This window comes from Theropithecus gelada, chromosome X, assembly GCF_003255815.1.
Source record: "Theropithecus gelada isolate Dixy chromosome X, Tgel_1.0, whole genome shotgun sequence".
NCBI lineage: Eukaryota > Metazoa > Chordata > Mammalia > Primates > Cercopithecidae > Theropithecus > Theropithecus gelada.
In genome coordinates this window covers 43,441,191-43,585,369 of record NC_037689.1, presented here as the reverse complement: position 1 = coordinate 43,585,369, position 144,179 = coordinate 43,441,191, and the positions used below count along the sequence as shown (strand labels likewise).

At 39.9% G+C, this 144,179-nt stretch overlaps 1 protein-coding gene and 1 pseudogene across 3 annotated transcripts; one reads left to right on the top strand and one right to left on the bottom strand.

Moving 5' to 3' along the window:
* Positions 1–31,385: 31,385 nt before the first annotated feature.
* On the bottom strand, positions 31,386–32,756 carry LOC112615707 (annotated as a pseudogene). The gene has a single exon (XR_003117448.1). The product of XR_003117448.1 is annotated as a dnaJ homolog subfamily A member 1 pseudogene (transcript).
* Positions 32,757–48,131: 15,375 nt separating this feature from the next.
* On the top strand, positions 48,132–101,566 carry SMPX (small muscle protein X-linked). Of its 2 annotated transcripts, none has more exons than XM_025372797.1 (5): positions 48,132–48,497; positions 52,133–52,189; positions 62,586–62,672; positions 68,837–68,985; positions 101,144–101,566. In XM_025372797.1, exons 2-4 carry the CDS (start codon positions 52,145–52,147, stop codon positions 68,969–68,971), a joined length of 267 nt encoding a protein of 88 aa, XP_025228582.1. In that variant the 5' UTR covers positions 48,132–48,497; positions 52,133–52,144; the 3' UTR covers positions 68,972–68,985; positions 101,144–101,566. The 2 variants fall into 2 exon arrangements, with proteins under 2 accessions (XP_025228582.1, XP_025228583.1); XM_025372798.1 differs by lacking the exon at positions 101,144–101,566 and adding an exon at positions 78,619–78,734.
* Positions 101,567–144,179: the final 42,613 nt, after the last annotated feature.

Here is a 144,179-nt window from a genome sequence, read left to right as displayed (position 1 = left end):
TGTGTCCCTTTACCCTCCCCCTTTTATAATCGTCTTAAATATTTTCTCTACATACATTGAGAACTACACCAGTCTGCTCTCATGCTGCTAATAAAGACATACCCATACCCAAGACTGGGTAATTTATAAAGGAAAGAACTTTAATTGACTCACAGTTCCACATGGCTGGGGAGGCCTCACAATCGGGCAGTGGGCGAGTGAGGAGCAAAGTCACGTCTTACATGGCAGCAGGCAAGAGAGCATGTGCAGGAGAACTGCCCTTTATAAAACCATCAGATCTCATGAGACTTATTGACTATCATGAGAACAGCATGGGAAAGACCTGCTCCTGTGATTCAATTACCTCCCGCTGGGTCCCTCCTACGACACGTGGGAATCGTGGGAGCTATAATTCAAGATGAGATTTGGGTGGGGACACAGCCAAATCATATCAACCGGTCAATGTTATAATTTTTGCTTTAACTGTCAAACATAATTTAGAAAACTCAAGAAGAGAAGTAAGATCTATTGTATTTATCCATATTTTTATTCTATTATTATTTCTTCCTCTCTAATGTTGCAAGATTTCCTTCTTTTATCATTTTCTTTCTGTCTAGAGAATTTCCACTAGCTATCATTTCAGCATAGGCCTGCTGGTGACAGATTCCTTGTTTTTCCTTCATCTGAGAATGTCTCTGCTTCCCCCTTTATTCTCAAAGGATATCTTCACTGATATAAAATTCTGGATTGGCAGTTCTTTTTTCTTTCATCAGGACTTGAGAAATCTTGTGACACTTCTTTCTGGCCTCCTTAGTTTCTTGTGAGAAGTCTGCTATTATTTGAATTGTTTTCCCCCTACAGGTTAGGTGTCATTTCTCTCTCACTGCTTTTAAGATTTTTACTTTGTCTTTAATTTTCAGAAGTTTGACTCTAATGTATCTTTCTGTGAAAGTCCTTGGGTTTATCCTGTTTGGGGTTAGCATAGCTTCTTGGATATGTTTATATCTTTTTCCAAATTTGGAAATTTTTTTAGCCATTATTTCTTGAAATACTTTTTTAGCCTGACCCTCTTTCTCCTTTCATCTTGAGACTCTGATGATACAGATGTTACATCATTTGTTACAGTTCCACAGGTCTCTGAGGTTCTATTCATTTTTTTTTTCCGTTGATCTTTTCTCTGTTGTTCAGACTGGGTAATTTCTATTGTTCTATATTCAAGTTCACTGATTATCTGTCATCTAACCTCTACGTTTTGCTGTCAAGCTCATCTCTTGAGGTTATTCTACAATTTTGGTTATTGTATTTTTCAGTTCTGAAATTTTCATTTTTCTTTGTATTTTCTACTTCTCTGCTGAGACTTTCTGATTTTTATTCATTTCAAGCATGTTCATAATTGCTTCTTAAAGCATTTTTATAATGGTTTCTTTAAAATTCTTGTCAGATAATTGTAACATCTGTGTCATCTCAGCGATCATATCTGTTGATTGTTTTTCTTGTTCAAGTTGAGACTTTCCTGGTTCTTGGCAAGAAGAATAATTTTTGGTTGAAAGGTGAACATCTTGGTTATTATGTTATGAGATGCTGGGTCTTAAATTTTCTGTTTTAGCTGGCATCTCTTGACATTACTCTGGCAGAGAGAAGGAGGGGTGCTAACTTGTTACTTCCAGGTGGCACTACAAATCCAGGTTCTCCATTGGCTTCCAGTGATACCTGGGGGTGGAGGAGGGACTTCTGATTACTGCTGGGTTGCGGTGGGAATTCAGGTTTCTTCCTTACTAGGCTTCTGCCCATATAACTGTGACTGGAAGAAACAAGAGTACTTTACTGCTCCCCATGTAGCCTCCATTGACACCATGGGTGGGAGGCCTCATGACCACTGGGTGGTGGTGAAAGTCTTAACTCTTCATCAGGCCTCCTCTGACACTACTCCAGTTGCACAAGGGGTACCTCATTACTGCCAAATGGGAATGAAAGTCCAGGTTCCCCACATAGTCTTCGTAGACACCAGGAGGTGGGTGAGCAGAAATGAAAGTCCTCATGTGGCCTTCTCTGACAACACCCTGGTGGGAGAGGGGGGTTTTGTGGTGCCTTGTTACAGGCTGGCAAGTGTGGAAGTATGGGTTTCCCATTCACCATTTGCTGATGAAGATGGGGGTAGGGGCTGTAGTATTCTCTATTGTGTTTAGCTGGAGTAGAGCAGTTACTGTCTAAAAGTTTTCTGGCCTTCTAGGCTGTCCCTTTCCTGGTCCTCTGGTTAGAGAGGGCAGGCTTTTCTTGTCTGCGCCCATTGGATTTTCCAGTTTGTTGGCTTCTCCAGCATCCAGCCTGGTACATTTGTGGCAAAAACAAAAATCAAACAAGAAAAGAAGGAATTTACCACTGTGCTGTTCTTCAGGCTCCAAGGCCCTTGGTTCGTCTACCGTCTTCTCCTTTCCACCTTTCTGGGTCTTCTAATATTTGTTTTATATATAATGTCCAGGGGGGTTTAGCTGTACTTAGTAGCTGAAATAGGGAAAAATACATCTATTTCATTTTTCTGAAAGCAGAGGTCCTTTCTGAAGGGTGGCTTTAAAATGCTGTTTCATGCCATTTTAGGGTTCTGGGGTTTTACCTCAAGGGCTGCCATGGTGAGGAGAGGATTTGGCAGAGGAGGATGTCAAGTGGCAATACTCTGGGAGCCCTTACCTATGATTTAGTACAGCAGCTTTGTTGATTTTATATATTGGGGTTCTGAGATCTCATGGACAAACAGGTTCTGCTGCTTAAAAGAAGTTAGAAATCACTGCCATAAACTATTGAAATGTCCTCAAATTCTAGCATTTTAGTTTCCAAACTATCTCTCTCTCACTGTCTTTTACGCCTGAAAGAAGTGCAAAAATCTTTTGTCAAATCCATGTGCCTATGTTTTTAATTTGAGCAACATGGTAGCTATAACCATATGCCATGAAAGCAAAGTATCTAGGAAAGTTTCAGATATTTGCACACCTAACACAGATGTTTCATTTTGCTGTTCTTTCAGCTAGTGGGACAGAGGAAAGGATTCAGCATCTGGGGGACACATGCCTAGATGTGAGTCTTAACTAATCTCTAGCTATATGGTCTTATATGAGTGACAATTTCTCAAAGCTTCTATGTTCTCATCTGAAAACAGGGATGATAAGAACTAATTTGTGTGATAACTTATTAAATGCTAATGGACCATACAAAAGACACTTACTTAAAGGGTTGACCTCTGCAACACTGTTCAATATAATAGCCACTAGCTATGTGTGGCTATTGAGCATTTGAAATATGATAAGTGTGACTGAGTAATTTAATTTAATTTTATTTGAATTAAAAATGATTGTTGATTCAGTTATTGAAAAACTTTGAAGTATATTTGGAACAATTTAAGTATGTGTATTTGGAACCCTTTCAGTATGGAACAACTATAAATGTTGTGAAATCTAAATAGAGGTCAAGTATTTCTGATGGAAATTTTGTGTCTGAGTTGTGTTGTGCTATAAAACACACTGGATTTTGAATACGTAGTATGAGAAGAAGAATATAAACTACTGGTAATTTTTATTATCAATATTTAGTACATGTTGGAGTGATATTTTAGAAATACTGGAATAAAATATATTTAAAAGTGATTTCATTCAGTTCTTATTATTTTTTTAAAGTATGGCTACTAGAAAGTTTAAAATTATATGTGTGGCTTACATCATATTTCTCTTAGACACTGTTCCTCTAGAATGATCATCATATTACATATGATATGGGTAAATAAACATCATATGCTTTTAAATTTGGTGTGACTGAGTGACTCCTTTAGATAGTTTTATCTGCTTAAGTTATTAAAATATGTTTTCTTAAACAACTGAGCACTTGTGGGATATGTAGAATTTTTACCTAAAAGCTGACTGAGGTTGTAAGAGAGAAGCTTCTCTCATTATTGGTGGGAATGTAAATTGATATACCCCTTACCAGGTGACCATTCATTCATTTATTCATTCAGGAAATGTTTTTTGAGCTTCTACTGTGTGCCAGCTGCTATACTGTATCTGCAGACACAGGTGTAAGCAGATATGAGATGCTTGTCCTTCTAGAAGTTACTGGATATAAGGAACAACTCAGTGTTAGGTGTGCAAATATCTGAAACTTTACTGAATATTTTGCTTTCATGGCATATGGTTATGGCTACCATGTTTCCCAAGCTAAAAACATAGACACATGTTCTTGGCAAAAGATTTTTACACTTTTTTTCAGGCATGAAAGACAGTGAGGGAGATATAGATTGGGAGCCAAACTGTTGGAATTTACTAACTACTTGGAAAGTCAGTCACTGGAAAAATAATTACAAGAATAGTCATTTAGTTACAATTGTGGTAGGCTCTACAAAGTAAAAAATAGTCTTAAAACACTCTTAAAATGAGCATGCCATTTGAACAGAAACTTTGCTCTTGGGAATTTATCTTAGAGAAATATTCATGGATGTGCCCAAAGATATATGTACAGGAATGTTCCCTGATGTGTCAAAATAACAAAAATACCTAGAAACAACCCAAATGTTCAACAATTTGGGATTGGCTACCTAAATTATCTATTTGATGGAATACTACACAGCCATTTAAAATCATGCTGAGAGAGGTCTTGAATGACTTTAAAGTGTGATCACAAAAGCAATATGTGTACTATGATTCTGATGAAATAAACATAAATGCATGGAAAAGTACAAGTGCAATCTTCATCAACATGTTAATAGTGTTTATTTCTCTGGTGGGGTTACGTGTGACTTTCTTCTCTCCTTTGATCTTTGTGAAATTTCTGCATATCTTTTACAATGAACATCTATTAATTTGCTATTCAAAAAATTAATATGTTTTTGAAAAAATAAGCTGATTGAATCGGTCTGAATTTTATTTCAAAATTTTGTTGAATTGGGACAGAGGAGAGGAAATGGAAAATGGGAATGCTAGTCCTATAGGATTTAATGGTTAATAAAAATTTAGACCATGTTTAGTCTACATTCATTGCTTATTTGAAACAATTAACATTAAATCAAAAGGAAATTGAAAAGAAATGAAAAAGCAACCTCAGCAACCTGAGTGGAACAGGAGATGATTGTTTCTTCTGTGCTTGAGTTTGTCATCATGAGCCAGATTTCTCTGCACAGTTCACTTTCTCAGGAGCCACATTCTGTAAATTCAGATGCTTCAGAAATTCACAATAAAGGTGTTTAATCAAAGCTTGGATTCGACCTATTTCAAAGATTAAAGGTCCCTTTCAACAAGATGGAGATTGCTTGAGGCTTATAAATAAGTTACCAAACAAGAAGCAGCCTTCATTTTTCATTGTCCGCTTGATACCACTTGGCTTATCCTGTGGTTCATAAGAGTAGGATTTTGGTTCTCTCCCATTTTATCTGTTCTTTGGGCTGCTCCTTCCATTGTCCAAGTAAAAAATTACACAAGGCTGTTCAGAATGGAGGTTTCACTATATCACAATCTGCCTGGAGTAGAGGTCTTCATATGCAACTGCCCTGAGGACTGTCTTATGCAATAATTCAGCTTCCTTCCCTCAGATAAAAAATACTTGTATTTAAACAGTGACTAAAAGGAGGTTGGTAGCACTTAAAAAGTGCCGGTGCAGGAAAGAATGCCGAAGGAATAAGGGAAGGAAAACTTAGAATAACAACCAAACCCAAACCAGCTTTGCTTTCCTAACTATTGTTTTAATGAAGATAATAGACATTTGTAATTGCATGTTGTGTGCACCATGGTGGAGAGATAATTATGGGTCACTGCCACAAAACTGACTTCCAGGGGTTTTGAAGAAATGTCCAGTGAATGGGGACAAGGACCAGTGAGGAAAGGTCCTGAGGTCCTGAACAAACAAAAACAAGCCAATAACAATAGCTGCTACATTAATCGAATGCCTACTTTGAACCAGACGCTGATCTAGGCATTTTAAATAAGTTATTTCACATAGTCCCGTATTTATTGGAGGCTTTGTTCATTTCCTTTTACTCTTTTTTCTCTAAACTTGTCTTCTCGCTTCATTTCATTCATTTGATCTTCAATCACTGATACCCTTTCTTCCAGTTGATCGAATCGGCTACTGAAGCTTGTGCATTTGTCATGTAGTTCTCATGTCATGGTTTTCAGCTCCATCGGGTCATTTAAGGACCTCCCTACACTGGTTATTTTAGTTAGCCATTCGTCTAATCTTTTTTCAACATTTTAAGCTTCTTTGCAATGGGTTTGAACTTCCTCCTTTAGCTCAGAGAAGTTTGATCGTCTGAAGCCTTCTTCTCTCAACTTGTCAAAGTCATTCTCCGCCAGCTTTGATCCGTTGCTGGGGAGGAGCTCCTTTGGAGGGGGAGAGGCGCTCTCATTTTTAGAATTTTCAGCATTTCTGCTCTGTTTTTTCCCCATCTTTGTGGTTTTATCTACCTTTGGTCATTGATGATGGTGACGTACAGATGGGGTTTTGGTGTGGATGTCCTTTCTGTTTGTTAGTTTTTCTTCTAACAGTCAGGACCAAATCTACGCCTGATTGGTGTGCCTGAAAGTGACGGGGAAAATGGAACCAAGCTGGAAAACACTCTGCAGGATATTATCCAGGAGAACTTTCCCAACCTAGCAAGGCATGCCAACATTCAAATTCAGGAAATACAGAGAATGCCACAAAGATACTCCTTGAGAAGAGCAACTCCAAGACACATAATTGTCAGATTCACCAAAGTTGAAATGAAGGAAAAAAATGTTAAGGGCAACCAGAGAGAAAGGTCGGGTTACCCACAAAGGGAAGCCCATCAGACTCACAGCAGATCTCTCGGCAGAAACTCTCCAAGCCAGAAGAGAGTGGGGGCCAATATTCAACATTCTTCAAGAAAAGAATTTTCAACCCAAAATTTCATATCCAGCCAAACTAAGTTTCATAAGTGAAGGAGAAATAAAATCCTTTACAGACAAGCAAATGCTTAGAGATTTTGTCACCACCAGGCCTGCCCTACAAGAGATCCTGAAGGAAGCACTAAACATGGAAAGGAACAATCGGTAGCAGCCACTGCAAAAACATGCCAAAATGTAAAGACCATCAATGCTAGGAAGAAACTGCATCAACTAACGAGCAAAATAACCAGTTAACATCATAATGACAGGATCAAATTCATACATAACAATATTAACCTTAAATGTAAATGGGCTAAATGCTCCAATTAAATACACAGACTGGCAAACTGGATAAAGAGTCAAGACCCATCAGTGTGCTGAATTCAGGAGACCCATCTTACGTGCAGACACATATAGGCTCAAAAGAAAGGGATGGAGGAAGATCTACTGAGCAAATGGAAAACAAAAAAAGGCAGGGGTTGCAATCCAAGTCTATGATAAAACAGACTTTAAACCAACAAAGATCAAAAGAAACAAAGAAGGCCATTACATAATGGTAAAGGGATCAATTCAACAAGAAGAGCTAACTATCCTAAATATATATGCACCCAATACAGGAGCACCCAGATTCATAAAGCAAGTCCTTAGAGACCTACAAAGAGACTTAGACTCCCATACAATAATAATGGGAGACTTTAACACTCCACTGTCAACATTAGACAGATCAATGAGACAGACAGTTAACAAGGATATCCAGGAATTGAACTCAACTCTGCACCAAGCAGACCTAATAGACAGCTACAGAACTCTCCACCACAAATCAACAGAATATACATTCTTCTCAGCACCACATTACACTTATTCCAAAATTGGCCACATAGTTGGAAGTAAAGCACTACTCAGCAAATGTAAAAGAACAGAAATTATAACAAACTGTCTCTCAGACCACAGTGCAATCAAACTAGAACTCAGGATTAAGAAACTCACTCAAAACCACTCAACTACATGGGAACTGAACAACCTGCTCCTGAATGACTACAGGGTACATAACGAAATGAAGGGAAGGCAGAAATAAAGATGTTCTTTGAAAACAATGAGAACAAAGACACAACATACCAGAATCTCTGGGACACATTTAAAGCAGTGTGTAGAGGGAAATGTATAGCACTAAATGCCCACAAGAGAAAGCAGGAAAGATCTAAAACTGACACCCTAACATCACAATTAAAAGAACCAGAGAAGCAAGAACAAACACATTCAAAAGCTAGCAGAAGGCAAGAAATAACTAAGATCAGAGCAGAACTGAAGGAGATAGAGGCACAAAAAAACCCTTCAAAAAATCAATGAATCCAGGAGCTGGTTTTTTGAAAAGATCAACAAAATTGATAGACTGCTAGCAAGACCAATAAAGAAGAAAAGAGAGAAGAATCAAATAGATGCAATAAAAAACGGTAAAGGGGATATCACCACCAATCGCACAGAAATACAAACTACCATCAGAGAATACTATAAACACCTCTACGCAAATAAACTAGAAAATCTAGAAGAAATGGATAAATTCCCGGACACATACACCCTCCCAAGATTAAACCAGGAAGAAGTTGAACCTCTGAATAGACCAATAACAGGCTCTGAAATTGAGGCAATAATTAATAGCCTACCAACCAAAAAAAAGTCCAGGACCAGAAAAATTCACAGCTGAATTCTACCAGAGGTACAAGGAGGAGTTGGTACCATTCCTTCTGAAACTATTCCAATCAATAGAAAAAGAGGGAATCCTCCCCAACTCATTTTATGAGGCCAACATCATCCTGATATCAAAGCCTGACAGAGACACAACAAACAAAGAGAATTTCAGACCAATATCCCTGATGAACATCCATGCAAAAATCGTCAATAAAATACTGGCAAACCAAATCCAGCAGCACATCAAAAAGCTTATCCACCATGATCAAGTGGTCTTCATCCCTGGGATGCAAGGCTGGTTCAACATACACAAATCAATAAATGCAATCCAGCATATAAACAGAACCAAAGACAAAAACCACACGATTATCTTAATAGATGCAGAAAGGGCCTTTGACAAAATTCAACAGCGCTTCATGCTAAAAACTCTCAATAAATTCAGTATTGATGAGACGTATCTCAAAATAATAAGAGCTATTTATGACAAACCCACAGCCAATATCCTACTGAATGGGCAAAAACTGGAAGCATTCCCTTTGAAAACTGGCACAAGACAGGGATGCCCTCTCTCACCACTCCTATTCAACATTGTGTTGGAATTTTTGGCTAGGGCAATCAGGCAAGAGATATAAATAAAGGGTATTCAGTTAGGAAAAGAGGAAGTCAAATTGTCCCTGTTAGCAGATGACGTGATTGTATGTCTAGAAAACCCCATGGTCTCAGCCCAAAATCTCCTTAAGCTGATAAGCAACTTCAGCAAAGTCTCAGGATACAAAATCAATGTGCAAAAATCACAAGCATTCTTATACACCAATAACAGACAAACAGAGAGCCAAATCATGAGTGAACTCCTATTCACAATTGCTTCAAAGAGAATAAAAATACCTAGGAATCCAACTTACAAGGGATGTAAAGAACCTCTTCAAGAAGAACTACAAACCACTGCTCAACGAAATAAGAGGACACAAACAAATGGAAGAACATTCCATGCTCATGGATAGGAAGAATCAATACCTTGAAAATGGCCATATCGCCCAAGGTAATTTATAGATTCAATGCCATCCCCATCAAGCTACCATTGACTTCCTTCACAGAATTGGAAAAAACTACTTTAAAGTTCATATCAAACCAAAAAAGAGCCCACATTGCCAAGACAATCCTAAGCAAAAAGAAGAAAGTTGGAGGCATCACGCTACCTGACTTCAAACTATACTACAAGGCTACAGTAACCAAAACAGCATGGTACTGGTACCAAAACAGAGATATAGACCAATGGAACAGAACAGAGCCCTCAGAAATAATACCACACATCTACAACCATCTGATCTTTGACAAACCTGACAAAAACAAGAAATGGGGAAAGGATTCCCTATTTAATAAATGGTGCTGGGAAAACTGGCTAGCCATATGTAGAAATCTGAAACTGGATCCCTTCCTTACACCTTGTACAAAAATCAATTCAAGATGGAGTAAAGACTTAAATGTTAGACCTAAAACCATAAAAACCCTAGAAGAAAACCTAGGCAATACCATTCAGGACATAGGCATGGGCAAGGACTTCATGTCTAAAACACCAAAAGCAACGGCAACAAAAGCCAAAATTGACAAATGGGATCTAATTAAACTAAAGAGCTTCTGCACAGCAAAAGAAGCTACCATCAGAGTGAACAGGCAGCCTACAGAATGGGAGAAAATTTTTGCAATTTACTCATCTGACAGGGCTAATATCCAGAATCTACAAAGAGCTCAAACAAATTTACAAGAAAAAAACCAAATAACCCCATCAAAAACTGGGCAAAGGATATGAACAGATACTTCTCAAAAGAAGACATTTATGCAGCCAACAGACACATGAAAAAATGCTCATCATCACTGGCCATGAGAGAAATGCAAATCAAAACCACAATGAGATACCATCTCACACCAGTTAGAATGATGATCATTAAAAAGTCAGGAAACAACAGGTGCTAGAGAGGATGTGGAGAAATAGGAACACTTTTACACTGTTGGTGGGACTGTAAACTAGTTCAACCATTGTGGAAGACAGTGTGGCGATTCCTCACGGATCTAGAACTAGAAATACCATTTGACCCAGCCATCCCATTACTGGGTATATACCCAAAGGATTATAAATCATGCTGCTATAAAGACACATGCACACGTATGTTCATTGCAGCACTATTCACAATAGCAAAGACTTGGAACCAACCCAAATGTCCATCAGTGACAGACTGCATTAAGAAAATGTGGCACATATACAGCATGGAATACTATGCAGCCATAAAAAAGGATGAGTTCTTGTCCTTTGTAGGGACATGGATGAAGCTGGAAACCATCATTCTCAGCAAACTATCGCAAGGACAAAAAACCAAACACTGCATGTTCTCACTCATAAGTGGGAATTGAACAATGAGATCACTTGGACACAGGAAGGGGAACATCACACACTGGGGCCTGTCATGGGGTGGGGATAGGGGGGAGGGATAGCATTAGGAGATATACCTAATGTAAATGACGAGTTAATGGGTGTAGCACACCAACATGGCACATGTATACATATGTAACAAACCACACATTGCACACATGTACCCTAGAACTTTAAGTATAATTTTTAAAAAGTATATAAATAAATAAATATGTTATTTCATTTGCAAACTTATTCTTAGAATTGTACAAAGTTGGTCTTATTTGTTTCACTTTATAGATGAAGAAAATTAAGTTCAGAAAAGTTATTACATAATACTATTATTACTAATGCTACTGTTATGACTGCTGGTCAATTTTATTGAGCAATTGCTATGCACTAGGCACATGCTCTGTATTTCCCTATCTCATTTAATCCTGGCAACAACACAATGAAGTATTCACCAGAACATATACCTAGTGACCTAAGATTCATACCCAATTGTGTTTACTTCAAAGTCCAACTCTTTCTATTGCACCTACAATGTCATCTACCACCAATCATCTTTAAAATGGTAGAATAATGATACCAATGAAGAGTAACTGAAGAATAAAAGTGAACTTGATTTTTCGTTCATTTCTAAATTTGCTATAGATTTCTTTGGGGGCGGGGGTGTTGCTAATATATGTGTCACTAATTTTCATCCTCCTTTTTGAGGAGATAAAATTTTAGGGACTTACATGTGTTGCAGTGTTTATTTTCATCCCATTCATTAAACTAAGAACCCTTGGTTCACTCAATAATAATCCCTGGGGTTGATCTTTAATCTATTCCCAACCTGGGACTTCCTGCCAATCCAATGCTTAACAAACATTGACCAGTCTGATTGTTTTCCTTAAAAACTTGTCCAAAATCAAATCAGAAATTATTTTTTTACCCCCAAATCAAGACAATAGAGTTCATTAATCAGAGTTATCTAGTCTACTGGATTTGTGAAGTAAAAGGTACTCCTGGGCCCAGCCACATGTTCTCTCTTAGGCATATTTGTTCATTCCTCTTGCAGATTTTGTAGATTAAATGCATATTAGAAAAACTGTTATTTTGAATGTGAAAAAAACTAGACCATCTTGAGGCCAGCCTCAGTGTGGTGGTACCTTTAAAAGATAAATGTAGGCCGGGTGCCGTGGCTCATGCCTGTAATTCCAGCACTTTGGGAGGCTGAGGTGGGAGGATAGCTTGAGCTCAGGAGTTTAAGTCCAGCCTGAGCAACATGGCAAGATGTTGTCTCTACTAAAGAAAAAAAAAATAGCTTGACTTGGTGGTGCATGCCTGTAGTCCCAGCTACTCCAGAGGCTGAGGCGGGAGGGCTGCTTGAGCTTAGAAGGTGGAAGCTGCAGTGAGCTATGATCGTGCCACTGTACTCCAGCCTGGGCAATAGAGCAAGATCTTGTCTCAAAAAGAAAAAGAAAAATCTATTATAGTTCCAAAGCCTTCAAGAGTGATGCAGATATTTATTCAATACTCAGCTAGCTTTTCTTTTCTTTCTCCTTCCTTTTTCATTTATTTCCAGCCACTTGCTCTAACAAGTATGCGTTTCTACCTATTCCCTTGATCACAACTACAGTTTCAACTATCAGAGGAGCGACTGGAGGGCAGGATATGAAGGAGACAGAACTTGTGCATTTATAATTGTTATGTGCATGGGACCTGAGTACTGTTAGTTTTTGTTTTTATTAATCGTAGGCGATTTTAATATGCAGTCCAAGTTAAAAACCTCTGCTTTAAGGGATATATAGTTGGATTCTTTTGTTTCATCTCTTCAAGGATGTGGCAATTTTCCTTTTTGTCTTTCCTGCCTCTTACTGTTTTGTTTTTCATATTCACTTTTCAACCTTTCACTTTTCCATTCTCATTTGTTCCCTTACACCTACTTTCTTTCTAATCGACAGTTGGGATGAGAATTCAAGTACAAGTTGTTCCTTTGTGAGGTGATCCTAGGAGATTCCATTAGCGGAGTAGGGAAGCGAGAAAGGGCAGGGAAGGCAGCTAGTAAGAATGTATTATCAAGGGTGCCTACTCTGGGCAATGAGAGCTTTGTCTGGTTTGAAAGATAAAACACATACCTCAGAGTTATCCCATCTAGGGGGCACAGGAGCTGGGAGATTTATCTAACAGTTCCTGCCAGATACTGGTTGAGGACTGTTCCCAGGAGCCCTTAATCCTCTGCCCCTTCTAGCCTATTGTGTGTGCAGGGAGAGTGTGGGTGGTAGCAGCCAAAAAGAGCTCTCAAGCCAAGGGCTATAGGTGCCGATAGTTGGAAGTCCAGTCAGTACACAGCAGAGGTAAGCTACATTATACTCTTGTTCTCAATCACTAGTAAACAGATTCAGGTTCAGCACCTTTACCGCTACTCTGTTCTCCCTCAGCTTTTTCCAATTTTTTCATTATCTTATTTCACACCATGCTGCCTCATACTTCATCTTTGCTCAATTTCTCTTTCTAGCACTCTCCTTTTATATTTAAGGCCAGGATCCCCTCCCTCCTGGACAAGTCTGCATAAGGCACTGGTGGTTAATTAGGGTAACAGTAAAGAATGAGTGAATGGGCATGATCCACATTGCTGCCAGATCTAAACCCCAGTGTGTTTCCAAAACTCATATCTGAGGGAAATTCTCCATTGAAATGAAACTTTTTTTTCACTGCAGTCTTGTCCTATAATTTTGCCTGTGGCATTTGACCTCCCTGATTTAATCAACTCATTAGCAATTTAACATCATACTTTTCCTCCCTGGGATGTCATTTCAATTAAGCTGTGAGTGCAAAAAACACACTTAAACTCAAAGTTCTTTTTCTTTTCTCTTACTCAATAACAATCAACACGGAAGACTTCGGCGACTAAATGTATGGGGTTTTTTCCTTACCAGCAAGCAAGCAATCAATTCTGCAGCAGACACCAATTTTGTGTCCTCTAATTCAATTCTGACATTACTGGAGATAGCATCAGATCCCACAGGTTGAGGGATCAGTCTCACAAAACTACTCCCACTTCTGATGCCAGTTGCAAGCCCCAGTTTGTTTTACCTGTGCTTCTGACTGATTGGTAATAAATCGGGAATCCCATGATCCTCTTCTTGGGTTCAATTAATTTTCTAGAGCAGGTCACAGAATTCAAGGAAGCACTTAGTTATGTTTACCAGTTTATCATAAAGGATTTACAAAGGATACAGATGAAGAGATACATGTGGCAAAGCATGTGAGAAGGGGTGTAGAGCTTCTATGCCCTTCCTAGTGGGTCACCCTCCAGAAACCTCCACATGTTCACCTCCCTGAGGTCATGGAGTGGGGCTGAAAGCCCCAAGCCTCTAAACATGCCTTGGTCTTTCTTTGAAACCTTTCTTTAATACTCTAGAAAGATTAATTGTAAGTTCCCTAGTACTTACACAGCCTTCAGTTACTGCCTCTACTACAACACCAGTCAGCTTATAGTCTGGTTAGGTTTATCTGTCTTCCTTACTATGAGACCCTCAGGGATCCAGACACTTCTTTTTTTTTTTTTTTTTTTTTTTATACTTTAAGTTCTAGGGTACATGTGCACAATGTGCAGGTTTGTTACATATGTATACATGTGCCATGTTGGTGTGCTGCACCCATTAACTCATCATTTACATTAGGTATATCTCCTAATGCTATCCCTCCCCCCACCTCCCCACAATAGGACCCGGTGTGTGATGATCCCCTTCCTGTGTCCAAGTGATCTCATTGTTCAATTCCCACCTATGAGTGAGAACATGAGGTATTTGGTTTTCTGTTCTTGCGATAGTTTGCTGAGAATGATGGTTTCCAGCTGCATCCATGTCCCCACAAAGGACACGAACTCATCCTTTTTCATGGCTGCATAGTATTCCATGGTGTACATGTGCCACATTTTCTTAATCCAGTCTGTCACTGATAGACATTTGGGTTGATTCCAAGTCTTTGCTATTGTGAATAGTGCCGCAATAAACATATGCGTGCATGTGTCTTTATTGCAGCATGATTTATAATCCTTTGGGTATATACCTAGTAATGGTATGGCTGGGTCAAATGGTATTTCTAGTTCTAGATCCTTTACATTTTGACATGTTTTTGCAATGGCTGGTACCTGTTGTTCCTTTCCATGTTTAGTACTTCCTTCAGGATCTCTTGTAGGGCAGGCCTGGTGGTGACAAAATCTCTCAGCATTTGCTTGTCTGTAAAGGATTTTATTTCTCCTTCACTTATGAAACTTAGTTTGGCTGGATATGAAATTTTGGGTTGAAAATTCTTTTCTTGAAGAATGTTGAATATTGGCCCCCACTCTCTTCTGGCTGGTAGAGTTTCTGCCGAGAGATCTGCTGTGAGTCTGATGGGCTTCCCTTTGTGGGTAACCCGACCTTTCTCTCTGGTTGCCCTTAACTTTTTTTCCTTCATTTCAACTTTGGTGAGTCTGACAATTATGTGTCTTGGAGTTGCTCTTCTCAAGGAGTATCTTTGTGGCATTCTCTGTATTTCCTGAATTTGAATGTTGGCCTGCCTTACTAGGTTGGGGAAGTTCTCCTGGATAATAGGCTGCAGAGTGTTTTCCAGCTTGGTTCCATTTTCCCCGTCACTTTCAGGCACACCAATCAGACGTAGATTTGGTCTTTTCCCATAATCCCATATTTCTTGGAGGCTTTGTTCATTTCTTTTTACTCTTTTTTCTCTACACTTGTCTTCTCGCTTCATTTCATTCATTTGATCTTCAATCGCTGATACTCTTTCTTCCAGTTTATCGAGTCAGTTACTGAAGCTTGTGCATTTGTCACATAGTTCTTGTGTTATGGTTTTCATCTCTATCAGTTCTTTTAAGGTCTTCTCTGCATTGATTATTCTAGTTATCCATTCATCCATTCTTTCTTCAAGGTTTTTAGTTTCTTTGCACGGGTTACATAGTTCCTTCTTTAGCTCTGAGAAGTTTGATCGACTGAAGCCTTCTTCTCTCAACTCATCAAAGTCATTCTCCGTCCAGCTTTGTTCCGTTGCTGGCGATGAGCTGCGTTCCTTTGGAGGGGGAGATGCGCTCTGATTTTTCGAATTTCCAGCTTTTCTGCACTGCTTTTCTCCCATCTTTTTGGGTTTATCTGCCTTTGGTCTTTGATGATGGTGATGTACTGATGGGGTTTTGGTGTGTGTGTCCTTTCTGTTTGTTAGTTTTCCTTCTAACAGTCAGGACCCTCAGCTGTAGGTCTGTTGGAGATTGCTTGAGGTCCACTCCAGATCCTGTTTGCCTGGGTATCAGCAGCGGAGGCTGTAGAAGATAGAATATTGCTGAACAGCCAGTGTTGCTGTCTGATTCTTGCTCTGGAAGCTTCGTCTCAGGGGGGTACCCAACCGTGTGAGGTGTGAGGTGTCAGTCTGCACTTAGTGGGGGATGTCTCCCAGTTAGGCTACTCAGGGGTCAGGGACCCACTTGAGCAGGCAGTCTGTCCCTTCTCAGATCTCAACCTCCATGCTGGGAGATCCACTGCTCTCTTCAAATCTGTCAGACAGTGGCATTTACCTCTGTCGAGGTTTCTGCTGCTTTTTGTTTAGCTATGCCCTGTCCCCAGAGGAGGAGTCTACAGAGGCAGGCCGGCCTTCTTGAGCTGTGGTGGGCTCCACCCAATTCAAGCTTCCCGGCGGCTTTCTTTACCTATTTAAGCCTCAGCAATGGTGGGCGCCCCTCCACCAGCCTCGCTGCTGCCTTGCAGTTAGATCTCAGACTGCTGTGCTAACAATGAGGGAGGCTCCGTCGGCGTGGGATCTCCTGGGCCAGGTGTGGGCTATAATCTCCTGGTGTGCCGTTTGCTAAGACCCTTGGTAAAGCGCAGTATTAGGGTGGGAGTTACCTGATTTTCCAGGTGTTGTGTGTCTCAGTTTCCTTTGGCTAGGAAAAGGAATTCCCTTCCCCCTTGTGCTTCCCAGGTGAGGCAATGCCTCGCCCTGCTTCAGCTCTCACTGGTTGGGCTGCACCCATGGACCAGTGCCAACTGTCCGACATGCCCCAGTGAGATGAACCCGGTACCTCAGTTGAAAACGCAGAAACCACCCATCTTGTGTGTTGCTCATGCTGGGAGCTGGATGCTGGAGCTGTTCCCATTCGGCCATCTTGGGCATGCCCCAAGACACTTCTTATGTATCACTGCATTGCCAGTTGTAATTCATTACCTATCATATAGGAGGCTCTCAGTAAATATTTGTTGAACAAATGAATGGAAGTTTAGAACATTTAAACAGCTAAGAATTGACTAAACAATGCTTTTACAAGGGGGCAGAGAGACCTTATGATGTGGGAGTGGGAAGAAAGAATTTGATGTGTTAGCCTTCAAGGACTGGGCCTGAATCAACTTGAGTTTCATTTGAGAATTAAGTATGTGTATACCAAAATCAATGAAGAAAACTAACCCTGTTTTGGTAAAAATATAAGTTACTTGTTTGAAATTTGCTATGCCTACTTTTTCCATGATAAAATGGAAATTTTAATGTATTTCATCTGAAGGAGATGTGTAAATACAGTACGAATGAAGGAATTATGAATATTCATGAGGGATTATTACTATATTAATAGAAAAATGAGTCAGGTCCAAATGTGTTCAATCTAGGCCATAATTGCTTGCTGACATAAAGTGTGAGCTCTAAGGAAAACTGCTATTTCAAGTTTCATGAAAGCACATTATCCTTCAAAATATTTTAATTAAAATAGCTCAGTAAAACACTTAGAATCAAATTCAAAGTTTTTTCTTCCTTTTTCCAAATGGGGTGATCAGGAAGAAAGTAGGTCAGAAACAGCTCTTTGGAGATGAAGGACAACACATCTCACATCAGCCTCAGAAGTGCCAATTGCAATTAACATCTGGCAAACCACATAGTTTACACTGTGTTGGCAAGTCATTTTCTACTGCTGAACTTTTATCTTCCAAATTTCTGGGCCTTTTCAGGTTAAATGTTTCTGATAATACATTATTTTTACTTTTCAAGGACATTCTGTGTACCTGTCTAATGTCTGACCTTGTTCCCAAGGACTGTGGGATGGCCTTGGATACCAAAAGAGGCAGGGTTACTGGGGCTTTGTGGGAGCCAAGTCATGGATCATGGCATTGGACCTGATGGAATGCGGCACAAATCTGTCTTTTCTATTGTGCATGTATGTTTGAGGGTTTGTACTAGCTACTTAATAGTTAGTAAGACTGACATGATATTTGCCTTCTAAAGTCTATCTGCACCAGGGCTTCTTAACCTAGAGTTAATTTGGGGGGCTTAAGGACTTAAATATTTCTTTTCGTTATCCTATAACTGAAATTTAATATTTATTTCACTTATGAATATTGGCGATGAACCACAATGTTGAGAAGTTGTGTCACCAAGGGGTTAGCGTGTGAACTGTGGAGTCAGGCTGCCTGGGGGTCACTTCTACTCCATCAATGACTAGCTCTGTGACCTTGGGCAATTCACAGAATTTCTTGGTGTCTCAGTTTCTACATTTATAAAATGGTGAAAATAATAGTACTACCTAATTTATACAATTTTGTAATGGAATAATTGATTTCACTAAAACACCACTCTCAATATAGAAAACATTAGCTATGTCTTAGCCTTATTATATCTACGATTCTTTTCCAGTTTATTCACGTCTCATGGATTTGATTGTAGCTGAAAATCTCCAAATCCTTTTCTCTCACAACTTTGACTATTATCCTTTTGTCAGGATTATTTTACTGCTTTAATTTTACTTTTTAAAAGAGAATTTGAAGGATTCATATTTGAGGGATTTTTGACTTGGTGAAACAAAAGTCTTCAAATATAGAAGAGTTTTGCGTATTTACCATCAGGAGAAAAATAATGAAATAAGAATTGAGACCATATACTAGAGGTAATTGTGCATATCCTGATTATAAAAGCATTCAGTGAGTATTCTGGTTACTTGTATTTTGAAACTAATGCCTTTTCAAAAAGATACTACTTTCATTCTAATCCAATGAGGGATAAAGAAATAATGTATGCATTTTTATTTACTAAAAAACTTTAGTTAGGAAACTAAAAGGAAGTGAAAAATTTCAAGTTGGGAAATACCTTCTTTAACACAGGAATGAAAAAGTGAACTCACCAGTACCATATACAGGAACACCAATCTATATATGGTAGGCCAGAGTTTTCTCTAGAGTGGTCTGTAGAAGGAATGAACCTGGGGTGGGGGGATGCCCTGTGACCTAGAATGATGCTGTTGTAGACATGTAGATATGCCGACTGATGATCTGATGGGGGCTCTACTGCATTAGTCTGCTAGGGCTGCTGTAACAAAGTACCAAACTGGACAGCTTAAACAACAGAAATTTATTGTATCATGGTTCTGGAGGCTGGAAGTCCAAGATCAAGGTATGGGCAGGATTGGTTTCTTCTGAGGGTCGTGAGAGAGAATCTGTTCCATGCTACTCACCTAACTTTCTAGTGGTTTGCTGGCAATCTTTGGCCTTCGTGACTTGTAGATTCATTACCCTGATCCCTGCCTTGGTGTTCACATTGTATTCTTCTCCCTGTGCATATCCGTGTCAGGATTTTCCCCTTTCATAAGGACACCAGTTGTATTGGATTAGGGCCCACTCTACTCCATTACGACTTCATCTTAACTAATTGCACTTGCAATGACCGTATTTCCAAATAAGGTCACATTCTGAGGTACTGAGGGTTAGGGCTTCAACCTATGAATTTTGGAGGGGCGGGAACAACAATTCAATTAATAATATTTACTAATGGGAAAAGTAGCAATTATAGTTTTAAAGGTTGGCCGTGCCCAGATATAGGTTGCTAATGGATAAACTCTTCTCTTAGATAAAGTGTGGATATAAAATGTATTCAGAATTAGCCAGAATCTTTTTAGCCACTTTATTTAACCAAACTGAATTCGTCCTCTCTTTGGCCTGAAGACATCCCTCTCATCTACTTTCCAAAATCTTATTATGTTAATGCATATGCTTCTCTTTAAGGCCTTCCTTGGCCTATGCTGCTACTTTGCTTCTATTTTGGGATAATTTTGGCCTTTGCAACAGGTGACCTAACACTGCCAAAACCACCTAGTGCATGGTGACAAGAAGAAAGCAATAGAAGAAGAGTCAGGGACTAGGCAAGTGATGTGCCCAAATGGCAATAATGAAGTAAACTGTGTATATTAAGAATGACTATCTTTCAGGTTTTCAAAGCTGACGTTTACCTGGTTCTTATTTCTTCAGGACCACAGGAGTGGCTTTCTAAGGTCTAACTCAAAAACAAACCAAGGGTTTTTTTCTGCCCTAAAACCTAATTCAAATGTTAAAGGATAGCAAACCTGTTGGTTCTAGGTGTAGTGATGATTTTAAAAATACACATGAAATAATACTTGGCAGAGAGGAAGAAAGTTCATGCTGCCATCTGGTTTAGGCCACATGGTTGTGGCTCCAGTTTTTTGATGATCACAAATACCAGTGTGGGATTAATCCAATGCCAACTCATATCTTGGTTTCTCAGAGGTTTTTTTTTTTTTTTAACTTCTAGATATTTGCTATATTCAAAGAGTAAATGGTAACTGAAACCAGCCTTGGGTCTAGTGCAGCTGTCCCAGAGTTATGTTTCAGTATTTGTGTGGGCTACATTCATAATACACTTTGTAAGAGCTTAATATAAATTCTTGGAACTCAGATAATACCTCTATGTCTATTAAAAGAAGTTAGAACTTTGGGATTTAAGATGAGGTTGCTTGGCAATAATAACACAGAATAAAGCAAGTCACCTTAATGCAAAGCAATTATTTCTTCTACAAGACAGATTGTCATAATTTAAGGAGAAAAGCTTTCACCTTTAAAAAAAACCGGAAAAACACAAGTTACCACATGGCAGAATGAATTTTTTAATTTATAAAAGCAAAATTTTATTTCCAATAATTTAGTAAAATAGAAAGCAATAAATAATAATTATGATTCTGTGTTATTTTATTGTTGGAAGTGTTGAAAACTTACCATCCTGTGTTTTTCACTCAATTATAAAGAATTTTTTCACATGTGAAAAAAACAGTCATTCTCTACAGGGAAAGAAAAAAGATTCAGGAGAATTGAGTGACCCAGGGAACATTTGAATGACTCTATATATCAGATGTTGGCAATCTTCAGCTGTAAAGGGAAGATAGGAAATATTTTAGGATTTGCAGGCCATGCCATTTTGGTTGCAACAACTCCACACTGCTTCTGTAGGGATGAAAGCAGCCATAGGTAATAGGTAAATGAATGGACATGGCTATGGTCCAATAAAACTTTATTCACAAACACAGGCAGCAGTCTGTGGTTTGCCAACCCTTGCTATATATTATTAGGAAGAGCTTTATGATCAAGTAATAAATAGTGAAAATAATACAGAATTTGGTGCTTTACAACCTTTTACATAATTTCACATGTATTTTTTTCATTGGAGCACTCTAGATTTCAACACTTTTTTCCATCACTGAGCGAAAAACCTATAATGAACATTGTAGGAAAGCCTCCACCAAACCATGAGTTCCTTGAAGACATGTTTCAAATCTTATTTTCCGGACACTGGGACAATGACTTTAATAATTTCCAGCCTAAAATTTGACATCAATTAAATTACCAATGAAGGGTGATGGCAGAATTAAAGATATTTTTATATTAAAAAAAAAAAAAAAAGAAATTATAGATCCATATTTTGTTTGCATTTTCATATATTTACCTTTAGTCATGTTCCTTTCTTCTTCTGAGATTTGCCATTTTTCTATTGGGTTGTCCCTTTTTTAAAATCAATTTTAAGAACTGTTTAATCTGTTAATGTTTAAGGGCATAGAAGTCAGGAAAGTTAATCAGTTTTGTTCAGTTCAATATCCTCACAACAAAGACCAGTGCCTGACATATAGTATACTCATTTAATATGTACTGATGAATATAGAATATTAAACCTTTTTCTTACATGTTAAGAATGTTTTATCTTAGTCTATCAATTTATTTACATAGTCTGTAGCTATACAATGATTTTTGTTGTAGATGTTGATGTTTTCATAAGGAAATAAAATCTATTTTCTTTATCAAAAAAAAAAAAAAAAAATCTTATTTTCCAGTACCTGGCAGTGTCTATTGAATTGAATCAGTGCATTTCCTATAAACTCCATGTACTTATTGTATTTCCTTGCCTCTTCCTGTCTCAGTGATGCATTTTACTCTCCCCAGCAGCTGTTCCCTTGACCCTGTACACATTTGGAATCTTCCATACTTATGCTGAGTATCTACATGTATTCCTAAAGATATTTCAGTTGACCTAAAGAACTAGGGTGGAGTCAATGGCTTTTCTCCCTCATATCTAACTGGCCTATGTGGATCAACCTCATTGAGCATCTATCATCAGGCACTTAAAAAGGTAAAGGACTATTTTTACTGGCACAGTGGACAAAAAAGGAAAAGACAGAATCCCTTATTTCTCTACTCCCCTAGTTTGGAATCAAGGCAGGATGCTCTTTCCATCTGGCCACCTCCCTGAGATGGGAGTGACTGGAGAGGATGAGGTGCTAGTGAGTGCTTTTGGACCCAGTTGTGACTTCTGCTGGTCCCCACTCTGAGTCATTTATTCCTAAGAAGCACCCAGTTGTAGTAACAGAAAATGGACTAAGACATATATCCACATAAAATAATGTATAATCACGTGTGTGTGTGTGTGAACATGTATATATATGTTCGATCGAGTTTTATAATTGTAGTATTAAATAAAATCTTTAACATCCATTTTTAGCTAGATTTTTCCAAATTTAGAAGAGGTGTTTTATCAAAACTTTTTCTTTTGTGTTTATAATAGTCTCTGCTCTGTGTATTTTGACAAGCATCTCTTAATTCTTCAACCTGGTTTGGGGGTGATATTAAGAGGATGAATCTAAGAAAAAATTCTCAAGGAGATTCAGGAATACCCAAATAAATATTTTACTAGTCATTATTGTCCTCCTCCCCGTACCCTGCCAAATATGGTCCTAAAGGTAAATAGATGCACACAAGAGGAAAATCAGGCTGTATTACTTCCTGGGGCTGTGTCTCCAGACTACACTACAAACTCACGGACATCATGCAATATTCATTTGCCTGGGCCAGGCTCACCTAAAAAAATAGTCCTGTTTTCTAAGTCCAAACCTAAGTTTAGTCTTGACCCTCCTAACTGAGGAAGGCCACAGCTTTCCACCTGTGCAGGAGGAAACAAGGTGAAAGAGACAGAGAAAACAAGCTTGTCCCAGGGATTAGAGCTGCAGTCCCAAATTTTTTAATGCAGTGACAAAGGCCCCTGAGGTGGGCTGTCATGGGGAAGACAAGGAAATTGAAAGGAAGAGTGAAAGGGTCAGGGAAGGGGAGACAGACAAGCAGACAGAGAGAGATAGTGATAAAGAGAGGCAGGTGCAGACAGAGCCACAGACAGAGACAACTACGATAGTGGGTGTGAATGTCAGACAGAGCAACGTGGCAGAGAGCAGAGCCAGGGGAGAAAGGAAGCTAGTGACAAAGTGCTCACAGCAGGAAGAGCCAAGGACATTCAGGACAGCAGGACAGCAACTGAAAATTGTTTCTTGAGCCGCACAGTGCTATGATCCTCCTCCATTCTTCCCAAACCTACCCACCCCAGAGTTTTGTACATGGTGATTTGGGGGTATAAAGGAAATAGGGGTGATTTGCAGAATGGAGCCTGTGGCAGGGCTGTTAGATATATACAGGGTTAGACAAAGGGCAAGTGGAGCTGAAATCAAGCCAAGCATGTTCCATTTGCCAAGCCCTGTGCCCATGGGGCTGCATCATTTTGTAGTGGGGGTTACAGTCAAGACACGTTTTTTTTTTTTTTTTTCTTTCTTTTTTTGAGACAGAGTTTCACTCTTGTTGTCCAGGCTGGAGTGCAGTGGTACGATCTCGGCTCACTGCAGCCTCCACCTCCCGGGTTCAAGCGATTCTCCTGCCTCAGCCTCCCAAGTAGCTGGGATTACAGGTATGTACCACCATGCCTGGCTAATTTTGTATTTTTAGTAGAGACCATGTTGTTAGTTTCACCATGTTGGCCAGGCTGGTCTTGAACTCCTGACCTCAGGTGATCCACCTGCCTTGGCCTCCCAAAGTGCTGGAATTACAGGCTTGAGCCACCGTGCTTGGCCACGTTTTTCTTGAAGCTCTGTCTTTTTGCTCATCTAGGTTGTACTTCTTGTCATTTCCATTGATGTGAAGCAGCCCAGGCTTGAATTATTGAGCTGCTACCATACATTGTTGGGCATTGTGCTGGCTACTGGGGATTCCATCATCTACAAAGCAGGTGTGCTTCCAGACTCATTGTTTTCCACTTTCAAAGGTGAATTCCTACCCATTCTTTAAATTCCAGCTTAAACACCATAACATCTTTGGGGAAGCTGCAGCAGCTGGTGTTGATGCTGGCCTCATGTCCCCTGAGCCTTCCACTCTTCTCCAGCATCATTCTTCTCTAATTGAGGGCATTTTTTGGCATTGTGGATCCTTGCTCAGCTGCACATCAGACCAGAGGATGTTTGGCAGTGTCTGGAAATATTTTTTGGTTGTCACACTTCGGAGGAGCAGAGGGTGATGCTACTGGCATCTAGTGAGTAGAGGCCAGGGATGTTGCTAAATATCCTACAATGCACAGGACAGTCCCAAAACAAAGGATCACCTGGATCCAAATGTCAATAGTGCTGAGGTGGAGAAACCCTGATGTAGATACACCCAGAAGTGTGTCTGCATGTTGAGGGAGGTGTTAAGGCTCCTGGGAGACAGCCCTCAAGGAATGAGGAACAGCGCCAGTGGATAGATACCTGAAGCTCCTCGGCTTCTGGTGAGAGAATTCTGAGGTGTATTCCACATAGTTTCTCAACGGGTCCTCCGCAGGACTGAGCCTCAGTTGCCCACAAAGACAAATTGCTCCTTTCATTGGCTTTTTCTTTTTCTTTTCTTTTTTATTTTTTGAGACAGGGTCTTGCTCTGTCACACAGGCTGGAGTGTAGTGGTGCAATCTCGGATCACCAAATCTTCGACCTCTCTGGGCTCATGTGATCCTCCCACCTCAGTCTCCCAAGTAGCTGGGACCACAGGTGTGCACCCCCACATCCAGCTAATGTTTTGGTGTTTTGTAGAGACAGGGTTTTGCCATGTTGTCCAGGCTGGTCTTGAACTCCTGGGCTCAAGTGATTCTCCCACCTTGCCCTCCCAAAGTGCTGGGATTGCAAGGTTGAGCCACTGCACCCAGCACCTTTCACTGGGTTTTAAAAACATCTTTCCATCTTGCTCTCTTCATTTCCTCACTCCTGCTTTTCGGGGTCACCTCCCAAATCAACTAATTGCACTCAAGTCTTTCTCTCGTGGTCTGCATTTAGAGGCACCCGGACTAAGACAGAAGCCTTCCTGGATCCCTAGGTATATCAGGTTTCTCCACCTTGAGTGCTCCTCTCTCTCTTTGAAGTGACTACTTATTCAGTGTTGGTCTCCAGCATAGGCTGTGAACACTAAGGACAGTTTCCATGCCTGTCGTGTTCAGTGCTTTGTTTTCGTGGCCTAGTGCAGTTTCTGGCACATAGTAAATGATCAAAAAAGTTTGTTGACTGACTGAATAAATAAAGGAGCAAATTTAGGCTGTTTTCTTCCTTTGAATTCATAGCTCCTTTAATGTGTGCCTTCCTCTATGCTTGAATGGCTTAAGGAGACAACAGGAAAACTTCCAGAAAGAGTGGGAGGGCAGGCCTTGGGTGAATTGATGGCAACATTCTTTGAGCTAAAATGGGGCCATCTTGTCAGATTCTTCAGACTCAGGGGTAGGATCTTGGAATATTAAATAGTCTGAGACCATCCACAATAGATTTGTTTAACAGAGACTCAAGGTCTAAAGCATAATAAGGAGGATTATCACAAGACTCACAGGAAATAGACAAGTTGGAAACAATGGGAGATTTTTGTGAAGGAAAAGGAAAAGGAAAGAAAAATAACATTGTGTAGCATCTCCTATATGCCTTGCCCTGTGCTTTAGTTCTATTAGCTCACTTCAAGTTAGATGTTATAATACCCATTTTGCAGATGAAGACATTGAAATTTAGAGATGGAAAATGGCAGAGCCCAAATTTGAACCTCGACTGGCCCCTCTCCAAGGCTTATGGTATTTTCTATTACAGTGGAGGGTGGTGGTGAGGAGGTGTCTAGAGACTACATAGATTTGGGGCAAGTGTGGTGGTGGTGGGGGACAGCCATTGGGTGAGGGATTGGATACAGTGCCCTTTCAGGTTCTTTTTTAGTTATTTCTAAAGGTTTTTAAAATGTATTTATAAAGGTTTCTTTTTCCCCCATAAGTTTTTGGGGTACAGGTGGTATTTGGTTACATGAGTAAGTTCTTCAGTGGTGATCTGTGAGATTTTGGTGCACCCATCACCCGAGAAGTATACACCGCACCATATTTGTAGTCTAGCCTTTGTCCCCCTCCCACTCATCCCCGCAAGTTCCCAAAGTCCACTGCATCATTCTTATGCCTTTGTGTCCTCATAGCTTAACTCACACATATCAGTGAGAACATATGGTGTTTGGTTTGCCATTCCTGAGTTACTTCACTTAGAATAATAGCCTCCAATCTCATCCAGGTCACTGCAAATGCTGTTAATTCATTCCTTTTTATGGATGTGTAGTATTCCATATATATATATGTATGTATAAAGTATATACATATATATGTATGTATAAAGTATATACATATATATGTATGTATAAAGCATACAAAGTATATATAAAGTATATAAAGAAACTGTTATATATATGCTAGTGACAAAGTGCTCACAGCAGGAAGAGCCAAGGACATTCAGGACAGCAGGACAGCAACTGAAAATTGTTTATTGAGCTGTACAGTGCTATGATCCTCCTCCATTCTTCCCAAACATATATATATATATATATATGTGTGGTGTGTGTGTATATATATATATATATACACACACCACAGTTTCTTTATATACTCAATGATTGATAGGCATTTGGGTTGGTTCCACAATTTTGCAGGAGTTAATTGTGCTGCTATAAACATGCGTGTGCAAGTATCTTTTTTGAATAATGACTTCTTTTCCTCTGGGTAGATACCCAGCAGTGGGATCAAATGGTAGTTCTACTTTTAGTTCTTTAAGGAATCTCCACACTGTTTTCTATAGTGGCTGTACTAGTTTACATTCCCACCAGCAGTGTAGAAGTGTTCCCTGATCACTGCACCTGCACCAACATCTGCTGTTCTTTGATTTTTGATTATGGCCATTCTTGCAGGAGTAAGGTGGTATCACATTGTGGTTTTGATTTGCGTTTCCCTGATCATTAGTGATGTTGAACATTTTTTCAAATGTTTGTTGGCCATTTGTATGTCTTCTGTTGAGAATTGTCTATTCATGTCCTTAGCCCACTTTTTGATGGGATTGTTTGTTTTTTTCTTACTGATTTGTTTGAGTTCATTGCAGATTCTGGATATTAGTCATTTGTCAGATGTATACATTGCGAAGATTTTCTCCCACTCTGTGGGCTGTCTGTTGACTCTGCTGACTGTTTCTTTTGCCACGTAAGAGTTCTTTAGTTTTATTAGGTCCCAGCCATTTTTTCTTTGTTTTTATTGCATTTGCTTTTGGGATCTTGGTCATGAAATCCTTGTGGAAGCCAATGTCTAGAAGGGTTTTTCCAATGTTATCTTCGAGGATTTTTATAGCTTCAGGTCTTAGGTTTAAGTTCTTAATTCATGTTGAGTTGATTTTTGTATAAGGTGAGAGATGAGGATACAGTTTCATTCTCCTACATGTCGCTAGCCACTTATCCCAGCACCATTTCTTAAAAAGGGTGTCCTTTCCCCACTTTATGTTTTTGTTTGCTTTGTCAAAGATCAGTTGACTGTAAGTATTTGGGCTTATTTCTGGGTTCTCTATTGTGTTCCATTGGCCTATGGCCTAGTTTTGTACCAGTACTATGCTGTTTTGGTGACTATGGCCTTATGGTATAGTTTGAAATCAGGTAGTGTGATGCCTCCAGATTTATTCTTTTTTCTTAGTCTTGCTTTGGCTATGAGGACTCTTTTTTGGTTCCATATGAATTTTAGAATTGTTTTTTCTAATTCTGTGAAGAATGATGGTGGTATTTTGATGGAGATTGCATTGAATTTGTAGATTGCTTTTGACAGTACGGTAATTTTCACAATATTGATTCTACCCATCCATGAGCATGAGATGTGTTTCCATTTGTTCATGTTGTCTATGATTTCTTTCAGCAGTGTTTTGTAGTTTCCCTTATAGAGATCTTTCACCTCCTTAGTTAGGTATATTCCTAAGTTTTTTTTTTTTTTTTTTTTTTGCAGCTATTGTAAAAGGTGTTGAGTTCTTGATTTGATTCTCCGCTTGGTTGCTGTTGGTGTATAGAAGAGCTACTTATTTGTGTACATTAATCTTGTATCTGGAAATTTTGCTAAATTCTTTATCAGTTCTAGGAGCTTTCTGGAGGAGTCCTTAGGATTTTCAAGGTAAACAATCATATCGTCAGCAAACAGCGACAGTTTGACTTCCTCTTTACCAATTTGGATGCTCTTTCTTTCTTTCTTTCTTTCTTTCTTTCTTTCTTTCTTTTTTTTTTTTTTTTTTTGTCTGATTGCTCTGGCTAGAACTTCCAGTACTATGTTGAAGAGGAGTGGTGAGAGTGAGCATCCTTGTCTTGTTCGAGTTCTCAGAGGGCATGCTATCAACTTTTCCCCATTCAGTATTATTTTGGCTGTGGGTTTGTCATAGATGGCTTTTATTACCTTGAGGTATGTCCCTTGTATGCCGATTTTGCTGAGATTTTTAAACATAAAGGGATGCTGGATTTTTAAAATGCTTTTTTGGCATCTATTGAAATGATAATGTGATTTTTTTTTTTTTTATTCTGTTTACGTGGTGTATCACATTTATTGACTTGCGAATGTTAAACCATCCCTGCCTTGGTATGAAACCCACTTGATCATGATGGATTATCTTTTTGATATGTTTTTGGATTTGGTTAGCAAGTATTTTGATAAGGATTTTAGCATCGATGTTCATCAAGGATATCAGTCTGTAGTTTTCTTTTTTTGGTAATGTCCTTTCCTGCTTTTGGTATTAGGGTGATGCTGCCTTCATAGAATGAATTCCTTCTTTCTCTATCTTGTGGAATAGTGTCAAAAGGATTGGTACAACTCTTCTTTGAATGTCTGGTAGAATTGTGCTGTGAATCCATCTGGTCCTGGATTTTTTTTGTTGATAATGTTTTATTTACCATTTCAATCTCACTGCTTGTTATTGGTCTGTTCAGGGTATCTAATTCTTCCTGATTTAAGCTAGGAGGGTTTTATTTTTCCAGGAATTTATTCATCTCTTCTAGGTTTTTTTTTTTTTCTTTTTTTTTTTTTTTGAGATGGAGTCTCACTCTGTTGCCCAGGCTGGAGTGCAGTGGCCGGATCTCAGCTCACTGCAAGCTCCGCCTCCTGGGTTAATGCTATTCTCCTGCCTCAGCCTCCCGAGTAGCTGGGACTACAGGCGCCCACCACCTCGCCCAGCTAGTTTTTTTGTATTTTTAAGTAGAGACGGGTTTCACTGCGTTAGCCAGGATCGTCTCGATCTCCTGACCTCGTGATCCAACCGTCTCGGCCTCCCAAAGTGCTGGGATTACAGGCTTGAGCCACCGCGCCCGGCCTCGTCTAGGTTTTTTAGTTTATGTGCCTAAAAGTGTTCATGGTAGCCTTGATTGATCTTTTGTATTTCAGTGGTGTCAGTTGTAGCATCTCCTGTTTCGTTTCTTAGTGAGGTTATTTGGATTTTCTCTCTTTTTTTCTTGGTTAATCTTGCCAGTGGTCTATCAATTTTATTTATCTTTTCAAAGAACCAGTTTTTGTTTCATTTATATTTTGTATTTTTTTTGTTTCAATTTCATTTAGTTCTGCTCTAATGTTGGTTATTTCCTTTCTTCAGCTGGGTTTGGGCTTCGTTTATTCTTGTTTCTCTACTTCCTTGAGGTGTGACCTTAGATTGTCTGTTTGTGCTCTTTTGGTCTTTTTGATGTAGGCATTTAGGGCTATGAACTTTCCTCCTAGCACCACCTTTGCTGTATCCCAGAATAGGTCATTTTTGTGTCATTTTTGTCATTCATTTTGGATAATTTTTAAAATTTCCATCTCGATTTCATTTTTGACCCAGCACTCATTCAAGAGCAGGTTATTTAATTTCCATGTATTTGCATGGTTTTGAAGGTTTCTTTTGTAGTTGACTACCAGTTTTATTCCACTGTGGTCTGAGAGAGTGCTTGATATAATTTCGATTTTCTTAAATTTTGAGGCTCATTTTATGACCTATCATATGGTCTGTCTTGGAGAGAGTTCCATGAGCTGTGGAATAGAATGTGTATTCTGTGGTTGTTGGTTGAAATGTTCTGTATATATCTGTTAAGTCCATTTGTTCCAAGGTACATTTTAAGTCCATTGTTTCTTTGTTGACTCTCTGTCTTGATGACCTGTCTAGTGCTGTCAGTGGAGAACTGAAGTCCCTCACTATTATTGTACTTCTGTCTATCTCATTTCTTAGGTCTATTGTAATATTTTTAATTCATAATCTATTTATAAATAGTTGATATATCTATTTATAAATTTGGGAGCTCCAGTTTTAGGTGCATATATGTTTAGAATTGTGCTATTTTCCTGTTGGACAAGGCCTTTTACCATTATATAATGTCCCTCTTTGTCCCTTTTAACTGCTGCTGCTTTAAAGTTTGTTTTGTCTGATATAAGAATAGCTACTCCTGTTCACTTTTGGTGTCCATTTGCATGAAATGCCTTTTTTCATGTCTTTACTTTAAATTTATGTGAGTCCTTATGTGTTAGGTGAGTCTACTGAAGGCAGCAGATAGTTGGTTGGTGAGTTCTTATCCATTCTGTGGTTCTGTATCTTTTAAGTGGAGCATTTAGACCATTTACATTAAATGTTAGTATTGAAATGTGAGGTACTGTTGCATTCATTGTGCTCTTTGTTGCCTGTGTACTTTGTTTTATTTTTTGTTTTTGCTTTTTAACTTGTATGTTTGTTTTATAGGTATTTGGGTGTCTAGGTCTCTAGCAAGGCCAGGGAAGTTTTCCTTGATTATTCCCCCAAACATGTTTTCCAGGCTTTTAGAATTATCTTCTTCCTCAGGAACACCGATTATTCTTAGGTTTGGTTATTTAACATAATCCTAGACTTTTTGGAGACTTTGTTCATATCTTCTTATGCTTTTTTCTTTTTCTTTTTGGATTGTGCTAAATTCGAAGACCTTGCCTTCAGGCTCTGAATTTCTTTCTTCAACTTGTTCAATTCTATCACTGAGACTTTCCAGAGTATTTTGCATTTCTTTTTTTTTTTTTTGAGCTTTTATATTTGTGTTTATTCTTCATTTAACTTTTTTAAACACTACTATAGTTGAATATTAAAACAAAACCAAGAGAAAGTAGTAAGCATATTATGATTACAGTCCTTCACTTATTCACTACTGCACATTAAATGCCAGCAGTGAGTGTTATTCACTGGCCCATTAAGAGGTCTGACACTGAACACCACCTCTGGGATGATGTTCATCATCCTCATATGCTTCTCCATTGTAATGGCGCCATCTTTCCTGATTTGGATCAAAGTCCACCAGTTCTACTTGATCCATCTCATCAGTCTCTTCCATTTCCTTCCTCTCTGGTAGGAGTTTTTCCAGCAAAGACAGTTTATCAGGAGAGAGAAAGCCATTCTCAGGAAAGTTTACCTTAAATTCAATGATTAGGCGACCCTTTTCATATGGTCTATGATAAATTGGCATGCCTTCATTTAGTACACACTTGATATCTCCATGCTTGACAGTCTGACCTGGATGAGAGGTGATGACTATGGTTCGGTTGCCAAGAGTAGATATTGGCTTCTGGAAGCCACACAATGCTTCAACCAGCTGTATGTTCATACACATGAAAAAGTCTTCTCCTCGTCGAGTAAAAACAGCATGGTCCTTCTGATCTAACACAATGATAATACCGCCTGGCTCCAGTCCTGGTTCTTGGTCTCCTTCACCATGGAATGTTATCTTCTGGCCATCTTTCATGCCTTTGTCAATATGAACTTCTAGAATCTTCTTCTCTCGAGCTATCTTCCTTCCGTTGCAGCTTTTACATCTATCTTTAGGACTGATCTGCTCCCCATGGCCCTGGCACTCCATGCACACAGATTGAATTTGCTGAACCATTCCAGATCCTATCTGATGAATTCTTATTTGCATTGCAGTACCTCAGCAATTGGGGCAGCCCTCTACTGCTCCTTTCTTACCTCGTCTACCTTCACATTTGTCACAAATCACATTCTTTTGCAGAGCCAGTTTTATTGTTGCACCATTATATAAGTCTTCTAGGGTTACTGAGAGCTGATGTACAACATTTTTGACTCTCCTTTCTCTCTGCATCCTTCCTCCTCCTCCAAAAAACATATCGAAGATGTCCATGGGGGAACCAAAACCGCCACTTGCTCCACCCTCTTTAATTGCCTGTTATCCTCCTTTGTCATATAATTCCCTTTTCTTTTGCATCAGAGAGAACTTCGTAAGCTTGAGAAATCTGTTTAAACTTCTCTCCTTCATTTGGATTCTTATCAGGATGGTACTTCAAGACCAGTTTCCTATAAGCCTTTTTCAGTTCTTCCTGAGTAGCATTGGGTTTGACCTCCAAAACATTGTAGTAAGTTGTTTCTTTCACCATCTTCTACTGCTGGTGTGGGCTGAGGCCAGCGTGTGAGGGAGCAGGAAGGAGTGCGGAGCTGTGCGCAGCTCCGGCAGTTACCGCTCCTCTGCCTCTCACTGAGCATTCTGGAAAGTTCCCGCATTTTGCATTTCTAAAAATGTGTCCGAAGTTTCCTGAATTTTTTATTGTTTTTTCTTTAAGCTATCTATTTCCTTGAATATTTCTCCCTTCACTTCTTGTATCATTTTTTGGATTTCCTTGCACAGGGCTTCACGCTTCTCTGATCCCTCCCTGATTAGCTTAATAACTAACCTCCTGAATTCTTTTTCAGGTAAATCAGGAATTTCTTCTTGGTTTGGATCCATTGCTGGTGAACTAGTGTGATTTTTGGGTTGTGATGAAGGGCCTTGTTTTGTCGTATTACCAGGGTTGGTTTTCTGGTTCTTTCTCATTTGGGTAAGCTCTATCAGAGGGAAGGTCTAGGGCAGAAGGCTGTTGTTCAGATTCTTTTGTCCCAGGCTGTGTTCCCTTGATGTAGTACCCTCCCCCTTTTCCTATGGGTGTGGCTTCCTGTGAGCTGAATTGCAGTGATTGTTGTCTCTCTTTTGGGTCTAGCCACACAGTAAGTCTACCTGGCTCCAAGCTGGTACTGGGGGCTGTCTGCACAGAGTCCTGTGATGTAAACTGTCTATGGAGCGCTCATAGTTTTTGGGGGGTGCCCTGGGTTCTGCAGGCAAAGTCTACTTCCTTCAGAGGGTCTGTGGATCCTCTCAGGATTGCTGCCCTTTCAGGTTCTTGATGATATTATTATTCACTGACTGCAGTGACTGCAGGTTCTCCATCTAGCCTACTTAGGGTGCTCATTAGTTTTAGCTCAGAGGTAGCAGGAATTTTTATATCCTTTAATTTTTTTTCATTGCTTCTCATTAACTAAGGATTTATCTAGTAGCCATAGCATCCCTGGCATTTCCTGTATTTATTTAAGAAGCTACTGGTTGGATGATACACAGTTATCTTATGTAACCCTAAGAAAGAAAAACACTGTAAATATCATTGCAAGGCCCATACATTTTAATGAGTGTTAATTCCAGACATGTTAAAATGTGAAAAATGTGCATCTTAGAATCCATAAACTGTTGCACACTCAAATTCCCATGACCATAGACTCAGTTATTCTCAAAACAGGAACAATATTCCTGTCTTCTCCCTCTCCTTATCATCAATACACACTTAGTGTATACCTGCTGTGGATAAGGCTCTGGGTCTGATGGTTTGAAAGGAATGTAAGATATCTGGAACCAGAGTCCCAAATTATAATCATGGTGGAGGTGGATATAAAACATGGCCAGAAATTTTGTGACACTTCTACCAGAGAGACAGAGCTCCATTCCTCTTCTCTTGAATCTGTGCAGGCTTGTAACTGCTTGAACCAATAGAGTATGGCAGAGGTGGTGCTATGTGATTTGCAAGGATAGCATAAAAGGCTATGCAGCTTCTGGTTTTATACTGCATCATTTGCTCTCACAGCCCTGAACCTCCATGTAAGAAGTCAACAGTCCTGAGGCTACCACCCTGGAGAAGCCACATGTAGGCACTCTGGTTGATAGTCCCAGCCAAGTCCAGCCTTCCAGCCACCCCTGCCAAGGGGTGCCAGACATGAGTGAAGCAGCCATCTTTGAAGTGGATCCTCCAGCCCTAGCTAATCCAGCTCCCAGAATAAGGGCAATAATTCCATGTATAAGTCAAATAATCCTAGGCTGTGCTTCAGTTAATAAACCCAAATTTCGGTGGCTTTTTATAGTAAAAGTTTATTTCCCACTCATGTTGGAGTCTCATATGGTTTGGGTGATCATTTACCATCCTATAGTTATGACATCTAGGACCAATGACTGCTAAGTTGCTGCAGATGGGGAAGAAAGGTCTGGATCGCACAGGATGTTTTTAAGGGCTGGGCCTGGAATGGCTTACAAGCAGTGCTTCTTAAACAATTCAAGGACCAAATTTTAAAACATTTTAAATTCATCACAGACCTATACTTTTGTAAAATGCAACAAAAATTAATTACTAGAAAAGGAAATGGTGCTTGACTGTAGTGGCAATATCAAATAGCTATAAAAGTACCTAATTGCTTACTTTTAAATTTCTGTATTTAGTTCACTGCAAACTGGTAACGGTTTGCAAATGGCACTGGTGCATGGACCACACTTTGAGTAGCACTGGCTTACAGTAATTAGGCTTGCATCTTATTGGTTAGAACTCAATCACATGTCCCCAGTTCAATTGAGAGTGAGCCTGGAAAGTATAGTGCCCTGGGTGCCAGGAAGAGGGGCCATGTGCTGAATTCACTGCATTGTCTCTGTGATATGCTTTAAGTTCAGGTTTTACTCATTTTTTTCCTCTATAAGGACCCAGTTGTTTACAGGTTTATTGTCTCATTTGTGGCCACAGATCTAGTTTTTTTTTTTTTTTTTTTTGGAGACAGAGTCTCACTCTGTCGCCCAGGCTGGAGTGCAGTGGCACATGATCTCAGCTAACTGCCTCCCGGGTTCAAGTGATTCTCTTGCCTCAGCCTCCTGAGTAGCTGGGATTACCAGTGCCCACCACCAAGCCTGGCTAATGTTTGTATTTTTAGTAGAGACGGGGTTTCACCATGTTGGCTAGGCTGGTCTTGAATTCCTGACCTCAGATGATCTGCCTGCCTAGGCCTCCCAAAATGCTGGGAATACAGGCATGAGCCACCGTGCCCGGCCAGATCTAGTTATTTTTAAAAGCCTTTGCAGGGCAGGAGGGAAAGGACACTGGGGAAATTGTCCTGCATAGTGTGTGGTGTCACTGTGATTCTCTCCAGTCGTACAGATCCTGACCTTAGGTAAAATTCCAGTGGGGTAAAAATCTTGTTTAAGGGCACACAGGCTGCAGTGATGTTTCTGTGACATTCCAGATCTCTGGTACATGTGCCAGGGTAGCTACTGTTACTGCTTCAGTCCCTGGAGGAGGATCCCCCCTTACCCCATCTACCATGTGTCACCAAAAAGAATAGAATTACCTCATTTTTGAAAAAGAGCCAGATTATAGAGGTCTCACGTAACAAAGCACGAAAATGTAACTCTAAATATATTTATAGGATGCCTAAACCCTGCAATAATTGTCCATTTCAACACTCATTGGAAAATGACCAATAAGAAACAGATCTCAACATTGCAATGATATAACTTTGGAAGACTGATAGAAATAAGTTGGGCTTTTTCAAAATGAGATGCCATTGTAGTTAAGAACAACTGTGCTGAGGCCCATATGCCATAATAGATAGCTGTGCTGGGGCAGATAATGACTGTAACCTGCCCAGATCTTCTTCCCCTGTTTGTGATCTGTTCCTGGCTTCAGTGTGCATTTGCTTCTAATACCTTAGCTCTCTTTTGGAGGTTTGGCCTAGGGCTTCTGGAGCTATCTTTCCAGCTGGTAAGGAGAGCCAGAAGCTCTGGGAATTTATTCCCCTGGGTAGCACTCAACCAATGACTAATGGGCACAGGAGTATGGTAGCTTCCACTCCTTTGCTTGGGTTGGGACAACTTTATGGCATAACTTATACTCCAGAGCTGTAGGATAAGACAGAAGATATCCTCTGTGGGACTTGAGATTGCACCCTTGTTTCCTGGTTTTTCCTGGAAATACTCTTTTTTTTTTTTTTTTTGAGACGGAGTCTCGCTCTGTCGCCCAGGCTGGAGTGCAGTGGCCGGATCTCAGCTCACTGCAAGCTCTGCCTCCCGGGTTTATGCCATTCTCCTGCCTCAGCCTCCCGAGTAGCTGGGACTACAGGCGCCCGCCACCTCGCCCGGCTAGTTTTTTGTATTTTTAGTAGAGACGGGGTTTCACCATGTTAGCCAGGATGGTCTCGATCTCCTGACCTTGTGATCCGCCCGTCTCGGCCTCCCAAAGTGCTGGGATTACAGGCTTGAGCCACCGCGCCCGGCCGGAAATACTCTTAAAATAAATCACTTACACACAAATCCTCATTTCAAGATCTGCTTCTGGGGAATCCAACTGAAGACATGTGTTCTTTAGAACCAGTGTCTCAGCAAAGCAGTCACCATGCTGATAGAATAGCTATCTCCAAGGTAGCAAGGCTTCCACCCTCAGCTGGACTGTTAACCACTGCTGGGCAATCCTTTTGGTGTTTCTCTATTCCCTATATCTGATTTCCTCTTCAAGACCCTTAGAAAGTTGAGACAGGCCATCAGGAGACCTCCATTCTCCTGTTCCTCCTCTGTCAGCTCCATAGACCCTCTTACAAACATTTTGGTATCAGCCTTCTACTTCAGCTCCTTCTTGGAGGAAATAAGCCATCTTCTCGCCTCTGGAGGCTGGATTTCATTCCCTCCTCTGGGCCTTGCCCTTCAATGACTTCCTCTTGGCCTTTATCATCCTCTTCACCTTGGCTTATAAACATAGGTAAATATTGCTCAGATTTAAATAAAATACAGCCAAAAAACTTTCTCTCCATTTTGTATATCTTCAAACCCAGCTATTGTCCTTTTTAATTCTTAGTCAGGGGCCTGAGGAGAGATGAATCCACTTGCTGCCTCAACCCTTCATTCACACCACAACCTGCAGTGACCTGGTTTTTGAGCAGCCCCACAATCTATTGAGACTCTTCTCTCAGAGGTCAACAATAACTTTTTATGTCTTCATGCTCCACCTTGAGAGCTTGCTATATGCCAGGCTCAATGTCAAGCACTTAAGTTGTGTTTCAGATTCTCATTGGTACCTCCACTCCTCCCGCAATGTAACTCATTCCTTTAAATCTCATTATCCAAGCCTGAAATGTAAGACACCCACCATTCTCCTTTTCCATCCTACCATATCCCATTCATTAGCAAGGATATTTTGATTCTATTACTCAAATACATTTTGAACCTGTGTTCGTCTCTTTATCTCCACTACCAACACCTTTGTTCGGGTCACCATCATTGCTAGCCTTTTCATCATTCTTCCTTTTTCCTGTTTGTTCTAACACAGTCCATTTTCTATATAGTAGCAATAGTGAGCTCATTAAAGCTCAAGCCAAGCAACTCCACTGCTTAAAATCCTCCAAGGATTCCCACTACACCTAGGACAAAACCAGTACCTCTTGCCAAAATGGCCTACCAAGGCCCTGCTAGCCTCTCCCTAGTTTTCTAACTCATCTCATGCTACTCTCCTGTATGCTCAGGCCATATTGTTTTTCTTTGAGTCCTGAGAACATACTTTTCCATCTCAGGGCCATTGAACATGCAGCTCCCTGTGCCTGAAGTGTCCTTTTCCTCAGTTCCTTCTTAGCCTATCACATCTCAGTTCTTCTTGGACAGATGCATCTTCTGCCACCCCTCTCCCTATTATTCTCTTCCTTAGTCTTTTAAAAAATGTTTATATCACTTAACAGGATTTATAATTATCTTGTTTATTTATTTACTTGGCTTCATCTCCTCCTATCCCCATGATCACCTCCAAGGGTAGAGACACACTCAGTCTTATCAATTGTCTTCTCTATAGTGACAGTGGAGATGGAACAGTGCTGGCACATAGGTGCTCAGAATTCAGCTCAAACATTTCCTTCTCTGTGAAGCCCTCAGCACCGTGGGAGAGTCAGAGATCGCTTCCTCTGGAGTTCTATAGCAGTTTTTATAGTTACTTTTCCCACAGTACATAAAACTAATAATCACGTTATTGTTTACTTGTTTGTCTCCTCTACCAGACCATGGTGAATACGCTCATAGAGCACAGAACTATATTTTTCTCATTTTTAAACCCTCTGCATCTAGCACAGTGCCTGAATCACAGTAGGCACTTGACAAAATATGTGATGAATGAATGAAATGCTATTCTCATGGAAAACAGTGAGTTAACTAAAAGCAGGGAGTAACTGAGAGGTGGATGCCAGCTTTTTTTTTCTAAAGACAGAGGAGCAGTTAGCATGTTTTTGGAGACGGAGGTTGGAATTCACTTCTGAAGCTAGATAGCTCTTTCATTTTTGGTAGGAAAAAAATTTGGGTTGGGGGAGAGAATAGCTATTGAGCTACACAAATGTGAAAAAAGAGTTCCTTTCTAAAATGAGATGTTTGGAGATAAGGAGATGCCAAACCATTCTGCACAATAACGTAAAAGATTTTTCCTCTGTAACTAGAGTTACAGCTCTCCACATTGCTTCTGTTTAGAAAAAGTATGTTTCCTTTCTGTGGGTACTCATGGAAGTAAGCTAAATTCCCAGGAGGGAGACATACACATGGCTACTGCATCATGGCATAGGACCAGGGGCTAAGGGGAGAAGGAGCTTGGCTCATGTGATCACAGATAATAGTCTAGTTTTGACTTTTCGTTTGTTTTGGACTTTGCCATTATTTGGTTAGTCCAAATCTTTAATGAAGTTTTACTGAATATTAGAATCTTGTCTGGGTTGTACTTTTAGTAATGAAGGGATGGGCCTGGATTTACATTTTGGACAAGGAAGAATGGTAGTTTGGGAGAAGCGGGCTTCAAGCCAGTAGGAGCAATGGTATGGATCCAGGCCATTAGTAAGGAGGCATGTGGCCACTGGAAGGATTTCTTCCAGAAATTCTGGATGAGCCTTAATTCTTGGGGATTCTGAGAAACACTTGAAAATGGGAATCTGACAAAACATGGGCAAACAGAAAGGAAGGAAGGAAGGAAGGAAGGAAGGAAGGAAGGAAGGAAGGAAGGAAGGAAGGAAGGAAGGAAGAGAGGAAGGAAGGAAGGAAGAGATTGATTCTTCCAGATTGGAAAGGAGAAAGTAAGATGTCTTTATAGACAGATGATATTTTCTTAAGGCAACCCTAAGGGACAGACACAAACACACACACACACACACATACACACACACAGAGACAACTATTAGAATTGATAAATGAGTTCAGCAAGGTTACAGGATACCAAATCAATATACAAAAATCAGTTATATTTTCATGAACTTAACAACGGACAATCCAAAAGTGGAATTAAGAAAGTAATTCCATTTATAATAGCGTCAAAAAGAATAAAATACTTAAAAATAAATTTAACAAAAGAAGTACACTTGTATAACAAAAACTATAAAAAAAGATTTAAATAAATTAAAGAAGACCTAAATAAATGGAAAGACTTCCCACTTTTATGCATGGCAATATGCCCCTAATCAATCTGCAGATTCAGTGCAAACCCTATTTAAAAATTCCAGCTTGATCTTTCTTTCTTCCTTCTCTCTCTCTTTCTCTCTTTCTTTCTTTTTGCTGAAAAAGATAAGCTGATCCTAAAATTCATATGGAAATGCAAGGGACCTAGAATAGCCAAAACAAGCTTGAAAAAGAAAAAGAAATTTGGAGGACCCACACTTCCTGATTTCACAACTTATGACAAAGCTACAGTAATCAAGATGGTATGGTACTGGGATAAAGATAAATATCTGGATTGACAGAATAGACTTGAGAGTTTAAAAATAAATCTTTGCATTTATGGTCAATTGATTTTCCAAACAGTGCTAATATAATTCAATGAGAAAAGAATAGTATTTTCAACAAATGGTGCTGGGACAACTGGATATCCACGTTTAGAAGAACAAAGCTGTGCCTTTACCTCAGACCACATAGAGAAATTAACTCAAAATGGATCAAAGATCTAAATGTAGGAGCTAAAATTATAAAACTGTTAGAAAACACATTGGTGCAATTATTTGTGACCTTGGATTAGGCAATGGTTTCTTAGCTGTGACACCAAAAGAACAAGCAACCCAAGAAAAAATAAATTTTATTTAGTTATTATTTAAACTTAAAAAAGCTTTTGCACTTCAAAGGACACCATCAAGAAAGTGAAAGACAACCCAGGTGATACGGTTTGGCTGTGTTCTCACCCAAATCTCATCTTGAATTGTAGTTCCCATAATTCCCATATATCGTGGGAGGGAACTGGTGGGAGATAATTGAATCATGGAGGCAGGTCTTTCCTGTGCTGTTCTTATGATAGTGAATAAGTCTCATGAGATTTGATGGTTTTATAAAGGGAAGTTCCCCTGTACACACTCTCTTGCCTGACGCCATGTAAGACGTGACTTTGCTCCTCATTTGCCTTCTGCCATCATTGTGAGGCCTCCCCAGCCACATGGAACTGTGAGTCAATTAAATCTCTTTCCTTTATAAATTATCCAGTCTAGAGTGTGTCTTTATTAGCAGCGTGAGAACAGACTAATACACCAAGAAATGGGAGAAAATATTTGCAAATCATATATCTGATAAAGACTTGTATCCAGATTACATGAAGAATGCTTACAACTAAATAATAAAAATGACAAATAGCCAAATACGAAAATGGGAAAATGATCTGAATAGACAGTTCTCCAAAGAAGATATCCCATCAGACAATAAGCACATGAAAATATGCTTGATATCATTAGTTATCAGATAAATATATGTGAAAACCACAATTAGATACTACTTTATGCCTACTGGGTGGCTATAATAAAAAAGACGGACAATAGCAAGTGTTGATAAGGTATAGAGAAGTACAGAACCCTCATCCACTGCTGGTAGGAATGTAAAATGATGCAGCTGCTTTGGAAAAGGTTCTGGTAGTTCCTGAAAAGATTAAACAGTTACCGTATTACCCAGCAATTCTACTCCCAAGCATTTATCTAAGAGAACTGAAAACATGTTCACAGAAAAACTTGTACATGAATGTTCATAGCAGCACTATTCATGTTTGCCCAAAAGTAGATACAACCCAAATATCTCTCAACTGATGAGTGGATAAACAGAACGTAGCATACCACACAATGCATTATTCAGCCATGAAAGGGAATGAAGTCCTGATGCATACTACCACATGGATGAACCTTGAAAATATTATGCTAAATGAAAGAAGCCAAACACAAAAGGCCACATATTGTATGATTCCATTTATATGAAACGTCCAGAACAGGCAAATCCATAAAGAGAATGCAGATGAGTTTTGCCAGGGGAAGGAGGAAATGGGGAGTACTCATGGGTAGGGGGATTATTTCGGGGATGATGAAAATGTTCTAGAATTAGATAGTGGTGATCAATGCACAACTTTGTGAATGTGCTAAAAACCAATGAACTGTATACTTTATGCCTTCTAAGGGTGATTTTTTTTAGTATGCACATGTTATTTTTTTTAAAGCATTGAATCTTAAGATGGAGAAGGTACCTCCTCACATGCCAAAGAATAAGTAAGAAGCTGGTTCCCAGAGGCCATAACAAATCCTTCTATGCAGTGATAATGAGAAAGGTGGCTTCTGAGGCACTGGGGACTAAGGGGATGTGGAACAGCAGAGCAGGACTGTGGATGACCTATGAGATACATCTCTCTGTGGGAACCCCTAGCGAGATATAAGGAAGGAGAGTGGAAGTCCTGCCATTTGGCTCATGGAGGGATAGTGAATCACCCACTTGGAGACACACCTTCAAAGTGACTCGTACAGGTGCTACAAAATTATGGTGCCTAGGAGACATTTGAGTCATATTATTTAGCTCCAATCATAGTTAATGCCAGAACACATAAAAATAAATCATTTGGTTGTAGAATTATTGGGCAGCGTGCCTTTAGTGACAATGATAATCCATTTATAATCTATAATACCACATGTACATCATGCCTAATACAAAGGGCCCACAGCAGTTATAATTGATTCAAGATGATAATACTGCATAGAGAAATGGGGATTTAGGCATAGGTGAGAGAAAAACAGGAAACAACAATATTGGTAAAAAAACAAAGGATAAAACTATCCTTGGTTGGTATCATTCTAATGATCATATTTTAATCACCTGTATTTTATCTGATAGTAAATTTACTGAAATCCATATCCTCTCTAACTTTCTTGTTCCTAAAAGCTACTGGCCTTGGGAGGGTGGGTAGTGCCATTACCTAATGCTATAATATAGAGAACTGCAACCAATTCCTCAGTCAGAAAGCGTCTATCTCATTAGTTGGGTCTTACCAATATTGTGATGTGTTTTATTTTTATTGTTATCAACTGATTATGCCTTATGAAATTTTGACTCTACTCTGATAGATGTTATGGAAAATTTTGAATTATTTTCTGCCAAAGCTGGAGATCTGGCCTGGCCAAGCGAAGCTGTGGGCCAGATGGGGGTGAGGTAGACAGGGTGGGCCACACTTGCACATCACTCTTTTTTTTTTGACAGCTGAAATCCTTTATTACATTTTTGTGATGAAATACTTCAAACATACAGAAAATTACACACAAAATAACAAAATGGCACCCATATACTCACAACTCAGTCCTTCCAAAGTCTAATATTTTGCCTTAGTTTAAATTATTTTGAGGATATTAGATATAATGGAAACTATTAAAGTTATTTATGAAATCCTCTTGCTCCCTCTTCTTTCCCAGAGATGATCACTTTTAAAATATTGTGCTTACTTTCTTGCAAGTTTTTACATTGTTAACTCTTTTTGAATTCAGTGTGTGTGTGTATGTGTACGTTTTAAATTCAGTTTGATTTTGAAATGTATAAATGTATCTTTTTTGATACATGTTGCTCTGGCTCACTCTTTTGATTATTTGGATTCAATCAAATGAATAAATCATTATTTATTCTCTGTTGATAGGCATTTAGACTGTTTTCAGATTTTTTCACTATTATAAGCAATACTGCAATGAACATTCTGTTATCTGTCTTCTTGTACACACTTGCCAAAAATTACAAATACTGGCCATATCATGAAACTGGTCAAAAGATATGCACAACTTTAGCTTCATAAAATATTGAGAAATTATCCTCCAAAGTAGTTGTATGAGTTTATGCTTCCATTATTAATGCATAAGAGTATCAATTTCTTTAAAGATAATGACAACAAATTTTTTTTCCTACCTTGCACATCAGTCTTTTTAAAGGTGCCAGCATCTGCTGGGGAAGGAGGGATGTCATCACGCAGCATGCAACCCAGGGGACAAACCTTGTCACCTGCTCTCCTGGATTAAAAACAGACATTGATTTGATCACAGTCATCCTGTTAGAATTCAAATTGAATATAGAAGTAAATATTATGGGAAAAGTGTTTTCATTAGATCATAGCTAGTTTCTTTTTCATAATTTTTTCTTCCTAGCTAACCATTCTTTATTTGTTATTTTTTATTCTCTTTGTCAGCCTATAATGTTTTTTGGAGGTTACATGTTTATACATAATGGTACAAAAAGTTATCTATTAATTCACTTACAAAATTCTGTAATATGGTTTATTTTACTCTTTGCCCAAACTGTAGGTAGGCCTAAGATTGAGTATAACCAAGCAAAGACAAACCCAAAAGAAGCCTGTAATTTGGGGCACATGCCAAGAGGGCATTCACAGATGGGACAATGGTATGAGCAGCCTGGCTCCTCCTGTTGGTTTGTGCATGGAGGAATAGGGGAAACACATGAAATTTGGAGCCTGCAGACCTAGATTAGAGTTTTGACTAAGCCACTTCCTAGGCATGTGACTTGACCTTTTCCAGTGTGTTTTGTCATTTATAAAATAGAGATAGACAAACAATACCTGCTTCATAACGTGGTGAGAATTAAATGAGATTATGTGTGTGGAAGCACATTTTCCATTAAAGCTCTGTATGTGTGTGCACGTTTTGTCTGTGTCACTGCTGTTTCCTTTCTTCTTCATTGCTAAGAGCATCCCAATTTTATATGGGACATTTGATCTTACCTAATCATTTCTATTCCATCCACCTGCTTCCATTTATTTCTTTTCTTAGCCTCCTTTGCAGCCATGAGACCCAGTTCCAGCCAAAGAGATGTAAGGGGAACTCAGCTTGGGGCTTCTGGGAAAGAGTTTCCTCCTTGGGAAGAAAAGCCCCTTTTCCCATCATCACTGCTATTCCTTCTTGTTTGGATGCTTGTAAAATGTCCTAACACTTGGAGCTATGGCAGCCATCTTGGGAACACACGTTAAGAAGCATGAGGATGAAAAGCTGACTTGTTGAGGGTGGCAGAGTAGATCCACCTTCCCAAAGAGGATGTGGGAAGAGCCCGACAGTTTTTGACTTTGTAGAATTTCTGAACCAGCCCATAACTACCTTCCTTTAAGTTCCTAGGTTTGTGAGATGATTAAATGACTGTTGATTGAGCCACTGCTAGTTAGGTTTTCCGTTACTTGCAAGCAGATGCATCCTGTTACCATATTTGTATGTGCTTATGTGGGGCATACAGATGAGTGTGGTTCCTTGAGGGCACTGTGGTATAACAGGAAAGAGCAGTAACTTTGAAAGTCAAAAGCTGGGGATAACTGGCTCTGAAATGACAATCTGAGCCTTGGCTTACTGATCGATAAAATTGGAAGAATGCCACTGAACCCACAGGGCTGTTGGGAGGACTAAGTAAAATAATACAAATGAAAGCACTTTGCAACTGAGCAAGTGTTCTATACATGTAAGATGTTGTTAGATATCCTGCTCTTTGACCATAGGGGAGGAGGGGTGAAGGCATGCAGGTAGGAATGACTTAAGTGAATTTTGATTTTGTCAACACCCCCCCAACCATACCCCTCTTTGTGATCTCCACTGAAATATGCCCAAAGGACTCAGGCTACCCCCTCAATGCCCAGTACCCCCAGCTCTCCATTTTTCATACTTTAAGGCTATGTTTTTCCAACTTCTCCTCCTATCTCAATCCTCTCAAAAAGAAATGGACTCATCTTGTGCCCCATCCCTTCAGGCCCAGTTAATTGTCACTCACCAACCTGGTATGTGTTGGTGTGTGTCAGAGACTTCTGTTACCCTTGTCAAACAACATGTGTTTTTTTGTTTGTTTGTTTGTTTTTTGAGGCAGAGTCTCGTTCTGTTGCCCAGGCTGGAGTGCAGTGGCATGATCTTGGCTCACTGCAACCTCCGTCTCCCAGGTTCAAGCGATTCTCATGCCTCAGCCTCCCAAGTAGTTGGGATTACAGATGTGCACCACCATGCCCAGCTAATTTTTGTAATTTTTTTTTAGTAGAGATGGGGTTTCACCATGTTGGCCAGGCCAGTCGCGAACTCCTGACCTCAAGTGGCCTGCCTGCCTCGGCCTCCCAAAGTGCTGGGATTACAGGCGTGAGCCACCGCACCCAGCCAACATGTGTCTTTTTATGGAGTCTTAAATCAATAACCTGACAACAGGAGTAGAAATTTCAGGCTATTGCAAGAAGTCAAGGAAAAGCACTTGGCTTCTTGGTGCCTCTTGGAGACCCAACTGGGAGAGCTGCTCAGCTCACAACTATTCCCCTTTCTGGGAAGGACCTAATGCACAGGTATGTACCCCAATGGCCTCCTCTATGCTCGGTAACCTTGCTACTAACCAGGAGTGCGGTATTGACTCAGGCTGGGGCAACCAGAGCCCTGAGGTCTTTAAAATTGGAGCTGCAGAAATAGATTCATCATTCTCTAGTGAGGTCCGAGCTCTTGGTTCTGGTAATTGATGAGGTTCACCTGCACCCCTGCCCTTCCTCTCGCAATATGAAACCTTCCTAATAAATTATTTTTTCTTAGTTTGGGTTGCCTCAACTCCAAATGCTGAGACAAGGACTTGGTTGCAGGTGATCTACTTGGGGGATGATCCCAGAGAATGCAAGCGGGGGATGTGAGGGAAAAGAGGAAGCCAATAAGGGTATATTAATGAGCAAATCCCCATGGTGGGCAGCTGGGGCTCGGTCCTGCTGGGGACCTCTGGGAAACTGTAGATCACACCTCAGACTCTTCCGACCACAGGATGAGGAAGTGGGGACGTCTATCACTCGACTTCCATTCCCATTGGTTGAGGCTTGTCCCTAGGGGTGTTTTTTCCTGGCACTTATGGGTTATGTCTCCTGCTTCTGGATGATATGCAGAGCCCCAGTGTAGAGAAAAAGAGAGAGGTGTGAAGCTGACAGTGTACTGGAAGCTGCCTACAGCTACAGAACTCAGGTGGACAAAAGTGATACTGAGAAAGACATTGACCGTCTGCCACACCCCTCCTGGCTTAAATTAGTTCCCTTTGGGTTACTGTGACTTATGACCAACAGAGCCCTGGTTATGCATCTCACCTTAGTTTTTCCCACAGAGGCAGCCACACTCATATTGGGCCAGCCCTGTGTACAAGGCATTTCTGCCAGGAGCAGTTTCCTCAATGTATACACCATCAGTGGCTACTGAGAGGCCACTGGGGCAAAAGGACTGTGGCAAAATGCATGGGCTAACTTCAGCACAAGGGGCCAAAAATGGCTCATTGTTGGTCCATGGAGTGATGCCATCATTTGTCTGGTGAAGAGCTCTGAACACACAGAAGTAGCGAAACACTTGGAGAAATATTAAGGTGCTCACTATATTCTCTTCTCCAGTGTATAAATAACTCACTTTTGGCACCATGTGATCTCAAAGGATGATGTCTAAACTGAATTTTAAAGATACAATTCTTTTGAACAGCACATGAACAGAACTTAATGGTGAACCCCAATCTAAAATGAACCAAAATTATCTGTTGACCTCCTAAACTCCCAGAAAGTTGGTTTTCCTTTTACAGTTCTGAAAAAAGCCAACTACTTCCATCTGGAATGCATTCAGCTACAGGGAACAGAAGCCTGATGTCTAGGGTTCCTACAAATTGGAGCTTTTTTTCCTCATGTAACCAGAAGACTGGTAAGCAATGATTGCTGGTAATATAGTTCAGTGGCTTGACCATACTGTCAAGAACTCAGACATGGAGCTCACTTCCACAGTGGATGGATTTTAAGTCTCTCCACTCTGTTTAATGCTTCTACTGAAGTACAACTCTATGTAAAGGTAATTTCAGAGACTGGAGAGGTTAAAAAAAATTAAAAGTAGTGTTAAAAATAATGAGCATATATCTTAGGATTTGGAAGTTTTCTCTTTAAAAAATGTTTTGCCTTGTACCTGCTCCTGGCCCTTGTCATATTTAAAATAGACATTTCTTCTTTGTTCTGTTGTCTCATGTGCTCTAGGGTCAAAATCTTTGTCACTAGTAGAGGCAGTAGAGCAGAGTGGGCAGGGCTCTGGGCCCTGGAAGCTCACCAGCCTGTCGGTCTTGGACCATTTTTGACCTACAAAAAGGGCAATGTCATATAGTTCAACTTAATAGGATAATTATCATTATTTGGTGACTATTTGTTGAGTACTTATTATTAAGTAACTTTAACAGCTCCCAAGTGACCAAGCTAGGATTCAAGCCCTGTTTAATGTCAGTACCCCTGCTGAGAGGCATGGTGCCATGCTGACACCGCCCCCCCCCCACAATTTTTATTGAATGCTCATCTTCTGGCATCCAGGTAATAAAGCTAAAGATAGACTTTTCCTACTTTTTGAACTTTGCTATACCCCCTCAGAATATATGAGAAAATGCAGCCAGCATCTTCTGGAAGATTAGGAGGGCATGTAAGATACCATAGCCACCTCCTGGCTGACATTTGAGCCCTGCTTTCCGCACGGTCAAGCCTTTTGGAGGCAGCCAGCGTATGGCTTGTATCAAACTCTATATTTAGGAAGAACAACTGTGAGCTATGACAGGAATTCTCTTTAACACTTAGCCTTAACGGTTTAAGTTCCCCTCCAGCCCCGAGCCAGGAGCAGCTCTCAATACTGGGAGAGGCACAGAGCACTTGAGCTATTTCAGCCACATGAAAAGCATCGGAATTGAGATCGCAGCTCAGAGGACACCGGGCACCCCTTCCACCTTCCAAGGAGCTTTATATTCTTGCATCTGGCTGCCTGGGACTTTCCTTAGGCAGTAAACAAATACATAAAGCAGGTAAGCAGAAGGACCCAGCTCCCGGCAACTGGGTTTTCTAAAGGAAATTTCCTTGATACCTAACTTGAAGTGACTACTTTTAACTTTGTAGGCTTGTAACCAGTGAGTACAGCTTCCTTGTAAATTCATTTTTCATTGGTGGTATTGCTGATTCTGTTTATAAATTGTGAGGGGTGAGGGTGCTGAAAGAATATTGAACTAGGCAAATACTGAAGGGCAGTTTTCATCGATAGTGGCAATAATAAAATGTCCACAGTCTAGAAATTATAACTGTGACCTTGAAGCTGTGCTGGCCAGGATTAGTCGGTCAGCTGCAGATTGACTGAAGCCCCAAGCCAAGAAATCATCAGAATTTGGGCCAGAGAAAAGCTATAATGCTAATTCTTTGATTCACCAAAATGCAAATTATTGCCAGAGTTTTTATACAGTACAAGTTTAAAAGGATTTTCTCCTTTCCCTAAGCACCAGGCTTGGTCTTAATGATAAAGTTCTATCAATGATAGAACCATCTTTTAAAATCTTCACTTCGGTCACAGTATTCCCATACTCAGCAGGGTAGAGGGCAGCACTCACTGTCCCTTTCTATGTGGGCACCAGGTTCTGAAGCATGAGAACACTAAGAGTACCTCTTTCCTCTCAGCATATTTAAAGCAGAGTGAATAAGGAGTTAGTCAGTTCAGACAGCTGAACATCTTTCTACACCCTTCTCAGGAATTATTTTTAGCTACAGGACAGAAGATAATTCCCTTTGAGATGGAGCTTTACCCACTTATTCGACCTTTAAAAAGAACAAACAAAGCTCTTATCTCTGAATAGTGATTGATTTTCCTCTGAATCCCTTCTTATTAAATGAGTGATATTACTATTGACAAATTTTTAGTAAGTCAAAGAGTTCTATTTAGAAGTCAGATATTAGGTGCTACCCAATCAAAGACAAGTAGGGATATATCGGGTGACTCAGCATACAGACCATTAATGGTCCCCACCGACTTAAAGAACTGCCAGGAAAACTCAGCGGTGCTCAGCTGGCAAGCGTTTTCATTATATTATAGGCTTTGTAAAAGTCAGTATATGCCTTGTCAAACTTTCCATGTTTCAAAACTTTAGCCAGAATCAGGAGACATAGTAATTGAGTGCTGTAAAGAGTACCTCTTTGGATGAAAAGCGGTGGCCCTCATGGGAGTGGAGTGTGTATCTAAGGCATAGTTTTCTTTTCTTGGTCCGGGGACGAAGCATGCAGATGAAGAAGGAAGGTGTGTTCCACACTCTACATCCCTGATAGAGGTGACTGCATGGCCAGGGAAACAGGGAACACTGTCTATTTTTATTCATCAGTATGCTTTGCCCTGATTTCTCTGAAAATAATGAGGACAGCAGGAAATGCTGCTGAACTGATTTACACAAATGTTATCCAGACTGTTTGTGAAGAATGAGAGTTGGGATCTGACCAGCTTTTTATAGATGTCTCTTTCAAAGATTGACATGCATGTTAAGAGATGTGTATGCAAATTAGAATATACCAAAATTGTACAGGAGACAAGGCCCACCCATTCTTGAGGTTCAGAGGTTCACACAAAAGCAGCAATCCAGTAGTAAGTTAAATCAGTCCATTGAAAATATAAAATTGGTTTTTTAAAAAAATACAGTATAACATTCACTGACTAATTTTAAAAAATATTTCAACTTGCTATTGTCATAACATAAAGAAATTTTCTAATCCCTGTTTCACATTGATGTACAATAACTTTTTGGACAAGTTCCCAAGTGATATTAGTTAAACTTAATTGTACACACAGAGAGAATACCATATGCTAAGATATTTAAAGTTCTGTGAAAATTATTGCTTTGTATGACTTCTAACAGCTTTTGAGGAATAAAAACATTAAAAATTAAGCCACCAAGCTTTTCTTTTTGGAATTAAGCTGTATGTCCTAGATCCACAAATTAAAAATCCTTCATTTCTTTATGACGCTGCAGGAAAGACAGCAATCTATTTGAAGCATATCATAGAGAAAAATGTATCCTTGACTGTTCCATTTGTTGTTGCTTTTTAATTTTGTAACCATATTAAAAATAATTCTACCTAGACCCTTATGTGTGGAGGCTAAATCTATATGTTACAAAGACATTCAGGTGAAACTTTTAAAAAAGAGTCCTATTGTTTTCATGTATGTGGCTCCAAAAACTATATATTTGGATACCCTGAGTATAGAGGTTTTTAAAAAATATGGAATTGTTTAACTTCACATAATACAGCCTAAGACTTTGGAGATTTCAAAAAACTTTTTTTCACAGAGTTCTTTTCAGATCTTTTATCTCTACAGGTGTTGGGGAACATACCTATAAAAATTATTACTCTGAACTTAAAGCTGGAGATGAGTACAGCACTCCAAAGTCATTAGTTATGGATGATGGTAATAAACAATAAACATTTGCATCATGCTTCACAGTTCACAAGGCCTTTTCAGGAGCATGTATGTCATATGGATTCTTACCACAACCTGTGAAGCAGGTAAAATTTAAAGAAGAGGAAATGGGCTTAGAAATATTGAGTGACATTGCCCAGGTTACACAAGATGTGTGGCAAATGCCAACACTGCTTTTTGCATTCTTTTACTCACCAGTGAACACATCACTTACACCAGTCGATAGACCTCGATCAACCTGTTTTACAGTTTGGGTTTAAAACACAGCATGCTTTGAATTCAATGAATTTTTAATTTTTCAGTTGGTCCTGCTGACATTTAATAGGCCAAGCTACAAAAACAGGCCAGAGCTGGGCCATTCCCTTCTCCCCTATCTCCAGTAAGTTGCATCCCACATCCCCTAATGTGCTGTAGTCACTGTGCTCTAAATCAGGTCTCACATGCTTAAAGAAAGCAAAAGTCCTTTGGGAAGGAAGCACTTCTACATCTTGAGGATTTGATATGGTCATGTGTAAGTCTTCCTTGCCTCCTAGAAAGAAAAGTTTACAGGTGAGGCTTGCTGTCTGCCTGTTTACAGAGCCTGGGCTCTGTATGAGGCACCTGGTTGAAAGCATAGGGTAGGGGCACACACAGCAGGAGATGGGACCTACGTCCTCAGAGCATCTCCTAGGTTGCTGGGCAGAACAGATACTGCACAGCAAGTAGAGAGCATTGCAGCAGTTAAGGAAGTGGTACAGGCCATTTCTTTTTGGGTGTTCAACAAAGAGGAGGCACTCCCAATGAACTATAGCAGCCCTGGCAATTATGAATTCAGATTAAAAGTTCAGTTTCAAGCCAAGAACTTCAGAGGCCCGGAACAAAGGTGTTTTATTCCCACAATCTCTTTGCTTTGCTGCTCTTGGCAGAAGGTCAGGAGGGCAGGGAAGGAGATGATAGCACCTTTCAAGTTTCTGATTGTATATCATTAGCATCAGGGGCGAGGCGTCTCACCATTTCTCCTCCTGAATGATTTATCCTGGCGCTCTAGTGTTCCCTCACCCGAGGCATTAGGAAGGAGAGTCTCTTAGTAACTTTGGAAACTGAGACTGAAAGAATATATGGCCAGTGAAAGGGGTGACTGCCCAGTTGAATCATGAGTTAAATTCTAATTTATCAAGACTGAGAATCTGAATGCTGCCACCTCTAACAGTTTCTTACTTGTTTTTTTAGGGATAAGACTGCATGAATATGTCGAAACAGCCAGTTTCCAATGTTAGAGCCATCCAGGTAAGTAGGTATATTTGTATTTTAATAACAGCTCTGCAACTTCTTGCCTGATTGCTTAGTAAGTCATATTTCTGGTGATTGTTCACTCCTAGCTCATGATGAACTTCAAGAAGAAAATAAAGTTCTTCATAAGATTTGTACAGTACAATTGAGAAAGGATATAAAACCAGTTAGGTACAACTGAGACAGGAGAAGTAAGCTATTTTTGTTTAATTGTTCTGAATTATAAGACAATCAGTTTATAAGTGAGAATTAAATCTTCTAAAAAATGTAGTGTGTATGTTTTTTGATATGTTTTTGATGTGTTCATTGATAGAGGATATATTCAATTTTATTTTTAATTTCCAATTGATATGTGCACAAACAGATGAGTCAGTTTGTTGACTCATCTGTTTGAAATATATCTTTCTTTAAATAATATCCTTTTGTAGTTAAGTGTTCTTCCCAGGGCTTGGGTATTTATCTTTTAAAATTCACATGTTATTCATTCTCCACATGCCCTCCCAGCAAACAAATTCCTTGGTTGTTTAAACTGACTTAAGTGTCACCCACAAAAAGGGAAGGAGGAAGCAGGCATTTGGAAACAAAAATACAATTATGAAAATAACTTTCAGTATTTGTTTTTACTCAATACTTAATTTGTTATTTCTCTTAAGGGCTCTGTATTTGACTCTCAAGGGGCTTCCACCCTGAAACTCTGGGCACAATGCTTTATTGTAAAATTCCATCTTTCCATCAACATGGAGCCTGTCTGTGCTTTCTCCAAAGGAACTTTTTCCTTGGACTTTTCTGAATACTGCAGGTCATGTGGCAGTTCCTGAATATTTTAGGCCTGATGTACTATCACAACAGAAACACAATCATAAATGGTTGACTGTATTGTGGAGGGCTGTGCTTGTGGCCAGGTTGTAAACACGTCATCAAGGGGTTTAGAAATCCTAGCAAACACCACTGATAGAGGTAGGTGGAAGGACAGATCTTTACTTGTCACGATTAATACAGATCCTTAAATTGAAGAGGTTCTTAAGTGGCAGGATGTACAACAACCTCTGGAAACATGTCATTGAACAAACCACCAAGGAAGGGCCTATGCATTTGGCAAGATTCCACTTTGCATTGTCACATCCAGCCCTCTGGTGTCTACCTAGTGAGCCTGACTTCCCTGACAGTGGTAGTGGAATTATATTTTGTCTCCCAGACCTGTGGACATCCTTGAGCCTTTGAATCTTCTCTTTTACCCAGTGTAGAAGCAGTTAGTAGCATGGGCTCTGAAACTATATTACTAGGGTCCTTAATCCATCCTGGACTGGTGTAAGATCATGGGAAAATTACTCTCCCTAATTGACCTCTCTGCACCTCTATTTCCACATCTGTAAAATGGAGATAAAATAATAGTATTCACTTCCTAGGGCTACATGTATAAAATGCTTAAAACAGCATAGTAGGCCGGGCGCAGTGGTTCATGCCTGTAATCCCAGCACTTTGGGAGGCTGAGGTGGGCGGATCATGAGGTCAGGAGATCAAGACCATCCTGGCTAACGCAGTGAAACCCTGTCTCTACTAAAAATACAAAAAATTAGCCAGGCATTGTGGCACACACCTGTAGTCCCAGCTACTCAGGAGGCTGAGGCAGGAGAATCGCTTGAACCTGGGAGGCAGAGGTTGCTGTGAGCCGAGATTGTGCCACTGCACTCCAGCCTGGGCAACAGAGTGAGACTCCATCTAAAAAAGAAAAAAACAAAAAAACAAACAAAAAACAAACAGCATAGTAAGCACACATTGAGTGTCAACCATTATTAGAATTATTATCATCATTCAGGAATACTTTATGTTAAAGTTGTGAGAAGTAATATCTTTTAATCACTGAATTTGAACCTCTGGAAGTGCTAAACATAAAAATTCCTTTTTATTTTTTCAGGACACAAAAACAGTCTTCTCTCGGGCTGCCTTTTTTCCCTCTTACTTTTAAAACGGAAAGTGTGTTGGTTTTTCTTCCTTAATGGTCCCTGGCCTCCCTCAAATCCACACTGAAAATTCACTAGCATTTTATTTACTAATTTTGACCTTGATATATTTTTAGATTTGTAACATTTTAAAAGCTGCGACTGACTGTTCTCAGTAGCCATTATTATATCGCATTACAAAAGATCCATCCATTCTGCCAACAAAGGCAATACAGCGGTTCCTTATAGATGTGGTATTGCCTCTCTCGATATATTTTATGCCACACAAAAGGCCCAATTTAATGCACCTTCAAATGAAATATTATTTCTTGTGGGTAAATAGGATCAGCACTATCTGATATTTTCCTATTATCTTTGCATTAACCTTAAGTAGGGTACATGAAATAAAATATGAACATGGTTACACCATACACAATGGTTTATAGTAGGGACATTATCTAGATTAGTCTTGTCTGGAACAAATAGAAGCCCTGATTAATAAGGGACTCTCCTCACTGTAAATACCATTTAAAGCTCTGAAATGTTCTACTCCATACCTTCTAGTCACTTATTTTTATTAGGATTTTATCTCCAATTCAGTTCATTTGTTATTTCCTGAGTGCATAATATGTGCCAGGCACTGTGCTAAGTGTAGGGTATACACAAAGATGAATTGATCTCTGATCCATGTGTTTGAGGCACTCAAGGTCTCCAGTACTTACTAGCTGCAAGACTTTGGGAAAGTTATTTAGCCTCTTTGTGCCTCAGTTTCCTCATCTATCAAGAGAAGAATTAGTAACAGTCTTTATCTCATAGGATTACTATGAAGTTTAAATGAATTTAATGCTTGTCAATACTCAGCTCAGTGCCTGGCTCACCGTAATTGCTTAATAAATATTAGCTATTATCATCATTCACCACCATCATCTACTTCAACAGCTCCCAAAGTGTGTTCCTTGGCATACTAGTTTTATGGGATGCTGTTATAGATTAGAGGCTAATATGGTTTAATGTTTGAAAATTTTTCTCAGAGTCCATAACTTGCGAATGGCATCAAGTTATTTCTAAGAGGGCAGAAACATATGCAATGTTTTCTAAACATATGGGACCTTTTCAGTGACTATCTTACAAGATAGTGTTTTGCAGTGCAAACTTCTAGAAACAATGACTTAGATTTCTAGTGTGTCTGGCTTGGGTGAATTTAAGTTACTTTTGACCATAGTTTGAACAGTCAGGCATTTCAGGAGTTGAATTAATGCACCTCCAGACAACATGGAGTCAAATAGTTACAAATCTTTGCAATGTTAGTTCACCTTTAGTCTACCTTTCTGTAAAATGGGGGCAATCATACTACTTAATAGGGTTATTATAATGAATAGACAAAATAATCTATGGCAAGTGCCTGGTTTATTGTATACAAATTCCTTCAGAGATGGGCCTTCTAACTATCCAAATAATGCATGGAATGGCCTTGGCTTTGTCTTCAACTTATTCTATCTCCTCCGTACACCAGAATAAGAGGGAGGCCAGAACCAGAACCACCCTTACAGGAGGTAGACAGTAGTCTTTCACATCCACACTGAAGAAGAGATGACTTTTGAATTGTAAAGGGATTCTAAGCCTACACTTCTCTTTAATTGTATTAGTTAAATCTCTGCCAGGGGCATAAAAATATCCTGAAAGAATCAGTTGATTCTTTCTTAGCCTGGAGAGGGCCTTTGTCCCCTAAGCAGCTGATAAAGTTCTATGCCAGAGGTTGACAAATCTTTTATATAAAGGACCAGATAATAAATATTTTAGGCTTTGTGAGTTGTTTGGTCTGTTCCCGCTACTGAGCTCTGCTGTTGTACCACAAAAGCAGCCATAGGCAGTATGTAAATGAATGACTGTGGCTATGTCCCAGTGAAACTTTATTTACAAAATCAGGTGGTGGACTGGATTTGGCCTGTGGGCTCTAGATTGCCAACTTCGGTTCTGGTCTCTCCAGGCTGATTCTTACAACCCCACTGTTGGTGGGAATTGAGCTGCAACCAAGGTAACAACAGCACACTCTGCATATTGGGTCCTCTCCTTCAAATGAAAGAATTTGACATGACAGGTGGTGGGGAAAGCTAGAACTGCTGGAACCTAATCCCATCAGCGATCTGTTTGGTGACTCTCTCTAATGAGACCAAGTGACACCAGCCACTGGCAGCACCTGCCTGTCCTTTCTGCTGAACACACCCACTTTGGGAACCACCACAGGCCTCCTTAGGGCCCCAATTCACACAGAGCCAATCTTCTCTGGATTGTCACTGATCCTTTCTCTCCACCGTTAATGAAAGTAAGCTGGGTATTATTTGTCCTCTTCCATGAGATCTGAGAACTTCATGGCTAACCAGAAAGAGTCCTGTGCCCCAGTCTTAGCTCTACTGTGTAAATTCACACCCCTGGTCCTTGTGATCTTCAAAGGGAGAGGCTTCAGTTAAATGACTTCTAATCTCTGTCCAGCTTGTAAGTCTGTGAACTTCTTGAGAATAACTTCTAAGGTTTATTATCAGGATGACAATAACAGTTTCAGTTTATTCAAGGTTTACCATATACCTGGCCCAGTGCAGTGGAATTTCCATGGATCATAATGTCAGGTCTAGAAAAGGGAAGTAACTCCCCCAGGATTATACAATTTGCAAGTAGGATAGTCAAGCCCTAACATCAATTATTCAGTCTGATCCCAAAGCTTGTGTTTGGAACCACTCTGCAATGCTGTCTTTACTTACTGTCCCCACCATTGCCACAGAGAGTAAGGCTGGAGGAGTGGGTATGGACCATCTTAAGGATAATCATAAGCAGCAAGGCTACTTGAGAGGCAATTACCGTTTTATGGATGCTGGGTGCCTCCCTTTTAAAGAACTCAATATTTAGAAACAGTGTCGGCATATAAGTGAAGAAGATAGTCTATACTGATTAAAGTCACCTTAAGAGTAAGTTGCCTTGGAGTTAAAAGTACAAAGTAAAGAGACTCCATGATAAACATGGTCCTGAAATTCAAACAACCATGGCTAAATCAACGCAAGGCATTTGTAAAACTAAATCTAACTTATCATACATTTGAAAAAAATTATATGAGTCCTGCATCATTAGTGAGTGTGTGGCTTCTTTGCATGGGAAGTTTTCTGTTGCTACCCAATCTATGTGTAGAAGAGAAAGAGAATATTCTGACGCTCCATGTTTCAGTACTTCTTTCCTTTCCCCACTAGTTGTCATTGTTCTTCCACTCTCCTTTATCTAGGGCATAATGTGGAAGAAGAAAGCAGTTTCCATGGAAGATGAAAATATTTACAGATAGGCATTAAAGACTCTAAGTGTTTCCTGTGTAGGATTTCCAGTTTAAAAATGATTCCAAATATATGACAATCATTGGTATAGAGGAATAGACTATCACCATCCATTGTTAATCTGATAGATTAAAGCTAAAAATCATAATGATCATACATGCCTTCTTTCAATATTTTATATAAATTTAAAACATTAAAAATTAACTTTCATTTGCCATTTGTTTTAATGTAGAGACAAGGCCTTTTCTTTGATCATAGATCTACTGTTTCTTACATAAACCACTATAATACATTGTTTATGATTTCCAATGCTGGTTTCTTTTAAGTGTATTAAGAACTGGAATGTAGGAGTCTTACTCTCAAGTGGGTTCAGTATTACCTCCAGCTAATGACCATTGTGGCTCTGCCTAGCTCTACATTTGTGATATGAGGCAAAGCAGTCATACACTTGCAAAAAGATGTCATGTTTTTTTATGTTGACATCCAAAAGCACTTCAGAAATACAACCTACCCCCGACCAATTGTGCACATTATCTTAATAGCTGTACAGTATATTCTTGAAATCTGCCTTTCCCTGGATGATGAGATTACAGTTGAGTCATTCAGGAAATTATTGAAGAGAACAAAAAAGTGTTGAGAACAGATCAAAAATAAAAACATTTTCAATGTGAAACATCATGGGTGAAGAACACTGGCAAAGTAGAAGTTTCTCAAAATTGTGTTGTGTGGGAAAGTTTTCCGTGTTTTGAATCTACTCCACATTTCAAGAATCCCTAAGCAGTTATGCATTCCAGTGATATAGAATTTTATTTTAAAATAAGTTGACTATATTTTAGTAGGTAGATATGTATGTGTCTCTCATTTTCTGTTAATATATCAAACAAGAATCTCATTTTCTAATCCGTTATGAAAAAACAAACCTCTTTCTGAAGTCTTCTGTAAAGATGCTATAAATCTCAAAATGTCATATCTTGCTCCGTTCAGAGAACGACTGAGAATAGGAAAGAGCAGAAAGAAATAATGCAAAATGCAACCCCGTAGAATTTCCTCTGCCCATACTACAGAAGAATGGCATGGGGGAGGCTATAGATTCTGGCAGGAGCTGCTGGAATCCTTTGAAAAGTAAAGATCGAATCAGTATGGGGTCATCTGAAACAAATAATGCATTGGGAGGAAACTCCAGAAGCCTCTGAACTGTTCAGAAAACTCACAGTGGGTTCAGAAAAGGAGAGACAGAGTGGGGACAAAAAGGGAGGGGGAGATAAGAGAACAATGGCTGTGGAAAGCAAAGTTCAATAGGAATTGTCAGTACCCAGCCGGCTGGCAGCTATCAGAATCCAACCCACTGGGGAAAGAAGATGTCATTCCATTGTAAGCTACACAGAAAGGGGTGTGGAGGAAATATTGTTTCCAGAATCCTCTGGGCTTAAAGCCCAGAGCCAAGCAAAGAGAACAATACAAATAATTAAGGGAGTAGTGGAATTAACTTACAGGGAATTCTTTCTACTTTTCTTCACCTAGTGAGATCAAGTGTAGTATTAATTTCACATCAGATAGGTCTTCTATCAGAGAACTGTATCCTATTCTGGCAAAAGATGATCTAGTGGATTTTTTTTTCCATTCCCAACTTGGAGGATGTAACAAATTATATATAGCTTGGGAAAGTGATGCACCAGGTCTGCTGCATCAGGGGCATATTTTTAAATCTCTAAAATTCCCTCAAGGAGGGAAAAGAAATACAAAGGATTGCATTACAAAAGGAAAAAAAGAGACTGCTTCCTTTGCATTTACATAGAATCTGTGGGGAGAAGGAAGCCTAACCTAATATCAACTCTAGGTCATTGATGTTAAACATTTTCTGTTTGTTTATTCTTTCATAAAAGTTTAGCTTGTATTTTAAGCCTATTTTGAGTAGCAAATACCATACTCAATTTGTAGGTAGAAAAATTAGTCGCTGAGAAAGTATTTCATTTGTGTTTAAACACAGAATAAGTCAGTGAAACAGACAAAATATGACCCAATTTTCTGGCCAATGGAATAAAAACCGAGAGCTACAGATCTACATATTTTTATCAAATTCAAATTATAAGGAATTTTTCTTATGGCTATAATTTATTCTATGACTTGTCACTCAAAGATTACTGCCCTACAATTATACTAATGAAACATCTCTAATCGTCTTGTTAATAGTATAATGCATGCCTCAATTGACAAAGCACGCCTCTTATACTCCCTTATTGGTGCACATTATGATTCAATGTTCGACATATTTTCAGGCTGCTTTGGTTCCTGTCAATATCTGCTGTCAAAAAAAAAAAAAAAAAACTCCATTTAGGTTTTTCTGATTTCTTGAGTGATGCTTTTAAAGAAGAAAAAGTGTCAAGTCGGTGAGTTAATGGCTCATTTTTCAATGTGGCTTTTCTTTGGTATCTATTATGAAATTATCCATTTTATGTGCCCCTTTTCAAAGGCCACTCTCAAAGTGTAAGTCTCCAATATCAGAGCTGCTTTAGAGAATTTTAGAGCTGGTGAGAGCTATTTTTGGCCACGTGAAAAGAGCTCTTTAGAGACGGGTTTGAGAGAGTGAGAAGGTCTGTCCCTAAAGTCAGGCAGCTTCAATTTGGAATCTTGCCTTTTCCTGGAACTATATGTATGACCTTGAGAGAATTAGCCTCTCCGAGGATTCATTTTTCATCAGTAAAATGAAGATGATAACACTAACCTCAAAAGTTTGTTGTGAGGATGCAGGTATTTAAACCCTCCACCTCTGCCTGCTTTGCACTGTATATATTCTTACAGTACTTCATTTGAAGGAAGGAAGGGTTCCCTGGTTAAGACGTTTGAAAACCATTGACACAGCCTAACATTCATATTACAAATGGGGACAATGAGACCCAGAGCAGTTGTTACTTTTTCAAGCACAGATAACTTGTGGCAACTGCTAGCATTAGGCTCTTTTCACTACTGTAAGCCACCCATGAAACATGGAGAGGCCACATGGGGGCGCATCACTAAAATTAATCTCCAAACAGGAAAAGTAGTCATCTCATAACATGCCCTTCACAATATTATATTATTCTGGATGACCTTTACATGTCCCCTTACTAAAAACTACAATCTACTATAGAGCATATATACTTGATTAAATGAGTTAATTTAGCAATCAAGTCTTTCAGAAACATGATATGATAACTTGAGCTCACCATTAGGAAGATGCCCCCTGTAGATGCTTAATAAATGGGTTAGGGTAGGGACAATTTAACTAAACTTTTAACTGGTTAACTTTTTCCCCAAATAATCCCTATATTGATTTTTCCCCTCTTTCATCCAAACTGTAGTGATGGAAATAGTCTATTGGTCCAATATGGATTATCTTCTGTATTATTTACGCTGTCTTGATCTTCTTTATTCAGGCCCCTATGATATTTCATCCAATCTAAGACGCTGTCAATTGTAAAATACCATTATTTTACATCCTGCCAAAATAAAGCAAATGTGCCAACTAAAATTGTAGGACATTGCTGGTTGTAAGACACATTCTGACCAGAGATATTAAAAGAGATGCATCTTGGAATTCATGAAGTATGGCTCCATATTTGCCACCATATAAGACAAATCTTTCTCCTCTCTTATGCTCCCTCCTCCTCCCACTCTAGGCCACCTGGTATTTCCATTACACGTAAGAATAGCATAGAAAGCTCAGCCTTAGGTTTTTAAAATGCTTTTCTCTAAAGTTGTGCTGGGTTTATATTTTAACATATGTGGTACATACTGATTAAAAATACTCCTTGGCTTGTTGGTACTAGGAATGGCTCCACAATGATGTACCTCTCTGGTTACTTTCCACGAATACTTTGGATCTATTTCTTTCTGTGGTATCAGCATTATTCTAGTAAGGACGGGGTGTTTTAAAGCTCCTGGGTAGGAAAAGTCACCTCCTGCTTTGCTCCTGAAGGGAGCACAACACAGACTTGCCATGTTGCATGAACATGGACACTGGATGCTTCCTGTTTCATCGGGTTAATCATTCCCCTGGCAACAGAGCTTGTACCAGGCAGTTCCAAATGGGACTTACCACACTTCCTAATAACTTCCTTTGGTGTGGTGCCAAAATCATACAATGCATGTCATAAGATAAAAAAATATTTTGCTCCCTTTGTTCAGGCATCATTTACATGCATAACATCAAAACGAAATTTCAACTTTTCAAGCCCACATATCCAATTACTCATAAGGCAACACTTTATCTTCAGTGGAAAAATATTGTATTCTACTTTAAAATGGTATTTGATGGTTGTTTTATGTGAGTGATAATACTGGTTAAAGACATTTTTGATCTGCATTACATATTTTCACCATTTGACATCAAATAAGTATGGGAAAAATTCAAATTTACACATTATCTCACCAAGTTCAAATTACAGTGTCAATATATCCCTACCTAATTTAATGTTTAGAGGATGTCATGAAGGTATTTTATGTTTACCACTGATGGAGATTAGTATGTTATCAACATAAAAGAGAAGAGTCAATGAGTGGTGATACAAAGGGAGCTTGGCCAAGCACCCTCTTTACTCCTTACTGACCCACACAAGTACATGTTGGGAAAAAGGTAGAAGAGTGTCAATTTCAGAGACTAAAGCAATAAAGTGCAGGACATCATGGAAAGGAGGAGGTAGCTTAGGACGTGTAAATGTCTCCCCTCCCACGTGGTAAATTTGAAGGGACTGGAAGGAGGGCTAAGGTGTGGGATGACTTATGCAGATGCTCTTTCCTCCTTGCCTGTCATTATATGTTCCCTCCTTATCCCCAAGAGAGAAAAATAATATGCACCTCAGGAGGGCAACAGCCAGAACAAACTGTCTTCCAATTCTTCCATCCAACAAGAAATTGTAAAATCACTGCACAGACCTAAGTATGTATAATAAATGAAATCTGTAATAAATGTAATCTGTAATAAATGGAAGTCAAATTTTCCTTTGCATATTTTTATGCTGTCATTACAGCAATTTTCCTGAGATAAAAAGCTTTGAAGATGTACTTTTCGGATGCATTTTTCTTCACAATGATTACTGTCTCAGAATGTCATTGCAATTTCTTACTTTTCTTGAGCTAAACCTACCCTGTTTTCTCTTTTAGGCAAATATCAATATTCCAATGGGAGCCTTTCGACCAGGAGCAGGTCAACCCCCCAGAAGAAAAGAATGTACTCCTGAAGTGGAGGAGGTGAGGAAACCTCAGCTCTCAGAACACAGCAATGTTTTTCCTTTCTAAAATCTTCACCAGAGGGGGCAGAGGCAAGGCAAGGGCTGGCTCTCCAGGACAAGGGAGGGGGCAAATGACTGTGTGTCAAGGAATCACATACAGTATGTACGTTTCTTTAGTTGTCTTGCTTAGTCCGCCCTGAAACGCACTGCCTCCTCCCTTCCCTTCAGCCAAATTTAAGTACTGTACCTGGCACCATTATTTGAAGGTACTGAGTTTAACTTCCAGTCTGTTGATTGACTGATTATTTGATTGACTGATTGTGTGTATGCGTGTGTGTGTGCACATGTGTGTGGTGGGGAGGATAAAGCCTCTGATAAGTTTTTGGTCTAGCAGTAGTCACTAGATTGGCAAGTTTTCACTTGGGATCATTTATCCAACTGAGCAGGATGTAATAATATTTAGTAGAGCTTCTGATAAGTGGGAATGCAGGAAGTAAGCACATTAAATTATTTGAGGATTCAAATAAACAACAAACAAACAAAAACTCAATCTCTAAATGTTTCCTTTGAAAAGGGTACTTTGCAAGGGAGTCTATCAAGCCTCCATTTCTGTATTTTTCCTCTTTCTAATTCTTTACTTCTCCCCCAAATTCAAGTACCCAGTCTGCTAAATTGGAGGCTACAATTAATAATGAATGCCATAAAAAGGGAAGAGTTTCTTCCTCAGATGTTTTTATTTCTTACCCAATTGTAACTTTTCTGCTAAAACCTGGAAGGTCTGATTCTGAAAAAGATAGTGAAGGTTTTGGAACATTTTATCAGCATAAGACATGGAAAATGGAATCAAATAAAGCCACAAGGCACAGCAAACTATATTTCATCTTTTTAAAAAGGTAAAAAGGCTTTTAAACTTTACCAAGTGACATTTTTGGTATTTGTCCCAAAAGAATATCTATTACCATTTCAAAGGTTCCTAATAAAACTTTGTTCTGCCTGTAACCTTTTTTCCTGTGAATATTCCTGATGTGGTCCTAAATTAGTGGTTCCAGTCTCCTATCAGTAGAAAGATAATTTTTGAAAGGAGCAGATGGAGTATCTGAGTGATATCATCAAGTGCTGGAATTGCAGCCACTAAGTCACTCTTGATGAATACAAATTTTGAACATATCAGTTGGAAAGACCTGGCCCTACTCTGCTTTTATAGTTACATAATCTCCAGTTCTGGTGCTGTTAACTTTGCCATCAAGTTTACTCATGATCATGAGGTCTCCATCTGGGACTTGGGCCAAGCATTTCAGAGTCTGCGTCTGCAAAATAGGATCCCCTCCATTCCTCAGAGGGTCACTGTGAGGGAAGAGGCATGATATAATGGACATAGCATAGCCTAGTAGGTATTCCATAAACTATTTTTCATCACTTGATGTAATTATCCAATTTTCATGAAGCACTCCTGGGCCTACTGTTTTTGCATGTTGTAAGGAAAAGGCATGGGGAGGTAGAAAGGATGGCGGTGGAATTCTTCTATACCTTCATTTATCTGTAATTAGATTTTCTTGCTTCCTGTGCTTCCTCTTAAACTGTGTCTGTCACTACCATGGCAATCAGTCGGAAGGTAGTTTGACCCACTTTTCTCACTAAATTGACTGATGTAACAGCTGTTTTGGAGGCTCACATTTCATTTTCCACCTGTGGTACAGATGGCCCCTGGTTCTTCTTTGTACAACTGGTACTTTCCTCCACACAAGTGTCTCAGGGGACTGGGGAAGCACTTTGCTCTCTCTTGCCTTGTATCTAATCTGATGGTTGCAGTGCATTCTAAAATAGACAAGAACTGATACAGCTTGGTTTGTGAACACCCACTTTATAATTAACCACATATACAAATGGCCAACTAGTATTTTTCATAGGATGGAGGGAGTGATGTATTCACAAAGATACAAAGACCCCAGGGATGTTTCTTTTTTCTTTTTGTCTTTCTTCCTTTTTTTTTTTTTTTGGAGCAACTTATTGCCCAACAGATGGAGTGTTTCTTGAACTGTACCATACCTTTCTCATAGAGCTCATTGGGCAGGAGGGTGGAGCTAGGGATGGTATTTCTTTACCATAAAAGCAGAAATAAACTCTCAGGATTTGTGGAGTCTTGGGGAGGGAGTGGGATCTAATGATTCAGTCTCTGGCCTGGACCTCAGATTAAGTTTCTTAGGAAGACAACATTGTGAGGGGAGTAGTTAGACAGCTTGGCTTGGCCACAGGGTGGGTTAAGCAGGATTTTGTCAATTAGCTTCAGGCCCCAGCCACATTTTAAGGCATAGTTTGAAAGGGAAAATAAAATGTGGATTTGAAATAACATATACATCCACATTTATTATCATTATCTAGTTTGCAAACTTGGAATTGCTTAATTTTGTAGACTTAAAATTCGTTCATTGCCTAGCTTTGCATGAGGATAATTACTGTTTAGAGATCATAACATACCATCTCTGAACAGAACAGATCACCTCTATCACATTCAGTAGGTTCCTCATTTAAACTCAGAAGGATTTTTGATCCTGACACCCTCTCAGATGTGAAGAGGATGTTCCCCAGCAGGAAGCCAGAATGAATCTTTGGCTGTCTGTCAAGGCCTGTGAGCACTGACCCTGTCTTTGGCTCACCTATGGTTCTGGTAAGACATTTGCTCTGCTCACAGAGCTGGAGTACACCTATCTGCTTGGCCCAGCCACAGATGGGCATGTGCCCAACTCTGAGGCCTTACAGCTAAACCTTAATAAACAGGGCTGGTCTTTTGCGTAAGACAATCAGCTGCTTGCTTGAAGTGATTTGAAGGGTATTGACAAGCCTCTACTAAGCTTCCCAAATCTCTCTTTTGACTGAAACACTATCATCATTAAGCCACAAAATAGCATGTTGGGATTTTCTGTTAATTATTTCCCTCTACACCTGGCTCCTTTACAAGATGCAAACATTTAATTCTGGTCTAGCCACTTCCTAGCTGTGTGGCCTTGGGGCAAGTTTCTTAGCCCTTCTGTGCCTGAGTCTCCTCAACTGTAAGACAGGGATGATAATAGTACCAGATTTATATGGTTGAGATGAGGATTAAATGAGTTAGTACATGTAACTTAGAACAGTTAACAGTGTGCCGTTATTATTAAATCTTTGGTGTTTGAGCATGAATGAGCAGGTCAGATTGTATTGTCTCACACAGGAGAGTTTAGGGAAAAACTCAGTAGGATATCTGGCAATAATGAGGGAGATGAATATGGTTCACTATTTTGCCAAGTTTTACAAATACTCTGTGACCCCCAAGGGAAACATTTCCCTTTCACAACAGCCATTCCTGAAACTGAGAATGCTGCTGTAGCTGGTAAGGCTTCTTTTACACTCTCTTTATCTAAGCCAAAGAATGTCTTTCATGTCCCTTCTTCATTCAAATATCCACTTACAAAATTAAAAAAAGACTTATTTATTAGCCAAATGGGGCCATCTGGAACCCTGTTTGTTTATGCCTTAACTTACTATAATTCTTACAATTACAAATCCATAAAATAAATGGAATCTGATTCCTGTTACGTTTTTAAAAGATGAGAGAAGTTTCATTTAAGAAAATGCACCATTAACCCCCTTCTTCCTGAGTCAATATCATGTCTAATTACTAAATATATTGAATTATAATTTCTCATTATATGTGACTTTATCAAATCAAGTGGTAAAAGTCTTACGCTGATAAATTAAAAAACACAATGCATTGAAGTTTTAATAACTTGAGAGGAAGGTACCTATTAAATATTATTAATCTGCATATGTTCACTTCAAAATTTTTGCATATAAACATGTAAGTACAGACATTGGCTTTAATGTGTTAAATGTGCCAATATAGAACATTTTGATGTTACAAAGTTAGTAAATGTGAGTTATCCAGGAACTTAACAGAAGGAATTGGAAACATTTTTCTCTTTCATGCTTCTTTATTAAGATCTACTCACCTAACAGCCGTGGGAACATTTATAAGTGAGGAAACATTTTTTATTTCACCACTACACGTATATAAAACACACACACACACACACACACACACACACACACACACACACAGCACTTTATAGCCTTGTTAAAAAATTCTTTCTGAAAGCATAGCAAAGAACATTTTGGAATATCTAGTCCTCCAAGTGGACGCTTTATGGTTTTAATTATTGCTTCTAAATCTACATTTATAAGTGATAAATTTGTATGCATGACAAAACAAAACAAAACAAAAACAAAAACAAAAAACCAGCTGCTTCTAGGGCTCTGTACACTGACCCAGGGAAACAGTATTTTCCAGATATTTACAGCAGGTATAGTCTACATTGAAATACTTTATCATTTTGTTTGGGTGAAACGTTAGCTATTTCATCAGCACTGTACCAGATCTAAAGAAAATGACTGTAGGAAAAGCCATTAGCCCTTAGTAGAAAAATAGCACCTCAATATTTTATGTCTACTCATCCCCTCCGATAAACAATTTTAAAACATTTCTATAAAGGACGTGTCTACTAAGCAATTTGTTAGAGTTTGGGGAAGCTTGAATACTTTCTTCCTTTAGGTTCTAACCAATTTGAGAACTAGACATAGGATCCAGACAGGGATTAACACACACCATCAGCTTTAATACCCAAATGACAGGGCTGCTGGTGGGGGTTGAGGGTAAGGGTGGGGTGGAGGCGGGGCATAGAGCATAGGGCCCACCCTCTCTGGTGAGAGGCAAACATGCAGTTACTTATTTCTTTTCCCGGGAACTGTATTGGTTCACCCAGTTGTTGGCCAAGCAGATGGAGCTCTCCGCCAGTCTGTGTTAGTTTGGGTCCTTCAGGAAAATGACCCAAAGATATTTGCTGGGGAAAACACTTGTAAGGAAAAATGGGAGGGAGCTGCATGAGGCTGGGAGGGAGAGAGGGATAGAGGGTTGGGTGGAAGCATCTCAGACTTCAGTGCTGTAGTGAGGCAAGTTCTCCAGGTGAAGTCGCTCCGCGACGAGTCCCATGTCTCCCAGGAATGGGCCCGCCTTAGAATTCCTGTCGCACTCACTCATTGGCTACAAGCAGCCGTGGGAAGTGTGACCTCAGCTTGGTGATGGATGGCTGGATTTCAATGTGAAGCAGCTGGAGCCGTCATTCAATTATCCTCTCTGCAGTAAACTGATCCGAGAGGCGCGTTCTCAAGGCTGCCACGGTGATCAAATGTTCTCCAACACCTTTCCCTGGGGCCACAGAGAACAATCCTCCCCTACCCACCACCTCTAGCAAATAGAAGGAAGGGGCCAATGATCAACCTTTTTTCTGTACACATGAGTTGAAGTTCTCGGAGCCACACACAGCAACTGATCTTGTTTTATAGTTACCATTATATGTGTGTTTGGTGTATGCACATAGAGGCATAGATTTTCATTATGGTACATTCTTGGGATTGATCCAATTAAACAACAATCAACAAGTATGCACGCGCACCTCTGTGCCAGACATTGGAAATGCCACAGAAAAGGATAGGATGTGGGTCCTGCCCTAAAGCTGCAACAAAAATATAACATTCAATGAAAGGAAATTTAAAATACTTCTCAAAGCAGGAGAGAGCTGGGCTTCCTCTGCCGCTGTCCCTTGTGGTGCCCATATTCAAAAAGGTTTTGCTTACGTTTGTTTCAGTTTGTTTATGCATCCCAAAGATGTTATTTGAACAAAGACTGGCAGCCACTACACCCCAAACAAAACAGGAAGCTCCTGGACTAAATTATTGTTAGAGCTTGCTATGCTCTAACATTGTACAAATCTTTGCTGTCAGGCATATTATAATTGTATGATTACAAATTAAAGTCAATCTTGTAAGATGTTTCTCTTGGAAACACAAATCCTTTGAACTAGTGGTAATTTTTGTTAGTTATCAGATGTTGAATGTACTCTAGTGTTTTCTAAGTTATGTGGAAATTACTTGTTTTCTTCTTCCAACTTTATTCCACACCTCACAACAAACTTTAGGAGATTTTATTGAAACTCTAAGTCTGTCTCAACAACACAAGGGACAGTCACTCTGCTAGAAACACACTTTGACATCATTGTTGCTTTAATTTTTTTTTTTTTTTCTGGTTCATGCTCATGGCCCAAAGAGATCAAATGTCTTTTTTGGTGAGTTGGATTTCTTCTCCTTTCTCTTCAGGGTGTTCCTCCCACCTCAGATGAGGAGAAGAAGCCAATTCCAGGAGCAAAGAAACTTCCAGGACCTGCAGTCAATCTATCGGAAATCCAGAATATTAAAAGTGAACTAAAATATGTCCCCAAAGCTGAACAGTAGTTGGAAGAAAAAAGGTGAGTGAGAAACTATCTTCTTTGTCTCAAAAAGGCCTCTGTAAAATGATTTAAGGAAGCCTTCCACTGAAGAAATCTGGAAAATTCTACAAGAGTTCATTAAGTACCAGGGGCCTTCAATTTAAGTCAGTATTTCTGGTGCAGTTTTCTGGTAAAGCCAAGTTTTGGGGCCTGTCTTATTCCATCACCAGTCGTAGATCCATTGAGGATGTTAGCCTGCCATTCTCCTTCTGATCATCCTTCTTAGTTGTGGAAGGATGAAGTTGGGAGAGGAAAGATGCTTGGGAAAAGGCCTTGAGGTTTTGATCTTGAGGTCCAGGGAGCCCTCCCTCACTTCATGCTTCAGTTTCCTCACCCAGGTATCACAAAAAGCAACAAGCTATTCATGAGCTAGAGGATCAGAGGATCAAGGAACTGAACAAGTTTGGGAGTATAAAGAGGCAGAGACCCAGGAGTTCAGTCCTTTAATCAAGTAACCCAGGTTTGTGTAAGGCAGACCAAGAGGATGCCATAATGACTCTAGGGTAGGCTCAAAACTTGCATGCTGCCTTACAAGGCACTGCAAGCAGGGCTTGTGATCTTATTTTCATTTTAATTGCATCTGTTCAATAATGATCCCCTGGTGAGGGTTCAGACAACCCTCCACCTGGCTCCTGTGGATTGGTATGGGAATTCTGCCAGCAGGGGAGTGTGGAATTGGCCCAAGTCATCACTCTTTCTCCTAGGAGACCCTGGGAGCAAATCTACCCTTTTCCAACACTACTAAGCCCACAATGTACAATCTATTCTATTTCTTAAGCAGAAATTTAAGTCTAGAGGAGAGGAATCTGTATTGGGAACATAAAACAGGTTTTTATCTGGTTGATTGTCCATTCATTCATTTAGTCACTCACCCATTTATTCAATCAATATTTATTGAGTGTTCACTACATGCTGAACACTAGAAACATTTATTCATCACTTACCATGAGCAAGATACTGTGTGAAGAGCATTATGTCCATTTTTTTTTAAGCCTCATGATACCCAATTATTGCTCTCATTCTTGAGATGAGTCTTAGAGAGACTGAGTTTCCCCATCTATCATGTATTCTAAAAATGGAGTCTGCCTTCAAAGTTAGTGCTATCACCTACTTGTTATATTGCTTCAATCCCTTCCTCCCACCACACCTTACAGATGGATTGCATGCTTCCTGTTGGTGTTGGGGTGAAATCTTCTGACTGGATGGCAGAGGCAAGCAGTGGGGCAGATAGGGCCCTGCTGTATCTTCTCCTCTAGACAGAATAAGGAACAGAATGTTCTGTGAGACAGTCCAATGCATTGTGGCAGTGTTATTTGTGTCACTTACACTGACTTACTTGGATGTTTGCAAGTTAGTTCTGCCGAAAAGGTTTCTTTATAGTCAGAGAAAGTGAGGAGCTGTTTTGAGTTAAAATAAAAGAACAGTAACTGGTGTTTTCAGCACAGTTACATAAAAGAACACAGGAGTAAGAGTAAAACAGAGTGGATCTATGACCATAGATTGAATCCCAGGAACCTGGATGGGGACAAATTGATGTGAGCAGGAACTAACCTGACACGTGGCTACATGTACTTGTTACTACTGATGACAGAATGGAACAAATTGATGAGTGAGTATCACATTCAGTCCTGCTTGTGTTGCCAAGTTGAGATGAAATATTTCAGTGTGGTAGGGATGAAGTTTCAGAACTTCCTTGTTAGAAAGCCTGGAGAGGGGAACTTAACTTTTTGTCATATTGATTATCATCACCCAACCAAGGCTGTTCAGTTGGACACATGAATTTTTAATGCAAACTTTAAAGGTTTTTTACTTTTATGAAATCCATGTTGACCTAAATTTAACCTCAGTTCCAGTTTCAGAAGAATTTGGTTTTGAAGACTCAGAGGAATGCTGTTTTAAAATGAGCTTAGAGAGGATCTTGCAGTGTTACTCAGCAGTGGGGTTGATTCAGTAGCCTTGGCTGTGTGATTACAGGGAACAAGGAAGAATAACAACTCAATCAAATATTAAAAATGTACCAGAATATCCAGAACACATTTTTGTTACTTTATTTTCTCAGAGAAGACTTTAATGATTCTTCTCTCCTTAACAAATTCTAATGCAAAACCACTCAGAGAGACCTATTTTTCTTTATTCTTACGGTAATGTGAAAATCTAAGTTGTCAGGGTAATCGATCTGAATTCCAAATGAGTACAGTCATTGTTTTAAGCCAAGGAATGATCTTTACTTTTTGTAGCAAGCTGTTTTGCTTTTGACTTATTTTTCTCCTGCAGATATGTCAGAGATTTCAAGACTTCAGTAGTCATAGTCTGTGGTTACAGAAGGAGAACATTTCTTAACATTGATTGATTCAGTGAACTCATAAGCAGTAAATGCCCTCGACCAGCCATCACTTAACCCTTCACTGGTTGGATTGATTATTTTTCTTCTTGGGTCACCACTTTGTCACCCACCCTCACCCTGTGTTGTCCAGTTATTTGATCAAACAGATCATTGGTTTGAAGATTGAATAAGTCCATCATGTCCATAGTGTCAAATGCAGTGAAAACCACAAGGCTCAAGGTCCACATAATACTATCACTATTACAGTACTTTAGACATATAGGACAGGTTAGCATCTCATTTTAGCCAAGATGAGTGCCTCCTTTTATGTGGGATTTCAAATTCTTTCCATGCCCTGTGTCATGGATAGAATTGTTAACAGGAATCAATTAAAAACATTACAGAACAAGAATCAGAAAGGCCAGTGACTACCCCGTTGGGCACCAGAAATGGTGGCTTATGGGAAAGGACTTGGGGCCTAGACCCAAACTGGAACCAGACCAGGCAATATAGAGACAGCACATACCAAGTCAAAGCCAAAAGACACAGGAGTGTCCCAAATGGGGCCTCAGTCCAGGCTGGAACTGGCATGGGACAGGGAAGGTAGGATGTTCAGCCATATAAATTTTGGAATCCTCCTGGCTGTGATTTAAGGTAGCCAGATGGTGACTTAAGAAAGTCCAAGAACCAGATGAAGAGGAAGGACCAGTGGCAAAATCTAGAAACCAGGTGTCCTCCAATACTTCCAATCCTGCTTGTTTGCTGCATTATCAGGAATCCCACAGGGCCACTATCAGAAGCCACTGTCAACTTGTTTGCTTACAGTTGTAGCAGATACCACCTCAGGCTTCATGGACAAAGGTCTGGGGAACCTGCAGAACTGCTCTGGGCTGGTGTCCAGACTCTGTGTCCATTTCTGTTTGCTCCCGACCCTTAGATCAGAGCATAGGTACTCAGTAAATAACCCTTGAAACTAGCTTCTATACCATGAGCACTTTCTTCTTTCTGTAGTAAAATGTATAGATATAAAACTTGGTCCCTGCTCTCAGGATACTTAAGTCTTGATGGAAAGATAAAATACTTCAAAAGGTAGCTAACAATTCAAAAATTAGATAGCAGCTTAATTATTAAAGATATCCCAAGGCTGTTTATGACCCACTAACAACTAGGCAGTAGAGATAATGTTATGACTTTTGAGGGGCTAAGGTATGATTTGGGGTCAGGGATAATTTCAAAGAGGCAGTGGGAATGGAATGGTTTAAACAGAGGCTCAGAGATCACCTCTGGACATATGGAGCATTCAGGGTATTGTTAATAATTAGACCAGCCTAGTGAGACCAAAGAGTTCCTCTAGGCACTACATCTTAAACTTTTGGAGCATAACAAAATAAAACCCACAGCCCGCCTACACCATCTCATCTCTTTTTCCAATGGTAAAAGAATTAAGTGATATCAAAGAATCGAAGAGGAACAAAATAAGTATCAAAATGGTAATGATACATCAATTATAAGAAAAAGAAATGATTAACAAAGGTAAAATCTAAGAATAATTCTACAATGATGCTGATGAGCACCAAGAAAGTTGCAATTGAAAGCCTTGGGACTGATGAAGCTCTAAAAAGAAATTCTCATTCTGAAGTTGCAGGAATCCCTTCTCTCTGTGTTGGACATTTCAGCATGGCCACATGTGTGGCAGTCAGACTTCATGGTTATATACTAAACTAGGGTTTTAGAAAAATGTGAAATTTTAGTGATTCTTGATAGCTCACTTAGCAGGTTTTGGTTGTGTATAGAAGTGAAAATCTATGGAATTAATCCCCATTCGTCATTAGGAACTGAAGAAAGCACTTGTGTTTTTGCCTCGAGAAGTCTTTTGAGGTCAACCAGTGGGCCTTGGACCATACTTTGAGAAACATTGCTGTAGGGCAGTAAATGAGAGTGAGTTGGAATGATCTGCAGCGCCTTTTGTACCCATATACAGCCTCATAATATCAAGTTAGTCTCTATCTCATACCCCACATCAGCTAGCCAGCCCTGATTTTGGATTTTGTAGATTTGAAAAGAATCTTTATAATGCCCTGTTGGGGGAGGTGTGCCCTTATCTTAGTCTGCTCGGGCCGCTATAACAAAATACCATAGACTGTGTGGCTAAAACAACAGACATTTATTTCTCACCGTTCTGGAGCTAAAAGTCAGAGATGAGGATGTCAGTATTGTTACGTTTTGGTGAGAGTTCTCTTCCTGGCTTGCAGATGGCCATATTCTTGCTGTGTCCTTTGATGTCTCTTCCTGTTCTTATAAGGGTGCTAATTCTATCATGGGGACCCCACACTCATGACCTCATCTAAACCTAATTAACTCTCAAAGGCCCCACCTCCTAATATTATCACATTGGGGATTAAGGCTTCAACATATGAATTTGGGGGAGGGACACAAACATTCAGTCCATAACAGTCCTCTTCCTCCAGCACTCTGCCCCATCCCTAGCATCTTCTGTTTATCCTGTCACAAACTTACCGAATCGTAATGTATTTGTTTTCTTGTTTACATCTTCTTTATGATGCTATTGCATAGCTCCTTTAAAGGCTGCAATTCACATGATACATATTAGGTACACAGGGCAAGTCTGGAGGATGTTGCCAGTGCCCTGACCACAGCAAGTGTGAGATCACTTAGAAATGTAGACATTCCAAGTCCTTGTAATCTTAGGGAGCTTACCACTTTAAAAGAAAGACTTGCTTCTCTCACAAAGGTCCATAGTTAACATTGTTGACGAAAATCAGTAATGGGCCCAGAAATTTGACTTTAAATTAATTGATTGTATTCCTCTGGGAAACTAAAAAATTAAGGAAAATGTCAAATTTGTCTCATATTCCTCAAAAGAGGAGAAAGACGTGTAAACCAGAAGAAAACTTAGTATTCGAGAATTCTTTGGCTTTATTTTTCAAATAACATCTATGTCTAGATAAGACATATTTACCAACCTGTCATCCAGAGAGTTGTCATCTCTGATAGGGGAGAACATAAGGCGCTCATTACTCTTAAATGTTAAGCATTATCATCATTCCTACTGATTCAAGGGCTAATTCTGAGAGTGTTGGCAGGAAGGCAAATTGATATACCCAGACAATTGATAAAAAGTGTATTTAGTATGTAACAACAGACCTCCAAAACATATGAAGCAAAAAGCGACAGAAATGAAGGGAGAAACAGACAATCTAATGATAATAATTGGGGACTTCAATATCCCATTTTCCATAATGGCTAGAATAACTAGACAAAAGATCAACAAGGAAATATAAGACATGGACAACACCATAAACCAACTAGACCTAACATATATAATATATATAATATATATACACACATGTATGTATATATACATACATATACATTATATATGTGTATATATACATATACATTATTTATGTATACATTCTATATGTATATATACATATATACATTCTCTATACATGTATGTGTGTATATATATTATATATAGTGTGTGTGGATATGTATATATACACACATATAAAACACTGCCCAACAACAGCAGAGTACATGCATACACATTCTTCTCAAGTGTACATGGAACATTGTCCAGGATGGAACATATGTTAGGCCATGAAATAAGTCTCAAATTTAAAAGGATTGAAATCATACAAAGTATGTTCTATGACCATAATGGAATGAAATCAGAAATCAGTAACAGAAGGAAGTTTGGGAAATTCACAACTTGTGGAACTTAAACAACATGCTTCTAAATAACCAATGAGTCAAAAAAGAAATCACAAGGTAAATTTAAAACTATTAATACTTTGAGGCGAATGAAAACAAAAATACAGCATACCCAAATTTATAAGATGCAATGAAAGCAGTACTTAGAGGAAAGTTTACAGTTATAAATGACTATATTAAAAAAGAAGATCTCAAATCCCATAACCAACCAATCAAATCAATATTAGCACCTATTCCATATTTGGGAAACATGCCCTTTATCATCTTATAGTAAACTTATGATTAAATTGATACGTGAATGGAAATATCATTCCTTTTAAATGGTAAGGCATAATAAATGTAATAAATCTATTTGTATAGACACTATAACAATGTAACAGAGGCTGGGAAATAAAAAATGATTGCCCAGTAGATCACCATTTTAGCAAAATACTGACTTTGGTATTTCCCCTTCTAGTCTTTTCCTCTGGGTTTACATGTGGGATGCAATACAACCAAGTTGCTAACAATATGTTGATTTGGGGTTGTGAAGACTTGGTCTCATTTCCTTCTGTGCTTGCAACTTTGCACTCTATGTCTCTATTTTCTTGTTTGGTAAAAGCAGAAAATGGCACCTCTCTCAGTCAGTAGTTGTGAAGGGTTAGGGAGATGTATTTTTGAAAGTATCTCCAAGCACAGTACCTAGGATGGGTAATTACTCAGTAAATAGGAACTGGTTCTTATATATTTTCTTACATAGCATCATTTATAGCACTTGTATAGTTTTGTATCTTGCTTTTTCCACTTTACATTTTATCACAAGATTATTTTTCATGTTGCTTTTCAGCCTTCAGAATTAAGATGATTTATTTCTCATAGTCTTTGACTTATCATGATTTCATAACCTTTTCCTTTTGCCAGAAGACAGAGGACTGATTTATTGTTTTACATAGAACTAGACTTAAAAACACTTCTCCAAATGTCTTCTGTGTGGTTTGTGGAAATTTTTTGTCCTCATTTTTGAAATGTTCCCTGCTTTGACCCAATTACAGAGCTCTATTCACTTTCTCTGAAGGAAATGGTTTTATGCTGAAATTTTTCATTCTCTAGTGAAGCCACATTTCTTTTGATTTGTGATGCTCTTTTTAAATTTTTCCTGATCTTCACTTGCTTGGATAAAGACAGGTTCTGCAGTGATTCTGAACTGTATCAAGGTCTTGTTCATTTGTTTTCCTGGCTGGCAAAACTCTTGTTTTAGACCCTGGTTACAGCCTTTGTAAAGGTGGGTGTAAAGGACTCTTGAGAGTGAACGCAAGAAGACTTTGAGTTGATTGTTGCAGTTGCTTTAAGAGCCTCTCAACAGTAAACACACAGAAACTACCAGTGTAGTTTCTATTAAAACAGAGGTTTGGAGGGTGTAGTGTGTGAATTATCAGGAAGAAGTTGGAATTGGTGCGAGAGCTTTTAGGAAGTAGACGTGAGACCAGAGAAACACATTTGCTTCAGCCAGCTTGGTGGAAAGCAGAGGTGACTCAGAACCCAATTCTGTTGATCTTCCTATACTGGCACACACATTTCCATGGGCCAAAAGACAGTTACACTTGGCACCTGTTCTACTGTCAATGTAATGGAACTCATTAATCTATCTAATTTGTTCTCAGTGGGCGGGGGGGAGGGTGTGGATTTTTTCCTCCCAGGGGACATTTAGCAATGTCTGCATACAGTTTGAATTGTCACAACTAGGGGTGGGCTGCTACTGTCCTCTAGTGAGGAGAGGCCAGGTATGCTATTAAACATCCCACAATGCCAAGGATGGCCTCCTACAACAAAGAATGATCCAGCCTCAAATGTCAGTACTGCTGAGAGTGAGTAACTCTGATTTATCTGCTTGAAAGGTTGATGTCAGGTCCATCTTGCTGCGGACTTTTCTTTCCAAGCAACCAATGCATTGCATTTCACAGAAATTAAGACAGTAATAAAAAGAGTAAAGTAATTAATTGCCCAATATTTATAATCTCTTCACAGTAATCAAGACTTAGGAATGAAGCACTCTTAAATATGATTCTTGTCAATTGGCAGATTAAACATATTTATGGTATATGGTCTATGTGGAATTGCCTCTAACCCAACTATTTTTATAGGTTATCTTTTCATCTCAAATGTATCAGAAAGCAGTAGGTTATCTCAGCAGTTCTTCAAGTCTTCTAAAGTATTAATGTGAAGCATTAGTAGTCACCAGCATCAATATCAATGTCATCATTTTGATTGTCTTCATGAGCATTCCCATTTATTATATGCTTGTGATATGCCTGGTACCATATTTTGTACCTCACATGCATTATTTCATTCATTCCTTGGGCTGATTGCATGAGGTATATACTACAATGCTCATTTTATTTATGGGAGAGTGAAGGCTAAGAAAGTTTATGCAACTTGACCAAGGTCACCCAGATTGTAAGTCACAGAGGTGAGGTGCAAACCATCATCTGTCACACTAAACAGCCAGTCCTTTTAATCACTATCACCCACTGCATTCTTTAAAAATGTTCTTTTAGTTATAGTCTTTGCAAATAATATTTCACCATGTTGGGTCAGAGCAAAGCAAGCAAAGGCTAAAGAGATTACAGAAACTGTCACTGTCACAAAGATGAGCACTGAAATACAACCCTGGCATGTTGGTTGGTGGGTTCCTTTGTTTGCTCATTTGTTTATTCATTCACATATTCATTCTTTTAGTTAGTCAGCATTTACTAAACACAAAAGATGCACCAGGTGCTGAGTATATCAGGCATTAGGGATTCAAATATGCCAGAGCATCTACCCTAGTTCACAGTTTAATGGGCAAAACATTGCATGGCAGCACAAATAATTTGCTGTTTTTAAGGATTTTGACAAAAAGGAAGAGTTAATGCCCATAAATATCAGAGAAAGTATGAGAGAGAAAGAGAGAGAGAGAGAGAGAGAGAGAGAGAGAGAGAGAGAGGGAGAGAGGAAGGGAGGGGAGGAGAAAGGAGAGGAGAAGTGACAGAAAAACACTGATTATGGCAGTGCTGGGGATGACATGGACTTTGCCCAGTGCTGACAAAACTGCAGCAGAGGAATACCAGACCGCTGCAGAGCCCACCTGCCTTTGCTCCGGAGATGAGCAAGGGCTTGTCAGGAGTCTCTGTGTCATTCATGGTGCAGCAGTCTCCGACCCATGAGGCCTTTTCGCTCATTCCCTCTCACGCTGTGTGCAGCCCACGCAGAAAACTGGGGAAGTGAATTCCAGGCTGTCTAATCAGGGTTGGCTGCATCGTGACAATGCTGCTTGTTTTAACTCCCTGCACATGCTGTGGCATTTGAGAAGGAGAAGGAATCACGAGGAGCAAATCAAGACTTGCAAATTTAACTTGTACTCCCTTGCCACTGCTCCCTGCCTGTGAACTGATCATTCCACACCCTCTGGTTTAGGACTTTATGCAGATGGCGAGGGGGTGGCTGGTTTAATCGGGGGCAGGGTCAGTCAATTGGCTTCTCACTGAGGGAAATTTCTATTAAGCAGTCGACAGATTGGAGTCTCTTTCGTCTAGGCAGGTGGCACAAAGGTTGCTCAGAACAATTCATCTGGACTGCTGGATAAACAGCAGAAAGCAAGTATGTCCTATTGCCAGAAAGTCATTGGATGCCTTCTGTAGGAAGGACAGTGGCACTTCCTTCCACCCTAGAAGATAGTGGCACTTCCTTCCACCTGTCACATTTAATAGAATCCTTAACAAGTAATACACATTTTACTGCCTAGCTCTTACCTGATCCCCCAATTTTGGATACAGATGATAACAATCATGGCTGCAGTTTAGTTTCAGAGGCAACAATTAATTCCTGAAAACTACCCCAACAGGTTTATTAAATTCTGAGTGTTCAATCATCCATCTATTCAGACTGTTTTCATTGCCTGATCATTTTATACATGGGCTAGTTGGAATTTACCTTGGCCATATTAACCTTCTTCTTCATAATGCAAATTAGCATGAATTGGATTTGAGTGGGAAGGATTAAAGTGCTGGGATAAATTCACTCATTTATGAAGTGAACATCTATTCACTGACTGTTTCAGGCACTACTACATTAGAAATAGGTGATACAAGACAACATCCCTCAAGGGACTCACAGTCTAGTTGAGTAAGGATGTGAGAGGGGATATTAGCACATAATGGTTGCAGCAGGAATGGAGAAGAAATGACAAGGTACAGCCTTTGAACACAGGTGACAAAGAGTCTAGACAGGATGTTGGAAAACAGTTATTCCACTGAAAGAAAGGTGGAAGAGAGGTGATTCAAGTGTAGGTTTATACCCTGGCTTTGCTATTCCCTTGTTTTGTGATTTTATATAATTGCTCTGCCTCGGTTTCTTCATCTGAAAAATGAGAAAAATACCTAACTCCCAGAGGCAATTCTGCTGTCCACCCTGAGGAACATTTAGCAATGTTTGAAGACATTTTTGATTGTCACATCTCAGGGTGGGTACTCTTGGCATTCAGGGGCTTGAGACCAAGGATGGTACTAAACACCCTACAACACACAGAACAGTCCTCACAACAGGCACCGATAGTTCCAGGGCTGAGAAGCACTGAATCACATAGTGTGTATATCTAAAGTTCTGTGTACCACGGGAGCTATTACCATTATTAACTACAAAATGTTACCATTAGAATGAACTTAATTTAAGATCGCCTATCTATTAGCAGTGAGTCCCAGGAGCAATGGAATCAAGGTCAGTACCAGTCTAAAATCCCAGTGTCCTATTTCCCAGTTTTGTGTTCCTACTTTATAGGAAAGGCAAACAGTTTTCATTTTGAGTGTTGTATCTGTTTCATTGGTACTGACTGCTGAGAAGGGTTGGGAGCCTGAGTTCTGCGGGAAGAAGTGGGGCAATCATAGCAGAGTGGGCTGTGGCTGTGTCAGGTGGCATGGACAGGCTTTCTGCAGCACATTTGCTCACCTTACAGCAGCCACTGGACACTGGATGTGCTGGAAAGAGTGGGACACACCTGTCCTTCACTTGCAGCTCTGGCACGTAGTAATTCAGTGACCTTGGGCAACTTCCTGACCACTCTGAGCCACATCTATAAATAGGAATAATAATGTAAGTCTTGAGGGGACCGTAAAGATAGTTAATTGACTTAGATAGGGCTCCTGGTACACAGCAGCTTCCAGGAAGTCTTCATTCCCTTTGCTGTTCTCACAGTCTGCCCATACCTTCTGCCCTGTGCCCCTTGCTTCCAAGGCTAGGAGTTGATTGGTTTTTAAGTGAAATACTGTCTGAAGAGTAGCTCTGCACATTTCCCCAAAGAATATGAAGAAAGCTCACTGAAAATTAAAATCCATTAATTATCTTATCTGTAACTAATATGAGCTCACTGAAGCACTTGCAAACATCTGGGAGGATCTCTTTCTCAATCACCTGAATCCTTTGAGGTTGAGCCAGTTCATGAGATGATTTCTAACCTGCAACTATCCTCTTTCTCCTGGAGGAGGCATTGCAGTTCCAGTTTTCAAAACCTGCAGCAGCTCATGTTTCCAAGGCCTTTGTCTCAAGACAGCAAAATTACAAACATTTCACTTTAGCATTTTCATTTTGTTTTGGAGACTTCAAGGAGTTTCCCTCCTCTCGCCCTAATTTTTAACTAGCAAATGCATCTGGTTTGTAATTTCTGATTTTTCTCTGAAGAGAATCAGTTTAAGAAATACTCGGAGAGTTGAGCTGCCATTGCCCTACTCTCAAGGAAAAGTTAAATAATGGACTTTATACAGCATTTTCCTGAGCATTTTGAATGGGCTTTATGGCCAGAAATAGACATTTCACCTTTTTAGTAATCTTTCATACATAGGCTATGCACTTTTGGAGTCTGGTCCAGAAAATAAAATGAGAGCTATGTCGATCTCAATGTCCAGAAGTGCCCTGGGTGTCTTCTCTATGACACCCTGTCCTGGGTTATGCCCCATTCACATTCAATTTCCAGCTATGATCACCTTACAGAAGTGTTTTCTCCCTCTATCTGACATTACTTAATTTGATAATCAAGTTATGTCTACGTTGCAATAACAGGTAGGCAGTCGCTAGTAAATACAGGTGCCAGAGAACCCGGCAGCCTGGAGACTTTGTGAAATGGCTGCTTAAGGGGCATCACACAGGCCAGGCAATGCGGAAATAGGTTTATTTGGAAGTTTTTTTTTTTTTTTTTTTTTTTTTTTGAGATGGAGTCTGGCTCTGTCTCCCAGGCTGGATGGAGTGCAGTGGCGCGATCTCGGCTCACTGCAAGCTCTGCCTCCCGGGTTCACGCCATTCTCCTGCCTCAGCCTCCCGAGGAAGTTTTATAACACATACAAAATCACATCTTTTAACTAGGGGATAATAGTAGCAATAATATTAACAAACTCTTGCGCTTGATTTTAAGAATTGCAAAGTACTTCCATGTCCATTCTCTCTTTTGAACTTCATAACAGTTCTGTGAGATAGGTAGGGCAGGAATTGACTTTGCAGTTCATTTTTACATGACTTCCAACTTCACAAAGGGTGGAAGATTGTGGGTTGTATTGTCTTCTCCCTCCAGAGAAGGTTCATTTTAAGACTAATTATTAATTAAGCCTATTGAAGTCCATCTGTAGAAAATGGTTGTAATCCCTTTTAATCAGAAAAGTAGGATCACCGTGTAGTCTGCAACAGGTGCCAAGGAAGGGGATTAGTTACAATCCATTCCATGGGCCAGAATTGAACAGATAATGGCTCTGCTTATACCCAGATGGACTTTTGTCATTGACATGGAAAGATATTCAAGGTTAATCTACCCACCTTTATCTATAGATATATTTCAAAGGAAATGTATTATCTCAATTTCTACCTCTATTTACTATTTTCTTGTTTAATTTAAAAAAGTCATACTGTAATCTTTATACACATACAAACATACCACATACACACACACTTGCACATACATGCTCACATATGGTAGAGGACAGATTTGATCCAGGATTTGGAAATTGGGTTGAAATGTCTTAATTTCAGAAAGACCAGGTGGCAAACAAATGGGTCTGGGGAAAACTTCATTTCAAGATGTCCCCAAACCGGCCGGGCGCGGTGGCTCAAGCCTGTAATCCCAGCACTTTGGGAGGCCGAGGCGGGCGGATCACGAGGTCAGGAGATGGAGACCATCCTGGCTAACATGGTGAAACCCCGTCTCTACTAAAAATACAAAAAACTAGCCGGGCGTGGTGGCGGGCGCCTGTAGTCCCAGCTACTCGGAGGCTGAGGCAGGAGAATGGCCTGAACCTGGGAGGCGGAGCTTGCAGTGAGCCGAGATCGCGCCACTGTACTCCAGCCTGGGTGACACAGCGCGAGACTCCGTCTCAAAAAGAAAAAAAAAAAAAAAAAAAAAAAGATGTCCCCAAACCATTGCCCTAAAGGTCAACTCTTCTGGAAAGCTCTTCATTTTCACTGACAGCTAAGAAATGGTGTCCCAGACACCCTGCGAGGTCATATACAAAGTTTACTGCTTGTTATCCATCAGGAGAGAGAGAGCCTGGGAGTCATTCTGAGCCAAATCCAATCCAATTATGGGCCAATTATAGACCTGCTTTCACTGCCAGGAGCAGGCCACCCCAGCAACCCAGCTGGTGTCAGAGCTCCTGGTTGGCAGGGATTCCCAGCACATAGGAAGACAAGCTCATGCCCCAGATAAGACAAAACAGCTGATAATGCTCTAGACCAGCACAGATGGCAAATGCAAGTGCATTAGAATGGTTCTTGATCCTCCTTACCACCCTCACTGCCATCTCTTCATAACTGAGTCCAGATTCAGTTTTCTCTCCTGTGTGGCACCATTTTTTTTTTTTTTTTTAAACTATGTGATCGAATTCTGAAATACCAAGAGGTGGTAGGCCAGACTTTGCTCCTGTACTCAGGGCCAACCTTCCATTACTGGTTGGATTTCTGAAGCCTATGCTATGGTGCTAACTGGGGTCACAGTGCCTGGATACCCACAGCAGCACTGACAACCTCACTGAACATGTAGGAGCTAAAATGCCAAGAAACTTGAGTTAGAAACTTGACTTAGGTAAAAATAAAGCTATCTCTATTAAAAATCAAAACAATTTTGGCTGGCACTTCCAACCTACGGAGATCATTTCAGGTCCACATTCTAGCATCAAATAGTGTCATTATTCCTGCAGGCTGGCTTTGCATGGATGACCTGCCAATTTGAGAAGCCAGCATTTTTGCATCTTTAACTGAGACTTTGAGGATAGTGGGGACAGGGCAGCACCAAGGACAGCATCCTGTGGGTGGCTGCAAAGGACACCCTTTTCAGATTGGCCTAGAGCTGTGGTTCTCAAACTTTCACATGAATCAGAATCATTTAGACGGCTTGCTGAAACTGAGATTGCCAGGCCAAAGCCCTAGGGTTTTCGATTCAGTAGGTCTGGGATGGGTTCCAGAGTATGCATTTCTGACAAGTTCTTAGGGAATGCTGCTGCTGTTGGTGGTGGTTTGGGATCGCACTTTGAGAACCACTGACCTAAAGCCATCAATCAGATTGTTTAGGTCTGGACATTCAGAAATCCCCTAACTATCCCATCACCTCCTCCACAGTTTTCAGGCTAGTTTCCAAAAGTACAGTGAGAAGCTTGGTCAGATTTCTTTGCTGGAATTTATATATACTAAGCATCAATGAAGCAATAATCACAAATGCTTGTAATAGTGCTTCTAATGGTCAGGCACTGTTGCAAGCACTTTACCTTGTGAGACGTCAGTGAGTTAGTACACGTAAGAGCTCCATTTTACAGATGAGAAGACTGAGGCACAGAGATGTTAAATGACTTTCCGCAAGGTCATACAACTAGATAGTGGGGCAGCCAGGAGTCAAATCCAGGCTGTCTGACTTTTAATCGTTACCCCAGTCTGACTCTCAATGTGGCAGAGAGGTCCAGGGGGTGAAATGAGCTGGGTAAATTATGAGGGACAATCCTAATGTAAAGGATGAGGAATTCTACATCATCTTACCCACCCGTCACTTAACCTTACTGATACGATGTTCATTTCTGTAGCTGTTTAGTAAGTGCTGACACTGTTACAGTTCAAGGGTTGGAAAACCAGAGCCCACAGGCCAAATCCAGTCCATCACCTGTTTTTTTCTTAACTTTTTGAGATCGTTCTAGATTTACATGCAGTTGTAAGAAATAATAGAGAGAGATGCCTGGATGAAATGACTGGGAATAATGAAGTCATTTTTTCCAATCTCTAATGAAAGTATTTCTAAATAAGGCTTTGCCAAGGTTCAAATATATGCTGAGACAAAAAAGCTGGGTTTGATAATTTTAATTCAAGTATACTTTTGTGGATCTCTAGGTAGTGGAAGTAAAACACAAAAGATTTTCTAAATTTGAACACTTTTCAAGTCCAAGAAAAGACAGGACCAAAGGATCACAGCTATTTGGCAGGCTGATAGGCAGCTTTATCTTAATTTTTTTAGAGACAGAGTCTCACTCTGTTGCCCAGACTGGAGTTCAGTGGTATGATAATGGCTCGTGGCAGCCTTGACCTCCTGGGCTTAAGAGATCCTCCCACCTCAGCCTCCTGAGTAGCTGGGACCACAGGTGCACACACCATCACACCTGGCTATTTTTTTTAGTAGAGATGGGGTTTCACTATGTTGCCCAGGCTAGTCTCGAACTCTTGGGTTCAAAAGATCCTCCTGCTTCAGCCTCCCAAAGTGCTGGAATGACAGGTGTGAGCCACCGCACCCAGCCTGATAGGCAGCTTTATAGCTTTTCTCAAATATTATGACAGAAGAACTGAAGCTAGTTTCTGAACAACTCAGTTGTCCAGCCTTGGGCTTTGGGTGAGAACCATTGTTTTTATTCTAGTTTTCTTAGCTACAGAGTCAGGCAGCAGCAAAACGCTGGATACAGTTAGCTCTATGGTCCTCAGCACTGAGTACACATTAGAATCACCTGGACTTGCTGAGTGCCACTTGCTATCAGTTAATTCTTGGAGGTTGGCAGGATAGGCCTGGGAATGGGTATGTTCCACAGAATCTTCAGGTGATCTTTATGTGTGTCTTGGTCTGAGAAGGACTGAGAAGGTGATTCTCAGAGTGTCCTTTGATGAACTAGACTGAAATCTTTCTTGCTTGGGAAAGTATTTCTTTGGTTGAATGTTGCTGAGATGAAAGTATCCAATGGTGGAAAACAGCCAAGCATTCTTGGAAAGTTCATGCAGCATACATGTGTATTTATTTATAGGGTGAACCAGTGGTGAGCCATAGCCTTTATTTGGGATAGACATGGGAAAGAGATACTAAGTTCAGGACTGCCAATATGAGTCCAAACAATAGCCATATTAAGCCTAGAAGGGGCTGAGGATACTCTAGCTCCCACTAATAAATGTGCTGCCTTGTCAGGGTTGTGGCTCGTGTCTACCCAGCAATATGTAGAGTCATATTCTCACAGGTTAGGGGACCATCAATGTCACTTAGTCCAACCGAGACCCAGCCTAATGCAGCGATCTCTCTATACTCACTGCTTTCCAGATATGTACCCTACCCTGTAGAACCACATGGGTTTAACTATGAACTCAGCAATTTTTAACCCTTATCTAATTCATCTCCCTCTAAAAACTGCCAGGGCCACTATTCCCTTCAGATAATCCCACTTGTACCCTTTCGGAATAACTCATTATAGGGAGAACCCAAGTAAGTCCCCATTCCATTGGAGGTTTTTTTTTTTTTTTAACAAGTTCAGTCTCTGCATGTATAAACATAAGTGGGTTATGTTTGTGGTATGACATGCTAAGGACTAATCACCGGGTGCTGAACAGTTGCACTGTAAACTTTGGTTCAAGGTCAGCCAGCTGTGTTGGCCCACTCCCACAAAGCTGAATCCATAAGTTCTCAGGATGCCAGCTCTCTAGAGTCTGGCTACTTATCTTTCTTCCCCATTTCATAAATGCCCAAAGCAATATGGTCCTACCCTGTAGCCAGGATCCAGTTTTTGACATGTCACACTAAACACGAACTTTTCATGATTTCCATCAATTTGCCTATTCCTTGACACATAAAATACAAGAGCTGAGCTTGAGCTAAGGCAGCGTATTAGTTATCTTTGGCTGTGTAACAAATTATTCAAAACTTAAAAGAACAATAAATATTATCTCACAGTTTCTGTGGATCAGGAATTTAGAGTGGCTTAGCTGGGTGGTTCTAGACTAGGGTCCCTCATGAGGTTGTAGTGAGATGTTGACTAAGATTGAAGGATCTACTTCCAGGATGGCTCACTCACATCACTGGCTAATTGGTAATGACTGCTATCAGGAGGAGGCCTTGGTGCCTTCCCATGTGGACCCACCCATTGGGCCTGCTTGAATGCCCTCACAACATGGCAGTCAACTCTCCCTGGAGTGAATAATCCAAGAAAAAGCAGGGCAGAAGCAGCAAAGTCTTTTATGGCCTAGCCTTAGAATTCATACTTTGTCATTTTTGTAACATGCTACTGATTACTCAAGTCAGCCCTATTCTGTGTTGAAGGGGACTACACAAGGATATGAATACCAGGAGGCAAGAATCACTGGGAGCCATCTTGAAGGCTGCCTACCATAGCCACCTACCCCCCTTGTTTTTTAGATGATAAAACTGAGGTCCAAAGAAGTGAGATTCTCAAAGTTACATAGCTGTGACATTTCAGTATTTGCTTTTCTTTCACCCCTCCTGAGCCTTACCACCCAGAATTTCTTATATTTATTTAAAACACCAAACGTTGTTTATCTTTGGGGAGATTAGGAAGATTATTTCCAAATGTGAAGCCAGTTTCTCTGATGCTTCTAACAGAGAAAGCCCTTATAAATCAGACAGTACACAAGCACAGTGCATAGTGTGAGCACTGAGGAAAGTCTTTTCTTCATGTCCTTGAGTCATTAGTGGGGAGGGGCTCCAAAAGGAGGGAGAGGAAGGCAGAACCTCTACAGGGAGGCAAACCCAGAAGTGAACTAAAAATCCATTGTTTGAGTGATACATCTTAGCTTTTGCACACTGTTCCCTCTCCTCAGCTTGCTCCCATATGCAACGGTTTTCCTGCTCTCTCTTTTGCTTGCTTGCTTTTCTTTCCCTCCCTCCCTCCCTCCCTCCCTCCCTCCCTTCCTTCCTTCTTCTCTCTCTCTCTCTCTCTCTCATCTTTGTCTTTGTCTTTATCTTGTCCCTGTCTTGTCTTGTTTGTCTTGTCTCTTTTCTTTTCTTTTTGAGATGGAGTCTTTATTTCCCAGGCTGGAGAGCAGTGACACAACCTCTGCTCACTGCAACCACCCCCTCCCAGGTTCAAGCGAGTCTCGTGCCTCAGTCTCCAGAGGAGCTGGGATTACAGGCATGCGCCACCACACCCAGCTAATTTTTGTATTTTTAGTAGAGATGGGGTTTCACCATGTTGGCCAGGCTGGTCTCGAACTCCTGGCCTCAGGTGATCTGCCTGCCTTGGATCCCAAAGTGCTGGGATTACAGGCGTGAGCCACTGTGCCCGGCCTCTCTTTTGATTTCTGAGGATCAAAACCAGAACAACAAGAAAAAAGCAGAGGATATTATGAACAATCCAACCAATGGGAGGGAAATCTCTCCTCAGGAGTTGGAGTTCCATTAATCTCAGATGAAAGTGAATGAATCCCAAGTAACTTCCTAGGAGAAGCACAGAATTTTTTTCTGTGAAAACGTATGTTTCTGAAAACACAAACACACACACTCAGGCCAACATACACACATGTTTTAAAGCACAAACCTCAAAATTGTGCTAAATATTATCAAGTTCCTTTTCAGGATCCTCTTTGAAATAGCCATCTTCTATGAAATGAAACAAAAAGAAAGCAACCTCTTGTATATTTTCTATCCTTTTTCAATCAGTTTAAAAACGACAAGGCTTGTCATGTCTGATCAGCTTAACTAGTCAGGAAATGACAACTTTCTCCCCGCCTGACCTATTTTGTCTAATGGGGCCCACTCCTCTGCCCTCTGACAAGCTACCTTCTCTCCTGAGTTCCATTTATAGCAGGGCTTTATTAGTGGTTAAATCGTTAGGAATGGAACTGTCTCCCTCACAAGGCTTATTTCCCCTGTTCAATAAATTAAGCCAAGGGATCCGAGAGACTGCCCATTTCTGCTTTATTTAAGCTCAAATTCCTCACAGCCCACAAAATACTGCAAATTGCCAGAAGAGAGCTCAGTATGAGTTCCCACTGCTTGCCCAACAGTATGTGGTCACTTGCAGGTTGTCTTGGATTTACTGCTCAAAGTAATGTTTGTGTAACCTGTGGGAATTTTCCTCAGCCCTCGATGGAAGTTTGAGATCTGGAACTGAAATGCTTCAGTGAGGAGCCCCTGAGCCTTTGCTAATGGACAAGGGACTCCCTTCTCAATCCTCAGGCATGAGCCATTGGACAAGTGCTGTGATCTTCTCATATGTTTGACCCCTCTCTTCACCTTGAAATAAGGTTTGCAAATTTCATTCATCCACTGTATATTCTTGTTGCTGTCACACAGGTGACCTCGCTGAACAATTGGAGCATTAATGGCCCACAGCTGTCTAAGTGACCCGTGCACTTCAGTACTCAAAGCCTTTTCTCACTTGTTTTCAGTTGCCAGAGCCCTGCAGTCAGCGGATCTTTAAAAAAATACAAAACCAAACCCCACAAAATGGATCGGGTCACTGCCTCGCTGCACGTCCTTCAGCAGCGCCCCATGACCCTTCTGGCCTGTGTTAACTGTCTCAGACTTGGCAGGCTTTTTTCATCTTATATTTCTGCCTGCGCAGGACATTCCTCGCTCCAACCCTAGTGAACTTCTCCCAGCTGATGGAGGTTCCATGCTGATTCCAGGCCTTTACACATGCTCAGAATGTTATTTTTTTATCTTTATTCCCTCCTGTACTCATTATCTGGCTAACTCCTGCCCATCATTCAAGTCTCAGTAAAATACTATTTTTTAAAAACTTTTCTGTTGCCTCTTAAACTGGATAAAGCATCCATGGCTCCCTGTGTTTGTCCCAGGATAGCAGCACCCATCACAATGGAGGACTGGATTGCTATTATTTATTCTCTCTGATTTTCCTTCTAGATCTTAAGTTCCATGAAGGGGGTAACTTGTCTGACTTGTCCACTAGTGTATCCACAGTGCCTAATACTTCTTCTAGCATATAATGTAGCCCAAATAAAACTAGGAATTCTGCTTTCCACTTTTAAGACCATTTAAGCATATTTAAGCACAGAGTTGTGTCCAAAAGAAACATACATTGATTTCTAAAAATGGCCCCTGTATTAGTCTGTTCTCACACAGATAATAAAGACATATTTGAGACTGGGTAATTTATAAAGGAAAGAGGTTTAATTGACTCACAGTTCAGCATGGCTGGGATGGCCTCAGGAAACTCAATTATGGTGGAAGGGCAAGCAAACACATCCTTCTTCACATGATGCAGGAAGGAGATGTGTCGAACAGAAAGGGGAAAAGTCCCTTATAAAACTATCAGATCTCGTGAGAACTCACTGTCATGAGAACAGCATGAGGATAACCATTCCCATGATTAAACTACTTCCCACCGGGTCCCTCCCACGACATGTGGGGATTATGGGAACTACAATTCAAGATGAGATTTAGGTGGGGACACAGCTAAACCATATCAGCCTCCAGAAGGAATGTAAATCTTCACCTGAGAAAGATTTACATTGTAATCAGGTACAGGGTACACTCCTTTGGTGATGGTTACACTAAAAGCACAGACTTCACTTCTATGCAATGTATCCATGTGACAAAATTGCATTTGTACTCCTTAAATTTAAACAAATAAAAGAAAAAAAGAAAAAAAAAAGATTTACATTGTAAAACACATAGTAAAACTACCTAAAAATATTCTCATTGGCCCAAGATTCCCTCATCCTAGAGACGTTTTACCTCAAATCTCTTCTTTGTTTCCAAGAAATCGTATTTTCCACTGAGTCCCCAAGCCCTTTTTCTATGTAATTTAGACTCAGTTCACTTTTTTCAGTTCCCTCTCTACACATTTAGATCTCCCCACCCATCAGCACCACAAAGAGCTTGAAGCCAAGATGACAAAGATTGAATCTTGTTTGGAAGATAGAAAAGGAGGAAGGGATGTTTTAATTTATAAGCTCTTTGTGGACCTTTGTCCTTGAATAATAGTAATAGTATATGTTGACTATGTCAGACGCACTCTGCTAAATGCTTTACCATGTTATCCTCCCAACCACCCTGTGAATTTGACACTACTATTTCTCTATCCTTTGAAACACTGGGGTTCACGTTGTTGGGTAAGTTGCCCAAGGTAGCATAGGTGGAAAGCTGGAAAGCTGGGTTTGAAGGCAGAGTGGGCTGTGAAAATGTCTCCACAGTAGGCACTCAGGAAACATTTGTTGACTGCAGAGACAGGGTCCCACTTGGGAACCAGCCTGGAGACTGGCAAGGCAAAGGGTGTAAAAGCAATTTCTCTGATGAATTTATTGGAAACACATGTCAAAGCTTTATTTCAAAGTTGCTTAAAGCGGCTTCAAAAATCCAGTTCTAAAACTTGGAATAGGAAAACACGTGGTTAGATAACACTGTGAGACGAGGTACAAGTGATCAGTAAACTCTGTTACAAGGTGACTTTAGTGAGGCAGGTATATCAGATCTCCCAGAAGGGGCTCTTAATCTTATTGAAGTTGATTAGAAAATTACTAATATGTTTTATCAGCAATGCTTCCCAGAAGGGACCACTTAACACACCAGTGCACAAAGCTCTGTTCTAGCTCAGGTTTGAGATCATTTTCTTTCTTTTCTTTTCTTTTTTAAATTTTTACTCCAGTTTTATTTTCCAAAACAAACTGACAATAACAAAAAAGACCTGAAGCAAATATAAAAATAAGCCAACATATTCTGTTTTGGGACAGTGGATTTTTTTTATTATTATTATACTTTAAGTTCTAGGGTATATGTGCATAACGTGCAGGTTTGTTACATATGTATACTTGTGCCATGTTGGTGTGCTGCACCCTTCAACTCGTCAGCACCCATCAACTCGTCATTTACATCAGGTATAACTCCCAGTGCAATCCCTCCCCCCTCCCCATGATAGGCCCCGGTGTATGATGTTCCCCTTCCCGAGTCCAAGAGATCATTTTCTTTCATCAGAAACAGCTGTCTCTAAACTGGCATTTTTTTTTTTTTTTTTTTCCACCTCAGCACTATTGACAATTGGGCCAGACAACTCTGTCACTGGGGCCATTCTGGGCATTCTAGGATAGTTAGCTGCATCCCTGGCCTCTACTCACCAAATGCCAGTAGTACCCTCCCCTTCCTGATTGTGATAACAAAAAATGTCTTCACATGGTGCCAAATGCTCACCACGGGGTGGGGGGCAAAAATCATTCTCTCCCTCTATTGAAAACTACTGGTCTAGAACCTTCATTTTCAAGTGGTCCATGGACCAATAGCAACAGCATTCCCTGGGTAGTTACTAGATATGTGTGGTCTCAGGCCTCTCCCCAGACCTCCTGAGTAAGAATCTGCAGTTTAACAGGATCCCCAGGGATTCATATGGATGTTGAAGACTGAGAAGCCCTTCTAGGCTTTGGTTCTCAATCTTGTCTGCATATCAGAGCACCTGGGAGCTTTACAAATTACTGATCGCACTTCCAGAGACTCTGATGTAATTGGTTTAGGGCAGCCTGGGCTTTGGGATGGTGAAAAAAACTCCCTCCAGGAGATTTAATGTGCGGCCATGTTTGAACTCCCATTCTAGGTGGTTTAAACCCCCATCAGTACACGCACGTGTGCATGTACATACATACATACATACACACACACACACACACACACACACACAGCAGAGTGAGTTACAACAGCCTATAAACAAGATCTCAAATCTCCAAATCAATTATGCTTTCTTCCTTTCCATAAACATCCTTCTTTATTTGGCCTCATCTCTTTTAAGATTATAAAATTAAGTCATCTGATGATAGCTTCAAAAAGATTTGGATATAAGTAGCTTTTAAAATAATGGTTGGAATGATTTAGAGGAAAAAATGAAGGCATTGATTTAAACTTCCCCGGGTAGCTTTTAAAACAAGAGCCATCAAAATCATCCCTCAAATTCTTGATAATTAAAAAAAAGGTACTTGAAAAAAAAAAACAACCAAACATTAAATAGCAAACTCTATCAAGAAAATTGTTTTGCATGAAATATATAATTATAGAAAGAGCCCGTGTAAATTGGAAAGCAAAATGGTAACACCTTAATAGACAAAGGAAATGAACTCACAATTCACAAAAGTGGATGTATAATTAGTAGAGAAGCCTAAGAAAATGTGCAGCTTCAGTAGAAATCAATGGAGTGCTCAAGAAAACAGTTACTGATTTTCCTTTAAGTAAATCCACAAAGATGAATAGGAAAGTGATCGTGAAAAAGACATATGCACATTCTTGGCCGGGCGCGGTGGCTCAAGCCTGTAATCCCAGCACTTTGGGAGGCCGAGGCGGGTGGATCACGAGGTCAGGAGATCGAGACTATCCTGGCTAACATGGTGAAACCCCGTCTCTACTAAAAATACAAAAAACTAGCCGGGCGTGGTGGCGGGCGCCTGTAGTCTCAGCTACTTGGGAGGCTGAGGCGGGAGAATGGCGTGAACCCGGGAGGCGGAGCTTGCGGTGAGGAGATCAAGCCACTGCACTCCAGCCTGGGCGACACAGCGAGACTCCGTCTCAAAAAAAAAAAAAAAAAAGACATATGCACATTCTCAAAAAATATTGAGTATCTTCTGTATAGCAGGCACACAGTAGTATAAATGATGAGGGTTGGGGGGGTTAATAAATGGAGAAATTCCCAGTCATTGTGGATTTATATCTCTTCCAATCCAGTCGTGTCTTGATGGAAGTCCATTCTAAACAAAATGTTCACATGGAAAAGGTTGTGTTCATTTATGGTAGCAAAATTGATTAAGAACCTAAGTGTCCAATAATAGGATTCCAATTAAGCAAACTCTGGTGCAGCCACCTGATGAAATGCTATGAATACTATTTGTGATATAATGAATGATAAATAATTTATACAGTATAAAACTGGAAAAATGCTTCAGTGATTGAGTGAATTTTGAAAATGATACAATGGTATGGTCCCCACACCCAACACACACACTATATATTTGTATATTTAAAGTTCCAAGGAGCCCTTAAACTAAGAAGGTTGTTTATCTTTGCTTAATCCAGTGTTTCTCAATCTATCTGATGATTGATGGTTTCCTTTTTCTCCCTCTTTTCCTCTCCCTTTCTTTTCAAAGGAAAACTTGTTTTATCATCTCTTGAAACTAGTATTTCTCAAATGAACAAAACCTCATGGATTTGCTGGCATATACAGTAGTATTTAAGAGCTATGTAAAAATAAAGGCCTTACATGGGTATATACATGGTAAAAAATTTACCAAGTTCACTTAAGATTTGAGCATTTTACTCTATATAAAGTATTTTTAGAAACACTGCTAGATTCTGAGAAGGCAAGAAATATTTTTAAGTGAAATTTTGGTGTTCATTAGAACAAATGCATGAATATTTGTTAAGTCAACGTTTTGGTACACTACAGATACATTTCTGTGTATCAGTTGTTAATGTGTGCCTCTAATGTACTGTCATATGTACAGATTACTTATTGATATGGTTTGGTTGTTCCCTACCCAAATCTTGAATTGTAGCTCCCATAATTTCCATGTGTCACGGGAGGGACCCAGTGGGAGGTAATCGAATCATGGGGGTGGGTCTTTCCCATGCTGTTCTTGTGATAGTGAATAAGTCTCATGAGATCTGATGGTTTGATAAAGGGGAGTTCCCCTGCACATGCTCTCTCTTGCATGCTTGATACCACGTAAGACATGACTTTGCTCCTCCTTTGCCTTCCACCATGATCATGAGGCCTTCCCAGCCACGTGGAATTGTGAGTCCATTAAACCACTTTTTCTTTATAAATTACACAGTCTTGAGTATGCCTTTATTAGCAGTGTGAGAACAGACTAATACATGTATGCTAATTTTTACAAGTTTTGCAAAAGAATTTGGTGTAGCAGAAAGAGCTCCAAAACTCATCCTGGATCAGCCAATAGCTAGCTGTGTGATCCTGGACAAGTGACTCAACCCCTCTGGATCTCAATTTCCTAATTTCTAAAATGAGGAGCAATACCAAAACTCTAGTTCCATTTGTCTTTGAAAAAGTTTTACTATTTTAAAAGATTATAAAGCCTTATAGTTACATCTTTGCCTAATAATACATCAAAGGCCATCTTTTTATCTGACTACTGAGTCTTTGGACCACTCATTACCATCACGGTGACTGTGAAAACAATCAATCAGCTTTAAGGTGATCTCTATGACAATGTGCTTTCCAGGAATGCATTATGGGAAGAAGGCAGGGAGGCCTACATTTGTTTCACATGCTCTGTTAGTTAAATGTCAAAAAAATTAGTTTTCCGTTTGGTTGCTCCAGAACCCCTGGCTGCCACAGATCATTGCTGGACAGTTGTAGGAGGATTCTTGGTACTTCTGATATAATCACCATTGTCTCTAGGCCTTGAATGCCAAGGCATAAACAATATAGAAAGATTTTGTCATCTTTAGAAAAGCTGAGAACCTCTTGGTTAAGACAGCAGTCTCCTTGACTTATTTATCACTTTGTCTACTTCTAGATGTTATTGAACTCTGCCTTGGTAGGGAAATCTTGGGTCAATATTTCTCCAATGAAGTCAGTAGCCCCTTTGAGACAGGGAGGACTATGTTCTGATGGATGAAGAGAAATTTCCCACAAAATCTGGAGCTGCCTATGGTGACTGGTCTTTGATGATGCCCCTTTCTCCACCAAGATCTTACCAAACAAATGTTGTATCTCAGTTGCCAGCCCCAACTCTGAGTTGATATCCAATATAACAAACTCTCAATACAATAGGATTAATAAAAAATATTTTAATGAGATTCAACCTGGATATGCATTTTGCCTTTTCTTTATGGTCACTTGAATTCTCCAGGTCCTGCACTTAACACTACTTTAATCTGGATTTCAGGTGCAGGATTTGACCAAGGCAAATATTCTGGTCTTTGTGCCTTCCTCTTCTTCCCTGTTTTTATATAGTTATTGTTAGAAGCATTTCAATTTTCACTTTAACCACCAAAGGCTTTATGAGTTGCAAAGGCGACTTTGGTGGATGTTTCACAATTTAGGAAAAAATGTTCCTAATTTTTACTTAGAGTTTTGTTTCTCTGACTTTACGAGTACCTGTTTGGGACAAAAGAAAGAGTTTGGGTTTGGAGTTGTTTGGGTGCAATTCCAGGCTGAGTGCCTCTCTGACCTTGGGTGTGTGTTGTTCCTTACAAGCCTTAGTTGTAGCTTGCACCACCTTCCTTAGGGTGTGGTCCTGATGAGTACAAGGGACAATATGTGTGAATGTGCTCTGTAAACTCTAGAAGACTTTACAAATGCTAGGTGTTTGTCTTATTTCTGATGCACTCTAAGGAACTCCAGAGCTTTAACCAGTTTGCTCTGGGTGCATGGTTGGCCATTGCATATGGAACCAGACCATGAGGCACTGCCTTCTCTCAAGTACTTTTGAGTGTCACTGTGTTTATGGCTCTATGATTTAGCACCATGTAGGAGGAAGTAATCATTGCACTGCCCCCGAGTGTGTGGTTAAAGGACCAAGTGCAGACAAGTGTTGAGTGGACTCCATTTCCCACATGATGTATGTGGGGCCACGGCGACTATGAGTAACACAGCTATAAATGGGTCACAGCAAGGCGTAAACATCACATGTTCCTCAGTCTGGACTTACGGTGACACAAGGGAGATATTTGGTGTATCATCCCCACACCAGCCAAGATGTACCCTTCCCAAATGTAAACTAGAGGTTGTGCTTCCATGCCATTTTTGGCCTGGGTACAAAAGGTATGTGGGGTAGCTACAGAAGGACTTTTTCAGCTAGTTGCTGTACCTTCCCCATCATTCTCACAAATGTCTCCTACAGGAGAACAGGGCACAGGAGAATAGCTGACAACTGTTGTCTAGGCAGCAAAGCAGCGTGGCCCTGGAGACAGCCCAATACACTTGCATTCCAACACCCTGACAAACAAGAGTGCTTTACAGTGTGGGCAATTTTAGCTCTGGATCCCTTCCCATTGTTTCTCATTTCTAAATTCGAGCCCTGATGCAGAGCAGGGAGCTCAGGTCTCTAGATTCCCGAATTTTTGTATTCTGGTATCATGCCAGCATCCCGAGCACACGCTGAGTCCCACAAAGCCAAGGATGGAGATTCTTGCCCTCTGGGGACTTTGGACTCTGGGATGGACTATATCTGACCTTATCCATCATTGCCGTCCTGTTTCCAGGCTTGTTGGGCCCTCTTGAATTATACTGGGACCCGGGAGTGGGGGAAGCTGAGGGACAGGGTGATCTGCAGGAGGACACCTGCAATGGCTCCTGCTTCATCTGTCACCTCATGCCTGGCTCCTTCTGCAAGGAAGAATCAGGTTTATTTTGTAGGCTGAACAAGGTAGCTGTGTAGTCAGTTGGTGGAGTGCCTGGCACATAGTAGGTGCTCAAAACTGGCACTGCCACCATCAGCTGTTTCTCCACTCCCACGTGAGCACAGGCTGATAGCATTGGCCCAGCTTCCCCCTCTTCACAGTTTTTTTTCAGGTCTCCCTTGGCTCTCAACTGCAGTAAGTAAAGAGGAAGAGCAAAGTTCCCCTGGGGCTAATGTTATATTAAGAATTCCATGCATTTATTTGTCTAAATATAGTCGTCTCACAGTAGTCATGGTGGTCTGGGAAAACTGGATCAAGATTTCTCTATTTTTAAAAAAATGCTTACTTTCATAGCTTTTGGGGCACAAGTGGTTTTTTTGTAACATAGATGAGTTGTATAGTGATGAATTTTGAGATTTTAGTGTACCCATCACCTGAGTGGTGTCCATGTACCTAATATGCTGTTTTTGTCCCTAGCTCCCCCTCCCACCCTTCCCCTTCTGAGGCTCTAAAGTTCATTATATCACTCTGTATGCCTTTGCATACTCATAGTTTAGCTTCACTTATGAGAACATACAATTTTTTGTTTTCCACTCCTATGTTACTTCACTTAGAATAATGCCTCCAGCTCCATCCAAGTTGCTGCAAAAGACATTATTTCATTCCTTTTTATGGATGAGTAATCTTTCATGGGATATATATACCACATTTTCTTTATCCACTCATTAGTTCTCTATGTTTACAAAACTGTCTCAAAGTCAGAGAGGGCTATAAGCTGAACCCAGTCGTGAAGGATATCTTACGGCTCTCCAATGCAAATGGCTCATTCTATGTTTCTCAGTATAGCCATAATTTCACCTATGTATCTGGGACAGATAAAGGATTATCAGAGTCCATGTCAAGCCTGCCATATAAATGGTACCTATTTCTGGGTTGCAGATGGTGCTTCTCAGTCTGGACACATCTTGGAGAGAAATCACACCTCATAAAACATGCTTCAGTGACAATTTCCTATGGATCATCACCCATTCCATGCTGCTCAGAGAAGCCCAAGGAATACCTTGGCTTCAAGGGAAGCTTGTCATGGGCCTCTTACTTAGCCAGGGAGACTGGCCATATGTCATCCAGCACAGTGACCATAGCAGTAAAGTGGCTAGAGCATACCCTGGCCATCATGGGGCCAGAGCTGGAACCTAGGGCAGAACTGGCAGCATAGCAGAAACATAGCACATCAATCCAACACTCCTGGATTTCTGCATCTATGGGCCTTCACTCATTACTGCTGCCTCACATTGAAGAATGTGGGTTTGGCTACAACTGCAACTCCAGTTCTTTTCCTATTTTCATTTCTCCAGTAGTCCAACTCATCAATCACTGGACCCCTGCTATGTGTCAGGTGCCATGATAGGCAATGGGATGTAAAAATGAATAGAACATATTTATATCCTTAAAAGATCCCAGCCTAGTGGCAGGGCAGCTATAGTGGGAGACATGAGAGGAGTGAGATGATGCATATAAGCAAATAATCACAATTCAGCATGTTATATGGAGAGTCATGGGGAGGTGGGATTTTAGTCAAAAGTTATAACCAAAGAGGGAGAGGCCCAAAGGCTCTTGTCATTACAGGAGCAAAACGTGGTCTAGCGAACTCAGAGTATAGGGTACCTAAGAGAGAATGACCAGAGATGAGCCTGGATCCTGGTACCCCAGGATGAAGCTGTGAAATTGCTAGTCACTTAGAAACCATGGGCTGGGAAGGAGGTGGTGTCTTACCTCCACTTAGTGACTGGCATGGACTGAAAATTGATAATTTCTTAAAAAAATTAGTAAACAACCTAAATGTCCATTGGTAGATGTATGAATAAAGAAAATGTGATACACACACACTGGAATTTTTATCCTGGAATAAGAAGGAAACTCTGCAATATGTGACAACATGGATAAACTCTGAGGACAGTATGCAAAGTAAAATAAGTCAGTAACACAAGGACAAATATTGCATGATTCCACTTATATGAGGTGGCTAAAATAGTTAAACACGTAGAATCAAAGAGTGAAGTGGTGGTTACCAGCGGGGTAGGGGGAAATGGGGCGTTACTAATCAACAGGCATAAAGTTTCAGTCAAGCAAGATGAGTAAGCTCTAGAGATCTGCTGTACAACATTGTACTTATGGTCAACAATAATGTATTATACACTTAAAAATGTATTAAGAGAGTAAATCTCATATTGTGTTCTTTTGATAATAAGATAAAATGCTGGGGAAATACAAGAACCTATGCTGACTGCTGTTGATAGCATTTTCAGTTTTGCAATCATTAATAACTTCCTACTTTTTCCTCTGGTTCACAAACCATCCATACCCTGTTAGTGGAGTAGAAACAGCTCCAAAGTCAGGACACCTCTGTTAAAATCCCAGTTTTTCTATCTACCAGCTATGAGACTTTGAGCTACCTACTTTGATTTTTGAACCTCTGTGTATTTCATCTCAACAGTGAGTACAACACAACCTGCATCACAGCAATGCTAGAAATGTTCAATGACACTATGGGCTTTGTGATCTCTAAAGAAATATACAAGAAAGGGAAGCTTTCTTAGACAGATCTCTGCTGTAGACTTCTTCGGGCTCAATGGCCAGAACTGGGTCCCATGGCTCCCCCTAGCTGTAAGAGAGACTGAGAAATAGAGTGTAGTATTTCGCTCACCAGCCTTTGTAGTAGAGAAAAACAAGGATTATGGAGGGTGTCAAACCAGAGTTTCTGCCCCACCAGGGGGAAGATCCTTGTTTATGGAGTTTTCTTTCTCCAGCCATTGGCAATAAAAAAAGGTGAGCATTCCATTTTTAAGAAAAGATTCAGCTCATTCACATAAGTAAAACACACAAGGAATGACACCAAAGACTAATGGAAAACAAATGTGTAAATAGTGTTCAAGAATCCCTGCATTACAAGAGCTTTGAAAAAAAGTGGCACCATATCAGTTAGCTATTGCTGCATACCAAACCACCCCCCAAATTCAATGTTTAAAACAAGATAATTTCTTATTCTAACTCATGTGTTTTGGCCTCAGTTGATACAGGTTGGGCTCAGCTGATCTTGGCTGGACTCACTGATGTGTCTGCAGGTCATCTGGGGGCTCTGTTCTACATGGGGCCTGGTTAGGGTGCTTTAGCAGGGGTGGTTCTGCTCCACATATTTCTTGTCCTTCTTCTGGGATCAGAAGGCTAACCTGGGCATACCCTTGTTATGGCAGCAGCAGAAATACAAGAGTAAGCACAAACATGTGATACCTCTTGAGGCATAGGCTCAAAACTGGTACACCATCATTTCTGCCTCATTCTGTTGGCCAAAGCAAGATGTGTGGCCAAACTCAGGCATGAGGAATTATACCCCACCCACAGTGGTAGAAAACTACAAAGTTACATGGCAGTAGGGAGAGGTGAAGAACTGGAGCCATAAATGCAAATTTACCTCAGGCACCAGTGGTCTTACAAGCCATAATCATAAGACTAACATTATACTCTAATCCTTCAGGAGAAGCTATCCTAATTTAGTTTAGAATTACTTAAATCACTAGAGCCAAAGTTGATGGCCACAGCATCTACCCATAGTTCATTTACATTCATGGAATTGAGAGATGAAGTTTTCAAGTGAAAATGGGGTCTTCAATTTTGACTTGTTCCTATCATATTGGTTTATAACCTGGAGGACATTATGCTAAGTCAAATAAGCCAGACATAGACAAATATGGCATGATCTTACTTATATGTGGAATCTAAAAACATTGAACTCATAGAGGCAGAGAGTCAAATGGTGGTTGCCAGGGGCTTGAGGGGTGGTGTGAATGGGGAGATGATGGTTAAAGAATACAGAGAATTTCAGATACATAAGGTGAATATATTCTGGAGATCTCGTATTAGTCCATTCTCACGCTGCTATGAAGAAATGCCTGAGACTGGGTAATTTATAAAGGAAAGAGTTTTAATTGACTCACAATTCTGCAGGGCTGGGGAGGCCTCAGGAAATTTACAATCATGGCAGAAGGGGAAGCAAACACGTCCTTCTTTACGTGGCAGCAGAAAAGAGAAGTGCAGAGCAAAATGGGGGAAAGCCATTATAAAACCATCAGATCTCATGAGAACTCACTTGCTATCATGAGAATAGTATGGGGGGAACCACCCCCATGATTAAATTATCTCCATCTGGTCCCACCCTTGACATGTGGGGATTATTACAATTCAAGATGAGATTTTGGGTGGGGACACAGCCAAACCATATCAGATCTGTTGTACAGCATCATGACTATAGTTAATAATGTATCCTTGAAAATTGCTAAGAGATCTTAAATGTCCTCCCCACAAAAATAAGTATGTGAGGTGATGGATATGCTAATTATGATGACTTAAACATTTTACAATGTATGTGTGCATATATCAAAACATTGCATTGTACACTGTAAATATATACCATCTTCATTTGTCAATTATGCCTTAATGACACTGGACGGGAAAAACTCACGGTTCCTTTGGTTTTTCTTTTGCAGGCTTGATGTGAAGAATTAAAGAGGAGGAAGATGGATTCAATAGCTCACTAAAATTTTATATATTTGTATGACTATTACGAACCTCCTGAACGCCTGAGACTCTAGCAGAAATGGCCTGTTTGTACATTTATATCTCTTCCTTCTAGTTGGCTGTATTTCTTACTTTATCTTCATTTTTGGCACCTCACAGAACAAATTAGCCCATAAATTCAACACCTGGAGGGTGTGGTTTTGAGGAGGGATATGATTTTATGCAGAGTGATATGGCAATGTGTCTAATGATTTTGATGAAAAGTTTCCCAAGCTACTTCCTACAGTATTTTGGTCAATATTTGGAATGCGTTTTAGTTCTTCACCTTTTAAATTATGTCACTAAACTTTTTATGAGTTCAAATAAATATTTGACTAAATGTAAAATGTGAATCTAGACTAAATTAATTTTTATATTTCAGATAGCTACATATTCCCTAACCTGGAGAGAAATGAGATATGAGTCAGCCCAATCCCATATTGCCTAAGTGAGGGCCTCTCATTCTGAATTATTGAGTACCATGGGTAAAACCATGGCTGACTGATCACTCATATGAAGTTAAATATCACTTGAGGAATTGGATATCATTGATATTCTTCCTCCAAGGATGAAGAGTTTTACAGTGAGTGCATTTTACATCTATAGAGGCTTAGAAACTGCCCTCACCCAGATGGAATAGAGTTCATTATAAGTTAGAAATTCCCCTCACCCAGATGGAATAGAGTTCATTATAAGGCACAACAAAGTAAAGCTGAGCAAACAGAACAAGAGAGGAGAAGAGCCGTCCAAAGATGAAACATGTCTCCTGCTGCTATAATGGAGAGTCTCTATGTCAACTGAATCAATGTCCAACACTATCATAGACCAAAAAGAATCACCTGTGCTCCTCTAGAGTCTTATGATCTTCTGAACGGCTTGGGCAACTTCACAGTGTGAAGATTTGAGGGACCAGGTTATCAAGAGCACACTGTTTGAAAAGCAAGCATGTCACCTACCTGGTATGCAGAGACCTCAACGTCGTTTCTCAGGCTGAATGACTTTGATCCTTGCTTCAGAGTCAACCATTGTAAAAAATCAGATGTACTTTGAAATATCCCAAGTGTAAATTACTCTCCCACTTTTCTGTTTCACAGAGCTCAGCTTCGAAAAGCAGGGCTATCATTGCCTACACATGTGACTGGCCACAGAGTCAGCAGTGCCTGATGAGTTTAAGTTTTCCCAAAAAGGTGCCTGTCTGGTCATAGGTCCCATGTGTTTCACCAGACTGTGATTTATCTGGTCATCTATATCTAATATATACATATGGCAGGGGGAATATCAATCAGAACAAAATATGCCAGCCTAATAATCTGTCAGCAGATGAGGTAAACAGGTTCTGAATAGGTGCTAGGTTGCCTCAGACTGTCTCACTCTATACTGATTAGAGTAGTTGGGTAGGGTTACCAAATTTACCTCAATGTTCACTTTGTTTTAATGTAAATTATCTATGTTCAGTTTCAAAATTAAGTTCTGGTATAAAGTTATAAAAATTGTCTTCATATTTTAATGTCTTCCAAGGCAAATTTGCAGCACAATACATACCAAAGTCATTAGACAAATTCAATGGATTTTTTGAATTTTAAATTTAATATGTATTGTATTTTGTTAAGGCTCAAATTCACTATAGAGGAAAAGACAGTCTTTGCTTTCGATGAAGTTATAATTTTCAAACTTCACACATTCCATGCTAAATGGCTCTTTAAAAACCCATATGTCTCATGGAAACAGCCTTATTTATCTTATAGGTTTATAAACAACCAATCATGCAACTTTTCCATGAAGGAGAAGCAAACTACAAAGAGATGAAGGTTCGTTAGGAGGGAAACAACTCTGGTGTGAATAAGCATAAGGTACCATACCCAGTTGTTAGTGTGCACATTGTAAATGGTATGATAATCATACTCTACTATAAGGAGAGTGTCTTTGAGTACAATACAACTTTCACTCCACCCACATTTCCTGGATGCCTACTATGTGTCAGTCTATATGCTAAGTGCTGGGGGAACACAAAGCATGTTCGTCCAGAAAATCACCTTGCTTTAAAAAAAAAACAACAAAAAACCATACCTCTCTGTTCCCCCTCCCCCATGTATGGGATTTTCCTATATTGTGCTTGAGGCATGAGTGAAAGAAGGCCCTGCTGGGTCCAGGACCTGCGGGACACTTGGAAAGCTTCTCTGTTTGGAGCAGAAGCCATTAGGAACACATAAGCCTCTCCAGAATTATCTCAAGCACTCATTTTGTATGATCTTTACATTTCAACAGTGCAGACTGAAAGGTAATTAGCTTTGTTTCCAAGGTTACTTACTGAATAGCTGAATGACACAGTAGTTTTCTAAGTTACGCCCAGGCCATGGGAGGTGATAATTATCCAAATGAATCCCTCATTTTTAACTAGAGCAGTTAGAGGATTTACAAAAAGCCTCCCATTATGATCAGGCCCATGTAAGGAACACTACTAATTTTAATGTGCCATCCTGTGAAATCCCCTCTCCTACATTCTTGAGCTGACCTAGAATTAGGGTTCCCCCTTTGGCGATGAGAACAGGGCTTATTTGGATTCCACGACTATGGGTTGATCAATTAAAATTAGTTCCCTTTGAGGGCCTCTGGCATTATCCCATTGCTTTGCAATCTAGCTTGAAATAGAAACTGCATTTAACTTGATAACTGATGCTCTCTTGGGATTTTAACCTGATGCTGAATGTATGCATCTGTGGCCCATCGCTAGTTCTTTGCCTCACATACCATTAATTACATTTCTGTGCTTCTCCAAAGGAGGATATATTACCATAATGTTCATATGCAATCATGTATTCATTCAGCAAGCCATACAAAGAGCACTCACGAAGACAGGAAGCAACCCACCAGGATGTTGCCAGACTAAGAAAATCCTTAGCGGTCATGTATTGAGTTCATTTTTTTTCTCTACGCAAATAACCAAACTTGTTTAGATCTTACACTGAAGGAAAATCACACTGTCAAAAAATATATATATATGCCGATTATTAAAAGAGGGGATTCAGCCGTAAAATAAGATTGCGCCTTAACAACATCATCACCTTTGTGTTCTTCTGAGAAAGAAAAACAACCTCAATTAAGCAATCATTTTCAGACTGTGGAATGCACTTGGCCTCACATCCTTCACCCCTGTGCTTGTTTATTAAAGGAGGAAATCAATCCCTTAACATTTGACTTCTTAGCAAAACAATTCAGTGACACCACCAACTAGGATAAACCACGCTATCAAATAACAAGGCTCTTTTTTATGACCAGCTCTTTCCCTGGCTCAGTGAGGATATATTACAATGCAGATTCTAGAGGGAAGGAGGCTTTCCCCTTGGGCTTCAAATGTCTGCAGATTAGCTGCAAAGCCAAAGCAGGTCTGCACTCTCAAATTGAATTTTTCAAATCTGATTCTTTGTTGGGAGGGCCATGGTTAGAGGAGGTGTGCCCACAGGTTTTACTCCAGTGTGGGGGTAGCTCATGGTCTCTAGACATACAGAATGGGGGTCTAGACTTCTCTGGAAACTATTCCTGCTGCTTAATATTGTTCACACATCAATGGTGCACTAGAAAAGACAGTATCCTGGAGGAATTTCTTTTCTGAAGTATTCGGAACACACCAACATCCAATCCACCCACGCAAGCCATGCTGCTTTATGGCTGATGGCAAGGTTTAGGAAAAACAAAAACAAAAACAAAAACAAAAAACAGGGAAGGCTTTGTTCTTGATTTATGATTTTATTTTGCTTTGTTTCATACTGTGTCTTCTGGTCCTGACAACACACAGATTCTTGATCTCAGGCAATCCTTACCCTCCTCACTCTGATGGAGGTGAGTTTTCCTGCATTCAATGGGAGAAGAGGAGCATCAGAAGAAGCCAAAGGACACATCTCAACTTGTAGAAGGCCAGACACCCATGAGGGCATGGGATTTCTGCTTAGTATTGGAAATTAGGCCTTTGCTTAGCATTCTAAAATCATCTGGTGGATCCAACTTTATTATAATTTCCTTAAAATGGCATGTTGCATTTATTTAAATTTGCAGATGAGGAAACAGGAGATAGCATAGCTGCCTCCAGTGATATAATAATAGTGCATGGACCAAAACTCCTTATGTCTTTTTTTTTTTTTTTCCAGATGGAGTCTCACTCTGTCGCCCAGGCTCCCAGGTTGGAGTACAGTGGTGTGATCTCGGCTCACTGAAACCTCTGCCTCCCAGGTTCAAGTGATTCTTGTGCTTCAGCCTCCTGAGTAGCTGGGACTACAGGCACGCACCAGCACACCCAGCTAATTTTTGTATTTTTAGTAGAGACGCGGTTTCCCCACATTGGCCAGATTGGTCTCAAACTCCTGACCTCAAGTGATCCACCCACTTTGACCTCCCAAAGTGCTGGGATTATAGGTGTCAGCCACCACGCCTGGCCAAGACTCTTTAAATCTTGAAAAAACAAACAAACAAAAACTCCAAACTTTTCTTTTTCCCAAATTCTGAATTCATTGCTAGGCATCATGGTTGTGATCGTGATGGCCCAGGAGCGGGAGAGTGGGAGCTCTATTTGGAATCCGGACAAATCACACACATAGGGTAGGGAATTCAGAAGGAAGAATTAACCAGGAGAAATGACCCTTCAAGAGACACCATTGGACTTCAAACTCTGTAGTTAGATCCTGGTCTACTGCAAGAACCCCAACCAATACACCCAACATTTCAGTCCTACTTTGCTTATTGCTTATTTCCCCAGACTTTTATTGACATATTTTCTTTCCTAGCTTGGGAGGGGAGCCATCCCCTCTCTGTTGTGTGGCATTAATTTCCTCGGAGAGCATGCTTTCACTAGAGGATTTACCAATATCTGTCACCCTGGAATCATTGGTTCTATTTGGCCCTGCATATAAACAATAATATCTATTGCTGGCTAGAAAATAAACCGTGGGAACTGGAATGTTTTTCAACTTAACAATAACCCACAACACTTGGACCAACTATCTGGCATGTTTTTCAATGAGAGGTCATTGAGAACAGCACTGGCAATGGCCCGTTGTATCCCCCAGACCTTTCTTTTAGAGGCCAAACAGAAGCAATGATCTTTAACAGATGCACCATTAGGTTAGGCAAGACCTACATCTGAAAGCTTTGTTGATTCAGACACTCAAGACACTCAGTAATTAAGTTATGGGCCAGTGAGCACATTATCTGCAATGAAACATGTCCTTGATCAGCGATTAGATGGGTAAACATGTGACCTCATTGTCTCCACCAAAGGATGATTATGTAACAGTCTCTGGTCCTCAAACATCATGGTTATTTGCCAACTTTTGATCCTGGTAAATAAGCTGAAATCACTTGCTATGGTCTGGAAATCAGATTTTTAGGACAACAGACTCTTCCTCGGGAGGCCTGATGCATTCTGTCTGATTACAGATGTACTGGGAACTTTACAGATGCCCAAATACGAGGTGGATGGGTCATAGGGAGGTGGGAGCTGTGAAGAATGACTCAGGGGCAGTCTGGTGTCACAAGACTTTACCAAAACAAAGACATGTAAAAGATCATCTGTTTATTAAGCTTCAGAGCTTGCTTGCTGCATAAGACATAGTAAAGAGGAAGACATGTAGGAGGGCTAGGGGGAAAAAAGGGAGGAAGAGAAACAGAATGAGAGAAAGGGAGAAGGGAGAGTGATTTACTCCTAGAGCCCTTTGGTGGGTCACCGAAGGTTTTGTGGCTTCTTTGCAGTCTAGCTGAGCAGAGGAAACCTATCTGCTTCATGCACAATCGAACACTCATCTTCTATTTTCTTCTGATGTGTAAGGAGTATGTGCAGGAACTTCCAAGTACAGCAAGGATTAGAAGAGAATCTGGCTTGGGGTGACCCGAGACATCTAAATGTCACATAGTCTTGATGCACATGTGACCTGGAACTGCCCTGGGATGACTCGGGCCCCAGCCCTTCCTTAATCCCCATTTGCTCTCCTTCCTCCAGTGACATTAGCATAGCCAGAGCCCTCCCACCTGCTTGCAGCTTCTTATGGGCCAGAGCTTGGTCTCTCGCTCAGACTGATCTACATTTTAACCTTGGCTGCCATATTAGAAAGAGCAATAATCACTTTAAATGGCTGCATATGTTTTCAAAACTAAACCCACGGCAAAATCAATAGGCCATGAGCCCTGATCCAGCACACGGCCATGTGCCATTGGAGGAAAGGATACTACACTTTCTTTTGCCCAGACACTTCCAAAATAGTCTACTGGAGTTTTGATAAGCATTTTTGAGGGCTACATTGAGGACTATACTTGATGAGTATATGGAGGACTATTTTATATTAAAAAAAGACCAACAATGATTTAAAAATTAATCCATACTATATAGTGATTGAAGTCATGATTTAAACCATTTTGACTTAATTTCAGTATCTTCCATAATCCAGATTTCTCTATCTAAATCAGAAGTTACGATTCAGGCCAAAGTCCAGTGTAGTTAGCACACCAATAAGCTTTTCTTTTCTTTTTGGCTTCTGTCTTAGTTTGCTTTCCCCAGCACCAGACTCTGAGATGAGGGTTCAAGTGAAGGTAGCTTGTTTAGGCAGGAAAGGAAACACCAGTAGGGAACTGGGGAGGTGAGATGAAGCAGGGAAGGCAACTGGAGGGAGGGGCTGTGAAGTCAGATATGACTATGGGTAACAGGCTTAATCTCACCAGGGAAGCTCTGGGAGTCTGAACAGAACATACACCCCAGAGTGATCTCAGCTGAGGAGTGAGGGAGCTGAGGTACTTGTGTACCAACTCCCATCCTTCTTTTATTGAGGACTACCTGCAACACAGGGCAGGCAAAGTGTGCTTTGTGGGACACGGAAAGCCGTTAACAAGGAATGCAGTGGTTGGCAGTTTGGAAGCTGGGTCGTGTGCACTGAAACGTAGTAGCCAGGAGGATATGGGTGAAGTACAGGGCCCATTACAACTTCTACGTATAAATGGCAAAATAAAATACTTATTGTAGCAGATCACAGTACACATTTTCTACTGAAGATGTCACTTGCTAAGCATATGTCATTATTTTAATTCAGGAAGTGAATCAACGTGAATTATTCCTGGTATTTTCCCACTAAAAATTGGTGAGGGATCTAATACCTGATGGATAGGGAAGTGGCATACTTGTTTTTGCCTAGCAGAGCTCCCATTTTGGAAACAGTATTGATGATGAAAATAATTTAAAAAATAGAAATTTGAAAGAACATCCTATGTCATATAATTCCACAAATATCTCTCCCCTCCTGCATATTTTCCAAACTACATTTTCATCATAATGATGTAGAGATAAAGCCAGGGAAGCATATATTTATCTATCCATGTATCTATATTCACCCAATATCTTTCTGTATAATAACATTACATGGTTGTATTACTAGCTCTTTCACATACTATTAACATATAAGATTACCATTATTACAAAGGCTTGTTTTTATTTTAAAAAATAGATGTGTCCCTAAGAAAACAGTTGATCAGATCCAAATGTCCCTTTGAAAAAGCGGCATGTTTTAATCTATTAGGATTTTTTGAAGGCTTCAATAAAATATCCTTATGGTTAAATCCCACAGTTCAAAAGCATACCAGACTTTCCCTCACTCTTATTTGTGCAAGTCATTACAAAACTGTACACGATTTGGGACTTAAGTATTAGTTCAATGAGAAAGCATCCTTGAATAAATTGATGAAAAGAGCAAAAGAGAAAGAGGACTTGAACAGAACATGTAATCAATATCAATGATTTGGTTGCCTGCTAGGCTCTGCAGTGATAAGGGCAAATGAGGTAATGGCATCGAGAGAGAATTAGGAAATGAAACTATCAGCAATGGAAATGTGGTTGAATAGATTGTCATATGATGTCCTGGGAAGCCCTGGGCTTGAAGGGCAGCGAGCAAGTCTTTCCAGTTGAGCAGCTTCCATACCATGGTGGTTTGGAGGTGATGGGGACATAGAAAAGGTAGAAGGCAGTTTCACCACTGTAAAATGTAAAAATATCTTAAAAGTGGCAGAAAGATCTAGGTGTCTCACAGTATGCATTCTCCCCTTCTTCCTCAGTAATAAAACCCCTGAATTTTAACTGACTTCTTACCAAAAGGAACAACTAAACAGAAAGCCAATTCTCACACTCTACTCCCACCTCTAGAGTCAGATCAGCATGTTCTGGGGGCCAATCACCAAGTCTCCACAGAAGAAGACTTACATGCCAAAATTATTGCAGGTTGGTGATTTACAATCTATAAAAATCTGGGAAATATATGTGGAAATGGATTCTGAGGTGCTAGACCGAAAATGAAAAAAACCTACAACTCTATATTGGGATGAATTAATCAATATAGGTCCACTTACCAGATATTCTTGAGCCAGTAGGCTAACTTGAGGCTGAAAGTAGTTCTAATAGTTTACTTGGTTGCTTGGCTAAAACCTGGAGTCAGTTGTGGCTTATTATAAATAAAGTTGAGATGCAAGAAATTCATTTGCAATAACTCTAAAGACTTACGAACATAGTAATGTTTGAGTTGATTCATTTCCACATTTACACTGATAATGTTAGTTGAGAACCCCCAAAAGACAATTCCTTCCCTCATGGCCTTGAGAAATTAATTGGTGAGGGGAGTGCCTCTCCTCTGTCAACCAGAATTACTGACAGGAGATAATATGTAGAAACAGGCTTCATGATGTTAATGTGTTATGAGTATCTTGACATGATGGAGACCAGCAGGCAGTACTTAATTCCAGAAGCAAGATGATCATGGTTCCTAGACTGAAAATTAGAAGAGTCTAAGCCACAGGGATCTGTGGCAGTAATGGATTGATCATGGGATCCCCAGGTGTGAAGATCCTAGATAGTCTATTAAGCCACTAATTTGGATTCTGTAACACCACCACTACCATTCCATATCTGATGAACAGAGGTTAGACATATGCCAAAAAATAAAAATACCAAGTTGGGACCTCTCACTTACTTCTAAAACCTGGTCCCCGAACTTTCAGACCAGGGCTCCTTGAGTGAAAGGGAGGCTGTGTGCTCCAAGAAATAACACTGCAAACACTTCCTCAATTCTTTCTGGATCTCCCTTCTAGCCTTCATCAGTGAGACTCTACTGGGAGACTCATTTTACCTTAGTAAATGTGCACTGGGAAAGGGAAAAGTGTACATCTTTGGGGGATTATTGGACACTGGCTCTGAGATCTCACTAATTCCTAAGGACCAAGAAAGTTACTGTGACCCATTAATCAGATGGACAGAAGTTAAATGGAGTTTGGACAGGAGTCCACCTAATGGTAGGGCCTGTGGGACACTGAACCCACCCCAGGGTTGTTTCCTCAGTTTCTAAATATTACTGAAACATTCTCAGAAACTGTTTATGGCAGATTGTATTTTCCAAAGATGGTGGCAATGATATCTACAATCTTGATGGTGTTCTGAATGTGACTTTAAGACTCCCTCAGAGACTCCCTCCCTCAGTGGAGTCTATTTCTCCACCCTCTTGAATCTGAGAGGGCTCTATGATTGCTTTGATCAATACAGTAGGATAGAAATGACATGGTGTCAGTTCCAGGTGTAACCCTTATCTGGCCAGGCAGTTTCTGTTTCCTGACTCTTGGAAAACCACCACCCTATAAGAAGTGAAACTGCTCTGAGACCACCATGTTGTGAGAAGCCCAAGTCTCAAGGAGAGTCTTAGAATATAAGATGTCACATGACAGAGAGGCAACTCTTATTTGACTAATTGGTTTGACAATGAGGATGAGCTTTTTTAGATTGCAGTATATGGCAGGCATCTTGAATGAGCTAAAGCTGCACTTCCAAGCTTTTAATGAAAATAGAATTAAAGCATGTGTTGAAATGAAAGTTCTTTAGAAATAATAATGTAGTGACAAATACTTAATGAAAAAAACTTGTGCTAACTTCTCTAAGTACATTAGGCTAAACAACCTGCCTGTTGAGAGACCAGGTATGGTGGCTTATGCCTATAATCTCAGCACTTTAGGAGGCTGAGGCAGGAGGATTGCTTGAGGCCAGAAGTTCGAGACCAGCCTGGTCAACATAGTAAGACCCTGTCTCTACCAATAAAAAAGAAGAAAGAAAAATGGTACCTGTTGGAGAAAAAAGATACATCATTAAAAATAATTTTTGGTTGATAGATTATGTAACATTTAGCATATACTCAGCAAGAGTTCAACAAATTGAGTGACATTTGCATAGCAAAACTCCTCCCTTCCTATATACATACTTGTAAAAGCAAGGTTTCTCAGTGCTTATGTCTACAATAATGTGCCAGTAATATCAAAATAGGGCAATATCAAAGTCATATGAAATAAAATATAAATATAAGGCACCTGCCTTCCAAGAGTCTAGAAGCCGGAACTGCCTAGTCATTTAAGGGTTATTCCTGGAACTGGCACGATAAAAATAGGAATAAATTGCTGAATTGTTGCTGAACCCTGCCTCATTCCAGCAATAAGTCCTATTCATCCACGAATACATGAACTAATTTTTAAAAGTCAGCCCATCCATATTACTAAGAAATGTAATTTCAATTCACTTTTTATATTTAATGATTATTTATCAACATTTATACTTGCACACTGTTTTTGACAATTGTGTGCAAATAATAACTGTAGTGATAATTCAGAAGAATGTTTTTAACACTTAGAGATGAAATTTAAAATTCCAGTTAATATGATGGTAATTATGTCAGGTGATGGATATATTAATTAGTTTGATTGTGATGACCATTTCACACTGTTTATCAAAACATGTACACCATATATATACAATTCTTATTTGTCAGCCATACCTCAATAAAGCTGGAAGCAAAAAAGAAAAAAATTCCAGCTGATAGTTATATATAAACACACACACTGAGAAGTATGATAGAGTACAAATAAAACTATAAAAATTATATACTTATTAGCATAAAATTCTATGGAAATTCAAGTCCAACAAGAAAAAGATGTAAAACTTTAATACAAAAAGCTTGTTTTAGGCTGAGCATGGTGGCTCACGCCTGTAATCCCAGCACTTTGGGAGGCTGAGGCGGGTGCATCACCTGAGGTCAGGAGTTCGAGGCCAGCCTGGCCAACCATGGCCAACATGGTTAAACCCCGCCTCCACTAAAAATACAAAAATTAGCCAGGCGCGGTGGCGGGTGCCTATAATCCTAGCTACTACAGGCTGAGGCAGTAGAATCGCTTGAACCAGGGAGGTGGATGTTGTTGCAGTGAGCCGAGATGGTGCCACTGTACTCCAGCCTGGGTGACGGAGTGAGACTCCGTCTCCAAAACAAAACAAAACAAAACAAAAGCTAGTTTTGGTATTTTTTAAATTAATTAAATCATGATATTTTGTTGATTGTCTAAAGAAAATGATGGAGAAAATGTTAATAATGCAGATTAAACTTAAAACCGCATTCTATCTGTAGCCATTAAATTGTGGATAGCACAAAAATTTGAGAAAATATTCTTTCAATATTTGAAAACTCATCTGATTCTGTAAAGCAGTAACTCATATCATTGATGAACAAATGAAGTTCAGTCATGTATCTTCATTTTTTTAGTTTCTTCTTACTTGTTAATGCAAACAAAATTATCGACCAATATCCTTGTCATAACTATACTCATTAGTTAGCAATATGAGTAACTTTTTGGCCAAATTGGGTAGTAGGCAAGCCTTTATTTGCAGTCTGGTTTTGTCAGATCATTGTCGAATTGCAAACGTGGGTTGGAGAAAAAAAATTAACAAAAGTGATCTTTGACAGTGACTTGGCTCTATGGAATTTATAATATTTATAATAAAGAACATCATAAATGTTTTTTATGATGTAAATTTTGCACTAAATATCCTTTACATTAGTAAAATTTATAATTAATGTAATCTTTTTTTCTAGAGATCTGATAGTTAAACATTTACCAGCATATCACCACAGCCAGCCAAGATGGGACTGAAGGTAACTGCAATGAAATGGGTGAAAAGAAACTAAGTCAGAATGAACTCATTATCAGGAGCAGAAACTAGGACTACAGGCTCTACTCAGATTTTCTTCCTTGCTGTGCCGTGTACATATTTTCACATTTTGAGTGATTTCTCTTTCTTTCATCTTCCTTTACATCACTATTGTATATTAGTGAGCTGGTGGTGGAGAAAGGATCGTGACAGAAATAGTATCCCTCCGACATCTTGGATGAGGAGCTACAAAAAGTGATGAAATATTGGATTATTTTATTTGGGACTAGGGTAGTTTGCATTATTTGAAATGGGAACATTGCATATATGAGAAGATGAATCTTCAGAGATGTTGACCAGCCAAAGGGGTAGAGAGTTCAGTAAACCTTGCACCTTTTTCTATGTCTGGGAATGATCCACAGTGTAAGTTTTGGAGATGAGAAGAGTCCTGCTGCCTACTAGGGAAACTAAAATATGTGATTTTCCCACCCTTTCGGGCCTAGATTTTTTTTTTTTTTCATATTATATAAGCTGAGAAAAATTGCATCCTTTCACTCAGGATTTCAGATCTGGAGAAAGAAATAGGGAACAGTTTAGAATTCTTTGCAGTTTTATCCACAGTAGCTGGCATCCAAAGGTGACAGAGCCAGGGGTAGCATCCATGGCTCAGAGGCAGCTTCTTTAATAGACTCTTTCTATGATGTAATTTTGGCAGTGGATACAACTGCCTGGCTTCCTTTGTTTCCTGCCCATTTTCACAGCTGATTCTCTAACCTTCCTGTTAATTCTGTGAGCTATTCGATACATTGCTATAAATTCATTTTCTGTCTAAGGTAAGTAGAGTTGGTTTCTGTTGTTGGAGCTAATAAAATATGCCCAGAAGGAAGTCTTTGAAAGCATCATGCTGTGATTTCAGAATGCAGGCATTTCCTAACGGGACCCCTGGCTAGCAGCTAGAAATCTGATGCTGGGAAGTTGAGAAGACCATAAAGACTGGGGACGTGTCCAGCTGCTTAGCATAATATCCACGGGCACGGAGCAAAATAAATTGCCCCAAAGTTCCTACTGTTCTTGTAGGTTTATTATAGGAGAGAATTATCTTGATGATGGTAAAATCTCTTCTAAATTCATGCATTTCCTTTCAACCTTTTTTTTTTTTGCAATAGTCATAGCTTTGTCATGTTTTTAAAACATGGCTAGCCAGACACAATAATTTCTGAAATCCATCAACATTTTCCTTTATAGTGTTTCCGGACCTTTTAGAAAACAACATTATCCAAGTCAGGGTAAATGTTCCAGGAGCAAACTGACCTCCAAAACTCGCCAGGTCACTCATCTCTCAGCTTATGGTCTGTGTTTAGCAATCAAAGTCAGTATCACTAAAATTGCTTATCCGTGGGGGTAATAGCTCAAAATTGCCTTGGCAGTTATATTCGTTTTCTACTGCTACCTTAAAAATCACCACAAATTTGGGCAGTTTAAAACAAGACAAGTTTATCATCTCATAGTTCTGTAGCTGAGAAGTCCAGGCGGGTGTCACTGTTCTAGGCCCTTACAAAGCTGAAATCCAGGTGGCAGCTGGCTTGAGCTCTTTTTTGGAGGCTTTGGGGAAAATCCACTTCCAAGATCACTCAGGTTATTGGTAGAACTCAGTTTTTTGCTGTTGTAGAGGTGTTTTTTTTCCCCCACCCTGGACTCTAATCTAACCTTTCTCATCTCCTTGAGGCTGTCTGCATTCCTCATCATGTTGCCTCCTTCATCTTCATTCTGGTGATAGTGCACAGAGCCATTTTCATGCTTCATGTCTCTCTGACTTCCCTTTTTGTCACATCACATCTTTTCCGACCCCAGCCAGAGAAGTTTCTCTGGTTTTAAGGACTCATGTGATTAGACTGCCACCCCATTCCATCCCCAGATAATCTAGGCTAATCTCTCTATTTTAAGGCTCATAGCCTCAAACACATCTGAGAAGCCCCTTTTGCCACGTAATATAATGTATTCACAGGTTCTAGGGATTAGGGCATGGACATTTTTGGGGAGACATTCTCCTTATCATAGCAATCCTCTGTAATTTTTAGCCAAAGATTCCAAAGATAAGGTTTCCTACCACTTCTAATAATTTCAATTCAGATTCTCAGGACATTGTAGGGTGCCATGGACTGAATGTGCCCTTCCTCCAAATTCATGTATTGAAGCCCTAACCCCCAGTGTGACAGTATTAGCACCTTTGGGAGGTAATTAGGTTTTGATGAGGTCATGAGGGTGGGGCCCCCGTGATGGGATTAGGACCCTTACAAGAAGAAGAGACTCTAGAGTTTCCTCTCTCTGTCATGTGGGGATACAGCAAGAAGATAACCATCTGCAAGCCAGGAAATGGGCCTTCACCAGGAACTGAGTCACTGGCACCTTGATCTCAGACTTCCAGTCTCCAGAACTTTAAAAAATAAATGTCTATTGTTTAAGCCACTTAGTCTTTGGTATTTTGTTATAGCAGCCTGAACTGACTAAGACATATGGGTAGAGTTTTGTCTGCTGCATTGTGAAAGTAGAATCAACAAATTTTTATTTCTTGGCTATAAAATTGGGCATCTTTAATAAAGCTTATGAAAGAAAGAATGAAGTGTCTGTCTTCTAAACTTTGGCACCTTCCTATCTCCCAGATGACCTGCAGCACAGTATCAGCAATGAAGGCAGCTGCAGCTGAGACCTCCATCCCTAGTTGGAGATATTTGTCTCTGGTCTCTGGATGGCTCTTCCCATATTCTCTATGGAAGTGCTTTGTACTTTGGAGCCTCTGCCCACTAGCTCTGGAGGGTTCGGGCTTCTATAGACATAAAAGCTGACCCCCCTCGGCCCTCAGCAGAACAAATGAGTGGAAGGGAAAGTCCTTAAGGCCGTGCCTCAACAACACTGTGCTTTGGAATTACCTGGGCATGTTAAAAAAGTACCCATGCACAGAGGATCTGGTCCAATTGGTGTAGAGTGGGGCCTGAGTATAGGTATTTTTTTAAAAATACTTTCCATCACTTCCCTTTACTCCATAGCCACAGTAACTAGATTGAGCCAGGCTACTCTGAGGTATCCATTACAACTTTGATTGGGAGAAGCAATGCCAAAATGTTAAGGTTATTTCCAGAAGGTGGAAATGTTGGTGGTGGTTATTTTCTTCTTGGTACTTGTTTGTACTTTGAACATTTCTGTAGAAAACTCAAAACAAAATATTCTGTAAAAAAACAGAGACAAAATGTTGCCTTCTCAGAGGGGGTCCCCTCTCATTCCCCATTCCTACATTATTGTCTCTAGCAGCATCTTCTTATTTTCCTTTCTCAGTCTGTATCATATGTTGTACTAATACACATTTCATTCATTTGCCTGTTTATTGTCTCTCTCTCACTAGCTATAAGGTCATGAATTCATATTTATTGTGTTGATCACTATATGCCCAGGTACCCAGGCCTATGTCTGCCAGATGGTAAAGTTTTGATTTATCCAGGTATCCTTCATTATTTGAACTCTCACTCCCTAACTGCTCACTATAACAACTTGCAATTATTTCTATTCCAGATTTAATATTTGAAATAAAAATCTGCCATTGCAAATCAGCAAGTGAATGCCAGAAAATCTGCTTAAGTTGCAAGCGAACCCAGGTAAGAGGATGCAGATTGTGTTGCAGGCCCATCTCAGGTACTGTCTGACAGGGATACATGTTGTCTAGATGTACATCATCAAAATCCAGATCAGCATTCCCAATTGTTAAGTGAAAATGTCTTTTCACAAAGTAGAACTCAACTGAGTGCAGTGGCTCATGCCTGTAATCCCAGCACTTTGGGAGGCCAAGGTAGATGGATCACTTGAGGCCAGGAGTTCAAGACCAGCCTGGGCAACATGGTGAAACCCTGTTTCTACAAAAAACAGAAAAAATTATCCGGGTGTGGTGGCACATGCCTGTAGTCCCAGCTACTTGAGAGGCTGAGGTGGGAGGATCGCCTGAGCCTGGGAGGTCGAGGCTACAGTGAGCCGAGATTGCTCCATTGAACTCCAGCCTGGGCCACAGAGCAAAACCCTGTCTCGAAAAAAAGAAATTAGATAAAAAAAGAAAGTAGAACTCGTTCAGAAAGTAGAACTCAGTTCATCATCCCTTGGGGGAAAGGGAAGAAGAGAAGCCATGAATACTCAATGCAGAATTTTCAGAAGAAATTGTAGATCATACCCACAAAACCATTGCTATAGCAAGTAAGTATGATCATGACGTTAAAGGAAAAACCACATTCCAGAAATGCAACGACAAGCTGGGTCTTATGCTATCAGTAGCTGTATAACATTAAGCAAAAAGAATACGGACAGATGTCCGTTTTGAGAGCTTTTGTGCTCCTCACGCTGTTTCATCTATAGCTTCAGATGATGGTTCAGGGCCCCACCACTTCCAGAGTCTTGCATGCCAATAAAGCTGCCTTTCAGTTCTCTGCATTTGGACTTGGAGGATGTGAGACATCTACTGTTCCACTCATTCTCTTACTTACCCTCAAACCCCGACTGTGACTGAAGCTTCCACTGGTCGCCAGATTCTGCTGGGGCAACTCTCCCATTAGTCAATAACCATTATTTGAAAATTGCCGTATTATTTCATTTCATTCTTGTGAGTGTAATTTGCATTCATCCTTTCTAGTACCGTGAATGTATTACTTCCACTATGGTTATTTATGTTTTGTAATACTCACTGAATGTAGAAGAAAGATGAAATTCATATGCTCTACAACAGTCCATCTCTCAGTGTCCTAAACCAGCAGGATTAGCATCAGCAGGAGTGTGTTAGAGATGCTAACTCTTGGTCCTTACTCCAGACCTACTTTCTCTGAAACTCTGTGTCCCAGGATCTGTGCTTTAACAAACTCCTCGATGGATTCTGATGCATGCCAAAAATTGAAAATCCCTGTCCCACCATATAATGGCATACTGCACACAAATAATTAGGTACAGGAGTAGGTGTTTTAAATGTTTTCCATTATGTTTAAATCTTTGGCGGATGATTACATATGGGTTTAACAATATTTTAGTAATATTTGAGAAAATTGGTTGTGGCTTTTGGATGAACTGAGAATACATTATTTTTGCCATTTAAAATAATAGAATATAAGCTTCCTCTATATGAAAATTTGCTATCCAACGTGTTTTCAGGAATGGATTAGATTCAGATAGCATGGATGTTGAGAGATTAAAAGGCAACAGTCAAGAATTTCTTCACAGCATGAACAGCCTGCCTGGTTGAAAAGCTGCTCCATTGGCCAGGCGCGGTGGTTCACGCCAATAATCCTAGCACTTTGGGAGGCCGAGGTGGGCGGATCACCTGAGGTCAGGAGTTTGAGACCAGCCTGACCAACATGGAGAAACCCTGTCTGTACTAAAAAAGTACAAAATTAGTCAGGCGTGGTGGTGCATGCCTGTAATCCCAGCTACTCGGGAGGCTGAGGCAGGAGAATTGCTTGAATCCGAGAGGCGGAGGTTGCGGTGAGCCAAGATCATGCCACTGCACTCTAGCCTGGGCAACAAGAGCAAAACTCCGTCTAAAAAAAAAAAAAGCGTCACATCTTTGCCTCATTTGTAACTGCCTCATGACAGAATGTGTACATAGGCCAGATGGGAAAAACTATGCAGTGGTGATATGAAATACTTGGGAAAATTATGTAAAAGTTTTTTAGGATTTTTAAGAAAAAAGGATTGAAGGAAACATGAAGGGAAAACTCAAGGCTGTATGGAATGTTAGCTCAAATTCTCACTCCAAAAGTGTTATATATAGAGAATGGCAGTTTGAAAACAGAAATGATGTGAACCAGATTCTTCAATTAACCCAATTTCTTCAGGTCACCATCAACCACAACCAGTCAAGAGCAGGTCTAACAGAAAACTCTGTTCCTAGTGGAATGCCACTTGTCAACCTTCCAAGAGCAGACACCATTAATCCAACAAGTCTACACTCAAGCCTTGCCATTTCTCAGAACAGTCATGAAACAGTCCACTGATTACATAAAGTTCAAAAAGACTCAAACAGCACGGTGATCCAAGAAGATAATTTCTTGTGGTGACAGGTGATCCAGAAAATCAGCTTTACTCTTCTGTTTCAATTATACGTAGTTCAAAACATACACTTTTTTCTTAACTCTGGGAAAATCTCTGTAAGAGTAACTTACAAATGCTTATCTACTATAGGTAAGTTACATTTGGTCTGGAGCACTTACAAAAGGACCCTAGACATGTAACACTGAACAGGGCAACAACAGTATTGCTTTTAATCAGGCATTTATAACCACGGTCAGGGCATTCAAACTTTGTTTATTCCATGACTATCTTTATGGCCCTAAATGATTTCAGAATTTGCTCAGCACATATTGAGTTACTGGAATGGATCAATAGTAACTTTAAAGAAGAGATTGTATTGTTCAGCAAACCTTGATTGCATCAATAGCTGCAAGGAATGAGATGACATGATGCAATACTCTTTGTCTATCTCTGCCTGAAGACTCTGTTCTAAAAACTCTGAAGGTGAGCTGAAATTAGTCCCACTGTAACAATTGAGGCCATATGTCTTGATATTGACAGCTTACTATATGTTCACTGGAAATGTGCAATAAAGGCAGATAATTCTACAAAATCACAAGTTAATATATGAAACTATGTTGTCTCTAAAGCAACTTTTTATTTCTTGATACAGTACTTGATCACCATTTCATTCCATTTAAATCAATCTAACTCTATTCATAGGCACAGAATTTTCCTATGTGTACACGTACTACTTGAGTGTAGGGTCCAGCCCTACAGGGCTTAGCAGGTGCTCTCCCTGTGTGCGGAGATAAGAGATCATAAGAAATAAAGACGCAAGACAAAGAGATAAAGAAAAAACAGCTGGGCCCAGCGGACCACTACAACCAAGACGCGGAGACTGGTAGTGGCCCCAAATGGCTGGGCGCGCTGATATTTATTGCATACGAGACAAGGGGGTAGGGTAAGGAGGGTGAGTCATCCAAGTGATTGATAAAGTCAAACAAGTCACGTGATCATGGGACAGGGGGTCCTTCCCTTTTAGGTAGCCGAAGCAGAGAGGGAAGGCAGCATATGTCAGCGTTTTCTTCTATGCACTTATCAGAAAGATCAAAGACTTTAAGACTTTCACTATTTCTTGCACCATTTTCTTCTAAGAACTTCAAAGAGGAACCAGGAGTATGGGAGGAACATGAAAGTGGACAAGGAGCCTGACCACTGAAGCACAGCATCACAGGGAGGGGTTTAGGCCTCCAGATGACTGCGGGCAGGCCTGGATAATATCCAACCTCCCACAAGAAGCTGGTGGAGCAGAGCGTTCCCTGACTCCTCCAAGGAAAGGAGACTCCTTTTTGCGGTCTGCTAAGTATCAGGTGCCTTCCCAGGCACTGGCGTTACCACTTGACCAAGGAGCCCTCAAGTGGCCCTCATGTGGGCGTGACAGAGAGCTCACCTCTTGCCTTCTAGGTAGGTCACTTCTCACAATGTCCCTTCAGCACCTGACCCTATGCCCACCAGTCATTCCTTGGTTATATTAGTAATACAACAAAGAGTAATATTAAAAGCAAATGATTTATAACGCTCATACTAATTATTGATAATATCCATGATCATCTCTATATCTAATTTGTATTATAACTATTCTTATTCTAACTATTTTCCTTATTATACCGAAACAGTTTGTGCTTTCAGTCTCTTGCCTCAGCACCTGGGTAATCCTTCGCCCACGTCAAGTTATTTCCCTTATTTGGAATATCGTCCATTCTTTTCATGAAAACAGATACATCTTCTCTTTCAAATCCTTTAAAACCATTTTCTTTTTCTTAAAACCTTCCCACACTAAACTTATCTGGCTGATCTTGTCAAAATATACTTCTTCAGCATTCACCATGTGGTGGGCACTGAGTTGGACTCCAGGATGGGCCAGAAAGCCCAAGGGTGGCTAATGCAGGGGGCAATGGATAATCCAGCAAGCAAGAGCCACACAATGTAATGGGGTTCAGAACTAAGCAGTACAGGGGCTCTGGGAGCTCTTGTGAAGGGCACTTATCTTTATGAAGTCCAGGGAGATTTTTCCTGATAGCACAGATTCTTGCTAGTGTCCATTTTGAAGACAAGACACCAAGCACCCCACATTCTAAAGTCAAGGAGTTTTCATGGGTTAGGGAAGCCTAAGGGCTTGCTGAGGAGCTTCAGCTTACACCCACCCTGTCCCCCAAGTCTGCATAAGATGACCAAGAGTGGGAGACATCAGAGGCCTTTTAGGTTAGTGCAGTGTTCAGGAGAGGCTAGTTTCTCTCCTTTTTGTGCGTCGAAGCCAAGAGAATCACTTGTACACAGTGTTGACAGTAAAGATGGACTTACCTTTCATCTTCTGGTTGGATTTTGGCTTAGTCATTGGACTTGTCAACTTGTCCCTGGCTTCCCTGAACAAGGGCAATGAGAACAGGCAAAAGGTGACAGGGCTAAGCAAGGAGCTGGCAGCAGACCCAGCTGTCTACCCACCATTTGGAATACGGAGGATCTGAGAGTTTCCTGTGGATGGAGTGGGCACCTGGGAAGGTAAGTGGGCCTGAGCCATGTTGCTAGTAACACATTTCCTCCCCAAAGGGGTACCCTGAAGAAAGAAGCTAAAGGGTAGACTGTCTCTCTAGAGGTGATGGGTGGGAGTGAACGTGGTCCAGGTGAAGACTAGTAGCCAAGGGTAGGAAAGAAATGCACTGGGGAAGACCCAATCTGGTTCTGTGAAGGACCCAAGTATGTGCTCCATGAGACCCAGGTATCAGAAGCCTCATGAAATAGGACATCTGTTGTTGGTCCGCCAGTGTTAGCAAGAGAAGCAGGGAAATCTAATAAGAGGAATGCCAACTTCTTCAGTAAAGAAAAGGGACATTTGCTATTTTCCGTCACTGTTCATCTGCCCTAACACCTGGAGAAGTTAGTCCCTTCAACAGAGAGAAAGAATGTGTATAAAAAGCAGACCATGTGCCATCCTCCATTCCAAGCCTGCGCTGGAATAGAGGAATGAGTTTTAAATTGACCTTGAGACTGAAATTCTAGAACGAAAAGGACTGAATATTTAAGCTGAGTGGAAATTATTCTGATAATCAAAAGTGACAAGTCAAGATGTTTTTAACGATCTGCTACCCAGTGAGGAAGAAGAGGTAGGTAGCAATTGGACAAAACAAATGAAAACAAACTCCAACAAATTGAGACTCCTAAATAAACTAGTTCTATCTACTTAAAAGGCAAGAGAGGACTTCTCACTAGAAGTATTACCTTCTAATAAATATTAGTGCTGCTAATTGGTAATCCTGGTTTTCAAAAGTCTTGGCACATAGAAATATTTTGTTTATACCTCCCTGATGTTGGGTAGGGCGTTGGCCTTGTGACTATTCTGCAAGTGACATGTGTTGCTTCTAGGCCAGAACAATCACTGGTCAATGTGAAACCCAGCTCTTCTTTTCCACTGCCACAGTGACTGTGGAAGCACGTGCTGATATGGAGATTTAATCCTGAGCCATCCTGAGGGAGAAAGCTGCCCTGGAGAGTTTTCTAGGACTGCAAAGGACTCTGTGAGAAAGAGAAACAAACCCTCATTATTTTAAGCTACTGAGGTGAGAATTGTTTTTTACTGTAGCATGACCTAGCCTATCCTGGCTGATACACAAGTTAACCGAGATCCAAAAGATGGATAGTAGTAGCCAGTGGAAGGATGAAGAGGGGAAAATGAGAAGAAGAAAGTGGGAAAAGTATTGCAAAGCAGTATGTATGAAGTCCAGGGGTTGAGGAAGAGAAGAATACACTCTGTGATCTGAGTGAAGTATAGAAAACTACGGATTGTGGGGGTGGATAGTTTGGAGAGATGATACACCAGAAACGCATACTGATGGGATTTGTTAGCCATATTTCAGAGTTTGTGGAACTTTCAGGTCATGATTTCTGTAAAGGCAGGCTACAATATATCTTTCCCAGTGAACCTACTGTGGAGTTCGTTGGGACAGCAGGCAGCAAGTGCAGTAGATTGCTTCACTCCTAAGTTGAATCTTAACATGGTTTTTTTCATGGGTGAAATTTTACTCCCCTTACTAATATTTTTAGGGTCCAAGGAAGGGTATCAGAGACATTTGCAAATTGGACATTAATTTGAAAAATACAGTGGCTGGCCCACTAATGGAGACTCCATGAACATTTATCAAATGGATGAAGGCATGAATAAATAGAAGACTGTTTTAATACAGCCACTAAGCCTAATGCATCTCTTGGTTTCACAAATACAAGTGGGGAAATCTCCATTATTTTGCTTTTGGCTAATGCCTCCAACATTGTGCTTATTAAGGCATGGCCCATATGTTATATACATGCACCAATAGTTCATGCAGTTCATAAGAGATTAATAAAATATATCATATCAATGTCACCACAATTGTGTAAAATTCTGTTGAATTGCTCCGCCTCACTAGAGTTGGTTTGTGAAATTACCTCATCCTCTAAAAAAATGTTAATGAGCAATCTTTATCCTTTGAACTTGGAAGTATTGCTCAAACCCACAAAAGCTAAAAATAGAAAATTGGCCTTTTAAGTACCATGAGCACCAGATGCAGGAAGAGAAAAAACATTAGGCTTATGGCTGAGAAATTTTATATACACTTAAAAATAAAAACTGGAAAGGAGAAAATGTCAAAAGAGTGATTATTATACAAAGCTTCACTATGCAAGTTATTTCTGGTGCATCCTCTAAAACCACTGACCCTGGAATCAATTTCTAAATCAATTAGAAACCAATCTCATCCACAATGCATCCCATACATTCTCATCTAGAACCAGCGGATATCTTTCCATTGCTCTCCAATCATCCTTCTGTGAGTTATGTTTCTGTATGTGGAAAAGGGAAGAAAGGAACTGTCCCTTCTCATCTGCCTTCTTCCCAGGTTAGTTTTTAAAAGATACATATCATCCCCATGGCTCAAAACAGGTAGCCATATCAATTCTTTGGTTTTTCCCCCTTTTTAAAAAATATTTTTATTATGGAAAAATGCGAAACATGTACCAAATAGAAGAGTGTAATGATTCTCTGCACACCCAACACTCAGCTTCATTATTATCAACTCATGGCCTATCTTGTTTCATCTATGTCTCCATTTAGACCTCCCTCCCATTAAGTTTTGAAGTAAACCTCACTTCATTTGTAAATACTTCAGAATGTAGAGGGCTCTTCTATATGGGTAAGAAATTCATCACTTTCCTCCCAATTCTCTCCAGATAGTAACAACAGAAGGCTACCTAATGGTGCCAGGTAGGGAGTCTGCTCTTTGCAGGCAGCTCTGGAAGCACGTATCTCATTATGCTACCCACCAGTCTCATCTCAGGAACTCTACTTTTATTTTACAGGCAGGAAGAATGATGACCCACATGTATCTCTCAGCCAGCTTCAGCCTTATTCTAGCCCATGGCAGAATCATCAGGGATCCAAATGCTTTTAGTGAACTGTAAGTTTTTGCTTATTCTTCCTAGTTATATTTCTGTTACCAATTTCTCACTTAATCCATTGTAGTCAGAGAATTTACTCTGTATGATTTCTGCCCTTCATTTATTGAGATTCGTTTACGCCCCAGCATATTGTTCTATTGTGGTTAATGTTTCACATGATTTCTATAAATGTTCGAGGCGGGTGGATCACGAGGTCAGGAGTTCAAGACCAGTCTGGCCAAAATAGTGAAACTCCGTCTCTACTAAAAATACAAATAATTAGCTGGGTGTGGCGGTGTGCACCTGTAATCCCAGCTACTTGGGAGGCTGAGGCAGGAGAATCACGTGAATTCAGGAGGCGGAGGTTGCAGTCAGCTGAGATCATGCCATTGCACTTCAGCCCAGGGAGCCGTGCAAGACTCTGTCACAAAAATCAAATCAAATAAAATAAAAGAATAAATAAATTAATTAAATTAAATAAAAAATCTCTACTGACTTTTTGTACTTGTTCTGTCAATTAATGAGAGAAGTTTAAATTTGGCCAACTAAGATTGTGAATATAACTCTACTTTTAGTGCTGTCAAGTTTTCCTTTATATACCTTGAAGCTATGTTATTAGAGGTGCATTCATATTTAGGATCCTTAGGCCTTCTTGTTGAGTTGACCCTTTTATCATTATGGATTGTCCTCTTTGTTTCTTATAATAGACAGTCACATGCAATTTGTGACTTAAAGTAGTACTGTGTCTGGCATTGATAGAGCCAGGGAATTTATTTTTCAGTATATCTTTTCCATCCTTTCATTTTTAACTTTTCTCTGCCTTTCTATTTAAAGTTTGTCTTTCATAAACAGCATATAATTAGGTGCTGTTTTTTTCATCCAGTCTGCCTTTTGACTTTTCATTGGAATGTTTGGTTTATTATAATTTAATGCAATTATTATATAATTGGGTTTAAATCTACCAAGTTTTCTCTATCCCTAGCCTCCCTCATTACCCCAGAACTCACCAAAAGGCCCCTTGGAGAAAACTGGTAGGGAAAACTGGCTGTATTTTGGGGGCCCCTCTTGATACCAGTCATGCCAGCCCACACAGACCACACAGCTATTAGAAGCTTCTCTGACTTCTTTTTATCCCCACAATGTCTCTCTGCATACCGCAAGCCTAATCTTCAGTCCTTGCTGACACTTGTAAAATACTTCCTGAGAGGAAGGAGGAAAACAGTTACTGATCTCTGCTCACCTAGGAGTAATTCTTTCCTCTCTGGAATTTTATTTAATAATAATAAAAATAAAAGAACACAGAATACGTGAGGCACTGTTAAATAGTCTAATCTGCCATATATATTATACCTATATTCACAAATTGTTTAACATCTTGCCACATTTGCTTAATCTTTGCCCCTCTCTTCCCCAAACCACCTCTCTTTCTCTCTCTCTCTCTCTGTCACACACACACACACACACACACACACACACACACACACACACGTTTTGTTTTGTTTTTGCAGAAAACATCATGGCATATTATATCTAAATGCCTCAGCATGCATCTGTTAAAAACAGACATTCTCCTACATGTGCATAAGACCATTGTCAAATCCAAGAAATTTAATGTTGCTACAATATTATCAAACGTACATTTCCTATTCAAATTTCCCCAAATTTCAGCAAAGTATCATTTAATTCTTTTCAAATTTTAGGATGAAATCTAGGATCACAAATTGCATGTGACTGTCATGGATTTTTGGGGCTCTTTTAGTCTAGAAAAGTCTCTCCAGCTTTATTTGTTTTTCATGATCATTGACATTTTAGATTTGTCTAATTATTCCTTCACTATTACATTTAGGTTAAATAGTTTTGGTGCATGCATGCTACCTAAGTGATGCTGTGTTCTTCCCATTGCATCATATCAAGAGACACATGCTATCAGTTTGTCCCATTACTGGAGGTGCTAAGTTTGATCACTTGCTTAAGGTGAGGTCCACCAGATCCCTCCAGTGTAAGGATATCTTTTCTCCTTTGTAATTAATAAGTAATCTGTGGGGGTGATACTTTGAGATTGTGTGAATACCTTGTTTCCTAACAACCTCTTACCCATTGGTGTAACCATTGAGGATTTTTACCTGAATCAATGATTGTATTGTTAGATGTGAAAATAGGATTTTCAAATTCTGTCATTCTTTCTATATGTCTAAGTTGACATTCTTTTGTAAAGAAGAGCTTTCTCTCTTCCCATTTTTATGTAGTATTACTGTGGACTTATTGATTTCCTTTTGCTATAATCTATTACTACCATTAGTCATTATGATCCAAAAATTGTCCTAAATTTGACCAGCAGGAGGCCCTTCCAGCAGACCTTATGTCCTTTTGATGTATCCCCATTGTTCTTTGAGCACTTCCTTGCTTTCTACATCACAGGATGCTCCAGGCCCACCTTGATCTTTCTTTGCTCCATCCCTAGAATGAGCCATTTCTTTTTAAGAATTGTGGTGGTCTTCATGGTTGTGTTCCGCAGCTAGTGGTGCAGTGTGTCGATGCCCAGTGGCAGCACTAATGGAGGCTATGTGGTTCCAGTGCTGGGGTGTGATTTGGGGGCATTTTTTTCTGGTTGCTTAGCCTCCATGCCTTATTTTCTGGCTCTGCTGGGGATTTTATGAGCCACCTGATACCATTTAATCATTTCTTGCACATTAGGTGAGCCAGAGTGTCTGTTGCTTGCAGCCAAAGACTCTGATTGATATGAGCACCAAATGATTCACAAAATAAGCCTGAACTTCCTGTTCTTTGGGTGGCAGTAGACAATCCAGAGCCTGTGTAACAGTGTGATGTGATAATGGCTTACAAGAGCAAACTTGATAAAAATGAATTTAATAGCACTTTTCAGGTCCACAGTACCTTAAGCATCATCTTTAATACCCTTGACATGTTTGAGAGATGTATTATTTTCCTCATTTGAAAGATGAGAATTTGAAATAAATGTTATAAGAACACGTATTAGAACTGAATTGTTTGAAGACAAAAGGCATACTGAAAACTTAAATCGAAAAAATAGAAAAATACACCAAAATTTTTTTTTGGCAATCACTTCAAGAACTTAAAGCAACAAAAACATCCAAATGTTACTATCTAAAGCTAATTGCCCTTCAGTGGTCATTTATCTGCAGAGAGTTTTACACTGAATTCATGAAGATACGCCAGCAATAACCAAAAGGACTGTACTGAGAATATAGTAAGAAGAGTCTGGAGTATAAAGAAACAGGATATAAATTACTGAGCTAGAGCTTTAATTTTAAATGGTGGTGGTTTGTCACAGTCGATTGAATTGAAAATCTGATCCACAATAACTTCACTTTCTTTCTGTAAACTCCTCATAACTACTCCTGACATTTTCACATGATTTGTCTTGGCTCAGTGATTCTCCATGAAGGTGAACTGCCTAAAGGTGGCATGTATTAGTGCACACGAATCCAAGCATTAGCATTAGTTATTGCTCACTGCAGATAAATTACCCCACATCTTAGTGGCTTAAAACAACACTAACTGATTGTCTCACAGTTTCTGTGAGTTGGGAATCTTGGCCTGGCTTAACTGTCCTCTGCTTCATGGTCTCTCACATTGTTGACAGAGGTAAGGATTCCTTGGTTTTGCCTTCTTTTATGAGACACTCTTACTTCCTTTGTCAGGTTGAATTTTCCAAAGATGGCCTCACAATAACTCATACCCCACAGGCTTGTGACTCACTTATAAACAATTGAATGTGGTGAAAGTGACACTGAGTGACTTCTGAGGCTAGGTCAGAAGCTGTGAAGCAGCTTCTGCCCTGCTGTTGAGACACTTGCTTTTGGAGCTGTGAGCTGATATTATAAAAAGTATGGCTACCTCAAGATGGCCATGCTGTGAAGAGGCCCACCACATGGAGAGGCCACCTTAAGTACTCCACTTGGCAACTTCAACTAAGGTCCCAGTGGACAGGCAATAAACACTAAGCACTAGACATTTCAGCAAAGAAGCCTCCAGACGCCTCCAGCTTCCAGCCATCAAGTTACCACCAGCCACAGAGTTTTCTCAACTGAGGCCCCAGGCATTGTGGAACAGAGACAAGCAATTCCAGCTGTGTACTTCTAGCATGCCTGATCCACTGAATTCACAATTAAGTGGCTGTATTGAGACGTGAAGTTTTGAAATAATCTGTCACACAGTAATAGTAACCGGAAGACTTCCCTCAACTGGAAGACTTCCCCCATCTCCCAATCCAGGGAACTTTGAGAAATAAGAAGGCTCTTGACCTCTTAGGTGGAGTCTATATAGCTTATGCAGCATTGCCTCCAAAGTCCCGACAGGTAGATGAAGTCATTGAACCTTGTTTGGTGAACTACTTGGCAATTCTCAAAATCAGTAAAGCCAGCACAGTATATTAGTTATCTATTCAAGTTATTGCTTGCTGTGTAACAAATTACCCCCCATCTTAGTGGCTTTAATCAACACACGTTTATTATCTCACAGTTTCTATGGATCAGAAGTCTATACATGGCTTAAATGGGCTCTCTGTTTCATGGTCTTTCATGAGGCTGCCCAGGATCTGCCATCTCATCTGAATGTTTGACAGGGGAAGAACACATCTAAAGCTCACTCTGTGGTTGGCAGCATTTCATTCCCTGCTGGCTGTTGGCTGAGGCTGTTCTTAGTTCTGTGTCATGTGGACCTCTCCCACAAAGCTGCTTGCTTTATTAAAACATGCAAGCTGAAAAGTCAATAGATAGAGGCTGCTAGCAAGACACAAGTCACAACTATTTGTAAACTAATCATGACAGGGACATCCCTTCACCTTGGCCATATTTTATGGGTTAGAAGTAAATCACTAGGTCCACCCACACTTAAAGGGAGGGGATTGCCCAAGGGTGTGACTACCAGGAAGCAGGAATTATTGCTGGCATCTTAGAAGGCAGTCAACTACATCAAGGACATTGTTCTGATGGAGTGTCAGGGGCAGTACAAAAATGGGCTATTCTTGGTGAGATGGAAAATAAGTCTTGGGCTTACTGTGATTCAAGGTATCTTTGGATTATTCTTCCTTGACCTAAAAAGTGAGTACCTTGAAGAAACAGTGATTGCCAAATATTTTTGAGGATAGATATTTCTTAAACATACATTTTAATCAGCCAATCATCACAAAAAAGACACTAGGTTAGGAGCTCAATTTTATTCAGCCCAGGATCATATGTGCAGGGAAGCATGGGGCAGGATAGAAGGATGTCCTTTAGTTTTTGCTACACGTAAATATAAAATACGAGGTTTAAAAGTGTTGTCACTGATCTTCCCACCATCTTTCCACTACCCTCTGCTGCATTAGAAATTTACATATTTTCCTGTTAACTAGCACTTACCTATAATTTCCCAATGAAGGGCTTTATACTTCATCAGAAATTTTCTTTATTAGGTGAACTGCTTACTTTTACCCTCTAAAATATCCACATTCTTTTCCTAAGCCATGTTTCCTTCTCTTATAATCCTATTTTTATTTAAAGAGACAAACCCCACAGCTGTGAGTTATGAAAGATGACAGAAGAGAAAGAAGCTGTGGCTTGCCTAAAGGGCCTCCAGAAATCTAGAAGGATGCTTTACCTAGTTGGTTGAGAAACAAACAATACAGGGAGAAAATGGAAGTGAAATAAGTTCCCCTCATCTTAAGGAAACTGTCTCAGTCTACCACCAGCACATGAAGGGCTAGTAAAGTAATGCTGGGGTGACTGGTACTGGGGGCTGCAGTGACACACTGGAGAAAGTGGGAAGTGGAGGCCTGGGGGCAGGACCACCAAGAACATCAGGAAGGCCTTAGGAGGAGTTCAGGAAGGGTCATTTGCAAGACTTCTCACCTATCCAGTCACTGCAGGTAAGAACGTGAAGGCCAACTAAATGGCCAATGTGAAGAGTAGAATACAACCATCAAACATTGGAAAAACGGGGAAAGAGAGGTGTGATGTAGTGTGAAAGTATTAACGTCCTCATTGCTCATAGCAGGGAGTCAATACTGTCTAAAACTGAAACAGGCAATTAAAGAATTCCAACTCCAACCACTTAATACTTTTTTAGAAGAATCTTTTAGAAAATAATATCTTGTGGTGAAGAAATATTGATTAGGAATTCTTCTGTTTCACTTTAATTTCTTTTTTCTGTGATATTAAAGTACAATTAAAAGTAACATTTTAAATGAATAAGATTTAGCTATTTTACCCCTATGTTAATTAAGAAATAGCATCTTTTTTTTTTTTTTTTAATGTCAGTGATAATTGCTTCTGGATGGTATTTTGTGGGTGATAGTCAGCTTTCTTAAATTTGTACTTTTCTAAACTATTTGAATTCCTAAAATAAGCATGCACTATGTGGATAAGACTAATTTTTCTATTAAAAGACAAAAAAGAGAGAAGGAAAGATGAGGGAGGAAAGAAAGAAAAAGAAGAGAGAGAAAGAGAGAGAGAGAGAAAGAGAAGAAAATCCTGGAAGCAAATATGCCAAGATACTGTCAGTGCTTTGTTCTGGATGTGTAAATGTGGGCAATTCTTATTTTATCCTTTATAGTTTCGTGTGTGTGTATGTGTTTTAAATTTTCAAAACCAGTTATCTTTGCTACCGAGGACACAGGAGTTTTTGGTCTTTTGGAGCTTTTTCTCCTACAAGACAATTGTGAAGAGTAGAACCACTATTAAGGGAGAGGTTGTTCAGTATTTTTACTTTGTAAATGATCCTTAAAATGAAAAACGTTGAGAATGAGTGTATGGCACAGCCTGTTTTAAACTACTCATGCAAAATTCCTGAGGCAGTCTATGGGTAAGTTTTATGGGACAAGGGTGTAAATAATTGATTGCTAACATGTGTCACTTCTCGCTGATGAATCACATGCTTGCTGAATATGCTTCCCTTGGAAAGCAGGTGGCCACCTGGGGTGAGAGCCCTGTGAAGCTCCAAGGATATGAGCATATTGGCTTAGAACCAGTCATATGGACACGCTCCTATTTACATGTGAAAATGCAGTGGCCTTAAGTTTTGTTTTTAGAGTCACCCTTTGAGGTTTATACCTACAAAACTTGAAGATATTCAGATGTAAGCCTTGTGTAAATTTTAAATATTCTTGTAAAAACTAAGTAAATGTCAACTGGGAAGTTTCTGGTATTGTAACATTTTCTTTGAAGAAATGTTAAGCTTATCATAAAAGGAATTCTTGTGAGAAGAGAAAACCCAAGTCTGTGCTATTTTTGGAAGGCCACTGCGATCTGTGATAGGGCTTTTGTCTTATATATATTTTAGAGCATGACAATCTTGATAAAGACCCCCTTATGCATAATTTCCAGTTTAACACATTGCTTCCCTATGGAAGAGTAAATCAGTTAACAAATACATGAAATGCATTAAACAAATAAAAAATTATTTTGTAAAATCTCAGTGCCCAAATCAAAGAAACAGCAGATTCATGATAGCAGATCATATTATGATCAGATCGAATTATAATAGCAGATAAGATTATGGCTTAGCAATAATTTTATCATAACCAAGACTAAAATGGTTTGAAATTTTAATATATTGCCAGGAGAGGCCACCAAGGAGCTGGGGTGAGTCTCAGAAGGCATCACTGGTGCCATCCAATCAGAATGTTGGAGCTGGAAGAACCTCTAGCTGGATACTAGAGGATGAGAAGTTGCTTCCAGCTGCAAATGGAAGGGAGGACTTGGACAAGCTGTCATTTGGGCAAGGTCTTGTGGGAAATCTTGAGTGATGAATTTCCAAGTCCGGGAATAGCTCTTATTTCCTATTTGGTGGTGTAAACTTATTGGAACAATCCAGATATTTAGCAATTTTGAGGAACTTGGTCTCTGTGCTAAATGTATCAAAAACTAGTGATGCAACACCCATTCAGATGGCTCTGGGAGCTGATTTCCTCAAAAAACTAGTGATGCAACACCCATTCGGATGGCTCTGGGAGCTGATTTCCTCCCTACTTTTGGGAGCTTGGGGAAAATCTGGCTCAGTATGTCTGAGTTAGCTCAAGTAACAGATGGGCTGATACCAACTACTGGGTCTGAAGACTTCCCCTTTCTAACAAGGCCATTCTTCCAACCAGGAAGTGTTTACTATGTTACATACTGGCATCAATATTCTGCAGCCTCCTGACCCTAGAACTACAGTAAGCAGAGGATGACAGGGAGGGGAAGGGCGTGCTCTCTCTACTGGAATGCTGCCTACAGTAAGCAATGAGATAATGCAAGTTTGTGGGGATTGCATTTGCTTCATCACTCATCTGCTTATTGACCCCTCAATAGATGCTATTTTTCACATGCACCATGTATCACTAGTGTGCTGACCTCTTTATACAATGGTCAGAAACTTGATTTTTTTGGAGGCTCATCTTACAGATACATTTATTCACACCATGAGGTAAATTTTGCTTATACAAGTATACAGTGATGTTCCATGTTCCCATCTAACATAGCTTGCTCAGATTTACAATCATACTGACGTTTCATCTGAGACGTGATACAAATAAAGCTGGTTAATGATGACCTGACCTGAAGCTAGCTTGCTTTCTCCTTCCTTCCTTCCTTCCTTCCTTCCTTCCTTCCTTCCTTCCTTCCTTCCTTCCTTCCTTCCTTCCTTCCTTCCTTCCCTCCTTCCTCTCTTTCTCTCTTCTCTTTCTTCCCTTTCTTTCTTCTTCTTTTTCTTTCTTTTTTTTTTCAGCATATCCCCAGGGCTAGTTGCTTATAAATATGATGAGCTAAGTTTTCTAAAAGTGTAGTCAAAGTAACTGTTCCCAAATGTCATAACTCTACATTTTAAACCTTTGTGTTTTGTTACAGTAATATCAAGGTAAGATATTTGTTATTATTTATTATATTTTAAATAATTCTTGTTATTTTTCTATAATATAAAAATAATACATGTCATTATAAAGAATACATTATATGTAAAAAAGCACAAAGAAAAACATATTCCTTGAATGCTCCCCCAGATATAACCATTGTTTCATTTTAATGCATCTTTTCAGTATTTCCCCCCCTACTTTTTCTATGTGTGCAGATTTCACTAGAATAATATTGTAATTACTCTTTTGTAACATGATTCTTTCACTTGACAACAATATATTATGAACAGTTTCCTATGTCACTAAAAATTCCTCTAAAACCAATTTTAAAGGTTATCTAGTATTTTGCTATTTGGATCTTTCTTGAAAATCACATATTTGAAAAAGTGTTTATAAATAATACTGTAGTAAACATCACTGTATATAAGTCTTATATACTCATCTGATTATTTACTTAGATTAAACTCCTAGGTATAGAATTGTTGGTTAATGAGTATGAGCAAGTCTGAGGTAACCTTATTATTTCCCCCCATAGATGCTTTTTGTTGTTTTCCTGGATAATTAATTCTTTTATTTCAAAATTAAAAAATTTAAAAAGAGAATATGTCTCAACATTGAATGTTCTGTGTCATCTTTCCCTAGAATGAAGTATAACTTTTAAATCAGCAAATTTATTCATTTTGGGCAGATTTTCTTATATAATACTGATAAACATACCTTCTGTCATTAGTGGGCTTCTTCATTTCAGAGACATCAGTTATCCTTATCTTGGATCATCATTATGTGTCTTCCACATATATCCAATTTTTAAAAATTGTCTTCATCTCTTATCCTTTATTCTGTATTTCTGTGATTACCCAAGTATTTATCTTATAGCCATAATTAGGTTTTTAGCTGTCCATTTGTTCATTGCTGTTTCTACTTTAGGTGTTAGTATTGAAATGATATTAGTTTGATCCTTAATGTTTCCCTTAAAGCTGCAATCTCTCATTTCATTCCATTCTGCTGTTTCATCATCTCGTCTTTGAGCTCTTATTAAACGCACGCTCTCATTAAGTTTTTCTATAGCCTGAAGCAATTGTGAAGAATTTCCTCATATTATTTGTGCTATGTTTTCTTCTAAGTGGAATTATTGATTTAATTGCATGGAGTACATTTGATCAGTTACCATGCTGTGGGTCTGGGTCTGTTCTTATAGAGGATATCCTTGGGATTCCTTTTGTTTCCCTTAATTCAGCATATGACCTTTGAGTCATTATTTCTATCAGAGAAAGAGTAAGCCCTAATGGTCACTTTCCCCAGTTCTCTCATTTCCCCCCAGCATTCATTTCCACTCTACTCAGTTACAGGCAAAAAAACAAGGCAGGTCATTCTACTTTCTTCGCATTTAGGGGTTATAGTAAAGATTCCTAGGATATGGGTAACTCAACAGTATGGCATTTGAAGATTGGTGACCATCAGTTTTTGGCCACCAGTGTTTTAAGTATATAAATATCAAAGCATTTAATTTTAAGAAATGGAAATATATGTGTTTCTGCTGTTTTTCCAGGTGTATCCAACAGCAAAACCAAAAGTTTTGTAAAACACTTTAATCTATCAGAAACATGGCTATTTTCTTCAATTTTTCAATAGTTGGCATAATCCCAATAAACACTAATAAAATGTATTTATATGTGATTAATTGGTTTCATTTCTGTGTACCCAGTATTTTTGCTTCTAAAAACCTTTTATTTTAATAATATTTCCATGAAAAATTAAAATTGTGATGATAAAATTACCTATAACTCTACGAACATTAAAATATATGAGAAAGAAAGTATAGTCTTATGAAAATAAAAAATATAGATGACAGCACAATTACCTACCATTCACCCAGTTATGATTACTGATAATGTTCAGCCTTATTCTCTTCTAGACTTTTTTTTTTTTTTTTTTTTTTGAGACGGAGTCTCGCTCTGTAGCCCAGGCTGGAGTGCAGTGGCCGGATCTCTGCTCACTGCAAGCTCCGCCTCCCGGGTTCACGCCATTCTCCTGCCTCAGCCTCCCGAGTAGCTGGGACTACAGGCGCCCGCCATCTCGCCCGGCTATTTTTTGTATTTCTTAGTAGAGACGGGGTTTCACTGTGTTCGCCAGGATGGTCTCGATCTCCTGACCTCGTGATCCGCCCATCTCGGCCTCCCAAAGTGCTGGGATTACAGGCTTGAGCCACCGCGCCCGGCCTCTTCTAGACTTTTATTTGCATATTCAAGTACATATATATGTACTTGAATATATATATGTATATATCCTCAGGAGCTGAACCCACAGGAGGGCAAAGAGGTTTGTACAATGATGTTCATTGTACCTTGGTTTATAGGAGTGAGTATAATCTGAATATACATTAGAAGAAGATTTGTTAACTTTATTATATCTATACAAAAACACTATACAAACATCAGAAAGGATATCTGGTATATATCCATATTTGGGTATTTGGAAATACCACTGTAAGATATAGTTAAGTGAAAAATTTGGCTTAAAAAACACATGTGGTATGATCCCACCCTTGCAAAATTACTTATTATAAACCTATATGAATACATAGTTTACTATGGTGTTAATGGTGGTTGATACAGAAATGGAAAGACTTCAGGTATTTTTGCTTTCTTTCTTATTCCTTTTTGTTTTAGTCAAAATTTTGAAATTTCTATATCCTTGAAAAGAAATTGGGAAAATTAACAACATAGCTTATTTACAAGGAAAACATGTATATGTTAGAAAATGCTATCAATTTTTATCATATATTATTATGCAATGAGTTAATTATAAGAAATGTGGTTCCAAACCCATAAGGAAAGGAAAATGTTTGATCTCTTGCACAATTCTTAGTGTGAACACTGAGACAAAAGTGTTATTACCAGGCCAACATAGCTTTGGGTGCACCCTCTAATTAATAGTCACAAATCATTTCAAAATCTACAGGCAAAAATCAGTTGTATTTCTGTATACTAACAATGAATAATCCCAAAAGGAAATTAAAATAATTCAATTTCCAGTAGCATCAAAAATAATAAAATACTTAGGAATTAACTTTTCCAAGGAGGTAAAAGACTTGTTCACTGAAAACTATAAAACACTGCTAAAGAGAAATTAAAGACACAAATACAGAATGGCTATTATTAAAAAGTCAGAAAACAACAAATATTGGTGTGGATGCAGAGAAAATGGAATGCTTATACACTGTTGATGGGAATGTAAATTAATTCAACCTCTGTGGAAAATAGTGTGGTGATTTCTGAAATAATTCAATAGAAATACCAGGTGATCCAATGATCCCACTACTGGGTATCTACCCAAAGGAACAGAAATCGTTATACAAAAAAGACAACTGCACTCATATATTCAAAATAACAAAGTCAGGGAACCAACCTAAGTATCCATGAACAGTTGACTGGATAAAGAAAACATGATATATATATATACTCACGACAGAGTACTAGGCAGCCATAAAAAGCATGAAATCATGTCTCATGCAGCAACATGGATGGAGCTGGAGGCCATTCTCCTAAGCAAACTAACATAGGAAGAGAAAACCAAATACTGCATGCTCTCACTTATAAGTGGGAGCGAAACAATGGGTACATAGGAACATAAAGATGGAAATAATAGACACTGGGGACTCCAAAAGAGGGGAGGGTGGAAGGGGGGTGCAGGGTAAAATAACCTATCTGGTACAATGTTCACTATTTGGGTAATGGGTACACTAGAAGCCCAATCCCCACCAATATGCAATATATCCATGCAACAAATAAGCACATATACCTCCTGAATCTAAAATAAAATAAAATGTAAAACAAAATGAGATAAGATAGACTTAAGAATTACAACCTCATGAAGCAACTACTTCTGTTTCCGGCTTTATAGTTCAGTTCCAACAACAGTGTACTTATATTTCACACCATACTTTCATCTAATATAGTTAACTTCAAAAGTACCAACTATGATAGACCACCTAGTTGAAATATACGACCCAAAAAATAAAATATTCTTACTAAATACAAGTGTGTTTTTATATAATATTACTTATGGTATGTAATCAATGCAGAACTTGTTAGATAAACAAAAAGTCATCTCTTTTGTTTGAGGTTTAAATGTAGGCTAACAAACTTGCTATTTGTTCTTCTCCTACTGTCAGTGTTTGGTCTTTAGTTCAGATGTATATTAAAAACTATCATGTATAAAAATAAGAAATTAAAGACATAAATAATGGAAAGGAATCTCATGTTTATGGATTAGAAGATTTAATACTGTTAAGATGTCTATACTACCCAAAACAATTGACAAATTCAATGTAATCCCCACTAAAATCCTAATGATATTTGTTTACAGAAATAGAAAACTGCATCTTAAAATTCATAGAAATCTAGGGACCTCTAATAGGCCAAACAATTTTGAAGAAGAAGAATGGAGGACTCATACTTCCTGATTTCAAAACTTACTACAAAGCTACAGTAATCCAAACAGTGTGGTATTGGCATAAAGACAGACATACAGATGATTGGAATAGACAGCCCAGAAGTAAACTTTCAGATATGCTGTCAAATGATCTTTGAGAAGTGTGCCAAGACCATTCAATGGGAGAAAAGACACTATTTTCAACAAATGGTACAGAGAAAACTGGATATTGACCTGCAAAAGAATGAAGCTGGACTCTTAACCTTATATCATATACAAAAATTAACTCAAGCCTGGTCAGGGTGACTCACCCCTGTAATCCCAGCACCTTAGGGGCTGCAGCAGGAGGATCACTTGAACCCAGGAGGTCGAGGATGCAGTGAGCTGTGATTGTGCCATTGCCTTCCAGCTTGGGTAACACAGTGAGACCCTGTCTCAAAAAAAAAAAAAAAAAAAAAAAAAAATTAACCCACAATGGATCAAAGACCTAATTAGCATAAGAGCTAAAACTACACAACTCTTATGAGAAAACATAGGGGAAAAGGTTCATGACATTAGATTTGGCAATGAATTCTTGGATGTGACACCCAAAGCACCAGCAACATAAGAAATAATAAATTGGAATTCATCAAAATTAAAAACTTGTGATTTTCAAAGAACACTACCAATACAGTGAAAGGGTAACCCACAGAATGGGAGAAAATATTTGCTAATCACATATTTGATAAGGGATTAATATCAAGAAAATATAAAGAACTCCGACAACTCAACCCCAAAAGAACCAAACAGTCCAATTCAAAAAACGGGCAAAGGACTTGAATAAGCATTTCTTCAGAGAAGATACACAATTGGTCACTGAGCACATGAAATGATTATATCACTAATCATTAGGGAAACGCAAATTGAAACAACAAGATACCACCTCACACCCATTACGATAGCCATTACAAAAAATAAAACAGAGAACAAGCGATGGCACGGATGTGGAGAAACTGTGCACTGCTGGTGGGAATGTAAAGTGGTGTAGTCGATGTGGAAAACAGTATGGCAGTTTTTAAAAAAATTAAACATAGAATTACCACAATATCCAGCAATTCCACTTCTGGGTATATACACAAAAGAACTGAAAGCAGGGACTGAAATAGATATTTGTACACCAGTGCTCATAGAAGCATTATTCACAATAGGGAAAATGTGGAAACAACCCAAATGTCAATTCACAAATGAATGGACAAAAGGCGGCATATACAGACAATGGAATATTATTCAGTCTTAAAAAGGAAGTGCTGACACATGTAACTACATGGATGAATCTTGAAACATTATGCTGAATGAAATAAACCAGATATACAAAGACAAATATGATTCCACTTATATGAGGTAACTGGAATAATCAAATTCATAGAGACAGAAAGTAGAATGATGGTTACCAAGGGCGATGGGGAGAGGGAATGAGGAGTTATTGTTTAATAGATACAGAGTTTCTGTTTGGGATAATGAAAACGTTCTGGAGATGGATGATGGTGACGGTTATACAACAGTGTGAATGTACTTAATGCCAATGCACATCTACAAATTGTTAAAATGCTAATTTTTAAAATGTATTTCTTTCACTGTCACTCTCTCTCTCTCACACATACACACACACAAACACACACACACACACACACACACACACACACACACACACACACACAGAGTCAGGACTGGCCAGGCAAAACTGCTTAGGAAGAAAGGAGGCTGAAGTGCTCTGAACAATGAAATCGTATGTATTTTGGGTTTTTGTGGGACCAGCCTGGGAGAGAGGGGTAGTAGTGGTGGGTGGGGCAAAAGAGGAAAAGGGAAGGAGACAGGGCCAGGGCCAGCAACATGATACGGTGGCCCTGGGGAGGACAAGCTGACAAGTTTTAAAACAGGAATTATTGGTTATTGGTTTTATCTGCTACTCTACACTTTGCTGCTTTACTGTGCCCGTCCCGCCCAAGTCTTCAGTAAAAGCTTTCTTAGTCCTTCACAGGTTGTTTGAGAAATCAAGGGGGAGAATAAAGGCTTGGGACTGTGTTCCATGGGTGGCTGAGTGCAGAGTGAAGAGTAGGGAATAATCCCAAGAAGCAAAACATGAGGGAGATAGCGGTGTCAGCAGAAGCCAGAATTAGAGCAGGGAGTTATCAGGAAAAATATAAGCCCCCAAATTTCCTCAGCATTCTTGGGGCAATACTGAGTTTTGCTGCCATCTATGAGAAGGGAGCTGGTGCCATTTCTACTGAACTATTAAAGGCAGCTGGAGGGTTTGGGGCCAGCCAGGTGGCTGTTATGTTCATCGACTCTTGGAACTGTGGTGAGTGGTCTTCCTACAATGGGCAGGCTTTGGAAGTGCTTGCCCAGTGTCCTCACATTCTGGTGGCAAAATGCTCTTTGTAGGGTGACAGGGCAGGGCAGATCTCCTGCTTGGAGTTCAAACTGAGACTTCCTGAGTGACATGAAATATTGATCAGAAAACATTCACTTGGGCTGTTATTGTTTAATGACCATTTCTTGCTCATGATTGTACAGGTAACTCTTAATAGACACTTTTGGAGAATCTTTCTTAAGAAATAAAATCCTGGACAATCCCAGCACTTTGGGAGGCCAAGGTGGGCGGATCACGAGGTCAGGAGATCGAGACCATCCTGGCTAACATGGTGAAACCCCATCTCTACAAAAAATACAAAAAATTAGCTGGGCGTGGTGGCGGGCACCTGTAGTCCCAGCTACTCGGGAGGCTGAGGCAGGAGAATGGTGTGAACCTGGGAGGCGGAGCTTGCAGTGAGCCTAGATTGCGCCACTGCACTCCAGCCTGGGCGACAGAGCAAGACTCCATGTCAAATATATAAATAAATAAAATAAAAAATAAAACCCTGGACAAGTGGCACAAGATTTTGAGGCTGTTAATATTATGAATATCTTTAAGAATTCTATAAGCAGTTGAGAGCAAACTATTCCATGATTTCTCCCCTGTTGGCAAGACCTTGGGTAGAATTTTTCCCGATTAGTCACTGACCAGCATCATTAGAAAGGGGTTCTGAAAATAGCAGAAGCAATTGGCACAGTTGACATATTGGTCATGTGTCAGACACAGGGACAGTTCAGGAAGGAGTATAATATCTCTGTTGAAGAGTGTTGGTTAAAAAAAAGCATTTGAAGTCCCAGCCTCTGCAACTCCTTAAACAGGTGAGTGATTGAAGACATTTACTAACACTCCAAGGCTGTTCCATGATTATATTTCTGTGCTCAGATGACATATCCGAACCACTTCCCATTGTATGACTTGGTTTGTACTATGCAGCCATTTGAAAGATGCATAAGAGACTCTGATATTGAAGTCAGAGTGTTGTGTCTTTCCAAAGAAAGTCCAACTATCAAAAGTCATGGGCTTGGTTTGTTGTACACATCTGCAAGTGGATGACAGCTGACTGTGGGATACAATACTAACAGCCAAGCCACTTCGCTGTGGGCTGATTTGGGGAACTGGTGCAGGGTGAGACTGGCTGATATCGTATGTTCCACCCCTCTCTAATAAACCCATCAGCCAGGTCCGAGGTCTGGAACTTAACACCAGTCGCTTGGGAACTGGCATTGGAGTCTTCTACTCAGACAGTTTATTGTCTACTGAAGTAGAAGCGGCAAAGACCTCATGAAAGGAACCATAAAGGCTGGATTGTCTTGAGAACCTAGAAGACATACTGAAGCAGCAACATGATATGGAATCCCTTAAAGCTTAAGCTCTTCAAGGGCAGGACCCCTGACTGATTTGCTCATCATGGTACCCTCAGTGTCTAGCAGAACGAGGTCTGCTAAACCGTGGCACCTGGAACACAATAGACATATTTTTTGAATGAATGGATTGAAATTCTACATAAGTGGTTCTTAAACTTTAGAGAAATGTTTCTCAAACCTTAGTGTGCATCACAATCCCCTGGAGGGCTTGATAAAGTACAGATGGCTGGACCCCATCCCCAGTGTTTCTGATTCAGCAGGTTTGGGGTGAGGGTTGAGAATTTGCAGTTCTAAAAAGTTCCCAGGTGATACTGATGCTGCTTGTTGGCTGACCACACACACAGAGTAGCCCTGCTTTGGAGTGAGAAACACCTGGGAAGCTTGTTAAAAATTCGCCACTTCCCACTCCTGCCACACCTGGAGATTCTGATCCAGTTGGTCTAGGGTGGGGCACAGGAACCTGCATCTTAACAAGTTCTGCAGATTCAAATGCTGGTGGTCCCCAGCCACACTGTCAGAAACACACATCCACAGGGAACTGACAAATGGTTTGAATCTCTCTTACTAAGAATGTTATCAAAGTCACCGATTGCCCCTTTGGAAACTACCAGGTACAAAGCTCAGTGGCAGCCAAGCCCTGGCAAGCCACATGCACGAAAACACATGAAAGTAGGACTGGGCATGTGAGCTGTTGTAGAATGAAGAAATGAACATGAGGTCATCCCATGTAGGAAGGAGAGAGAAATATTAGAAGAAAGCAGCTGAACACAGCTTCAAGCCATGTGAGGTGTGGAGAAAAGTTGGGGGTGGGTGTAGTGGACAGTGGTCAGCCTGGGGATGGGCCAGGGAGGCAGTAACAAAGAACACAGTCAATCCTATAAAGCAAAGACTTCAGGTAAAGTTCACATTTAGATGCTAGTTGCAGATGGGACTTAAGGGGGCAGTGGCTCTCAACTGTGGCATGTTGGGTTTGAAAGGACTCTGGAGTTCATTTTGGCTTCCACAGCAGTCCTGAAAGACCAGAGGGGTGAAGGTCAAGACACCCAGTCTTGTTGTCTTGGTTTCTGTGACCAGGTGTGCCACTGAGCTTACATGTCTACCTACACAATATATCAATTTTGTTTTATGCATGTCTGCAAGCAAATGACAGATGGACCTTTGTGGATGTAGTATGTGTCATGCCCACCTCGTGCCCCACCAACCACCTGAAACTGCCAGATGAGAGGCTTGGGGGGCGTTTAGCAAGGCAGGGGTTCCTTCTGAGGTGAGGATTTGTGTGAAAGTGATTTAGTAGGAAGTGTTTCTGGAAAAGATCGATAGGAAGCGGGTGGCAATGTGAGATAGGGAAGGGAAGGGGATCAAGCCAATGTATGACACCAAGCATGCTCCCACAGAAGATATCTTTGGCTCAGTCCCATAGGGGAGCTCTGGAAATGGTGTGGGTCACACCTGGAAAGGGAGCTGGGGTGTTTGTATACCTGCTGCCACCCTGCCTGTCAATCGTTGGTTAAGGGAGGCCCCCCTGGAGAAGTATATTTGCAAGTGCTTTTGCTTCTCTTCACATGCACAGGCAAGGTGGACTCCAGCAGAACAGAAGGGTCTGCTCACAAAGTGACGCACGTGCTGGCTGCTGGGAGCAAAAGCCACTGAGATCGGTGGGCCCCCAAATGACAAATGGATCAAGGGTTATGGGCGGGGCTCCAATGGGGTCTGCTAAACCATGGCGCCTTGGACAAGTTCCCTCTCTTCTCCAAGCCTTAGGTAATTCTTCTTATGGCCAGTCACATTCTATTTCTTCTACTTGTACCTCTTCTTACAAGATTCTAAATTGGCAAGAGGTCCTGATTTATCCCGTGACAACATTACTCTTTGTAACTTCTACTGACTGGTCCCAGGTCTGCCCTCTGTAGCCACAAGACCACCTCTACTTCTTGCCCTTTGGAAAGTTGAAAATAATGAACATTTAACCCCCAGAGGGGCCTTTTCTCCTAGCCTAAAATCTCCAGATTCTTTACCTCCTCCCTAAATGAGGAAGAATGTTTCCAGTCCCCACCTCCTTTGGCTGGCTTCTTAGGGTATTCCCCAATTCATCCAGGAGCCTCTGAAAATGTGGCATCCAGACGGAAAATGGGGGATACAGGTACCTTCTGATTTGAATATTCAATCAAATGTTGTTTGGGAAAATGTGTTGCTTACCAAGCCATCATCTCACGCCTCAGTGATCCACTGTCATCTTGTGGGGGGGGGGCGGTGAGAAGGGCAAAAGAGACCACAGTATATTATTAAGTCATATGACAAGGGGCAGTGGCCACTAATTTTTCCCCTCTAGGTCTCTGACTTCTGATCTTTTGAAACTAGTAGACTTCCTTTCTTTTTGGAAAAACATTGACATCATAGCCAGAACAAGTTGTCACTGAGAATGGTGAATTCAGAATGCAGCAGAAATTAT

What these genes read in the sequence shown, in the direction of transcription:
- SMPX (XM_025372797.1), top strand. Translation starts at nt 52,145, where the DNA reads ATGAATATGTCGAAACAGCCAGTTTCCAATGTTAGAGCCATCCAG. An exon ending in CCAATGTTAGAGCCATCCAG is followed by an intron (nt 52,190 to 62,585) that starts GTAAGTAGGTAT and finishes TTTCTCTTTTAG; the next exon opens with GCAAATATCAATATTCCAAT. An exon ending in GTACTCCTGAAGTGGAGGAG is followed by an intron (nt 62,673 to 68,836) that starts GTGAGGAAACCT and finishes CTTTCTCTTCAG; the next exon opens with GGTGTTCCTCCCACCTCAGA.